Here is a 131343-nt window from a genome sequence, read left to right on the forward strand (position 1 = left end):
AGCACTAAATATAAACTACAAAGCTGAAAAATTGATTTAAAGCAAGAACCAAAACACAAACGTGAAGAACTTATTTCAAAACAGTAGCTGACTGGTGATGGTCATGATAACTCTATCCAGACTCTGTACAGTATGCTGACTGGCTTGTTCTTATGTAAATCCCAGAAATAGTTATTTTCTGATGCCCTAACACAGGCTTCCTCTGCTTTCAGGACTGTTTTTGCAGCTTTCAAGATGGTTCCTTCTTTGAATTAAACGGACGTCCCTATTGTGAGCTTCACTACCACCACCACCAGGGAACAGTGTGCTTTGGTTGTGGGAAGCCCATTGTGGGGCGCTGTGTCAGTGCCATGGGGCACAAGTTCCACCCGGAGCACTTTGTCTGTGCCTTTTGCCTCACCCAGTTGCACAATGGCATCTTCCAGGAGCAGAATGGCAAGACCTACTGCCACACCTGCTTCAACAAACTCTTTGTCTGACCGGAAGCTGCAGGGAGCATATTTCTTCTCTCAGGCCTTTGCATGAGAAACAGGCAAGGGCAAAAACGATTTTGAGGGACAAAGGCTGCAATCCTGTGCCCACTTACTTGAGAGGGAGTTCCACTGAACATAATAGGACTTACTCCTGGGTAAAGAAGCATAGGATTAAGCTGTAAGAAATGCAGTGATGGAAATATGCTGTTGCAGCAATATCCATCAATGCACCTAACAGCTTCAACACACCCAGATCCTCAACTGCGAGGCAATTGCTCTACTCCACTGTGTTTCAAACAACTTTTGCCAGCTTACAGTAGTTTATCAGAAACAGTAGCCTCTAAGTAATATTGTCTCTTCATCCCGTATCCTTTCCTGCTGGCAATAGCAAGTATTTTATTTACTCATTGAAAAAAATATCCATCTACACAAAACATATTACATTGATATGTGTTGTTTACTATGCAATCCTATGCATGCCTATTCAGAAGTAAGTTGCACTTGGATTTACTCCAAGGTAAATGTGTATATGTTTGTACCCAGGCAAACCAATCCTATTCACTAATTGTGTCAGATAAGGGAGATACACACTAGAGGAGAGCAACAACCATACCCTCCTCCCAAAGCCCACTGCACAGGGACTGTGCCAGCAGCAATGCCCACATGCCACCCAAAGAGGTGTGATGGTGGTGAATATCATATAGTTGTGCATTACACATTTGCGCTTTTGACTGGCAGGAGTACCATGCACAGGCAAACTTGGCTGCCCCCATTTTGCTAACCTGCTGAATCTCACACATGTGTTCAAGCTCTCTTTCGCCAATTCATTAGAATAGCTTCCTATCTTAGAATACTCCCCATGTTTTTCAAGGACACTGTGCTGGATGCCTAGATATTTTCAACATGTTCTTTGTAACTGAACAGGTAGCATGCATTGAAAAATAAACATCACTTTTCTATTGGTTATATGAGTGCTTCTTTGCGTTCCAGGACTGTCTTTGGTACAGTTTAGTTCTTGTGTGTATCACATAGGGATCATGGTTGCTTCAAGTGAGGATTTGAATAAGGGATGGGGGGGAATTTATTTCAATTCATATTTGAAGTTGAAGCTGCCTAATTCACACTTTGTGAATTGCTATGCAAACTTAAACCTAGTCATCCTTCAGAATTCATGCGTCACTAAATATTGCAATGCAGTTCTCCAGCCAAGGAATGTGTATAAAAATGCATATATTACAGAAAACAGCATACAGAAAATGCATTATATTAGGCAAAATTGCTTGCAAAATGTTTATATTAGAAGAAATTCACACTAAAATGGTGATGAATTTTCATAAAGACTTTTCCCCCAAAAAAATTCAGATGATGTGGAAATGTCGAAAACTGAATTTAAGATTGGAAAAATGAGAAACAGAGAGAAACTGAAATTGACAGATTCTTCCATCCCTAATCTGAGTTAGCAAGTACATACAGGGGCCTTATTGATTTATTAGCGAAACAATATCATGGTGGACAGAAGAAAATTAACAAAATTACATTCATACCAGGGTTGCCCCTCTGTAAACTTCCATGCAGGGCTGACTTTAAGGTTTCTAGAGCACAAAAATAACAAGAGAATATGGCTAGTCAGTGCCAACAATGGCAACTCTTCCCAGTAGGTCTTGCCCCAATGAAGCAGTTGCAAGGTCTGAAGGCCCCCACCTTCCCATCACTCTCTAAGGCTCCTCCTCTCCAAGGTCTTTCCCAAGCAGTTGCAAACTGTGTTTGCGCACAGCCAATCTCTGCTCTGCTCTTTTCATTTCTCAGCATGATCTAGGAGACCAGGGGGGAGGAGAGCTGGTTGCAGCAGGAGGGAGAGACTCCCTAGATTCTTCAGCAGCCTGTCTTCACTCTGCCTCTTGGCCAACCTCCTCTCCAGCCTCTGCTTCAGCCTTGGAGACTGAACTGCTCTCTGCCACGGCCTCTTCCTGCTCACCACACCCTGTTACCTCTTCTGCTTCTGACACCTCTTCCTCCCAGTCTTCTTCCTCTTCTCCCACTGACCGCTCACTGTTGTCCCACCACCAGTTCCCTGGCTGTGAGCCTTCTTCCCTTGGGAGTTCCCCGGTTGGTGCCTCCCATCCCTCCTCTGCATCCTGCCAGTGTATGACATTTCCCCACAAAGCAGAGTAATTTCTTATTAAATAGGCCAATGTTATCTAATCTCCCTGCAAAAAACTCCAACTCACACACATTGATCGCTTGAGAAACAAGTTAGCTGGAAACACCCAAGTTGACAAGCTGACAACTTTCTTTTTGTACTTTATTATTTTTAATTTTTCGCCTCCTTCCCCCTCTGTTTTGTATCACATCTCTGCCAGATGAAAAGCTCTGGAGACTCAAAAGCTTGCCATGCTTTTGTGACATTATGGTTGGTCCCAGTATAAGTGTTGTCCAACTGTGGAAAAGAAGTGTCGTTTTTAATGACAAAAAAAATCACTGTAGTTTTTCTCTCTTCAACACCCTTAGGGAGAAAGCTCCACTGTACTAATTAAATACTTAAACAGGAAATTGTCCAACATTTTGTTTGACTAAATAATGGGGAACCAATCCCCCTACTTATTTCAAAAATTCTTGTACATGCTGTAAGTATATTGAATATGTTAGGCAATACTAAGTACTGTAGATAAAACTGCAGAAGATCAGCCAGGCTTTCCAGGTCTACTAGTTTAAAAATAGAGCTCAAAACAATTCTCCATCATCCGCTGACTTGAATTAGGCTGCTGAGATCAGGAAACCTGGGTGGTGGTAGTAGGGGGAACAGGAATAGAATTGGGTGAAAACTCCAGTTCTGGTACCGTACTGAAAATAATCCTCAGGCTAAGCTAGTGCTCAGAGGTGCCACGTTCTATAATTGTGTCCATCTTCCAGGAAACACCATTTTGCTGCTGGCTCTGGTTGGTGGACCTCAGGTTTCTAGTGAAAAACAAGTTGATCCTTCAAACCTAAAGTTTGCCTGCCTCTGCCACAGATGATCAGAGCGGTGAAGCCTGTTCAGAGGTGCATTTAGGGCAGTGCAACTGGTTCCCCCACACAACTGACATAGAGCAGAACGGAAGGTGAGAGGCAGATTTGTGTGGATTCTGGCATTGCTGAAATTTCAAAGGCCCAAATCCAGCCCTGTGAGGCTTCAGGGAATTGACTTTCTCCTCCTGTGGCAGTAGATAAGAAGATCAAAGAAAGCAACGTCTTAACAGTTAGGAACTTTAATAATGACAGTGGGAGAACAAAGAACACATCTCCTAGACATGGTGGGCGCTCCCAATTAAGGATCCAATCTCCTTACGTCTCTATTAATCTGCATCACTCCTACGTCTTGTAATCTGAGCTTGTACCCTGTATATTTTCTGTTCTGAGACTTTCTGAGCTCTTCTTGACCTTGGGCTGAGCAGAGGAATGCTGTCCAGAGACCATGAAGCCATTAACCCTCTCTCTTCCAGTGTTTCTCCTCCTAGTTGTTCCGGTATTTCCCAGCTTCTGCCTTCTGAACTATGTCCCTCTGCAAACCACTCTTCCAAATCTATACTGTCCTCCTGCTTCTGGGAAGATTCAGGAGCGGGAGCAGGGGGAGGGGGTGGCTCCCACCATTCCTCCTCAGTGCAGCCCTCCTCAGCACGGTACCTGACAACCCCTGAGGCTGTTGTAAATTGACACAACTACAAGGTTAAGAAGACCATTTGAGGGCTGACCCTAAGACTGCTATGGGGGCTACCTCAACTAAGTGGATTAAAGGATCTCAAACAGTAGGAAAGCTCTGCTGCTACTCAAGGGAAATAGAAGCATCATAACTGGTGGTTCCTCTTGTGAGATGTAGCAGGCACTATCGGAAACAAGTGCTGGGCTATGAATAAGATACTGCCTGTGGTTTGTGGTGACTCATCTCCCTCAGCTTCCTTTGAAAAATGCAATCAGCAATAAAATATGTACTCTGGGGCTGGTGAAGATCTCTTGCATTGCTTTCCTATCAACCAAATGAGCCCTTCCTTGTTTTGTTAAATGCCGTAAAAAGAAAACAAGCAACTGTATATACAAATTCACCCCAGTGGATAGAACGTGTGGAAGGTGGAAAGATCTCTCACATATGTCTCTGACCTGATATTGCTATTGCAATGGTATGTGCATACCCACCCCGTCCTTTCAGCTGCAGACAGGGAAATTGTGCGATAGATGTCACATAACCACAGCAGTGCTTGCAGCAAGGAAATGCAATATTAAGCAATTTCAGAGAAAGTTCTGTTCCTATCAGCAGGGCCAGTTGTTTATTTATTATTATTATTATTATTATTATTATTATTATTATTATTATTATTATTACTATTTGAGGAGTATGCTCAGCTTGGAGACTATCCTGAAAACATCTCCTCTTTAAATGAATTTTATTTCCTTAGATTTATATCCTCCTCATCATTTGTTTTATTTAATATACCACTTTTTGGCCCCAAAGTCCCCAAATAATAATAATAATAATAATTTATTATTTATACCCCGCCCATCTGGCTGGGCCTCCCCAGCCACTCTGGGCGGCTTCCATAAAAACCAAAAATACAATAAAATATCACATGTTAAAAACTTCCCTGAACAGGGCTGCCTTAAGATGTCTCTTGAATGTCAGGTAGTTATTTATCACTTTGACATCTGCTGGAAGGGCGTTCCACAGGGCGGGCGCCACTACCGAGAAGGCCCTCTGCCTGGTTCCCTGTAGCTTTGCTTCTCGCAATGAGGGAACCGCCAGAAGGCCCTCGGCGCTGGACCTCAGCGTCCGGGCAGAATGATGGGGGTGGAGACGCTCCTTCAGGTATACTGGACCGAGGCCGTTTAGGGCTTTAAAGGTCAGCACCAACACTTTGAATTGTGCTCGGAAACGTACTGGGAGCCAATGCAAGTCTTTCAAGACCGGTGTTATATGGTCTCGGCGGCCGCTCCCAGTCACCAGTCTAGCTGCCGCATTCTGGATTAGTTGTAGTTTCCGAGTCACCTTCAAAGGTAGCCCCACGTAGAGTGCATTGCAGTAGTCCAAGCGGGAGATAACCAGAGCATGTACCACTCTGGCGAGACAGTCCGCAGGCAGATAGGGTCTCAGCCTACGTACCAGATGGAGCTGGTAAACAGCTGCCCTGGACACGGATTTGACCTGTGCCTCCATGGACAGCTGTGAGTCCAAAATGACTCCCAGGCTGCGCACCTGGTCCTTCAGGGGCACAGTTACCCCATTCAGGACCAGGGAATCCTCCACACCTTCCCGCCTCCTGTCCCCCAAAAACAGTACTTCTGTCTTGTCAGGATTCAACCTCAATCTGTTAGCCGCCATCCATCCTCCAACCGCCTCCAGACACTCACACAGGACCTTCACCGCCTTCACTGGTTCTGATTTAAAAGAGAGGTAGAGCTGGGTATCATCCGCATACTGATGAACACCCAGCCCAAACCTCCTGATGATCTCTCCCAGCGGCTGCATGTAAATGTTGAAAAGCATGGGGGAGAGGACAGAACCCTGAGGCACCCCACAAGTGAGAGCCCAGGGGTCTGAACACTCATCCCCCACCACCACTTTCTGAACACGGCCCAGGAGGAAGGAGCGGAACCACTGTATAACAGTGCCCCCAGCTCCCAGCCCCTCAAGACGGTCCAGAAGGATGCTATGGTCGATGGTATCAAACGCCGCTGAGAGATCCAGCAGAACTAGGAAACAGCTCTCACCTTTGTCCCTAGCCCGCCGGAGATCATCAACCAGTGCGACCAAAGCAGTTTCAGTCCCATGATGAGGCCTGAATCCCGACTGGAAGGGATCCAAATGGTCCGCTTCTTCCAGGCGTGCCTGGAGTTGTTCGGCAACCGCTCGCTCAATCACCTTGCCCAGGAATGGAAGATTTGAGACTGGGCGATAGTTGGCCATCGTGGCCGCATCTAAAGATGGTTTTTTAAGAAGCGGTTTAATAACCGCCTCTTTCAGCGGGTCTGGGAAGGCTCCCTCACGGAGGGAAGCATTCACCACCCCACGAAGCCCATTGCCCAGTCCTTCCCGGCTAGCTTTTATAAGCCAGGATGGGCAAGGATCCAGGAGACAGGTGGTTGGTTTCACTCGTCCAAGCAGCCTGTCCACATCCTCGGAGGTAACAGATTGGAATTGATCCCACTCAACTTGACTAGACAGAACTCTAGCACTCTCCCGCCCCGGCCCTGCTCCCACGGTGGAGTCTACTTCTTCCCGAATCTGAGCGATTTTATCTGCAAAAAACTTTGCAAAATCATTGCAGGAGAACATGTGGCCCGTACTGGGCCCCGATGTTGCAGGTGGTTCCGCTAAATTGTGAACCACCTGAAAAAGTCTCCTGCTGCTGTTTTCTGCAGATGCAATAGAGGCGGTGAAGAAATTCTTCTTCGCCGTCGCTATCGCCACTTGGTAGGCTCGACGTTGAGCTCTAACCTGTGTCCGGTCAGATTCGGAATGAGTTCTCCGCCACCGGCGCTCTAGCCGTCTCAACGATTGTTTCATTGCCCTCAGATCCGTGGAAAACCACGGGGCTGTCCGGGCTCCATGCAATCGGAGAGGGCGCTTCGGAGCCAAACAGTCAATAGCCCTGGTTAACTCCACATTCCAGCGGGCCACCAGGGAATCAGCTGAAAGGCCATCAACATGGGATAAAGCATCCCCTACCACTCTCTGGAAACCATTTGGATCCATTAAGTGGCGGGGGCGGACCATCCGAATTGGTCCCACCTCCCTGCAGAGGGGATGGGTCGCAGAGAAGTCCAGTTGCACCAGGAAGTGATCTGACCATGGCACTTCTTTCGTTTCGCTTTTACTTAGTGTCAGATCACCAACATCCATAGAGGTAAACACCAGGTCCAAGGCATGTCCACGGCTATGGGTTGGGCCAGACTTATTCAGGGACAGCCCCATGGAGGCCATGCTTTCCACGAAGTCCCGAGCGGCCCCTTGTAAGGTCGTGTCGGCATGGATGTTAAAATCCCCTAGGACGACCAAGCTAGGTGTCTCCAGGAGAACATCCGCCACGACCTGAAGCAGCTCGGGCAGGGAATCCTTGGTGCAGCGGGGAGGTCGGTACACCAAAAGGAATCCTGTACTGCCCCTATTGCCCAACTTCCAGAACATGCACTCAGAAAACTGGGTCTTCCCAACAGGACGCCTGGTGCAAACTAATGACTTCCTAAAAATCACTGCAACCCCCCCTCCCCGCCCACATGACCTGGGTTGCTGTGCGTAAGAGAAACCTGGTGGACAAGCAGCGGCAAGGACAGGCCCATCTGCTTCATCCAACCAGGTCTCTGTTATACATGCCAGGTCAAATCCTCCATCCATGATCAAGTCATGGATGGCAGTGGTCTTATGAATCATTGACCTGGCATTGCACAGCAGCACCTTCAGGTCATGTGGGTATCCCTTGCTGATTCTAGTATCCATCCGGTCAGGACCAGACCCGGAGGCAGGGATAGTCCTCAGACAACGACTAAACCTGCCTCCTCTGTAATGATAGGGTCTGGTCTTAGCGTAACTCCTCCTCCTACCCGTGATCACTGAGATCGGTTGTCCCAGTGCATCCTGCCCTGTGGAACATGCCCCAGCCATTTTATGGGCTGGGGCCCACTCCCCGGCAGCCCTGAACCCTCCCCCTAAAAACAAAATAACACCTTAAACAAACAACCAAAACCAATAAAACAATACAAACGAAAAATGTAAAAATTACAAAAACATCAAAATAAAATAATAATAATAATTTCCCCAAGCCCAACCAACATCCATCCCACCCCCACCCCGCACATACAAAAAATCCAAAGAATTAAAAAACAAACCAAAAAAACACATTTTAAAAACACTCTGTGCCTCTCCGGCAGTAACAACTGTCCTGGTGAGGCCTGTCAGGCCCCGCCCTGGGCCAGATGGTAAGTGGCAGGAAGGAGCAGGGCCCTCAAGCACTCACTCAGGGAGTCTTCCTGGGCAGCAGGCCGCAAGCCGCACGCAGTCCTTATGAGGCCCCAGGCCCCGCCCCAGGCCAGATGGTAAGTGGCAAGAGCAGGGCCCTCAAGCACTCACTCAGGGAGTCCACCAAAGTGGTGGACAGATTACTACAAAAGACAAATGCAATTATTTTTATGTAGAAAGATACATAAAAATCAAGGAAAATATACAGTATCTCCTGCCTGCCTTCAAACATGGAACCTTTCTAACCTTTGACAAAAGCATTATCAAACCCCATAAATTTTTATGGGATCTCTTGTGTGGATGATCTCCCATTTCTTGTTGGGAGGTACATTCCACGCAGTGGGATGTGGTTCACCAATGCTCCAAGAAACTGGTGCAATGGAATTGGGGTTACTTCAACAGCAGAGTCCTTTGGTGCTGGAAGTCATGGACATAGCCAGGATTTTGTTAGGGGTGGGGGCTTTTTTTAGGGGATCCAGAAAAGTTGTTGAGCTACACCAGACACAGGCAAACTCGGCCCTCCAGATGTTTTGGGGCTACAACTCCCATCATCCCTGACCACTGGTCCTATTAGCTAGGGATGATGGGAGTTGTAGTTCCAAAACATCTGGAGGGCCGAGTTTGCCTATGCCTGAGGTATGCCCATGCTGGAAGTGGAATCAAAATGCAAGTTTCACAGAGCACTTAATATAATGCTGTATTGTTGAGCATTGCTATTTCCCATGGCTTTCCCCTATCTTTCTTTTAATGTTTTTCCATTCAGAAAAACTCACAGTTTGCAAAAGAAGGATAAAAGGTATGCAGATTCTGGTTGGTGGTTGCAGGTTTAGAAATCATAGTTGTTTATTTCCCTCTGACTTTTAAATTCATTTTTCACCTGTGCCTAAAGATAGTGTGGCTTCGTACAAGGTTTACTCCTTTTATTTCCACCTTGAAACTATAGACAGATCCACACCATACATTTAAAGTACATCCAACACACATTTAAATCACTTGACTTCCCCCAAAGAATCATGGGAACTGTAATTTGTTGAGTGTGCTGGAAATTATAGCTCTGTGAGGGGATTTAAATGTGAGTTTGTTGTGCTTTAAATGTATCTTGTGGATCTGACATTATAATACCAATGGAACAGCACAGGAACATATACTGAGGAAATTTCTTACTATTTATAGGCAACCTCTAGTGGTGAGCAGATGGCTGGGAAATGTAGTTCATTGTTATAATTCTTTTATTGTGATACCATGATCTCTATCGCTATTCCCACTCCACTTCCAGATGTTGATTCCTTATATGTATTGTGCTGAATCTATAAGATGCACTTTTTGTGGCATGACTGTGGGGAAAGTGCAAAGATAATGTAGTTTTTAGCTTCCCAAATTTACTATTATCTATATATTGTTGGGGGAATAGAGCACGCTAGAAAATATTCAAGATGGTGTCATTGTCAGCAGGGAAGTTTACAAGCATTAGGTCTACTACCAAAAAACTGGTCATTGAATACTTTGGCTTGGATCAGTCCAAAGTTTGTGACAATTAGATATTGCCTCCATAGTGAATAGGTACTGTTTGGGACAGGAAGACTGTAATGTGTTTATCATGAGTTCATTGACCTTTGGGGTTTGTTTGATACAGTAAATATATTTGTAACAGAGAAATTCTGAAGAAGAGGGTGATGTTCCCTCTAAACAAAAACCAACAGATACTTAACAACTCTACTGGGGATAATTCGCTTCTTCTGGAAAAAAGCTAAGTGATAATCTGGAGGATTAGGTGGTGGCAATGCATGGATGGTTGATGTTGCTTTGATTCTGTTGATATTTCAGTGGTGGGAGAAGGTCTCTGTATATCTTTCCACCCTAGCAAATAAACCAGAATACCCTAAGATCCACTGCTATACTGCAGAAGAAATGGTGACAGAGTTGAGTGGGGTGAAAATAACGCTGGACATATCACTTGCTTGTTAATACTTGCCTTCCTTTTGGGGAACCAATATCTCAGCCAAAGGAGATCGCCAGAAGGAGCACTCACTTTTGACGGTCATCCTGTGAGTCTGAAGAAACTTAGCAAGGTAAGAAGAGCCCCTTGCAGGCATAGCCAGTAATATAGCCAGTTGTTTCCATGTTATTCTTAAACGGGTTACATGCAATCAATCAAATCATGCCTAATCCACTTCTTATCCTTTGCCAAAGGGATGGGAACCAGCGACCCTCCAGATATTGTTAGACTTGAACTTCCCTCAGCGCCAACCAGCAGGCAGTCAAAGTTATCTAAAGAGCCACAGGCTACTCTCCATCCCTGCTTGACAGAATACTCATGAAAAATCATTTATTCAATTGTGCCATGGATAGGGAGGATGCTGGGGATAAGTAACAAAGGCTATCCATTATCTTCATGCCCTGCTTGTGAGCTCTCCAAGGTATCTGGTTGGTTACTGATGGAAACTGAATGTTGGGCCAAATGGGCTTTTTCTGGAACCAGAAAGGCAAGTGTTTTTGCACACAATGGTCCGCTCTCTCACTATGCTGATACTCACTGATTGTTCCTGCGGACTGAAAAGATGGGGTGGGGGTGGGGTTGTAATGCAATTGAGCATGCTTGCTAATGCAGCTTTGCATTAGTGATGCAGATCTCAGTGAAGTACTATGTATTTATTAATTAATAACATTTTATCAGCATGCAGGGTTCTCTCTTCCTCTCCATTTTACTCTCGCAACAATCTTGTGGAAATCCTTTATGTTCTGTGGGTGGAAAGCTGCATCTGGATTTATCTTGTCCCTGCTTAAAGTGCATTAATTTTATTTATTTATGTTTATTCCACGATTCCTCCGAAGAGATAATATACCTCCTCTCTCTCCCAATGTCATCTAGTAACCTTATACCTGACAGTGAGTGAAGATCTGAAGATCTGAAGTGCTTTGAGAGAGGCTTTCAGTTCTCAGTGTCCACACATTTCCTTTGTGCCATTGTTGTGCCAAACAGACTTGGCAAGTTTTTGAAACTTGCTTGCCTGAGGTAAAAGCTGGATAAGTGTATATGTACATGAGCAGCAATTCCTCTTTCGTTCCACCTTCAACTTTATGAAAACAGGGAACCCAATATTTTCACAACTGAAGCATTAAGGTCAGACCAGCAGTGAGAGATACTCTTTAAAAAGCAGCAACATGAGGGGGGACAAGCCCTGCTGGACTGGACCAAAGGGATAATTCATCATCCTGCTTCCCACAGTGGCCAATCACCTATTTACTTAAGGGCAAAGTGTAGGTTGCCCTTTTGCGCTCACCACTTTTCCATTTCCAGTCCCTCTCCCTGGCCTAGCTGCTCTCCCCCAACCCCACCTATATCAATTATGCTGGACTGGCAGCCGAATCTTAATTCAACACCAGCAAAGGAACAGTGTCTGTCACTGCACCTGAGGCCAGCAGGCTATTTTATGTGGCACGGGCAGTGAGGCATGCACAGCTTGTTAAGTATAATTGTTTAAGGGGACGCGGGTGGCGCTGTGGCCTAAACCACTGAGCCTCTTGGGCTTGCCAGTCAGAAGGTTGGCGATTCGAATCCCCACAATGGGGTGAGCTCCTGTTGCTCTGTTCCAGCTTCTGCCAACCTTGCATTTTGAAAGCACACCAGTGAAAGTAAATAAATAGGTACTGCTGCGCCAGAAAGGTAAACGGCGTTTGCATGCACTCTGGTTTCTGTCATGGTGTCCCGTTGCTCCAGAAGCGGTTTAATCATGCTGGCCACATGACCCAGAAAGCTGTCTGTGGAGGACAAACGCTGGCTCCCTTGGCCTGAAAGCGAGATGAGCGCCACACCCCATAGTTGCCTTTGACTGGACTTTACCGTCCAGGGGTCCTTTACCTTTAGCTTTTTACCTTTACCTAATTGTTTAATGTATATTGAAATGGGAAATAAATATATAATGTGCCAGTATGTGACATGACTGAAAATTTCCATTGAAAACAGCTTACCGGATTAATCATTAATGGGACTGTACCTTTGTAGCTCATTCACAAGGTTTTTAGCTCACAGTCACATGAAAGAGATAGTATTACAGGTCTACACATATGCTAATCTGCAAGGCAACCACGGAAGAGAATGGATGTGTTAATCTGTGTGAGCACAAAGCCTGAGCCTAAAAGAGGCTGCAATGGAGAAGACACTGAGTTTTGATTTTAGCTCTGAATACAATATATTTGTAATCTAAATTATTATGCCTCATGCTGGGAAATTATGCTACTAGGTGAATGTAACTTTATTTGTTTTACGTTGTTTGGAGTTAAATTCTGTAAGTAAAGTTTTGAACAGATTAGAAAGTTGCATGCTGTTTTTCAAAAAATATTTTATAATTATTAGTAATATTTCATAATGATTCACTGACATTTGCATGGGAGGTATTGTATAGGATCTAAAACCAATTCAGTCTGTATTCATGGCGACCACAATATTTACGTGGTAAATTAGATGCATGGGAGTGAAAAGTCTGAGGCTGATAATCAAGTTTCCAGGTACCGTATTTGAATCCCATATGCTCCAGTGAGATAACTATGAATTATGTATTGATGTTTAACCCACTGTTTCTTTTGTACAGTAACTGATGCGATGCACTTGGCACTTGCAAACCAGAGCAACCAATCCATTGCCTATGAGTTTATCTTCCGGGCATTCTCCGCCATTCCTGAAATCCAGGCTCTCCTCTTCACGTTCTTCCTTCTGCTCTACCTCACCATCCTCTTTGGCAATGTCTCCATCATCTGGGTGGCCTGCACAGATCATTCCCTACGCGTCCCCATGTATTTCTTCCTGGGCAACCTCTCTTTTCTGGAGATCTGTTACACCACTGTAACAGTGCCTCAACTGCTGTCCAGCATCTTAGATGCCCACAGACCAATCCCATTTGCAAGCTGCGGCATACAGATGTTCTTCTTTGTAGCACTTGGCAGCACAGACTGTTTCCTGCTGGCTGTCATGGCATATGACCGTTACGTTGCCATTTGCCACCCACTTCGCTACAGCCTCATCATGACCTGGGAGGTATGCACATGGCTCGTGGTTGGCTCACTGATCCTTGCACTTGTGTTGTCATTGGAGCTGACAGTGCTGATCTTCACCTTGCCTTTCTGTGGCCACCAACCCGAAATCAACCATTTCCTGTGTGACGTGCCACCTGTGTTGCGCCTGGCATGTGCCGACACCCGTGTGCACCAGACTGTGCTGTACAGTGTTGGTGTCATGGTCCTAACTATTCCCTTCATTCTAATATGCATCTCCTACATCTACATTGTGACTGCCATCTTGCGGATCCACTCAACAACTGGGCGGCAACAGGCCTTCTCCACCTGCTCCTCCCACTTGACAGTGGTGATCATACAGTATGGGTGCTGCAGCCTTGTCTACCTGCGTCCCAAGACAGATTCGTCAGAAGATGACGATCGCCATCTTGCTCTCATATACACTTTTGTCACTCCACTGCTAAACCCCCTCATCTACAGCCTGAGGAACAAGGATGTCAAACAGGCTCTAAAGAAGGCCATGGCGGGAACTAATGACTCTCAGGTCTGATTCCTATTCATATGGGAAATCCAGTTCCAAACATTCCATAGAACCATCTACCATGTCTAAGAAACAGGAGGCAGAATGTGGTTATGCAACGAAGGGAAAACGAGCGAGGTCCAAACTAAAGAATGGCAACTTAAGCTGATGGAATATGCGCAGCTTGTGGACTTAACCTATAGAATAAGAGAACAAGAAGAACATACGTTCAGAGTGTACACTTGAAAACATTGGCAGCATTGAGATAAATTCAACAGTGTAAATAAGTTTTGATGTGTGTATTAATGGAATACTGAATGGTTTAATTTGTATAAAATATACAGGGATTTATGATATGCAAAATGAACAATGGAAAGAGAAGGGATGTTTAAATGAGTATTCTAAATTGCAAAACAGAAAATTTAATTACATATATATATATAATGACTGCTCCCAGCTGTTCTTACACAATAAATAAGATGAGCAAATTCCATGCAAAGGGTCATTTGGAAAGGAATTGAAATTAAAATTGCCAGGATCATAATGCCATTACAGTGGTACCTCTGGTTGCGAATGGGATCCATTCTGGAGGCCTGTGCACAACCTGACAAGAACGCAACCCGCGTCTGGGCACACACGGGTCGCTATTCGCCACTTCTGCACATGCGTGTGATGTCATTTTGTGAGCATGTGCGAGCGGTGAAACCGAAAAGTAACCCTTTCCAGTACTTCCGGGTCGCCACGGGACACAACCTGAAAACACGCAACCAGAAGCAAACGTAACATGAGGTACGACTGTATACAGCATTGAGAATGCTCTTTACAGTTTGGTCACTTCACCTCAAATAATATTGTAGGTTGGAAAATGTTCTGAAACGGGTGACCAAAATGATAATGGAGGTGGAATAACTTCCCTATGAGGAAAGGTCACAGCATTTGCAGCCTTTCATTTCAGAGTGAGACCTTGTCAGCAAAGAACACTCGTGCTCCGAAATCTTCACCGGTTGCCATTTTGCTCCCGGGCCAAGTTCAAGGTGTTACTATTCGTATATAAAGCCCTGAAGAACTTGGGACCAGTTTACCTGCAAGATTGCCTTACCCCATATATGCCCACTCAACCTCTCCAATCTGCAGAACTGGCACTGTTACAGGTGCTGCGTGGTATTTGTTCCACATTGGTAAGAAATCAATCTTTCAGCGTGGCATCACCCACATGCTGAAGTCCCTGCCTATTGACATTAGACTGGCACCATCACTGTACAGTGGTACCTCTGGTTAAGAACGTAATTTGTTCCGGAGATCTGTTCTTAACCTGAAACTGTTCTTAACCTGAGGTACCAGTTTAGCTAATGGGGCCTCCCACTGCTGTTGCACCGCTGCCATGCGATTTCTGTTCTCATCCTGAAGCAAAGTTCTTAACCCAAGGTACTATTTCTGGGTTAGCAGAGTCTGTAACCTGAAGCGTCTGTAACCCGAGGTACCACTGTACTCTTTTCAGCACCTGCTAAAAACATTTTGGTTTAGATAAGCCTACTCAGATATGTAGGAAGTTGATGTATCTTTTAATGTTTTTAGTTTATCACTGATTTAATCTTTTGAATGTTTTAAAGTTTTCCCTTATGTTTTTATCAACAATCTTATTCTTTTATTCTTTTTGAGCTTTGAGATTTTCTATGCTATGTATACATTTTATGAAATAAAAAAAAAGAAGAGAAATAACTGTTCAATTAATTATGGACTACCTTGTCTGAGATCTGTCCACAGTTTGCGACAATTACCTATTACCTCCATTGTGGGAAAGTTGGGACAGAAAGGTTGTAATGAGCTTATCATAAGTTATTGGCCTTCGGGAGTTTATTTGTTTGTTTAAAATACTTCCAACTGTAGGATTCTGAAGTGGAGGCTGATGTTCTCCTAAAACAATGAACAAAAAATATCAGGCAACCCTACTGGGGATAATTCACTTCTTTCAGAGAAAAATAAATAGTACCCTAATTGACTTGAGAATTAGATAATGGCAGGACATGGAAGAGGGTGCTGCTTTGATTCCACTGTAATTTCAGTGAAGGGAGAAGGTTTAAACACCTCTTCCCACCCTAGCACACAAATCAGATTCATGCTAAGTACCATTGCTATTCTGGATTTAAAAATGGACAAAGCTGAGTGGGGCAAGAATAATACTGTCCCTCCAGCACACTAATATTTAATGGGACTGCACTTAACTCATTCCTGTTTGGTACCAAAATCCCAAGAAAGGACGTTGCAAGCAGGTGCACCGCATCCGACTTTTGACTGTGGTTGTGTGAGTCTGAGGAAACCTAACCAGGTAAGAAGAGATTATGTTACAGGTATAGTCAGTAACAGACAGGTTCTTTCCATGTTGGTGTCAAAGTCAGATTCATGGCTGAGCAAGGGTTTGAACCCAGTTTTGAGCCCACCATCCCATCTGGTTCTCACTACAGGAGAGATGGACTATGCAGCCCCCAAAGCTCTGAGGATTGGGAAATAGAAAGCTGCAGTTGAGAGATGAGGAACCTCCCTCTTGTTCAGAACTGTGTTAGTACGTCATGGGGGGGGGGGGGAGACAAAGAAGTTTTTGGCACCTTAAAGGATAATAAATTTATCATAAGTTTCATGAACTCAGGATAACATGGGATGTCTCTGATGAAGTGGTCTGTACTCCATGGAAGCTTAGTCATGATACCTTTGTTACTCTTCAGAGTACCACAAGACTGCTTTTGTCATTTTTTAAAAGCACAATAGCACTTGTCCATTTCACAGTGGAGAAAGGGTCCATTCCACAAACACTGGCTCTCCCTTACATTGGTTCATTCATTTTTCCAAGGCTTTGGAAACAACGTTCTCTTCCTGCAATGTTGTGGAGCTACACATCTGGCTAGTTTATTAAAGGGAAAAGATGAAGATGAGCAGTAGCCTGGCAACTCACCTTCTGAACATTCGCACCAAGTTTATATCCCCAACAGCATTATGGATGAAGACCTGAAGCTAGAGATAGACAGTGGGAGAAGGGCCATAGCTCAGTGGTAGAACATCTGCTTTGCATGCAGAAGGTCTCCGGTTCAAACCCTCACATCTCCAGCATGTGGTGGAGGAAGAAGGGACAATATCAGGCAGAGTCCTATGTTCCTACACTTGGGTTTGTTTGTTTTTTAGTGCTTTGCATGAGGTACACATCTCATGACTGAAATATGAAGGGCAGACCAGCAGAGATGGATAATCTTTCCAAAACAGCAATGTGAGGGAATTTCCTTAAGAACATAAGAAGACCCTTACTGGATGAGACCAAAGGCATCATCCAACATCTTCTTTCCCACAGTGGTCAACCAAACACCTATGGGAAGCCCAGAAGTACCTCCTGCCATTGTGCCCCCAGTGGCTGGCATTGGGAGACCCACTCCTCTGATCCTGAAGACAGCATATCTAGCCACCATCACAAGCAGCAGGCACTGATCACCTTGACCTCCACGAATTTGTCGAATCCTTTTTTAGTTGGTGACCTTACCGTTAGCACACCTAACGGTAGTGATTCCCCTTGTTTGAAAAAAGCTATATGAAGTCCTTCCCCCACCCCAACCCATCCTGAATCTCTTGCTTTTTTGCTTCACTGGATGACCTGGGCAGCCACAATGAAGATGGAGGGAATAAATAAGACTTCTCTCTGGGCTCATTCACACTTCTGTTTGTCCTGTGAATTCTGAGCGTGGGTTGGGGAGGTTTTTATTTCATCCCACTGCTTTCCCTGGGTGGGAAAACCCACAGTTTACTGCTGAATCAAAACGAATGGCAATTGAGTTTTCTGCAGATAGATGTTTGTTCTGATTCAGCAATAAACAGTGGCTTTTCTCAGGGAAAGTGACAGGATGGGGAAAAAACAACAACCTCTCAGACCTGTGCCAAGAATTCACAGGAAAAATGGACATCACAGAATAAAGGTAAGAGTGAATGAGCCTTAAGTCCACTCTCTCCAGACCAATCACAATAATAATAATAATAATAATAATAATAATAATAATAATAATAATAATAAAATTTATTATTTATACCCCGCCCATCTGGCTGGGCCTCCCCAGCCACTCTGGGCGGCTTCCATAAAAACCAAAAAAACCAAAATTGTATCACACTCGTCGTCCCCCCACCAAAATTGTATCACAATTGTATCACACTCGCCCCCCCACCAAACCCCCCCACATTTTTTGCAAATTACTTTTTTTTTAGCCCAGATACCGCAGTAGTAGCAGGGTGCCTATATAAAATGAACAGCTCATGCTCCTGGGGAAATCGTCTGACTATGAGAAAACACCGAGCAAAACTATTCACTTGTGAGACTAAGGGGAGATTGCTGGCTGCCCTGATTTCTCCCTGTGGTTCTCACTTGTGGGCTTGCGTAGTGGGACCAGTGCAATGGGTTGCTGCCAGGACTGGGTAAGGCTGCTCATTCATGAAAAAGGAAGGCTGGCCACTTCAGTAATGCCACCAGGAGATGGGGGTCCTGGTCGATACTGGGTGTGTTGAGATGTCTATTGACCTGAGTTTGGTTGGCAGTGGGTGGGACCTGTGCACAAATTAGTTATCAAGATAGGAAGAAGATGAAAGGAAATGCAACATGAACACAGGTCTTGATGTAACTCTACTACATTATCGACTATATTATTACATTCAGCTTGAGGGTCTCAATTCCTGCTTATAAAACAAAGTAGGGTTTGCAGGTGATTACTACACCGCTAACAACAGCAATTCAGTGTATTATACAAAAATGGAAAAATAAAAATCCTCCTGCCATAACCGACTGGTTAGGGCAAACCTGGCAAACTATCTTAATGATTAAACTTACATAAAAGGGAAATACAACTCCTCCTAGTGGTGCAGCAATAAAACTGTCAGGATATTTGCTAAGCTAAGCAGGGTCCAGTATGGTTTCAAATTGAGAACACTTTAATTTACCGTATACTATGGAAATTTAATTCAGTGTGTGGCCCATGGGTTCTGTGTTGCAGCCCTCTTGGCCTGAGAGGTTGGACAGCCCTGAGGTAAATGATGATATTTTCCCTCTTAATTTATTCACAGTACTATAGAGGGTTTTTTTTTTTGCTATTTTGTCTCTCTCCCCAATCACATGTCATGTTCTTTCTTTCTTCCTTTCTATGCCATTTGCTTTCTTTTTCTTCTTCACAAGGAAGAATGCTTAATGCATAATGGTTTTGGCTACAAATTGTAAAAAATATAATATGAATAAAATTATTTAACATAAAATAAGGCAGGGATAAGGAACCTGTGGCTTTCCATGGGTTGTTGTACCCCAGTTTCCATCAACCCCAGCCAGCATGGCCAACAATCAGGGATGATGGGAGTTGTAGTCCAGGAATATCTGGAGAACTACAAGTTCTGTATTCCTGAAATAAGTGGTGATTATAATGACTTAAGCATTAAGTATGCTGTGAGGGGGAAACACAGATTAATCACATGACGTTTAAAATAATACTAATAATTACAAAGCATCTATTTCATATTCATGCAGTGGCACTTCTATATTGTTGTTGTTGTTACTTTTATTATTACCTGCCTTTTCCCTAGAACTCAAGGTGTACATATAAAGTATAATAGTTAAAAAGAAATTCAACTATAATCCTATAAAAACAGTATAAGAACAAATTGTTAAAACACAGATAGTAAAAACAACAACAGCACCACACTATTAAAAGCCCTTTCCTTAAAAACAATCATTTCCCCCAAAACGTGTTGGAATTGAATATTCTTCACCTGCAGATGGAAGGAGAACAAGGAGGGAGCCCGTTTAACTTCTCTAGGAAGGGAGTTCCAAAGTCTGGGAGCTGCCAGCAAAAAAGGTCTTCTCTCTTCTCCTCACCAAGCATGTCTGTGAGAATGACGGGACTGGAAGAAGGCCTCTTCCAAAGATCTTAGAGCCCGGGCAGGTTCATATGGGAGGATATTGTCCTTCAGACACCCTACATTTGTGATGATTGCCACATTTACAATACAGTGTAACATAGATGTATGGAGAAAGAAGTGAAACATCTGAGGTTGATAATCATGCCAAGAATTTGAGTACCACACATTCCAGTGAAATAACTGAGAACAGCATATTGATGTTTAACCCACTGTTTCTTTTGTACAGTGACTGATGAGATGTCCTTGGCACTTGCAAAACAGAGAAACCAATCCATTGCCTATGAGTTTATCTTCCGGGCATTCTCCACCGTTCCTGAGATCCAGGGTCTTCTCTTCACGTTCTTCCTTCTGCTCTACCTCATCATCCTCTTCGGCAATGTCTCCATCATCTGGGTGACCTGCACAGATCATTCCCTACGCGTCCCCATGTATTTCTTCCTGGGCAACCTCTCTTTTCTGGAGATCTGTTACACCACTGTAACAGTGCCTCAACTGCTGTCCAGCATCTTAGATGCCCACAGACCAATTCCAGTTGCAAGCTGTGGCATACAGATGTTCTTCTTTCTGGCACTAGGGGGCATGGACTGTTTCATGCTGGCCGTCATGGCATATGACCGTTACGTTGCCATTTGCCACCCACTTCGCTACAGCCTCATCATGACCTGGCAGGTATGCACATGGCTCGTGGTTGGCTCACTAATGCTTGGTATTGTGGTTTCATTGGAGCTGACAGTGCTGATCTTCACCTTGCCTTTCTGTGGCCACCAGCCCGAAATCAACCATTTCCTGTGTGACGTGCCACCTGTGTTGCGCCTGGCATGTGCCGACACACGTGTGCACCAGACTGTGCTGTACAGTGTTGCTGTCACAGTCCTGACTATTCCCTTTATTATAATATGCATCTCCTACATCTACATTGTGACTGCCATCTTGCGGATCCGCTCAACAACTGGGCGGCAACAGGCCTTCTCCACCTGCTCCTCCCACTTGACAGTGGTGATCATACAGTATGGGTGCTGCAGCCTTGTCTACCTGCGTCCCAAGACAGATTCGTCAGAGGATGACGACCGCCATCTTGCTCTCATATACACTTTTGTCACTCCACTGCTAAACCCCCTCATCTACAGCCTGAGGAACAAGGATGTCAAGCAGGCTCTAAAGAAGGTGATTAGGACCAGAGCTGGAACTAGGGTGGGGTAAGCAGGGTCCTTGCCATGGGTGCCTGATTCAAGAGAGGAGCCACACTGAGAACAAATGTTTTTAGAACTGGGACTTTACCAGAGGCCAGTGGGATTGCTATTATTGACATGTGGGCATGTTTGTAGACCTAATGTTATCCCTGATCCTCAGGTCATAGCTTTGACCAGCACACACAATATTTGGCGGTGTACAGCAAGATTTACAGGATAAATATAATGCAATTAATCACAAAATTGAATAATGATAAAAATGGCTGGTTCGTCTTAAAAGTTTAAACCACAGAACAGGCCTGTTGACAGCATTCCCACGGAGATTCAGCAGGTGTCTCTCCTACCTGCACTTTACAGAAATGAAGACTTTTTTGTTTAGGCAAGCTTTCCTAGATGGAAGTCTCTGCCACAGGTGACCATTTTGCATAGTGTTTGAAATTATTTTCTGTTACTCTTGTGTTGTTTCATCACTGTGTTTTAGTTGGTCCGTTCTATTTTTACATAGCCTTGAGGGAAAGTGATCAATAAATAGAAACAACAGGCACCACAATAATAATAAAAACAACTGCTCAATTAGTTCTTGACTACCTTGGATGGAAACTTCTTTTCTACTGCTCTGGAAGGTAGAACTTGAACCAATGCATTCAAGTTACAAGAAAGGAGATTCTGACTACCAGGAAGAACTTTCTGATGTATGAGCTGCTCAATAGTGGAACGGTCTCCCTCAGGAGGTTGTGGACTCCAGGGGTGTAGTTGGGGCCCGTGGCACTCCCATGACAGGCTCCCTCAGTTGCCAAGCCATGCCCAGGCTGCGCATTCAGGGCTAGGGCAGCAGCAGGGGTGCCTCTTTCTCCTCATGGCCGGCAAAGGGATGTCCACACACCCGCCACCCTTGGGCAGTTGACAGAGAGGGATGCGGTGGGTGCCACCACCACCACCCACCAAGGAGAGGCAAGAGGCTCTCGCGGCCTCCTCCTTTGCAAATGGGGTGCCCCTTCGAGCCCCCTTCTCCCTCCCCTCGTCTCCCTTGTCTCTGGCTCAGGCTGCTGAGGTTTGGTCTGTGGTGAGGACTTGGGGCTGGCATGGCCATCCTCCACTCCCCACCCCATCCCGGTGCATGCATACATGCTCCAGGCGCAGAGGACCCACACCACGCCACGTGGACTCTCCTTCATTGGAGGTTCTAAGGCAGAGATTGAATAGCCATCTGTCACTGATGCTTTAGCTGGGGGTCAGACTAAAGGACTGTCAGGAGCTCGTCCTACTCTCGAGTAGGACCCTGGCAGAGACACATGTCTGACTGGCATGTTCCCTCCCTCCTGGTTGATCGTTCGGGAGCTTCAAAAGCTTTCTTCTGCCCGAACATCACAGCGACCGATGCCAACAGACATTGGCACACTTAGGGATCCGTAGAGTCTTCGCAGTTTGAGTAACAGACCTCAGCAACTCAGCATTTTGGCTAATCTACTTTATTTACATATAAATACACACAGAGCACTGCAACATGGCTCCTTCTCTCTCTAGCATCAGACAGCAAAAGAGAATGAACAAAGGACAATAGTCCCACTTCACGGAACAGTAACACAAACAATCTGTCCCCATCACTTCCCACTCTGTGCAGTCAAAACATACACCGTCATGTGAAAGACAACAATCCCATGACTGCAGTCATGGAGCAGGAATTCTAACATCGGCCCCTGGAGTCCCTTCCAGCTCTACAATTCTACAATTCTATTTAATTTGCATGGTATTTAATTAATGTCATATCAAGAAGACTGATATCTCAAATCTGCAATTTATTCTCTTTGTCATTCCATATTGGTTCACAGGTGAGTAATAATGCTTAGGAGATGTATTATCCTTCCCAATTCAAACAGTAGGCACATCACTTTTTACATGAAATTGCAAGCAACATAAGGCACTCATATAAACGGAAGTCATAACTTAAAACAAAAACCAAAAACAAATCTGATGGCTTAGTTGGTAACCTACACAACCATTTTAGAGCGGTTCCCTACACGGAGAAGGAAACCATTTGGGTATTTCATGGAGGTAGGTTAGCTGGATCCCATGTGTCACAAGGCAAATATATTAAACTTGATCACTTTGGGGATATCATGGAGGATGCAGTAGGAAAACTTCTTCATCCATAGATCTACAAAGATTTACAGGCAGGAGGACATATCTGCGCATTGGAAAATCTCCTAGCCTCTCTCTTGAAAGAAAGCACATCACAAGAAGCTTCTCATTTTAGCAGTGAAAAGAAGGAGCCAGTACACCAGCACTGTCCTTCCCAGTTCTGCGTCCTGTGGTGGTGAGTTGTGAACTTGGCAGTAATTCAGTGTGATCCTGCTGCCAAATGCACACTGCTAAAGATGAATCATAACCTGCACAGGAAAGTGGGAAAAGAGTTCAGGGGGTGGAATTGACTGTTTCACAAGAACCATGGACTGGCTTCTATGGATGTTCACATGCAAACGTTATGGCATGGATTCTGTTTCCCTAAAGCCGTGTCCTTCAGCCTTTGCTCCCCATTTGTTGTTGGATTAAAGCTCTCATCATCCCTGACCACCGTTGGCTAAGCTTCCTGCAGATAGTAAGACTTAGTACCTGGGACTGAAGAAACCCATAGATATAAACTCTTATGCTCTTTGTGCTGAGGGTTCTCAGAATTCTATACTGTTAAAGTGGTGTAAGAGTCTTTTAAATGTCTGGTGTGGATGTGACCTGATGCCATCCATGTGTATTCTTTGAACTGAAGGGCAAGGTATAAATTGAAATCCTTCTGCTACTCATCACCTTTCCATTGCAACACTTCCTACAGAGTAGGAGCTCACATGTGATCCCCAGGCAAGTGAGGGAAAGGAGCCAGAATCTGTGGGTATGAAGAAGAGTTGAGCAGCCCCTTCCCCGCTCCTCCACCCCACAAACAGGGCACTGCTGCCGAATATCTGTTTCCACCCTCAGCTCAATAACAGTAATCTAGAAGCAATAGGATTTTTAAAAGAATTTTTAATGATTTAAACAAGAACACGTATTCCAATAACACACAAGGATAAAGAAATAAAGAAAAACAATACAGTTGAATTAAAATGTAACTCACACACACAAAGTATAAATTTAGGACATTTTATTCACATTCCTTGGAAAAAATAATCTAATTGGTGTTGAGAGAGTAGTATTTTTAAACTATATATATATAATGGTATTGTCATCTAAGTCTTGTGATATTCTCACTCAAAGCTGAAATGTTATTAAGAATTCCAAATAGCAGCATATTTCAAAGGAGGCATGTGAACATAGTTGAAAAGGGATCTTGTTTTGTTTGTCCTCCTAGTATATCTTAAATTTTTTTGAGTTAGTTTTTCAGCTTTCACTATGAACCAGATTTGACTATGCTACAACTCCTTATTGAATCCTTCTACATATCTCTTTTTTTCTTGCAATAACCATATTGTCAGCTTATAAGTACAAAATCAATTCTTCATCCAAACCATCGTCACTTGGCCCATCCCATACCACCAGTAATGCTAATGAAGGGATTGGTATCAAATCTTGTTTTGTTATAAAATTGATTTCTAGGAACACCATTTGCCTCTGGGCAAGACTGCCACCATAAGAGAAAATGCTTTCCTTTGTGTGTGTGTGTGGGGGGGGGGGGGGTTCTTCAATGCTAACATTTCAGGGACAGATTGGGGTTAATGTGTGATAAAATTACCAGTGACTAAATATTACTTTATTCTTGAATCTTCGCTGAGATTGATTTCATATGCACCTTGTTCCATGGTATTTCCCATTAAATTGGCTCAATAGCATAACACAAATCCTATTCCCAACATTTTTGTAATCCTGTTACGTATCTAACTTTGTCAATATTCTTTGGGTAAATTTGGGTGATCTGTCAAAAAATGAAACACATTTTTTAGAAATAATTTATATTTAATTTATTTCCTCTTACTCAAATTCTGGATTATAAATATTTAGCAATGAACTGCAGTTTATCTCTAAACTTTGAGGGCTAGAAACTGAAGCATAAAACTGGGGCTCCCATTAAGCTCTGATAATCAAAGGACTTGTAATCAAAACACAAAGCTGACCATTACAGTTTATTAATGAAATCATTTTTGCCTGGTATGAGCACCTGAGTCCTGGCCTTGATGTTCTCATTAGTCAGTGGACTTGATGTTCTTCCAGGTAGTATGTTTCCTTTCCTGTTGGAGCCTATTTTTCAATATCAGATACATCCAGGCTCTCTAATTAGCACTGATGCTATCTTGTTTTTCATCCTCATTACTCTGTAGAACGGGAGCTAGTCGGTTGGATGCTCCAGGGGAACTGCACTGCAGTGCTGGACTTCATGCTGTTGGCTTTCCCCACCCAGCCAGAGTGTCAGATCTTACTTTTCCTGGGCATCAGTGTGATCTATGCTGCCATAATCACAGGTAACGTCCTCATTATGGTAGCTATCTGGGGCAACCCTCACCTACACACTCCCATGTACTTCTTCCTGGGGAATCTCTCTGTGGTTGAGCTTTGCTACACAGCAGCTGTAGTCCCACAGATGCTGCTGACCAGCTTGCAGGAGAGGAAGTCCATCACTTTTAGAAGTTGCTGTGCTCAGATGTTCTTCTTCATTGGACTGGGCAGTGCCGACTGCTTCTTACTGGCCATCATGGCATATGACCGCTATGTAGCCATTTGCAAACCCTTGTACTATACCCTCATCATGACGCAGCAGCTGTGCATTCAGCTAGTGGCTGCCTCCCTGCTGATTGGTTTCTTGATTTCATTCATTCTGGTGTGGCTGGTCTTCCACCTCCCCTTCTGTGGCGAGCATGGAATTGAACACTTCTTCTGCGATGTGCCACCTGTATCAAAGCTCACCAGTAACAAGACCAAGCTCGATGAGGCTGGGGTGTTCCTCAGTGGGATAACGGCCATCGCTGTACCCTTCATATTGATCTGCGCCTCTTACCTTTTCATCGCTGTTACAGTGCTGCGGATCCATTCTGCAGACAGTCGCCGAAAAACCATCTCCACTTGCTCCTCCCACTTAGCTGTGGTGGCCCTGCAGTACGGTTGCTGCAGCTTCATGTACCTGCGCCCAAGCTCCAGCTTTTCTCCAAAGCAGGACCAGATGCTATCAATGGTGTACACTCTGGGTACACCGCTACTTAACCCCATCATATACAGCCTGAGGAACAGAGAGATGAAAGTAGCCCTGAGGAAAGTCATCAGACACCGAATCTTCCAAAGGGAATCTGAATGCCACTAAACTTCATGCATTGCGGGCTGGTGGTCACAAGTTTGCTTGACCTCTTTTTATGGAGAAATCACTTCTAGGCCCCAGAGGAGGACCAACATGTGTTATCTCAGCCAGCCTAAGCAGCTTCTGGGTAACTTAGAGCAATATTTTGATGGGTGCTTCCAGACAGAGGCTTAATGATGCAAATGGACCATTCAGATATTGGCAATTGTCTGTTGTTGTTGTTTTAACTTATCAGATTTCCCCCCAAAAAAGAGTAAATCTGAATTAAAGGGCACTTTGGTGCTGATAATGTCATGTGATCTCTACAAAATACTTTACATGCATGAGCTGTACCCAACCCACAGTTAACACCCATCTGTGTGCTCTCAAGGTAGAACTATACTAAGATGAATTTTGCATGCTGGACTAAAAAGGTCTTCAGTCAGCTCTAGCAGAACTCAACTTGAATTCAATTAGAAACAAAGAGGCTTTTCTTCTGTGAACACAATTTCTGGGAACAGGGTTATCCGTGTGGGTTGCCCCAAGGCAGTAACTGAAAGAGTGTTGAAACCCCACGACACTGCTGTATCCCAATAATAATAATAATAATAATAATAAAAATTTGTACCCCACCCATCTGGCTGGGTTTCCCCAGCCACTCTGGACAGCTTTCAACGGAACATTAAAAACAGAATAAAACTTCAACATTAAAAACTTCCCTAAACAGGGCTGCCTTCAGCTGTCTTCTAAAAGTCAGATAGACAGGAGGGCGTTCCACAGGGCGGGCGCCACCACCGGGAAGGCCCTCTGCCTGGTTCTAAGAAACCAGGTCGGAAGGGGCGACTCATCTTCATACAGTATCCCCCTCCTAGCCAGAGGGCAAAGCACTCCTGTGTGTGAAAAGAACAATAGACTGCAGCTGAAACAAAGAGCTTGGTTGGGGGCTCTGTAAGTGTATAAAGATCTGAGGCCATTGGCTGTCTTTCTTGGAGATCTGCGAGGTTCAGTTCTCTGTCAGAGTGTTTAATCTGTCTGGCTCCACCTGTGCTCAACATGTATATTTGTAACTAAACACAAATATTACAAAATGTCAAATAAGCTTTCAGCGGCCTCTTTCCCAAGTAAACCAAACCCAGATAAAATCTGAACCTTTAGTACTACTCATTGTTCAGGGAAATGAAGTGAACATAACGATCTATCAGTCAGTAGGGCAAAAATACTCTTAATCTCAGAGTCGTGGATTTGACCCCCATGTTGGGTGAAAGATTCCTACATTTCATGGGGTTTAGCTAGATTATTCTTGTGGTCCCTTCCAACTCTATGGTTCTATGAAAGACACAAAGTTCCCCATTCTGCATTTTCCTCATAAGGCAAGCACATCATTTTTGTTGGTTCAAGAGGGGAAAAAGTAGTATTAAAAAATGAGAATTCCTGGATTCTAGGATCCAAGTTTGGGGCATGACTAATTGGCACCTCTGTGTCACTTATAGTGTCTTGTTTGCCCCTTAGGCAAAGCTCTCTCACTAGGCTACTCTCAGCTGAAAATAAAATTGTGTATTTGTGAGTCCTACGGAGCCCATGGGATAGGGTAGGAAAGAAATAGTTATGAATTAGAAGTTATTTAAATTGCTCCCATCAGCAATAGCTTTCTATAGTGAAGATGATCTAGGTCGAAGTGATACGTTTAAGTCAAGAAAACAGTATTAAAGAATTCCCAGGAGCAGCTAAGATTAAAAAACAAACCTATTTGTAGTTCTTTGTTATTATCTTCCTTCACTTCCTACTCACTGCAAAAAGTGCTAATTTAGGTGGAAGGGATGTTGATGTGCAAAAGTGGCCTGGGACCACTGGTGAAAAGAAGGATCACATCACGTGCAGATCACCAACAACATGCCGTTTGCCATCCATATTTACACACATCCAAAAACATCTTGAGAGTTCTGGCAAAATGTGTGATTAGTTCCACTATGGAAGTAATACTGAGCTCTGCTGGTGAAGTCAAGCACAGAAGGCAGAGGACAGACTTGCACGTTGTGGAAATAGCAGGCGACCTCTGCAGCAAGGGTAGAAGCAATAGCCTTTTCCAACTGGCGTCATGACATTTCTTGGGAAGAGATTGGCACTGCAGCTCAACCCGTGCTTAGCAGCACTTCCAACATAACACTTCAGAGATAAGCCTCTGAAGACCCATGTCTTACATTGTGTACAAGTCTTACTTAGGAATGGTTATATCTCCATCTGTCTCATTGCAAAGAAAAAGAAAAAAGGAACTCGTATAACCTGTGGTTGGTTTCTGAATTCACCTCTGCAGTGATACCCATGTAGATATTGTTTTTAAGTGACACTTTCATACATAACACATATTTAAAGTAATATAAGAAGCCTCTATGGGTGTACTTGGAAAAAACAGAACATATTTCGCTCAAAAGAAAGCATTCTCTGACCAGGGACTTGGCCTTTCTTCTCCTAGGAAATAAGCACTGGGAGAAAGACAAGATGCAAGAATTACAGAGGATTGGGCCCAAGGGGCACACGTTGAAGTAAGAATAATAAGATGAGATAATAACAGCTATTCTTTTAAATTACAATAATCTCTATGCAAAGGTCTAACTTGTTGAGAAATAGAGGGCTAGAATGGTGCTATAGGGTGCACCATATAACTTCAAAAGAAGTCCTTGAATATTTTCATCTTGAAATTCAGAGCAGGTAACATTAGCACAAGAGGAGGTGATATGTATAATAAAGTGTTCAGGAAACTTAGGGGTGACAAAAATGTAGGTGTTGGTCTAGCAATGGTGCCTTGATGATAAAAGATGTCTTGAATGCAACTGTCTTACCTGTGCCAGGCTAAAATGGTTTACCTGCTAAGCTACTCATGGACACCAACAGTGAAAGTTTCTCTTCAAACTTCCACCTGTTCTGTTTTCATAAATGCCAGCTGCATGCTTATCTCAATCTCAAGCCTTGCTCAAGACAGAGGTGACTTCACCGCCCAGGAGCATAATCTGGTGCTCTCATGAGCTTCTACTACTATTAGATATTTTGCCCCAGCATATGACATTTCGAAGCTACAAACATGAGTCTGACCAAACTGCGGGAGGCAGTGGAACACAGGAGTGCCTGGCGTGCTCTGGTCCATGGGGTCATGAAGAGTTGGACACGACTAAACGACTAAACAACAACAACAACATGACATTTCGCACACATCCTTTCCTATGTCAGTGTGCTATTTTATTTATTTTATTGTATAGTTAACTTTTGTTTTCGTTTTCCTAAATAAAATTTACTTTCGGCTTTTCCCTTCATTATTACTGAATCTCACGGCAACCTTTCTACCTTCTATGTACACATCTAGGGATGGGGGACAAGTTCAATTCAGTTAACATTTAAAGGTGAACCTATGTCATCTGCTTGCTCCAAAAACCATACAAGAACCAAAACATCCTTCAAAATTCAAATTTCTCTGAATTCTGCAGTGCAGTTCCCCAGCCAAATAATGTGTCCCAAAATGCACAGACTAGGATAAAATGTCCACAAAACAGGCATATTTTGTTGAAAATAACATACAAGAATGCATTATTTTAGGGGGAAATGCTTTGCAAAAATGTGCCTGTTCAGCCAAATTTAATACAAACATGTGCATATTAGAAGAAGGTTGTGCCAAGATGCTGTTGAATTTTCATGAGGACTTTACAAAGACTTATAGGAATAGGGTGGTCAACTGAACTGCATGGTTGCATCCAGTGCCACTTCAATCAAGTTTGAATTGAGAAAACCAGCTGTGAAGGATATATGGTATTCCTCTCACTAATATAATGCGCACCAAGGGAAAGCTGGGCCTGGCATGAATACAGGCACACCACTACTACATGCATTCCACTCACGCGCCACTGCATTTATGTGAGCTGCTGCGAAGTAAATAAATTGGCCTTCCCTCAGGATTGCTGCCCAAGCAAGGGATGGCAGCCTTTGATTGACCAGTGACACAGGCCAGGAGGTGCCTTCTCCCTGCCTCCACCACACGTTTGCGCCCCCATCCTGGCACCAGTTCTGCTGGCTGCCCTTCTTGGCCCTCACCCTCTGGGGCCAGCCACCACCACTATGTGCACTGGCTGCCCTCAGGTAGGCAGGCTCAGGACAGGACAGTCAGCGTCCCCAAGCAATTTCCAGGGTTGGTGTCAGGCTTCAGGGAATTGGCTTCCTCCCCTGTGGCAGTAGATAGGCAGAACAAAGGAAAATGAGTCTTCTTACCAGTTAGAAACTTTAATAATCCCAGCGAGAGAACAAAGAACACATCTCCTAGACATGGTGGTGCTCCCAATCAAGGATCCCATCCCCTTAAAGTAAAGGTAAAGGGACCCCTGACCATTAGGTCCAGTCATGACCGACTCGGGGGTTGTGCGCTCATCTCGCTCTATAGGCTGAGAGAGCTGGCGTTTGTCCGCAGACAGCGTCTGGGTCATGTGGCCAGCATGACTAAGCCGCTTCTGGCGAACCAGAGCAGCACACGGAAACGCCATTTACCTTCCCGCCGCAGCGGTACCTATTTATCTACTTGTACTTTGACGTGTTTTCGAACTGCTAGGTGGGCAGGAGCAGGGACTGAGCAACGGGAGCTCACCCCATCGCGGGGATTCGAACTGCCAACCTTCTGATCGGCAAGTCCTAGGCTCTTTGTTTTAACCCACAGCGCCACCCGCGTCCCATCCCCTTACGTCCCTATTAATCTACGTCATTTCTATGTCTTGCAATCGGAGCTTGTACCCTCTGTGCTTTGTGTGCTTTCTGTTCTGCCACTTTCTGAGCTCTTCTTGACCTTGGGGGAGAGCGGAGGAATGCTTCCCAGAGACAGTGAATCTGTTAAGCCTCTCTCTTCCAGTGTTTCTTCTCCGAGCTGTTCCCCATCCAGTATTTCCCAGCTTCTGCCTTCTGAACTATGTCCCTCTGCAAACCACTGTTCCCTGACAGTCTCTCTCTCTCTTCCCCATGTGCCCCCAAACCAGTCCATTATTACTATCCTAGTGCTAAAGATATACTCCAATGCTAAAGAGATATTTAAATTAATACATTTTATAATTTGATGGTGTGGTAAGAATTTACTTCTACACCACTTTGTTCTTACCTAGGTGAGGGAATGCCTTTAAATAAGACACAGAACCAAGAGAATAGCAACAATCTCAGCATCCTGGAGGAACCTGGTTTACCAGAGCTATTGCAGAAGGACACCCTTGCCAATCAGCCACTCAGCTGCTAGTTAGAAGGACGAGTTAGTTGTTGTTTCCTTTTCAGATCCCGATGGCCGTCTGTGATTATTATAAAACACAACCAGGTATAAATAGCAGCCCTGTACCTGCATTGCTTGGGAATTCTAGGAAGAAAAAAAATTAGTGCAGATCTGCCATCTTGATTTTTTTTTTTAAAAGGCACCCAGTTGTATCCAAGCATAAGCAAAAGCCTGCTCTTTAATCTCATGAACTGTGAAACAAAATTTTGTTAAAATCACTGCAGTTTTTAAAGGTGCGGTCTGCCATCTTGATTCAAAATGGCGCCCAGTTGTATCCAAACCTGCTCCTTGATCTCAGGAACCATCATGCAAAAGTTGTCTTAAGAGTTGATATCTTAAGAGGTATTCAAATACAGAGCAAACAAACAGTTTTCCAAATATATAGTAGATAGAGGAAGTTTGACTCAAAGTTATAATTAGTTTAGGAGGGGGATATATAGACATATAATTAGTTCAATTATAGACTTTTCATTGATTATGCTATGCCCCAAAGAGGTAAGTCTGATGTTTTGGAAGAAGTTGCTTTCATAAAGAAGCACAGAAGAAATACAATATCCTGGAGACATATATGTACTATATGTCATGACTGTGTTCACCGCACACTTTGAACACAGGAAGCAAGGGTAATGTACCAAGAAGGACACACGTAGCGCAACAAAGAAGTTAACTGAATTCACTATCCAGAGACTGGGTAGTTCCTCTCTGTGTGCCTTCTTGTGGAAAGCTCAGCTATTATCTTCAAGGAAGGCCAGTGCACTCAGCTTTTATGAAGCTTCTCAATGGACCGATGATCAACAACTGAGAGGATTTGCTCACCTTGTGTAGCATTTCAAGGGGAGCACAGACCTGACCTCCGTGTGGAACACTTTCTCCCAGTGCTGATCCTCTACACTGCCATCCACTGGAAAATGAATACCATAGGCTTCCTTGCACTCGCTTTTCCTGTTCTGCTGTGGGAAGCTTCTTCAGTAAACAACAAATGGCTTAAAGGCCACCCTCAGATGTCTGCTGCCATGCCAGATTTCTCAGTTCAAGGAGATGTGGTAATTGGGGTAGTCTCCCCTGTCCATGCAAGTGTGCACTCCACAATAACACATCTCAAAAGTCTGCCACAGGCAGCTAGCTGCAAGGGGTAAGTCTCACTTCCAATACATTTCTTAAGATGGAGGAAATTAATGGATAGAAAGAAGAATTAATGGAAGAAAAACCTGTGGCTGTCACAAAAAGTAAAGGAAACACTGTCTGCTTCTACTGCCAGAAAGACTAATGCTGCAATCCAATGCACGCTTGTCTGAGAGCAGTTCCCATTGAATTCAGTGGGTCTTACTTCTGAGTAAACATTAATCAGGTTATGCTGTAAGATTACATTTATGCCTCAGTCTAAGAATGGGATGGGGAACTTCTTGTTGGACTACAACTCCCATCATCCCTGTCCCTGACGATTGGCTATGCTGACGGGGGGTGATGGTATTTGGAGTCTAACAACATATGAAGGGCCAGAGACCACTTTAGTGCTCTAAGGTGACCTTTGTAGGAGCTATCCCATTTTATCTTCAAAGCAGCTCTGTGAAGGTTTAGGCTGAGGGGCTCATCCAGACTGCCTTTTGGGTTGCATTGCCATTTGTGGTAGTGTGGGTTTTTCTGGAGAAAGCACGGGGACGAAACAAAGAAAAACAAGGCTCAGTTATGGAGCTTTAAAGTTCGGACCTGTGCCTAGAAATGCAGCACAAAAAAGATGTCTGGATGAGCCTTGTGACTGGCCCAAGTCACAGATGATCTGGGAGTAAAATGAAGGCCACTTTGTCAAAGTCCAACACTCTGTCCAATGCACTCGACACTCTCCACACACGTCATTATGCTGGCTATCATTAACCTTGGAGCTCAAATCAAGGTTCTAGAAAGTGACTTTTTGTGCTCCCTTTCTTCAGCTTGGACGGGAGTCTCAGAGCAGGAGCATTATAACTGCACACTGCACACATGAGTAAGCTCACCCATGCCTTCTCTCAAACATTTTCTCCTTTGAAAGGGAGAAAGTCACAAGTTTACTAGGATCAAATCCATGCTAGACCTCTAGAAGGAGGTTGCATTGAAGAATAATTCTTGTGCTTAAATGACCATTTCTTCTGTGGGGGGCGGGGTGGATCTTCTGATAAACATCTGCTCAGACAAATACCAACTGTGCTCAAAACTTCCTTTTCAGATTCCGCATTCGGTTTTTCCAGCACACTCTGGCCATTCTCTTTGCCCTTTCAGAAGCAAATAAGGACCCCGTCTTAGTACAGAATATCACCCTGGGCCTCCAGCTTTATGACTCATGCATCTCACCAGCCAAAGCACTGAAAGGTGCCCTTTCTTTTTTATCAGGCCCACAAGAACTGGTGCCTAACTTCAGCTGCAGCTCTCGGCCTTTGCTTCTCGGTATCATTGGCGCAATGACTTCCCCAGAGTCAGAGCCCATAGCACAAGTGCTTTCCCTCTACAGAGTCCCTCAGGTAAGCAGTGTACCTAGGAAGATCAATTATATATCCTGCTAGATGGTCTCAGTTTACAAAAAGTAATCAAATGGGTTTGACAGGGTAATTGTAAGAATTGCTGTAGACATATACACATGCACACACATTTGTGTGCTTTCATTCTTTCTCTACAGCTGGAATGTGTTAATTTAGCAGAACGTTTTGTTTGTGTGATGGATAGAGACCTTGGACTTTCTTATCAAAATCTTCTTCCAACTTAAAAATGAAATCTCCATCTCTCATTCAAAGAACTGGGAAAGTGTCCTTGCTAACTAATTTCATCATACCCTGGGTGCTAAATATAAGGAACATTTCGTCAGTACTGTCTATGGCACAGGTGGAGTCTGCTGAGCTGCTCAGGGTGCTCCAGCTCTTAATTCCAAGCTCTCTGAACATCTCCATGCTCTGGTCAGCACAGAGAGAGAGAGAGAGAAAAGATACTGGCAACTCACATAATTGAACAGAGAATGTAAATAAAGCAACTCAGTGCTGCAGGAATTACCGGATGAATGGAAACAGAAGACAGATTTCAGCTGGCTAGCCTTGGCTTCTGTATTATTGTGCTTCCTGGTAATGTAGGGATGCAGATGACAGATTTTTAAGAAGTTTGTTAGGTGTACCATGCTGCAATCTATATACCTGCCTGCCTGTAATGTCAGTCAACATAATATTGTTACGTGATGCTGTCCTAGTATAGCTGTTGACATGTTTCATCCTAAATGTGTGCAGCGCAGATCTATTAATATTTACTCAAAAGGCTCACAGAATTCAAGGGGAGCTCCTTCCTCAGTAGTTGTGCTTAGGAGTGCAACATAACAGTTTACCGTAATCCTTTGACTTATTTTGCTAGCATCTAACATCCCCAACCTATTTTTCCTCTATCTTCATCAAGTTCTACTCCATCTTTGCAATCACTATACAATATTTATTCTTCCTTTTACATCTCTCCTACTCATCTTCCTTCAATTTTCTTTTTCACCCTCTTCATTCTCCTGGAACTTAATAATCTTGTACAAACCCCATCTTCCCTCAGGCTTTTCCCATACCCATCTATTTTAACATGTTATTAATGTCATTACATTCCCTTTGACTTTACATTACATGCAAACACAGATAACAGAGCACAGGCAGGAGGGGAAAAAGTAGTGGGCAGCAGCGGCGTAGCGTGGGTTGTCAGCACCCGGGGCAAGGCAAGTAATTTCCGCCCCCTAACCCGTGGATTTGCGCCCCCTAACCTGTGGATTTGCGCCCCCTAACCCGTGGATTTGCCCTAACCCTAGATGTTGCGCCCGGTGCGGCCGGCCCCCCCTGCACCCCCCACGCTATGCCACTGGTGGGCAGAAAAATGATTTAAAATATTCTCTCTCTCTCTCTCTCTCTCTCTCTCACACTCACACACACACACACATACACACACACACACTTTCCTGCTCCAAAATAATTTTCCTAAAGAACAAAAAGAAAAGGGAGAAGGCTTGGTGGATTCCATTGCATATCTCTCTGTGTGTAATGTGTAGTTCAGCTCTGATATTTGCACTGCACACTTTTAAAAAACTGCTGGGAAGTTTCCTTTTTCATAAGTGCTACTTTTTCTTCATCATACCTTCTTTTGACTTGGTGCCTTATATTCTGTTTTGCCTTTCTAACTCTGTAGCCTCTACTTTTCTCAGCCATCGTATCTCCTTTGAGCAAGGACAGCGCCCATTTGCTCCATGAGCCATATTTACCTACTGTAGTCACTTAGCAACACAGGAATCTGCCTTATATTGTGTCAGACCATTGGTCCATATAGCTCAGTATTGTCAACAATGACTGGAGTTGCCTGGAATTAAAAGTGGGACCTTCTGCAGGCAAAGCAGCTGCTCTACCGCTGAGCTGCATGGAAACATTATTCATTTTATTATTGAGAATGATGGTGATGTTCAACTACTGTGTATCTCCTTTCCTTGAGCATTCTTTAAAAATGCTGTTATGAAAAGGATGCTTTATTAAAAATCCATGACAGAATGGCAAGTCAGGACAGATAAGTCTGAAGAGAGCAGGCAATAAGGAATAAGGTACAAAATACTGAAAGAGAATCCATGATTCCCTCTTTTATCCCTCAGATCAGCCATGGTTCTCAAGATCCCAAGTTTTCTGACCACTTCCGTTTCCCATCATTCCTTCGCACCGTGCCTTCCAGCAGCCACCAGCCCTCTATGCTCTGCCAGCTTCTGCAGCACTTCAACTGGACATGGGTGGGGGTGGTGAGTTTTGGCAGCGATGCTGCTCAGATGGAGACCGTTTTGAAGAAGGAATTGGGCCAGAAGGGGGGCTGCCTTGCCCTGTCCAAAATAATCCATGACCCCTATTCCCGGCTGGAGATGAGTGCAGCTGCTAGGGACATTGGGAACTCACTAGCAAGTGTTTTCGTGTGCCACTGCTACAACATCCACTTCCAGCTGCTTGCCGGGGCTCTACAAGCACAAAATGTTACCGGTAAGACGTGGATCTTGACAACGAGCCTTGCTGTGATCCCAGAGATGTTCACCAAGGAGGCGTTACAGCTCCTGAATGGGAGCCTGGATCTGAGGATTCATTCGGATAAAATATCAGGTTTCGATCATTTCCTGACCACGCTTAGCCCTGCTGCTTATCCCAACAGCCATTTGGTGAAAGTGCTCTGGCAAAATCTGTTTGACTGTGTTTGGCCAGGTTTAGAAAAAACCGATGGAAAAAACACACCCCGACTCTGCACTGGGGTAGAGCAGGTGGGTGCCAGCCACTTGCTCCTCTTCAATCTAGAGAACTGGGCTGCCACATATCAGGCCTATCTTGCAGCGAGGGCCTTCATCACAGCCTACCACAACATGATCTCCTGCATATGTGACAAAGGGCCCTTCACCCAGGGAAGGTGTGCCACAACGAAGCATTTCCAGCCATGGCAAGTGAGTCAATTGTTCCTCTCCTTGTCTAGACTCAGTTTCTGCTTGTGTAGAGTTAAGCAGAACTGGGTTCTAGGTTGGAAGAACTTTAGAAGTCTTAAATGTCCTAAAAGTTACAAGAAAACATTGCTAGCAAGGAGCAATATTCTTGGCAGAGTCAGGGCCAGAGAGAGGACATGGGGCAAGAACTCAAACCAAGCATGCCTCCCCCACCCACCATGCCCACTTAGTGGAAATGTGCAAACACACGCACACTGGGGTCAGCTATAATACAACCAGAGAGAAAACAAGTCCATCTATCCATTCCACTTGTCTCAGTTAGATATCTTCCTATCCAGTCTGCACCACTTAATACAGCTCAGGACTGGGATCTTCAATATGGATGAGTGCAACATATGCCCAGATCTTAAGGTGGCTTCGGGTTGGGCCATTTGACTTTTCCATGTTGCACCAATAAATCTCATATTGAGGGATCAGGAAGCAGAAGCGAGAAAGAACTCCAAGGCCACTGGTTCTTATTGAGTGACTTGGGTAAACCAAGCAACTTCCAGACATGTAGAAGTTACATGTGCTTCAATCTGTTTTTAGTCCACTGTTGATTTTAATTAGTTTTGAATGTTTTTAAAATACCTGTTTTTGACTGTCTTTTATTAATAATTTTTCCCCTTTTATTGTGTAAACTGCTTTGATGCTCTATTACAATCAAGTAGGGTATAACTGTTGTTAAATAAATAAATGGTAAGCCACACCTGATTGATACTAGAGTTGTGTGAAAATGAAATCCTCCAGCCTGTTTATCAGTTTCTAGAGCTCTCCATATCCCCTGCCCACCACCTGACCTGGGTTGACTTGGGGAACATCCAATCAGGATTCAGCTTCAAATAGTTAGGGTCTTCAGAAACCTATATGGTAGGAAGCAGGGAGAAGGAAGGAGATGCTGTGTCTCCTTCTCCTCCTCTGGACCACACTGCAGAAAACAGGAGACTTTAGCTCTTCTGGGTGCTACTTTGCCAATGTAACCTGCAGGGAAGACCCCTTCAGCCAGCAGGATTGCACTCTTGGTGGGTGCCTCCTGCAATACCATTGTTCCAAAATGGGTGGAAGTTTGAAATGTTTTGGTCCAACGTATTGACTCAGCACCTGAATTCCAAAGGTAAACCAAAACAGGTGCCTGCATCTTGGGAATTATCATGTCAAATTTGGCAACAATATCTCAAGAGGTGTTCAGATGAACAGAAAACAGATGGGCAGAAAGACAAACCACTTTCTAAAATATATAGTAGGATAAAAAGCATGTACCGGTAATGCTTTCCCTGTAGGAAAACACATTTCTGTTGGTTCCCTGATGCCTGTTCCTGTCAAGACTATTTAATGTTTCGTGTTTTACTATGTTTTTATATGTGCTGTGAGCCGCCCAGAGTGGCTGGGGCAGAGTATAAATAATAAAATTATTATTATTCTCATCATCATCATCTGAATTAATCAGGTTATATAAGCAAACACACACACACACAATCAGTTTCATATAGAAACAGCCACTTCTTCCCTTTCTCCTGATATTCTAGGTCCATCATTACCTAAAGGATATCAACTTTACCACTTCATCAGATGAGATTTTTTTCAAGAACGGCGAGATTCCGGCTACATTTGATATTATGAACTTGCAGATTTTGTCCAATGGCTCTTACAGGGCTGTAAAAGTTGGAGTTCTTCGTTCCAGACCTCAGCTGAGGAAAGAGCTTCTGATTCATGACAATGCCATTAGGTGGGCAGGGGGCCTTGCTCAGGTAAGTTCCTTACTTGTATTGAGCCTATCCCTATCTCCCTTCTCTAATGAGGTAACATCAGGCCTAGAAATTATGGGGCAAACAAAAGCATTTCTGCTTACTAGGCAGACTGTTCTCCCTTCTCCACCCTAGTTGTTCTGTTTGAGGGGGTTCTCTTTGTAGGATGGGTTTTAATGTGCAGGAAAGGGTATGTTAATTGCAATTTATCCCTCCAGGCTCCTACACAGGTTGATCAGAGTTTTAAAATCCCACCCTTGCCAACAAAAAATTAAAGCTTAGAACTTAGGCTGCAAAACCTTGTTTGGAGCAAGTCCAGCTTCAAAGCAAAGGCATCCCCCTTCTTACCCCACTTAATAAATAATAAGGCAGCAACTTGGGAAATAAGTTTTAAAATATGATTTACTTACTTTATAATCATGCATTGGTTGACACTTGATAAGGTTTGATTTATTACTATGTTGATTGACTGAGTGATTGAATCTAATGGCAAAGTGGCTGAGAAGGCTGGAGGCAGGCTGCTTTATATTCCCAAAGAGCAGACCCAAGTGAAGCCTACAGGCTGAGTTGGTTCTGCCTCCTGTAAATGGTCTTTCCCTGTAGCCTGCCTACGATAGGCCAATTTGTGGGCATGCTTGAATCCATAGCTCTAGCCAGTGATGAAGGCTTGCTGACCTCCCCTGCCAGCCAGGAACTGACCCATCATTTGATCTCGTCGTGTGAGACAGTGTCAGTCCCGCAATGTCACTGCACCTGGGGAAGGTAAGCAGTCTTCCATTTCCTTTTTCCTCCTAGGTGCCTCGTTCAATCTGTTCAGAAAGCTGCCTGCCTGGATATAGGAAGCTGCCCTTGCAGGGGAAGCCACACTGCTGCTACAGCTGTCTGCAGTGCCCCCATGGTCAGTTTGCCAGTGGGACAGGTAAACACCACTTTAACAGACATTGGGTTTTCAGGGGCTGATGATTACCACTGGGCGGGTAGCCTCCCCAGCCACATCCCCACCCCCAGTATCCAAGACAGTAACAAGATGCATCCATTAGAGGTCACACTCTGGACAGCAGTGGTAGAAAGGACCATTTCTTATATATGGGACAATGTCCTATATCAGGCCCAGGCCCACGAGAAGGCTTCTGATGCAGGGGCAGGAACATGTAGCCTTCTTGATATTCTGGGATGCCAACCTAACAAACCCAGCCAGTATAGCCAATTATCAGGAATTGTGGAAGTTGTAATCCAGCAAAATCTAGAGGATCACATGTTCCCTACCCCTTCTTTCAGACTGGCACAGAAGGCATCATTTTGCTCATGGTACTGTTTTTTATATCAAAGTCCCACAGTGACAAGACCAGCAAAAATGGCACATGGTGCAAGTTTCCTTTTGAGGGGGGCTGCTTTCTCCCCACTGGATTTCCACTAAAGCAATGGGTCTTACTGCTTATAACAGATGTGGGGAACACTCCTGAATTGTTTCCAGCACCAGTTAAGCAGGGAGGCATGCAAGGGGATCGCAGAGATTGTGATTGTGTATGAGTGTGGGAAAGAATAGGGGCACAGGCTGTATATACATGAAAGTGTGTGTGCAGGCTGGGGAGGGGGAAGAGGCACACAAGCCCCACCCACAGCTAGATTCAGTCCTGCCCACACTGGCATGCAACCCTGACCCACTGCCACATGCAGCCAAAAATGTACCTTATAGGAAATGAAGGCTCCCTCACCAAGTCCTTCTGAGTGGCGGAGGCGGCAAATAACTAAATTACCAATGCAATCACTGTAGCCACTGCATGACTCTATGCCTAATATTATTGTGTGTGATTGCCATGCCCTCAAATTGGGGTGGGAGAACATGTGGCCCTCCAGATGTTACTGGGCAACAGCTTCCATTCACCTCAGTATGACCAGTAGCCAGTGGGTTGTAGCCAATCAGCATCAGGAGGGCCACAGACACTGGCGGAGGAAGAGGAGTGCGGGGGGAGTGCACCGCCCCCGGCAATGTGATCCTGGTGAGGTGCCATCGCAACTGCCCCCCCCCCGCCCGTGGTGGGTGCCACATCCCCACAGGCAGCGTGCCACGCCCCCGAGACGCATGCCAGCCCCGCCCCTGCCTGCTCTCCACCCCCTGGTGCCGGAGCATGAAGCGCCACCACTGGCCACAGATTCTCCGTCCCTGCCTTTAAAAGAAAACCTGCCTTATTTAATACACCAGAACAGTGAACACCCCTGTTCTGCATGCTCCTCCCTTCTAGACAGTGCCACCTGTTGGGAGTGCCTTCCAGGACAATGGCCCAATGAGCAGCAAGACAGATGCATCCCAACCATCGTTGACTTCTTGTCCTACACGGAAGCTTTGGGTGTGTTGCTGGCAACCTGCAGTTCCCTGTTCTTCTTGCTCTCGCTGTCAGTCTTGGGTATCTTCTTACAGCATCACAACACCCCAGTTGTCAAGGCCAACAACCGCAAACTCAGCTACCTCCTCTTGACCTCCCTGGCTATCTGCTTCCTCTGCCCTCTGATGTACCTTGGGCACCCATCCCAGCTCACTTGTTCCTTCCGCCAGGCTGCCTTTGGCCTGGTCTTTGCCATTTGCCTCTCTGCAACCCTGGCCAAGACGGTGACTGTGGTGATGGCCTTTGGAGCTTCTAAGCCTGGCAGCTGCCTCCAGAAGTGGGTGGGTTACAAGCTCCCTGGCACTATCACTCTGGGCTGCTCCCTTGTCCAAGCTGCTGTATGTGTCTGCTGGATAACGGTTTGCCCCCCGTTCCCATCACAGAACCCACTAGATGGGGGGCCTCTTGTGACCCTGGAGTGTGACAAAGGCTCAGTTGAGTTTTTCTACACCATGCTGGGGTACCTGGGCTTTCTAGCCACCATCAGCTTAGGGGTGGCCTTCCCAGCCCGCCGGCTGCCAACAGCTTTCAATGAGGCCCAGCACATTGCCATCAGCATGCTGGTCTTCACTTTCGTCTGGGTCTCCTTTGTGCCCTCCTATCTCAGTGCCACAGGGAAGTACACAGTGGCTGTGGAGATCTTCGCCATCCTGGCTTCTGGAGCTGGTTTGCTGGCTTGCCTCTTCTTCCCCAAATGCTACATCATTATCTTGCACCCTGAGAAGAATAACAGGGACCACCTTATGGGCAGACAACTTCCACGCAAAGGAGGCTTTGCTTATGCTCCATGAGCTACAAATGGACAGCATGTATATTTAGGAAAAGCGTTTCTGTCCCACTTTTCTGTTTATCTACACCAGGCCTGGGGAGCCAGAAAGAGCCCCTTGTAAAGAGCACAGCACCTAGAAGCACCGATGGTCAGCTGATCTCTGCTTCAGAAGCCCCTGTTGGCCCAGCCCAGCCATCTTTTTACCTGTCCACACTTGATGTCATGCATGACATCAGCTGTAGAGGCAAGTGAGCGTGTCTTGGCAAACAAATAGTGAGGGAGGACTTAGTGTTTAGGGAAACTTTTAATGTTTGACAAACTATTGTATTTTAATATTTTGTTGGAAGCCGCCCAGAGTGGCTGGAAAAACCCAGCCAGATGGGCAAGGTATAAATAAATTATTATTATTATTATTATTATTATTATTATTATTATTAGTGGGTCACATGGGAGGAAGGGCCTTGGTTCTCAGCCAGGTGGTTTCTCACTGGTGATCTACACCCAAGGCAGCTTACAATCAGGGCAGGATTTAGGTTTGATGAGGCCCTAAGCTACTGAAGGTAATGGAGCCCTTTATATGTCCAGCTGTCCTTTGTCAACAACAAATTGCTGCTGTTTTTTGTGTTGAATGTATGCTATATGGCAATTTATCGACCTAATAGGTATCTAAAGCCATTTGCACGTAACAAAATATGTATTTTATCAAAGTAATTGTTGAACTGAAATACAATTAAGAAGTATATTAATAGTGAAATACAATTAAGAAGGAACATATCAATAGTGAAATAATTATTAAGCTCTTACGTAAAATGATTTTTATTCATAACAAACTGAATAATGCAAACACATTGGCATTTGGCAATAACAAAAGTTCCTTTAAAAATGAGCCAGTGATATTTTAGGGAGCAGGCTAGCAGGCGGGGCCCATTACTTACATCATAGGAGCCTCCACAACACAAAACACTGTTGCTGTATGTAGGTTTTATTCCATTTGTTTTTTCTTATATTTTGCAAATGTACATCCAGGTGTTTTTTTCTTTAATTTTTTGGGGGGACCCAAGAGAATGGGGCCCTAAGCTATAGGTTTAGCTTATACGTAAATCTGGCACTGCTTGCAACATCAACAATTAAACTACAAACAATGAGCATACTAAAAATTAAAGGGGACATTCAATTAAATGAGTCCTGTCAACAAAAGCCCTGCACAAAGACTTCTGCTTATGCAACAGGGCTTTCTCTTCTCTCCTCCCTCTGCACCCCTTGAAATTGGCTGGGAGTGGGTCCAAGATAACCCCAGAACAACACACAGTGGGAGGAGAGAGGGGGCCATTGAATCAGGCAAGCAGAAATGGAAAGAAGGGAAGAGGAGTGCAATGTTGAATTCCACTCTAAGCAGTTAATAGTGGCAGGGACAGCAGCACATAAATGCACAAATATCTTAGGGGGAAAGAATGGAGTTCCCATCTTCTTTGGGCTGTTTCCACTCCTTTTTGAGCAGGGTTCATGTGGAAAGGAGCAGAACTCCTTCCACCAATACCCAATATAATAAAAGTGTTTTCACAGGGACTTGCTTACCTTGCCCCGTGCTGAAAGGAAGGAAATGCTGCCATGTACATAGATATATTCTTGTTAAACTTACATTGTATTAATGTTTAAATGTTCAAACTGAAAACCAGATCTAGTCAGTAAGATGTAGGGATAATAAAGGTGTGTTGTCAGCGGTTTCACAGATACATGCCTTTCTCTGGGAAGGGATTTACTTATTTAGATTTCTAGGACCATTATATCACTCCTCAGAGCAAGCAGCAATGGAGCTCAAGTGACAGAGAAGAATGTGATGTTGTGTTGATAGGAGTTCAGTACAGCTATTTTTGTTTAATCAGTTGCAATATCATTAGCTGTTATTTTGATACAGAGGTATGGATTTTTTAATTTTCTTTTTAATATTAGCTGTTACACATTTTCTTCAGAAAATAAAATGGGAGGGGGGGGGGATAAGTATGCCGTTAAATGTCTCCCTGCCCATAACTCTCATTTGGATCAGTTACCGTGCCAACAGAAATCTTGCACCAACAGCAATTCTGTAAGATAGTTTTCCATCTATAAAAATTCCAACCAAAGGTTAAAAGGTGACAGCTTACCTGTGATCCCTCAGCTAAGCTGGGACTGGAACAAGAAGAGTGGAGCAAAGAGAGCTATTAAGGATGGTTCTCGGGTAGATAGGATTGGCTTATGTTGCAAAATATCCCTCCAACCCTCAACCCCCCAGAAGAAATCAGGTTGTGTTCTTGTCAGGTTGCAAGCTGCTTTGTCTTGGAAATAACCCTGTATAAGGCCCCCTTCACCTCTGCATTCCGTAGGCTATAGATGAGGGGGTTGAGCACAGGGGTGACTATTGCATAAAATACTGACACCACCTTGTTGAGGTTGATCGATGAGGCCACCTTAGTACGTACATACATGAAGAAGAGTGTCCCATAGAAGATGGACACCACTGTCAGGTGGGCAGTACAGGTGGAAAAGGCACGGCGGCGCCCTCCGACGGAATGAATCTTCAGCACTGCGGAGATAATGCGGACATACGATACTACAATGACAACAGAGGAAACCAGGAGCACCATCAGCGAGACCAGGAAGTCAACCGTCTCCTTCAGGGAGACATCAGTGCATGAGAGGACAATGAGTGGAGAAGCATCACAGAAGAAGTGGTCTATAACATTGGGGCCGCAGAAAGTCAACTGGGACATGAAGTAGATGGGCAGTGCTGGGGTGAGGAACCCCACTAGCCACGAGCCAGCAGCCAGAAGCATGCAAGCATCTCGGCCTACCATCTCCTGGTAACGCAGAGGCACACAAATAGCCACATAGCGGTCATAGGCCATGGCTGCCAGCAAGAAGCACTCAGTGCTGCCCAAGAAGGTGAAGAGGTAAAGTTGGGCCAAGCAGGCAGAATAGGAGATAATTCTACCACCAGGAGATCCAAAGCTGGCCAGCATCTTGGGCACAGTGAGGGAGGTGTACCACATGTCCAGGCATGAAAGGTGGAGGAGGAAGAAATACATGGGGGTGTGCAAGCGCCTTTCTGTTGCCACCAGCAGGACCAGGATGGCATTTTCGGTCAGGGTCAGCAAATACATGACCAGGAAGAAGGCAAAAAGAGGCAGGCGCCCCTCGTTGATGCCTGTGAAGCCCACCAAGACAAACTCTTCCACAAGGGTCCAGTTCTCATGTTGAGGCTGCATCTAAGAGGACCGGCACAGCATTGTTAGGCTATTGTGCCCCAGGGATAAAAGCAGAAGGTTAATTCTAAACATTCAGATCTTGTGTAGATTTTATTTTTAAAATAAGGTATATTCTGTCTCTCTTTCACACACACGTCATTTATTTTTTTCTCAGTTTTTCTAAGTCCCCTTTGCACCAAGAAATGACCAAGGCAATGTGGCTAAAGAGCCAACGTGGATCAAGTATGTAGCACATGGAACAACCAACAGCTGCTAACCAGTCAACAGCCACTAGCCGTTATCCCTTTGTTCAACCTGCTGAGAATTGCAAGTGGAGAGGGCATTCAGCGCTGTTGTGCTCAGGCCTTCCTACAGGCTTCCCATAGGCATCTGGCTGACCGTTGTGAGAACCAAATGATGGACTAGATGGTCTTTTAGTCTGATCCAGCATGGCTCTCCATATGCTAAACAGAAGCTCTGCCACTGAGCTAATGTTAAGTCCTTGTGTTAACTCTGGGCCACTTGCAACAACCCTGTAGTAAGGATTACAACTAAGGGAACAATCCAAGTGATCTATGGATGCTTCTCTGAAAGCTTTTCTGCACAACAACGGTGGGGTCTTAGAAAATGGAGGTTCCTATTCTCACAAGGTTAAAGGGAATTATTCCTATAGACTTTAAATCATCCCTAAGAATGGGATGACTTCCAGACTGTCATTATTATGCAGGAGGAATTCAAGACATACTATAAATTTAGGTTTGGATTCAAGTTCTCTGTCATCCTAGCACAACAAAGAGGGTCATGCGCCTTCTAGGGTTCTGTTATGGCAGAAGTCAGTCATCTGATGGTTTATTTGTAGTACCTTTAGTGTAAAGTGAGATCCATTAACAGGATAATCCTATACATGTCTACTCAGGGTTGAAGTCAATGGGGCTCACTCCCAGGAAACCAGTTACAGGATTTAAGACAGAATCTTACTTTGTTTCCTGGGCTCACTTTGTAGCCATTAATGGTGTGCAGCTGGTATGGGGAAGCGGTGGACCCCCAAATGTTGTTGGACTCCAACTCCCATCATACCTGAGCATTGGTCGTGCTGGCTGAGGCTGATGGGGGATTGGAGTCCAATAGTGTTAGGAGGGTCACAGGCTCCCCACTCCTGGCATCAAGGAACTCTCCCCTAGCCAGAGCTCACAGATAACTTTTTCAAGTTACAATAGGAAAAAATGTCTAAATCTAAGGGCTGATTCATATGGAAACAAGTGGGGAACAGATGTGTGCTCCTCATCCCATGGGGCAAAACTGATCTAGATGCAATAATAATAATCAGAGAGCTGTATGGCCAGTGAGAGTGCATTTTGAGTTCAGAAAGTGCATTCCCCCCCTCCAAACACACACATATCCAAATCAGCTCTAAAGAAGGCTGGGTGGATGCTTTCTTTTCCAGCATGGACAACTCAGTCTGGCTCAAGCTAATACCGGTAACCCCAGAACACAGCATGAAAAAAGCATGTCAGGGTTTTGCTCTCAAAGGCAGCAGCTGATCTGGAATCATCTGAGAAGGCAACAAATGCTTATCAAACAAGCTTGATTGAAACACAATAGCTGTGAATGCACCATTGTTGCCTTGAGGTGGCTGAAGAGGGGAGGGGCAGGGTGGTTAGATTAAATGGATTGGTACCTTCCAACCCATAGGCTATATGATATTATCTTTTTTCTGCTTTTGATTGTCCACACCCTGAAAAAATTAACTCCAGCCCTTTGTCAATGTGACTGATGACAGGCATGTGTTTTTCCCTATACCCAAAGCATCAGTAACCCATAGGTTGTGAATATGACCTCATCAAGGTCAAGTACTTAATAAGGTTGACAGGTGTTTCAGGGGTGGGTGTACCTAAAAACTACGTGTTCTTATTAGCAGTAAAGTGTATGTATGAGATTTCAGTGGGATAGATGATATTTATTTTTCTCATGTTTAGCTGACTTTGAAGACTAGGAAGACGTACCCTTGGCTTTTTTCAATTCCTATCTAATGCAGAGTTTCAGGTGACCTTCTCCTAAGCATTTGGATGTTCCCCATACCCATTTTCGGGGGCAGTGTCCAGTGGCCAAGTGGAATAATTCAATGGTCTTCCATTTAGTGCCCACAACACACCCACCAGGTCTTAAAAACAAGAGTCCAGAAGAAGCTGGACCACAGACTTCATTCAGTGTGGCAGTTCTTTAAAAGTAGTTGCCCTAGACTAAGAGTACTCACCATCCATACTTCTAAAGACAAAGTTGTCCAGCTCTGTTTGCCTTTAAATTCTCCTTGTATAGTGAAGAGATACTGCTTGGGATGGTCTCTCCTCCTTAGATCATATCACTTCCTCACAGTCATGCTTGCTGGATTATTCTAAACCCCCAGGAAGATCTGCCCTCTAAAAATTACTCACAATATAGTTGCATGAACCTTCTTCTTACTGCAACACCGGGGAATGGACTCTCTAATGAGTAGCTAGGGAACACCAAGGCACATAAGTGAGGTGTGTGTGTGTGTGTGTGTGTGTGTGTGTGTGTGTGTGTGTTTGCAAAGTTCTGGTAATTTTTTTAAAAAAAATAAACATCTGCAGATGGAGCTCAAGGTACAAAGCAGCAGATGTGTATTGTAGAGAGCATGTCTTTTGTGCCCAGTCATTAGCACTATGCAGTGTTTTTCTTTTTTCTTCCAAATCCTTTATTATTTTATTCATATAATATACATTCCTTACAACAAACAACTCCAAAATAAACAGACAACTCCAAAATAACATATGTAGCAAAACCATAAGTCTCATGTTTTCATTTACACTGATCTCCTCTCCGATACCTTTACTTGATATTTCTTGCTGCTTGCTGCTTTTCTTATAGAATCTTTATAAAATTTAAATCTCTTAAATCCTATACCAATCTTTAACAATTTCAATTAATCCCTTCACCTCCCTCCCCCACAGCTCAGTTCTTCCCTCCACCTGTGTGCGATCTTCTTTACTCACTATTATTTTTGTTATTGTTGCGTTATTCACTTTATTTTCCATCCTTAATATATTATTATCCTATCTCCTTGTGCCTTTAAAACTTTTGCATATTAATTATTAAGCTCCAGCACTGACTTTTTTCATGTATTCCTTAACGCATTCCCACTCTTTATTAATTTTTTGATTAGAGTAGCCTCTAACTACTCTAACAAAATGTTAATTTTGTTAATGTTAATTTTGCCATCTCCGCAAATTCAAGAAATTTGGTTTTATCAGTGTTTTCCATTGCTCTACAGAAAGCTCCAAGCCTTTGACTCAAAAAGATGAGTGCATAGGAACCTGCCATTTACAGTCAGATCATTGGTCCACCCACCCCAGCATTGTCTACTTTGACCAGCAGTAACCCTTGAGGATTTCAGGCAGATCTCTCTCTCAGCCTGCTTTGGAAGAGCTTTGGAAGTGGGATATGCCAGGAATTGAATCTGGGATCCTTGTGCATGCACTGAGCTTTGGTCACTCAAATAAATTGTTCACTGTACGTTTGATAACTAGCAGCTGAATGTGTGAATGACTCAATCAAAAAGCAGCACACTAGGCAGAAGTCTGGGTATCATATCTACGGTGGCTGATTCACCCTTGCATGTCCCCATTTGATGCTAAAGTGAATGAATGTGGATTTGTGAACTGACCCAAAGCATGCTCCCAACTTCTTTTTAGCCTTTGATGGGGCTTCTCGTGGAAGCAAGTGAAGCCATATTCTACAATGGCAGGCAAAAACAAGCCATTCAGAGTCACTAACCAGTTTGATCTGGATGGACAATGCTTTCCAACCACAAGTGTGACAACAAAAATAAAGACCCTGAGCAGGGGCACAACCCAGTTAAAAGGGTCGTGGAGAAAGTTATGGGGTAAAGACTTCACTCTGGCAGCCATTAATTCACCTTATTGCCATCGGTTTAAAGAACATCACATTTCACCTCCATTACAGGAGCTAAGAAGGGAATGGAAATAGACATGGGGTCCCTGTGGTTGACCCAGGACTAAAGTGATCCCTGCATTGGGATTAGAAATAAAAATTCCAGCTTCCCCTTATAAAATATGGTGGCTACAAATGGCCATTTATCCTAGGTATGACATGTGTACCCCACTCTCACCAAGTGGGAAGCCAGTCCCTACAGCATCCAGGCTGGAGATGGGAAGGCCTGGGGGGAAACCGGAAAAATGGGGGGGGACCTGTACCCCCCCAATTTTTCCAGTTTTTTCCCAGGCCTTTCCATCTCTAATCCAGACACAATGTGAGAAAAATACTACCAGCAGTTGCACAATGTTTGCCAGATACTACAGAAAACCAGCTCATGACTGCAGTCATCCATAGCCACCTTGCAAGCTAAGTTCCATGATCAGCAGAAACAAGTGCTGCTTCTGGTGGAATTTACCACTTCAGGTGGCAGAGGATAGTATTGTATGGCTGAATATAAAGAAAATTCCAAAGAGTAGAAAATGGGCATGCCTGCAAGAAGACTATGATAGAACCCTTCTCCCTGATAAGGTGTGTGTATGTATGTGTTTGTGGTGGTGAGGCTATGCATGGGAGAACATTCAAATATGTGGTTTCTACATGCTGAAGTGCAAAGGCAACAGCAGCTGCTTCTCTTGAATGTGTATTTCAAATTTTCAGCTCTAATATTTTTCACTCAGTCATGCTCACCATCACTGCTAGTATTCTGTCCTAATAGTTGGACTGTTCTGCTTGAAGCTTTTATCATGTCCATGTGGAACACCTAGCAAATGTTGGCTAAGGGTTACTGTAATGTAAATATATCAGAAGATGACAGTTGAGTAGAAAAGAAATGTCCTGAACTTATGAAAGATCTCCCTAACCTGGCTTCAGTGCATGAGTTTTTTTATGTCTGTCACTGAAAGAATAATGGACCCCAGCAACAAAAGACCCCTGCAGACAAGTGCTCAGCACAAATTGTGTGTTGATAATATATTGCTTGTAATTATTTTTAGATGACTCTTTTGGGATGTCGCCATGTTTCTTTACAAAGACCTTGAAATGTAGTTTTAATATAAACTAAATGCATTTAACAAATACCTGTCTTGTTACAAAATTCTCAGTGCAAATTCACAGCAATGCACAAACAACTTGAGTATGCCGAGGTTCATGACAATACAATAAGGGCAGTTCTCTGTGTGTTCTTCAGACACGTGTTCTTTACTCGGCTGAGGACCTTTCCCAAGGCTTTTTTCACATCTTTGTTCCTGAGGGTATAGATGATGGGATTCAGCACTGGGGTGATGACAGTATAGAACACAGATACCACTTTTTCCAGTTCAGAAGTCTGACCGGAATGTGGACAGAGGTACATGAAGATGACAGTGCTGTAGAAGATGGTGACCACCGTGAGATGGCTGGCACATGTGGAAAAGGTCTTGTGCCTTCCAGAAGCAGATGGGAGATCCAAGATGGTAGAAACAATCAGGGCATAAGAAGTCAAAGTCAGGAGAAAGGACACAAGCACAATCACTGCAGAGACAAGAAAGACCATTGTGTCAGCCATGAAGGTGTCTCCAGTCGATAAGTTAATTAAGGGGCTCGTGTCACAGAAGAAGTGGTTGATCTGGTTGCTGCCATTGAAGGGGAGCTGGGAGATGAAGGCTATGGGCAAGAAGGGGGTCAGGAAGCCCCCCAGCCAGCAACTGCAGGCTAGGCAAGCACAGACAGAGCTGTTCATGAGCACAGGATACTGCAGTGGCTGGCAGATGGCTAAATACCTGTCATAGGCCATAATAGCCAAGAGGAAAAATTCTGTGGTACCAAGCGAGAAGAAGAAATACATCTGGGTGATGCAAGCCTGCAAGGAGATGGCTTGGGGGCCAGTGAGAAAGTCCCCCAGCAGCCGGGGAACTGTGACTGAGGTGTAGCACATCTCTAGGAATGAGAAATTGCTCAGGAAGAAGTACATGGGGACATGTAGAGCCACATCCATATTTGAGAGGAGAATGATCAAGGCATTGCCAAGGAGAATGAAGAGGTAGACTACCAAGAAACTGAAGAACAACAGGATCTGGAACTCCTGGAATCCAGAGAAGCCCAGTAGGATGAATTCAGGGGCTGAGGTGTTGTTCAGCATAGTCTTGGTGTTGCATGTACAGCCAGCATCAAAAACAGGAGGAGGGGGAGAGAAACAGACAAAGATGTGTTGGTGATAAAGACATACCAAATGGAAAATCCCAACATTTGCTGTTCTAATGACCAGATCAAGGACATCTGAGTCCACTTTCATTATCTTTGGTTTGAACAAAGCCATAATTCTGTCTCATGATGATACAAGTAAGTTTCAAGTTTCATTCATAGACATTTGCATATAATGAAGTCAACCCGATTTGGCTTTTTGGTCATTTAAGATGTGTAACGGACATTGTATATTTTTTCCAAAATCACAATTCACCATATTATTGACGTTTTTCCAAGGATGGATTAAGCCTGGTTGTAGTGACTCACAAAGTGGACAAGTGTTGAATCATTCACAAAATCTATTCAACAGCATTTTGAAACCACCAGGATATAGTTATGTGAATCACCTTCTGAGATTGGTTCAACAATTCAAAATCTTACTTTGGTGGAACCCAAGTTCCTAATAGGCACGACTCAATCAAGCCTCTATCTCCAACCTCTTAGTTGGAGTATTAGCATGGTAGCAGTGGAAGTTGCCTTATATTGAGTCAGACCATCTTTCCATCAAGCTCAGTTTTGTCTACACTGACTGGAAGTGGTTCTTCAGAGTTTCAGGAAGGATTATCTTGCAGCCCTACTTGGAGATACTGGGGAAAGAAACTCCTATTGCTCCTTGTTGAACAGAAATTATTCCTTCCCCAGTCTTGACATTTGATTTCAAGTTGAAAGACTTCACAGAGAGAACTTAACCTCCTGCCCCTCGTGTCTTGAAGAATCAAAGCATAAACAAAATATAAAAAGGTACCAAATTCTTTTCCGTGTATATAACATAAACTACATTGATAAAAGTATGAGACAAAACAAAACAATATTAATCAGAAAACTAAAAAGAAGATGGGACACCAGTTAAAAATCCATTGCAACTGCTCAATTATTTATTCATTTGTTTGTTTTTCCAATTTTATTTTTTCAGCTGTCCTTGGAAGGAGAAAGAAAATCCAACACCTGAGGAGAGTTTATGCTTTTGCTCCTAGGGACCCTTAATTATATTTTTCTTTAGCCTAAGAAAGACAGAAAAATATGAGGCTAAATAAATTTAAATATGGCATTAGTCAACAGAATTGTGTAAAAGACCCTGGGTGGAGTGTAAGAAAAATCTGGGACAGCACATACTTTTAAAACAATATATACTCTATAAAGAAAACCAGGAGGGATAACTCTGATAAGCAACAAATAGCGTAGTTGCCTTTTGTTCATGCCACACTATGGGCAACATTTAATGGGAATTAGTTCTTGTACAATCCATAAAAACTACAAATTAAGTTAATTAAGATTCACTTAATATTCAGATAGTTAAAAGTTGGAGTCGTCACTCATTTTCTTGGAGACTTTATTTGAGAGAGGACCATAGCTTGGTGACAGAGCACATGCTGTGCATGTAGAAGTCTAGGGCTCAATTCCTGACATCTGGGAACAACTCCTGCCTGAAACCCACTGCCAGTCAGCAAAAACAATATTGAGCTACATGAACTTATAATTTGATTCATTATAAAGGCAACTTCCTGTTTTGCTCAGCAAAGCACACTGCCACAACCCAAAGCAGAATCAAGCCCATTAAATAATATTTGTAGATGCGCTTAACTCTGTAAGATTGTGAACAGAAAAACAAATATTCCAGTGTCACACTCAGTGGGGATCTAAACACAATATGTAATTTTGTTAAAGGAATGCAAATAAGAAGGGGGATCAAATCATCTTAAAGATGGAACCCTCTACATTAATTTGGAAGTCAACCCAACTCCATCTTCTGTATTAATCCATGCTTGATTCAATGGCTAACCTTTCCAGAACAAATACAAGCAGATTCTTCTACTTTATACAGTGCACGCTTACACCATATTTTGTTCTGATCTTCTGAGTCAAAGAAAGAACATAAGCAGGGTGCCTGGAATGCCAAACTAAAGCAAAATTCAAATGATACAAACAAAAGCTGATAATAGCATTCTGCTGCTGAAGCACATTACACATGTGTTCCTAATACACATGCTTATTCCTATAGCATTTGTTTTCAGAAATTGTCTTTGGTTTTGTCAATTACCAGGAGTGGTATTGGGAGCTAACCAATTTCTGCAGGTAGATACAGGCTTGGGTAGCCATGGGAAAGGACAGAAAAATGTTAACTTCCCTGCCTTTCAGGCAACCGTTTTTGGGTGTCATGGAAGCAGCGTAAATTATTAGGCTTTTAATTTTTTGTCATTGTATTTTCACTCCCAGGAAAACCAGTCTTGGGTGCTATGTACACTTGACTTTACATGGGGGAAGTGTATGCATGTTTCTGCCTCCCACAGCAAAATGCCTTGAACAGGCTCTGATAAGAATGCAAGAAAACTAAGCTTGTGTGATGATCTCATAGCAAACTGGGATCAGAGAGGAGAGAATACCTACCTTAAATCACAGGGCCAATCTTGCAGTCACTGAGATGTAGCCTCTGTAGATATAAAGCACAAAACCCCTTCCTCTACTTACCAGCGGAGCTGACTTCAGGTCAAGGAATCAGTCAAAATGGTTTTTCTCCCGTTTTACTGCAGACAGTGTTTGCATGCAGAGAAGTATTCTGCTTACAGCCTCCATGAACCCGATCCTTAAGTAGAATCAGGATCTAGCTTGACACAAACTGGCCCACTCAGCTTTTCTTTTCTAACTGCTCAGAGCAGCAGTCACACGCTACAAATTACAACCACCAAGACCTGACTATGCATAGCTATGCCTTTGGCCATCTCAGCAGGCGAACTGAACAGGGGAGCTACTGGCTTTATATAAGCTCAGCTGGGGGCCAAGAGATTCACACTTTGCTCCTTATGGGTGAAAGATTCACAGCCCAATTATCCCTTGATGAGCTACTTGGAAAACAGATCAGGCGTTCAAGTATACAAAATTCTGGCGTAGAGAGACGTCACTTTATAAGGGCACCTGAGGCCTTTGAATCCTCTTGAGAGAGTGACATTTCTATAGAGACTGATCCAGATGATTGGCTGCTGCACCTACACAACTCTGGTATTCAACAGACAAACTGCAGCCCAGTGGGATCCCACTGTGGAAAGTGGTTCTCCTGCGGCAGCAGATGTCTGGCATGCAGGGAAGCCAGAAATTGGTGATCTTAAAATGCCTCACTAGGCCCACTGTCAATGCATTCATATGTATAATAAATGCAGGCTACATCAGCAAGATGAGCAATAGCTAGTTTAACTTCTTGGTTCCTGTTACAGTTTTTAGCATACCTTTGCCTTTTGGCCACTAGGTGGCAACCACATAAATATTACAAGACGATCTGCACACCTTCTCAGTCCTCCATAATCAGCCTGGGGTGACCCTAATGAAGAGGCTGGTCTTGCCTATCTTAAGGAAGACAAACCATCTGGGGCGAGGCCTTCTGTTATAGGCCTTGTGTGCAAGCTCCCCTGAAGGCTACAAACATGCAGGGAAATTCCTGTGGGGAGAATTAAATAGGTCTTAGAATTGTAGAAATGTAGAGTTGGAAAGAACCACGAAGGTCCTCTTATTCCACCCCCGTGCAATGCAGGGAGCTTTTGCCCAAGTTGGGCTCAAACTTAAGACCCTGAGATTAAGAGAGTCGTGCTCTACGGACTAAGCTATATGAATCCTTGTGCCCACATGTGTGGGTGAGCAACAAAAGAAACCAGCTGGGTACCTGGATTCAAAATGTGGGGCATTGTGCACTCTCTTACAGAGAGCGCGCCCAGGTAGCAGAGTTAAGCTGTAGTATAATGTTAGGAATATAGGTTGTTGCACCATTTTTATTCTGTTCAGCTGCACACAGCAGCTGGCCACGTTCTACTCCTCCTGCAATCAGCAGACTACACACTGCTGAGTAAGTTTAAAATACCTTACTTACAGATTCAAGGTCTTAATCATGCATTGTACCAAGCAGCAGCAAGGCTAATACAGGCATATAACACTCTTGGGTAGAAAGTACAGAATAGTGTTCCAGGCATGTGCTGTAAGTTTGGGAGCAAGCTTACACATGTCCATATTGTTGCATGATGGAGAGACGTCACTTCCTCCCTCTCCAGAAAAGAGGGGGTGTGACCTAGCTGAGTCTATTTAGCAATATAACTCTGTGGTCCTTTACCCCTTCATGCACTAACTAGCCCTATGCTTGCTAGTTGTATTTTTCTGCAATTTCCTACTCTTCCTGGGTGCTGAGTACCATGGCTGCCCTTCAACAGGATAGACAGTTGGTCCAGTCTCTTTCCACCCCATAACCCACCCACCCCACTCTATGCAGGAGGGCCCTTAGTGAAGTTATCTCCTTCCTATGCTCCTTTCCTCTTTCTACACAGTGATAAACTCCAGGACCTTGTTTACTGAAGAAACAAAAACTTAACAAGTCCCCCGAGTAATAATCTGGGTTCTGAGTAATAATCATCCAAGTAATCATCTGGAGAAATGCCCCCACCCCATTTTCAATTTTGAGATGTGGAAAGGGGGTAAATTGTCCTGTTTTCTCTCTTTCAGTGAATTGAAAGAAATTAAGACACAACCTCTGTAGTTTTATGCATGAGATTTTCTGATATAACAATACCACCACACTGTGGCCCGATGATGGAGATACGAAAGTCGTGGAAATGGAACAACAGAGTGAAGGAGGAATATGGCTCACTGACTTACACAGGGGAGCATACATTTCCAAAAAGAAAATGTTCCTATGTGAAAGGATATTGATATGAGAAAGTGGATGGCTCAAAGTTGGTTCTTCTTCTTTCTTTCTTTTTAAGGGGAAAAAGGGAAGGCAGGGATCTAGTTCTGCAATAAATATTCATCTTTTCACAGACTTATGAAAACAGTAACCATAAAGACCATAAAGCACTTTCTGAACTGCTTTGTGTATTTAAATAAGAGGGTAGATATTATTCCTTACAGGCACTATCCAATATAGAGGTTTTTATACTTTTAGTATTTGCTTTTTATATTGTTACACACATTAATCATCCATCCATGCATGCAGCAGTAATACAGGGGGGAAAACCATGTAACAAAAAACAATATGCATAGGAGTATTGTGCCAGAGGGTATATAATAAAAAGGGCCACAAGTTCATGATAAAACACAGGACGCAGGACAACTGTCAGATATTAAAATAATAGGTGCCTTGGTGATAAGTCCAGCCAAAATGTTCTGTAGGAATCCAGAGGTTTAACGAAACCTCCCCGACTAATCACATAATGCAAAAAAGGAGCCAAATTGTTGCAAAATTGTCACTCTTTGCTTCTCCTCTAAGAGCACAGTGGCTTTGTGTTAATTTTCCAGCTAGTGCCATGAACTACTGATGAAGAGAGGTATAAAAAAAATTTAAAATAAAAGAACCACATCTCCCCCCACCAGCACCTTACAATCAACTTGGTGAACAATTCCCAGTCCTGTGGCAGCTAGTAGAAAATGAATTATATCTTTGCATGACAGCCCAGATGTAGACTTTGAGCCCTGGGTCCAGGAAAAAAACACCTATCTGGTTTAAGAGCAGTGATGTCTTAAAAGATTCTTTGCCAGAAAACTTGTATCCTGGAACATGGCCACCACATATGAAACTCTTGTGCCCAAATGGTCACATTCACACCAACACAATAGATTCAAAGTGGTGTTTTATACTTGTTTTATTTGCTTTTTGGTAAGTCAATTTGAGTTTCAATTTTGTAAAAAAACAACTAATTGGGGCCAGCCCACCCATTAGGCAAGGTGAAGTGACCACCTGAGGCAACAGGATCCACCTGGGCAGCAGATCCCAATATTGATATTTCTTCCCCACTTGTTCCTGATCTTCCCTCACTCCTCCTTCCCTGGCAGGGAGGGGGGGGGGCACCATTTTGGGGCCTGCCTCAGGTGCCAAAATATTTTGGGCCAGCCCTGCAACTAATAAATATAATAAATAATAGGTGCTTCGTGTCACATCAATATGTACATACATGTATCACTGCAGCAGTGGTTTTTCTTTTCCAGGGCACTGCTTCGCACACAAATGTAATCATAATTAATACACTTTTGATGGTACTATTCCTGTAGAATCTGCAGTGAATGTTCTCTATGCTCCTGGGGCATTCCATCTGGATTTTCACATATTTGGTGGATCCCCTCCAGATACCTAAAAGGTTAGGACCTTTTAGATCTGCGGTGGAACTATTACTTCATTGAGAAAGAGGACATCCACCCAAGTATCATATTTAGAGCAGATTACTGAATCCTAGGAGGTAATTTTTAATGAAGCATTTATCCAAATTTGATCCAACTTATATTCTTCAATCTGACATTTGAAATCACCCTCCCAGGATATCTAAGACCTTAGGAGGAGCCCATTGCCTGGCTTGTAAATACAGTGGTACCTCAGGTTACAGACGCTTCAGGTTACAGACTCCGCTAACCCAGAAATAGTACCCTGGGTTAAGAACTTTGCTTCAGGATGAGAACAGAAATCACGCAGCGGTGGCAGCAGGAGGCCCCATTAGCTAAAGTGGTCTTCAGGTTAAGAACTGTTTCAGGTTAAGAACGGACCTCCAGAACAAATTAAGTTCTTAACCCGAGGTACCACTGTATTGGATATCAAGCCTTTAGAATTCAGATATTTGAGCAGTTAAGGATCCGAAAGTTTAGAGAACATAAACAATCCCCCTGACAAGCTAAAGATTTAGCAAATGTTGTAAACTGAATTAACGGAATACATTTATGTGCTATGTTTCCAATTATTTAGGAGGTATATTGTGAGGTGGGCAAACAAACCAGCCCTCTCATGTTAAAAGTTCTCATCTCCACTACAGAAACGGCAAGCTAGCTTGGTTTCTTAATTGCCTTTTCGTGCCATCATAGGTTTGTTGCTTTTGATCTCAAACCTCTGCCTCCCCCACCCCCCTCTGGTTGCAAGAGATGGCAAATGTTGGCAAAACTCCTGTTTTCATCTTTTGAAGAACTAAACAAAACTCCAGTTCATTGTTTTCATTCGCACGAGGCTTCTCTTTCTCAGTGTTTTTCATGTTCATATTATCCACCAAAGTTGCAGCATCTGTTGGGGGCGGGGGAGAATGGTGGCAAGGGAGGAAACTCTGGTTTTCAGAAGCTTGGACCTTCCATTGCATTTCATGGCAAGTGGGCAGTCAGGGGGCTTTCTCTAGTGATCCTGCAATACTGCTGCCCCTTCAGTTTCTATTATTAGGGGCAGCAAGAATGTCAACAGCCAGTCAATGGAAATCTTTTCCACCTCCCTCTGTTGTTTGGCTTGGTAGAGTCTGAGGTATAGCTCTCTCTGAGCATCTCACATATTTAAAAAAGTTAAGTAGGGGAGGATCTAAATTAGATCATTTTTATGCTATTTGAGCTAAATTTCTGACATACATGAATACAACTAGAGACAGAACAGAGACCATTAATGGTCCAATTAAGTTTGTGGAGAAGATATATTTTAGAATACTGAGATAAAGTGATTTCTTGATGTTGTTGCTTGTGATGATAAAAGATGCATGAATTAATATAAGGTATTATTTTCCATTTTTTCCCTTCCCTGTAATCCATCCTAGTATTTCTCCTTCCTCCGCCCTTTGAATCAGTATGTTTGATGTTACAGTACTTTTATTTTGTCTTTAATTTAAAAATTAATAGTTTATTTTTTAAAAAAACAAACAAATCTCCTAACTCTTGGCTCAGAGGGAAGAAGAACAAGGCACTTTCAAAACAAGAAATTGTCCTACTGACAAGTTTACTGGGTAGGTTTAAAAGTTTAGTTTGTTGCAATGTAGATGGAGGTGGACGATTGCCACCATGCTGTGGATGGTCTGTGTAAATCTTCACTGGGAAGACATTTCAGGGTCTCTGGTTAACTTTATAGCTACAATTCACCTGAAGAAGCCTGTCTGACTCTTGCCAAGTGAATCCAGTCTGATTTGGTGAATATTCAGGGATATTCGTCTGCAGCACATATGAAGACAACAAATGACAGACTCAACAATATTTGGAGAAGGCAATTCCATTTTAACAAATACACACTTTAAAACTTTATTTATATAAAAATCATTTCACTTTAAAAGCATTACAGAGTGAGCACAGGACTCAAGGAACAGCAGGATGTTCCCCTCCCCCAGGGGTGCAAAGGAAAAGCTAAACAAAAGAAGTCAGTGAATTATTAGTCCCTCTTACAGCATTGAATTGGTCAGTGGGGAAGGGGCTTTTTTTGGTTTATCTGGAAATAAAAAAGGAAATAGTGTTTTACATTAGAAAAAGTCAAGTGACTCTTCCCTCAGAAGGCTGATTTGCATGTTTGATCCCTCCCACTCCCCCCAAAAAGGAAAGAAAAACTGGGATAGGAGCATATCAGAGGCACCGAAAAATCTTCCACTTTAGGCCTTCCCCCACCCCCTCTTGTGCAATGTGGATTGTTAGTGTGGAGAGAATCCCAGGAGTTGAGGGCAACAGAGTTCCTTCCAGTTACTAGGCAGAGGCAGAGCTTGGGAGGCTGGGAGGGAGGAGGGAGGGAAAGACTGCAGTCATCTTCCGCAGAAAAAAAGAAAGGTGGGAGTCACCAATATGGTGCCCAGAGCTAGTCACTATTGTCCCCTTTACTGCTGCTTTGCAGATTAGGACAAAGACTGTAAGCAGACCCTCTAAGTTCCTCTTGCTCCCCCAAACAGGTGAGCTATTAAGGTGCACAGCATAACCCTCGCCTAACCATGCTTTCACACCTCTCCCCAACCCATGAGCCCTTTAGGTGGTTGACAGATTCATTCCTGGTCTCTCTCACTCAACTAGGATGCACCACGGCAATTACGATTAGGATTCTGGTTCTAGTTCAAGGAGGGGGAGAGAGGGGGGGGGGAGAGAGAGAGAGAGAGAGAGAGAGAGAGAGAGAGAGGAAGCAGGAGCGCAACTCTGTGCCAAAATATCCATCTCCCCAGCCCAAGCCCTTTTGCCTTTCTCACACAAAACTACCAAGGGCACAAAGCTTTTTCACAGTGGCGAAGAAAGGCACGTGTACATAGTGACAGATTTAAGAGTTTTCATTCCCCTGCCTGCATGGGAGGATTTGGGCAATATTTACAGACAAGTCTTCCCTCCCTCACAAACTTTCCACATCACCCAGCTTCCCAACTTCAACAGCCTTCTGCACTTTTTGCAGCCCAACCCAGGCACCCACTGCTTAAGCCAAAACTACCCACCGGCAACCCCAAAACCAGACACAGCCAATGTGGTTCCTCTGCTCTCGACAGCCAACATCACTGCTTCCAGGTAGGGAGACTTCTGTCCCTTTCACCAACTTTCACCTAACGTACTCTGGTCCGATTCCACCTTTCCCTCGACCCCCCTGCACCCCAAATTGCTCTTCTCCCACAAATAAATAGCTTCCTAGGCGCTGATTTAATCCCTCTCAGATTAAAACTACCAAGAAGCAAGAAAACGGGAGGAAACAGATGCAAACCCACACATTCTTCCTCAGCCTATGAGGATACAGAGGGCTGTCATCTCAAAGAGATATTCTTTAAGGCCATCTTGCATCCAGATGGCCCAGATGGCAGTCACCCACAAGCTGTCCCTCCTTTGTCATCCCCTCCCCCTTCCCTCCCTCCCAAACCACCACCACTACCACCAGGAATGTTCCAGTACTTCCAGCATCCTTTGTTGCAAGAAAAAAAAAAAGAATCACACACAAAAATATATTCTATAGGCTAAGAGAAGGAGGAGACTGGTCCTCTGAGTTCTTCTCCATGGAGAGAGAAGACACTGCATTTAAGAAAACAAAAAAAAACCTAGTTCCAGTATGGTAGGTTTTCAGCTGAGATCCATCTGCACCACGGGGCTTCCATCATCTGCTGCAGATGAGAAGCTCGTAATTTTATAGTGTTCTGCCTTAGTCGCTTGAGTGAGATCCATCGAGAGTATTTGGTCTTCAGGAATTGCTGCACTTTTGAAAAATACAGACAAAAAGTAGTGTTCAGGGAATTGGATGGGCGCAGCCGTCTACAGGGAGGTGTGAGGCCCTGTGGGCTCAGGCGGGGCCAGTCATTTGGCGCTGGGTGGCTGGACTTGTGTGCCCAAGAGATTTTTTAAAAAAGAGAGAGAGTCAGTCCATTTCACCACAAAGTGTTATACAAAGTATGTTATAAACCCAAAACAGAGAAGGCAGATGGTGGCAGCTCTAGATCTTCTGCTGTGGAGAGAGACAAGAAAGCCAAGGTTAACATAGCCACAAGTCCAATGGCAACAAGGAGAAGATTTATACAGAGCAAGCAGGCATGGAATCAAGCAATCCAAACTCCAAGTGTCCTCAGTGAGGCGGGTCTCTGAAAAGTGGATTGTTAAGCAACGTCCCAGATTTTGCCCTTGCGAACGCTTGATTTATTGATTTGAGGAACAGGCCAGATTTTCCTCTCCCCTGCTTTTGGATACAGAAGCAGAAGAGCACCAAAGCCACGGGACATACCATAGGAGGATAAAGCAACGCGTCACTCTCCGCAAAGGATTCCTGCCCTTCCTCCTGCTGTAGACACACACATTGTTAGTAAGGACGGGTTGTTATGTAGGAAGGGGAGAAAAGGGAGCAAGAAGTCTAACTGAGAAGTCACTGGGGAAAATGAAAGAGGCTGAGTTGAAGGTGTGAATAGTCAACAAAGACATGGGTTAGGTGTTTAGTTAACAAAACTACAGCCCCCCAAAACACACTGGTATGGGGTGGGGTGGGGTGGGGTGGGGTGGGGAGAGAAATGGTTTGTACCAACACTATTCCCAATGCATTATTCAGTTCTAAAAATCCTTGGCTTTCTAAGCTTTGAGGGTTTTGTTTGTTTTTAAACCTATCGAGGGATATATAAACTACAAAAATAAGCTTGGACAGCAAGCTTCTCTTGTTCTCTCCCCATCTTTTTTGCTACCCGTGCCCAGAAACACCTATGCCCCAGAGGTCTCCCTCAATGGGCATATCCCAGTCTTTACCATCAGTGGGGCTCCCTTCATAGATTCCATTTCTTCTCCAGATCGTTCCAATGTCCTATTATGGTCCCGCTCGTTCAGTGTAGAGTAATTGTCTGAAATGAAGAGGAAGGCTTGATATGAGGAAACGTCGCATGGGCCCAAGGTAAGCAAGGACTCTTCCCTTCCTCTGAGTCCGGAGTCAACTTACATCTCCCCAGCCAGCCAGGGAACAAGCATCATCTTCTCCTTCCTTGCTGATTTACAGATGAGAAGACATGTGCACACAGAGCACTAACCATTATTCCCTCCGCATTCTTCTCTCCACTCGGTATTCTCCCTACTAGCTAGCTCAATGGAACTGGGGGGGAAAGAGGACTCACCACAATGCTGCCTAGCCCTGGGAGGGACACCCTAGAGTGTAATAAGCCCGCTAATTTAAGGGAGAGAGACATATGCCAGCCTTAGTTTCTGGAAAAGCTGTGTCAACCTGAAGATAACGAGAATGTATTAGCTGTAAGCATCTAGAGGGGAAAGATGAATCCTGTTTCATTTTGGAAAGGCTAGAAGGGATCTATCATTGGCTGAATGCCTACATAAAAGCAAGGCTAGCCTCCTAATGCAGCTACCTACTGCATTTTATTAGAAGGATGCAAGCGCACTGAAGCCAGAGAAGCTATACTCAACTTTCCTTACCAGTAACAGCGCTGGTTATGCTTTACTCCTAGCAAAGGTAGACTTCCAGCAACTAAGTGGCAGGAGGATTAGCTACCTCTGTGGGGTTGATGGACAGCACTGGCAAGGACCTAGCACAGCATCTGCACAGCTGGACTGGCTATGTATTGGTGTGTTCACATGTACAGGACTGAGTTAGATGGCAAAGCACCTGTGGCCCACTAGGTTTTGGAGACAGGTTTAGAACACTGCACAGCTATACACAGAAGGGTGCTGGAGTTTATCCAGCAGTAATCAATGAATGAATGAATCAGTCAGTCAGTCAGTCAGTCAGTCAGTCAATCTCTCTCTCTCTCTCTCTCTCTCTCTCTCTCTCTCACACACACACACACACACACACACACACACACACACACACACCATACCTGGTCCCATGTTGCCCATTTGGATCTCCTCTCGAGAAGATTTCTTGTCTGCACAGAATATAAAAATCAGAGCAGTTAGCAACAAAGTCCTTGCTCCTTGTTTTGACTAATGTGGGACTTGTCTTATCTATAGCGGCATTAAGAGTAAGCCATTCAATTAAGGTCACAGCAGAAGTTTCCCACCAGCAGAAAGCCTGCTGGCAATTTTGGTCATTCCCTTTCACTAGGCTAGAAATACTGATTAGGAGCAAATAATAATATTCTTAAAATCCTTCTACAGATTGAAACTTTCGACAGTTTTGACTGATGACGTTTTGTGTTGCTGCAACACTGAGCCACCCTTTCAAAACAAATGCATTCACTCTTTTTTTTATCTTGCTCTTTGACTAATGGGCTCTTGCTGCAGCTCAGCGATAATGAAGAGTGTCTTAAACAAAATAAATATCATCTTACCTCCTTTTTGGTTCTTATCAATGAGGGGCAAGGTGCTGTCATCAAAGGAATTGCCACCCTGGCTTCGAGTACTGTTACTCCGGTTCACCTGAAAAGAAGGAACCAGCCGGTATATTTATGCTGCCATTCGTGCTGATGTTCCTAGCTACCTAAGTATTTCCTCAGCACTTCAAAGCATAGGCTGCCAGCCATGTGGGCTCTAGGTGCACCCCAGCACGACACAAACACGCCCATTAAAGAGGACAGGGCTGCAGAAACAAGCTTTCGCAGCTGTTGAATGCAGCCTGCCCTGAGAACCTAGACCTTCAACTGAAAGGCTGGATTCACCCTTTGCTCTTTTGACACAGTGTGGTGTAGAGGTGAGAACGCTGGAATCCATTTGGAACCGATTTGTACATAATTTTGGCAGTTCTGACCTCATCAAGAGCTTTGCTCTTACACTGGACCACCCTTGTGCATCAAGCGCCTGAACCCAGTCCAATGAATTATGTGCAAAATTATAAAAAAGAAACAACATTGCACTATGTCAAGTGTTCGATTGGGGGAAGCATTTCTGCTTGCCAGTCGAAATGACACCCCCTCTCCTCCCCCACATGCTGTTCTGGGGGCTCCCCTGACCTCTCCAGTGTCAATTAGGAGGACGTGTGGGGACCCTCCGTTGCAAAAGACTTTCTGCTGATGGGGGGCTCATTTGTTGAAACCCACCGTCACACATATGAAAGTCAAAACACATGTTGTGCTATATTTCTGCGGCATAATTTTATATGTTAATATAACTGTATTTGTATAGTTATATGCAATGCTGTATTTTTTCTCTTTAGGTGCTGGTTACTTTAGGAATCCTAGAGTGTACGTCTGTACCCATATTAAGACTGTGCATAACATGCTAGAAGTGTTGGGGTTTTTTGTGGAACTGAAGTGGAGAGGAGAGAACTCTCTTCTTGGTGAGTGAGGTGGGGATTAGAAAAAAATCCATGTGGATAAGCTCAACATTGGGGTTTTCAGAAAATTCCACCCCTGGCTTAACTCCCAAATACCTGGAAGTCAGACTTCTTCCATCCTTCCTTCTCCAGTGGCTTCCGCAATTCCTTATACCCCCAGATTGTCTGCAGTACAAGAGCAGCTGCTCTGATTTCTCTCTCTGAGCGGTTCCTAGGAGGAGAGAACAGAAGATTATTACAAAAGAACAAACAGCCCAGCCCATAAGCTTCCTAAAAGAAGGATGGGGGGTTTGTAGAAATCTGTGCAAGCGCCCTCTACTTAACCCCCTTGGGAGCTGTACCCACCCGGATTTATTGATCAGCACCAGTTTCTCAATGCCTTGCGTCTCCCGCAGTTTCTTGGCTGCTTCCAAGTTATCCAGAATGACCTCATTTATGGTATTTAACACAGAGACCACAGTATCTTCAGAGAGGTTCTTAGCCGGCGTTTGCTGTCCCCCTGGCAAATTCTTCACTAAACTGGGGATGGCATGCTTGCCTAGGAAAAGGAGAAGATCAGAGTTGGTTAGGGGGAAAGGAACAATATAAACAGAAGTGATCAGAAGACAGAAGCAGAATTGCCCAACAGACTCTTTTAGACCTCGAAGGCTCTCCTACCATGAAACTGATATAAGGCACAGGCTGAATATAGCGGAGAGGGAGGATTCTGTTCTCAGCTGATCAAGGGAATGCAACTGTCAGAACTTCATTCATTCACCCAGCAGAGCAAGTTGCCAGCCAAGCCTTATTTAGCTAGATGACAGGAAAAGCCATAACAAAATGCTAGTGCTCTTGTTGGGACTACAACTCCCATCAACCCTTACTTTGGAGCCATGTTGTTTGGGGTAGACGGAAACTGAAGTTTATATAAATAGATATATACTGGAGAAGCCTAAAAACCCTCCACACACTTGAACCTTGCATCACTTTATGCCAGTTTCCCTAAATCTGGTGCCCTCTAGAGGCTGTTGGATGGACTCCAACTCCCAGCACCCCTATACTTGGGCCATGCTGACTGGGGCTGATGGAGGGCAAAGGCTTTTCTCGCCAGGCTCCACCTTCCAATATTCTACTATGATGCTTGATCAATAATGATCACAAACCCACAAGCAATTATCCTGCCACCTATGGGCACAGGGACCCTGACCACCAGTGTGTTCCCTGGCACTGAGCATCTTTCAAGAAGCAGTATGAGTTGTGTTTGGTTTGGCCAATTCTTGGCATAACTCAGCTAGCATGTGTTTCGGAAAGGAACCCCCCCCCCCCCGAAGTGTTACCCACACCCAACTGCTGAAACAGGACAAGAAATCCACCCAAGTCCCTTCCCTTCCTGCTCTCACCTATCAGCTCTTTGTTACGGGAATCCACTGCCAGGTTGCGCAGGGCTCCAGACGCAGCTTTCACCACACGCTCACTGTCGTAAGTCAGCAGGTCCGCAATGGCAGAGAGGCCTTTCTCCTGGCGCAACGCAGAGCGGATGTACCGACCGTACTGCAAAGAGAGAAAACACAAGACACTTGGCTTTAGTGAAAGAGCTACATGAGAAGCTATTAGATCTACCCAAGAAGTGGGCTCCATACCCAGGAATAATTTTTTTTCCCCTGAACAAAATGCCCCTGGCCTTATCTCTGCGTTCCCACAACATTAGTACAGTGAGAGCTCAGTTTCCTTAGGAATTCCCATAGCAAAAGTCCACAGTCAATCCAATGCGGAGACCAGCTGTTTGTTTTTATAGTTAACACCCAGCTTGCCAAATCCCTTCTTAACCACAATGTTGACTTCACTATTCCACTCCGGAAATTCCCCATCAGGCTGAGACTACAGCCTAGACATGAAAAGCTATCGAAGGGATCCGTGAATGGACGGTCCTTGCAGCCATGAAAGGAGCACAGAGAACATTGCCAGGGACTTCCATGGCTGCTGCCTTCTAAACTGGACCTGCTTGTCCAGTTCAACATGCGCTGGGATGCTAGGAGGGACCGGATGGGACTCCTACTCACTTATGCACAATGAGGCCTCTCTGCTTTGCCCGCAGCCTTAACTACAAACCTTTGCCCAAGATAGGTCTTTTTTAATTAAAGAAGAAGGCAGATCCCACTTTGCAGTCCCTGCCTCTCTCGGGTGGCCCACTCACCGTCCAACGCCCAGCACACAAATTCTGGATGGCTCCTGCTGAAGCTTCTAAGATAGCTTGAGTTTTGCTCTCCTTCAACAGGGAAATATATATGCGGACAATTTCTGGCTGGAAGAGGAGCTCATAACCTAGCAAAACGGGAGAGAAGGAAGTTTCACGTCAAGCCTGCCAAGCTCTCTTTTAGGTAGCACCCCCCACCAGGAACAAAGGAAGCTGCCTTATCATGCACTTGGGTTGATTTAGTTCAGCGCTCTGAACACTGATCATGACTGCAGGACCTTCTGCATGAGGAGATGGTTAGCACTGAGCTATAACTCTTCCCCAAAGAGCTCCTCACAATATGGGTGGTGGCTGGGGGTGGGGATAGCAGTGCCCCCTTGGTAAAAAAAACAACCCCTTTCCATGGCAGACCTGCCTGGTGCCAACACTGCCTAGCACTGAAATGATGGCAAATATGTATTCTTTTCCCCTAGACACTCTGATGGATCAATGCTATTCAGTCACCTTTCAGGTAAGGCAACTGCAGCCACAGAGCAAGGATGGCTATTTTCCCAGCACACCTGCGTGCCACACCTTTGCTGAGAAGTTCAAGAATCTCCCACCTTCACCCAAACCCTGTGCACATCTCATGTCCTTTGCCTGCATTAAAGGCTGATCATGTGGGAGCTCACACAACAAGATACCACACAGGAGAAGTAGTTAAAACAAATTTACACTGCCCCCCATCCAAAAGTGAGAAAGGGGTACCTTTAAGAAGCTGCCTTAAACCAGATCAGACTTTTGTCCATCTAGCTCTGTGTTGTCTATTCTGACTAGCTGTGGCTACTCAGTGTCTCAAGCAGAGAGGCTTCCCTACTATGGGAAATCAGACAAGCCATTGCCCTTGCCCAGAAAAAGGGTAAGAAACATTACCTTTTGCAGGGGTTTGTCTTTTGGGGAAGTCTACGATATCGGTAGAAGGATCCTCTGCCGGTTTTTTACCTTATAGGGAGGGAAACCCAAACAAACAATATTAGGAAAAGGAACTGAAGAGAGGGAGAATTTCCAAAAGCTCTTCATCACCAACACACTGACCCCCGTACTGTTGGCAATAACTGGCAGTGGATCTCCAATCACAGAGTCTTTGTGCAGTACTGCCACCAGAGATCCTTCAACTGAAGGGTGGGGAACCTGCAGTCCTCCCTAGGTTGCTGGCCTCCAGTTCTCATGATCCCTGAGCACTGGGCATGCTGGCTGGGACTGACGGGAGCTGGAGTCCAGCAGCAACCAGAGGGTCATTGGCCTGATCCAGCAGGCTCTACTCCTGCTCTTCCCACCCCCATCCCACCCTAGCTTTAACTGGAGATTCCAGGAATGAATTAACGGATGCAATCTATTCTAAACAATCTACTAACATTTGACTGAACTAAGTACATTGCATATGCGAGGAATGCTTCCTGTGGGGTGGGAGTATATGTATTTTTAGAAACTGAAAGAAGAATTTTTAAAAATCAGGATTTCTACTACTGAACTATGGTCCCACTCTACTCAATTCAAAATTGCCAAGCAATTTTGGCACAGACTAGCAGCCCTGCACAGCTGTCAAGCAAAACAGGCCTGACTTCTTGCTGTTCCGCACTAACCACGCCACACCGGCACTGAGATTGGGGCCGGTGCTCTCCTGCCTCAGGCAGCTGTTGCACCACACGCCCTGCTCTGGCACTTTCACCACCCGCACCCAGGAAACATGCAGCATGCAAGTCAATGCAATGTCTTTGGTTAGGATCCAAGAGGGAGGTTTCCTTGGGAGGCAATGCAAACTGAGCATAATAATGCACAGCTGGCGTTCTCCCAATCTGCACCATCTACTCTGTTTAAGAGCCGTGTTTTTTTCAAGTTAGCTATTGCAGGGTGGGGGAGGAGTGGATGTCGCAAAGACCAGGAGTGGCACAAGTCAAGTAAGCAGGAAAGGGAAACAAGCACAGCAGGAAACAGAGAATTAAGGAAAGGGCTCCTCTCGCTGCAGAAGTCAGGCACAACAAGGAGGTTACTTAGCTGCTTTTTCCATGGGCATTATTATCTCTCCCCACCCTCTGACATCTCATGATTTCATGTCTCAAAGAGAAAAGGTCAGTTCACACAGAGAGATTACACTCAGCTGAGAATTACAGCCAAGCAGCAGCTTTCTGACAGGCACCCATGTACAGCACATGCATCTCCAAACATGCTTTGCCACATTCACATTTTGCGCTTGCACCTGAAAAGGTGTGGCGCAGGGGAGACCAGCCTGTGAATCTCTAGAAGTTGCTGGACCCCTGGTCCCCACCATTCTTGACTACTGGGCTATGCCGGTTGGGCCTGACAGGACCCAGTAAACCAGAAATAGCTGGATGCCTATAAGATTCTCCCTCACAGGCAGCTTTGATGCTAGTCCTCTCTGCACCCGGTGCTCCTTGCCTTGAAGGGAGTTCTTAGGTGCGACCCCAGCAGAATGCAAGACTATGAACTCAGCACTGTCCACCAAGCAAGGGCAACGTACTGTTCAAGTACAGAACAGTACTGTGTGCTTGTGCTACTGGTCAGGTGTGGCCACAGCGATGAGGAGGGCAGAGGAAAGCTTTGGAAGAAGCTTGCGAAGTCACATGTTTTATAGAAACAAGCATGTCCCACCCCCGCCCGCCCCCTGGGGAAAAAGCTCAACTCACCTCTCGAGAACCACTCGTCTTTGGGCGGAGGAGGAGGAGAGGGGAGAAGGGAGGCAAGAGAGCAGAGATGCCAGCAGGATTCACAGGCCATTTGGAAGGAAAGCAAAAGAGAAGGGGAAACAGGCCACAAATTAGTCGAAAACCCCCATCCATCACCTTGATTGACACACCAAAAAGACCAGTCATCAGGCCTTGAGAGACAAAAGAGCAGGAGAGCCAGGAAAAGTTACTGCAGCTATAGAACGCTTCAGTGGGAAAGCAGCAGCTTGTCCTTACGAGGCCAAGGACCACTTAAGCAGCACTCAGAAACATCTCTCCCTGCCGTCCTCCAGCCCGACCCCGTCCATGCAAGGCTGGGCAGGGAACAAGGCAATCCTACCTTTGCCCTTTTTGGCACCAAAGCAGCTGGCTGCATGGGGACCGGTGTTGTTGGCCGCATTGAGGGGCACTTCCTGGTAACGCTCAGCGTGGGGGATCTCACGGTGCACCTGGTAGGACAGGTTCCTCAGGAGGCAAACGCAGTTCTCCACAAGCTGGCAAAAGACAGACAGTTCCTCAAGATGGGCATCCAAGTCACAGAAATGCAAGAGCTTGGGAGTTGCGTGCACAAGAATAAGCAAGTACAAGACCTTGGGACAAGAATTTGGGGGTGGGGGCATCTGACAGCAGCAACACATTCAGGCTGTGAGGAGCCAATATGCCCATTCCTCACTGATGGGCACTGACAGCAAGCCCTATCAAGATTAGATGCACCAAGGTGTTGCCCATTGGGAACTGCCTAGTGCAACTGAGGGGGGCCACCATCTGTGAGCCCAAAATTGTCCATTTGCAGGTGTTGTTTGAATCCAAGCTGTGCCTGCAAACAGGCTCCGAAGGGGCTTCCTGTAATCGCCAGCCAGCTGCTTACAACAATCCACTGGAGCTTTGTCAAAGTCGGCTTGCTGGGTGATGGTGCAGGATTATTGATCTGGCCCACCAGCTGATCCAGCTCCCCACCCTGATGTAAAAGGCATCAGCTGGGGGGAGGTGGGGAGAGACAAGCTGCCTTAGTGCATCTGTGAAACAACCCAGAGACCCAAGTGGAATACCACTTTGTGAAGTGGAAGTTCCTTGCAAAAGGGCAGGCGGGGAAAACATTATGCCCAAGGTTACAAGGATGGCTCTGGGGTGGGGAAGAGAAAATGGATACATCTATGTGCTTTATTGGGAATCTCCTCTTTACAAAATGGGATCAATTTTCCTGGTATGGGTGAAAATTAAAAGACTCTCCGACTCAAGCCCTGTGAAGCCTCTGATAACCACCTAGATGCCGCTCTCAGAAAAGGGAGAAATCAGAAGACAGGCAAACACAGCACATTGCATTTGATGCAGAATAATCTCTCCCTGCCCCCAAGAAGGGCAAGTGGCAACTAGAATAGGGCTACCTCCTCCCACACTCCCTTTACCTTGCTGTCTAAATCTTTCTGGCCAATCTCTGCTTGGACAATGTAGATGAGGGCATCCACTAGCCCATCACACTCCCGCAACTTTCGGCGGGCTTCACTCCTCTCCGAGCTGACATTTCTACAAAGAGAGAAAAAGAAACATTAGAAAGATGGCGACACTATCAGGTAGTGACTGTTAAAGCCTGTCTGCTTTCCTGTGCTTAAATTCAGGACACATTTTCACTCTCAAGTCTGTGCTGGGTTTGTGGGTGGACATTTCAAGCCCCTGGCTTGAAATCTGGGAACCTTCAGACATCATGGCTGAAGCCTTTTCCAGCCTTTTCCTCACACAACCTGCTACACCGTCCTAGTCAGGCTAATTGTAAACCTCATGGGCTATCTATTTCAGCTCCAACACTGCCTGTCACCCAATTTTCTGCTGCTGCAAAACACACACACACACACACACACACACACACACACACACACACACCAGCCAGGAAGACCAGCAACTTCATCTTGTTCCTTCTGTGTGGCCCATCTCTTAGCCCAGCCAGAATTAGGGGACAGACACCAGAGTACATTGCTCCGATGACCTGCAGTCAGGAATTCAACATTAAGGCAAAGCAGGAGTTCTATGGTCTTCTCAAGTTATAGCATCTCCAGTTTATTAGAAGGCACCAATCTCAGCTCCAAGAGTCCAGTCTAAATGGTTCATCTCACTTCTACCAAAGCCTCCTCCCAATAAGCTGGCAAACATTAGGCTTGCCTTACGTCTGCTAAGAACAGGGCCTTTTGTGTGGTAGCATCCAACTTTTGGAATGTGCTCGCCGTGAACATCAGCCAGGCACCTACAGCAGGGTCACTCAGGTGTCTGCTTAAAGTTCATATGCAGATCAACGGCCTCAAGCACACGGAGCACGCAGGTGTGCCTGGAGGTGCAGGGAAGCCCCAGCTTACCTAAGGCAGCCAATGGTGTTGGTGAGCACCGACTCCCACTCTATGTGGCGGGGTTTCGAGTCCTCGCTGGGCTCCCTCTCCCATCCAGAGTGTGGGATGATGACCTCATCCGTGAGGGCATGTAAGGCATTGTCCACAATGGCCATTTTTATCGAGTCGTGAGAGGACAGGTTCCACAGTGTTCCTGCAACAAGAGAAAGCGTTTGCCTGGTCAAGGAGTGCCTGGAAGAGCTCCGATGCCTCCACCTCCACCTTCCCTCCCAAGGCCCAGAAATTACCTGTGATGACCTCAGTGAGGTCCATGTCCCGCGCCTTCCTTAGCAGCCGAACCAGAGCAGGGACACCGTCACAGTTCTTGATGGCGATCTTGTTGTCCTGGTCCCGGCCGTAGGAGATGTTCTTCAGGGCCCCGCATGCCCCGTAGTGCACCTCCTTCTTGGGGTGGTCCAGCAGCTCCACCAGCACCGGAATGCCCTTCATCTTGCGCACCTCCGTCTTCACCTTGTCGTTGCGGTAGCACAGGTGCTGCAGGTAGGCCGCGGCGTTGGACTTCACCGCATCCAGGCGGAAGCCTAGCATGGCGATCACCTCGGGGAGCTCAGGCTGGCGCCAGTTGGGCGGGGGCGGGCCCCCTTTCTGCAGGCTATCCATGCTGGCTAGGCTGCCCCTCTCGTGCTGGGCCAGGGGGGCCCAGTAGTACTGGTCTCTAGCCAAATCATCCACCAACATGTCCTCGTAACTCCTGCAAAGGAGGGAGGAAGAGAAGCAAGTTACTTTCAGGATGCGTCCGTCATCCAAAGCAGCTGCACTACCACAGACAGGAACCAGGCTGGTCTGCCTGTCTACAGAAGAGATCTGCGGGACAAGGATTAAGAAGGGGTTCCACCATCACCAACCACCTGTTTAAATTTCTTGGTAAGATAAGGTAACACAGCGACCCAGTCGTGGCATGTCATCCCCACTGCTGCCATGCTAAAAGCTGAAAGTGTGGCTCACAAAGCTGTGCCCAAACAGCCAATCCTCTAGCAAAGCCTTTCTCAACCAGTGGGTCCCCAGATGTTGTTGAACTACAACTCCCATCACCCTAGCAAGGCCAGAGTTCAGGGATGATGGGAGTTGTAGTCCAACAACATCTGGGGACCCACAGGTTGAGAACCGCTGCCAGGAACAGGTGGTAGCAGAACTTCCTAGTATCACCAAGTAAGAAGGCCCCCTTTCCCTGCCTCACCTTGACTTTCCTTTCTTGCTCAAGTTTTCAGATACGTAGGTGACCACAAGCTCTCGGGGTCAAGCACCCAAGTGCTGAGATTGTCTTGAAATTAGAAGCAGACAATAACAATGACAGCAGCTTACACCAGCGGCTTAAGCTGGGCCCAGGAAGAAATGGTTGTTGTTCTTAAAGAGGGGTGAGCAAGTTCCCAGGTAGTTTTGTCACTGGGGATTTTTCCAGCACCTTTCGCCTCCTTTAAGATATAGACACTTCTTGTATGTTACTGCAGCCTGGCCACCAGAGGGCAACTTGGCACCATCTGTGTCAAACCGCAGGCATTGCATTTTGTAGGTCATCCAACCTGCTCCTGCCCCAAACACACCCAAGATTCAGAAGAAGACTTCCAGTGCTTTATTCAGCCAGGCCTTCCGCTTTGCAATACTTCCAGTGTGCAGTAATTAAGCCAGGCAGACACTCCCGTTAGATTAGATAGTGAGATTTCAAGGACACCAAATTCTGACATGGCACAACTGAGCTACCACACACCCAAGCTGAACACACTCAAGATCTGCTTAGGAGCAAATGACTGCAAATGCCTCTGGAGGTCTCACATTTCATGCAGGGTGCTGGCTTGACCCCCCAAGATCCCTTCTAAATATAAAAGCAAGACCTGCACTGCAAACTTGGCTCAGCCATGAGATTCCCAACCTGTCCCAGTCACCCTCTTAAGAGACACCCTGTACCCTGGAAAGTGTGACTGAAGCAATAGAAGGTGGGAGGGAGGAGAGAGAGAAAAAAGTGGCCAGGTGAAGGTGGGGAAGGGATGAGAGAGTGGTAGAAAAGGTCTCAGGACTGCTTTTAACATCCTCAAGGAAAGCAGAAGTCCCTTTCATCATGGTGCTACAAGGACAAAATGGTTACAGGGGTCTGTAGCATCCGGATACCTTTTTTCACAAACTATTCACATGGCATGAATGGATGCAAGGTCTGCAACATGCAGGAAAACAGATGCTTCCACTGCCTTAAAGGAACAGAATCCTTGGCTCCTCATGGAAATGTAGTCCCTCTAACACTTGGTTTTCCTGTTAATGGATGTATTCGGGGCCTATATAACTCAGTATACAAGCACAGGAGACAGGACAAGATTCGATACCAAGAGCACTTCAGCTGTTGCAATAATAATTTAAAAAGCTTTCAGGTCCTCACAGCCATGGAAGAAGCTTAAACAGTGTCCAAGAAAGGTTTTTAGGTAAAGATGGAGATGGCCAAGGATCCCCCAACCCTGAGATCAGCCTCACAGATTTAATGTTCCGGATGGCTCCGCATTCCTTTAAAACATTCTTACTGCTGGAAACAGAACTGCACAAGGAGGACCCAGGAAGTCTCACCAGGAACCGATCTCCCACTTTGGGAGCAGAGTTGTGTGTGGCTGGTTAAGCTGTGCTCCATCTCTCCATTCTGTAAAGCATGCAAAGCTTCCCCACGCCCCATTTAAAATGCAGCAACCTGGATGCAGCATTTAAAATGCAGCAAGTCCGTGGGTGCTTATCTATATCCATATGCAATGCATAGTTCTAAAAGCAAGTCAGCCCACACTGTTGATACCCAAACCAAACGTGCACAAAGAAAGCAATGCCAAGATTACCCAACTTTACCCCTAAAAAAAATAATATCTATCCTGGACACCCACACACCAAGATGATGATGAAGAATATTATTATTATTCATCTGAGACCAAACCCAAGACTTGTTTTTCTTTTGCCAAACTACCCCACTGCTTTGCAACCCGAAAGGAGACAATAAGATGTGCATCTTCGCAGACTCCTTCAGAAATGGGGTCCAGCAGAAACCCCCAGCCCACCCTGCTTTCAGGGTGTAAACGCACACAGTGCATCTCCAACACCTGTCATTTGTGCCCACGCAGATGCACTGCCAAGGACGTACACCTAAGGCCTCCTCCACCCACTGTCTGGAGTGGTTTTGCACACATGAATGTTGGGCCTAATGGGAAGAGCTCTTTCCTTTGCAGCTTCCTCGCTGAATCAACTTAGGGGGAGCCCCGCTTAGTAGCAAAGCGCAGACTTCACACTAGTGGTCTGGTCCAGGACTGGGGAGCCTCTCAAGGGACAAGGAATTATATCTGCATAGTGGAGCTGTCATGCTTTACACGGATACGGTCTCTCGAGATCAGGCTCTGGCGCCTGTGGTTAAGGGGGAAAAAGGAAGTGGGTAGCAGCAGCAACATTGGGAGAGATGTTTGTGCAAGACCAATTAGAGCTGGTGATGGACAACACCAGAGTAGCTGGGAAACCAGCCCAAGTCAGAGGAAGGCACTTCTTCATAACCTCAGCATACTGCCTGATCCCCATATCCAAGCCCTGGCCAGGAGTGGGATCCTGACAGAGTGGTCCCAAAGCTGGAATGGAGGAAGCAAGTGGTCCCATGGGGTGAAAGAGGCAACCGAGGAGTGTGTGGCCCCAAGGAATGTCACCTTCAATCATGGGGAGGGCAGAAAGCATAGCCTTCATTTTCATCTTCAAATATTCAAGCAGACATTCCGGGGGGTGGGGGGGGGTGGAACTGCTTGTATGATCAAATTTCCATGTTTTTTAAGACACAGGTGGGAAACCTGCAAAACGCATGCAGCACCTCCCACCCAAAAAAGTGGAGAGAGAAAGAGACAATAGGAAGAGAGGGAGAGGGGGAGAGAGAGAGAGAGAGAGAGAGAGAGAGAGAGAGCGCGCAAGCATTCTCTCCGCTGCTAGTATTCAGCTCCTAACTACTTTCCCACCGAATAAATGTGTTCCTCTGCTCTGAAAATGTTGCTCTGCCCAGCTAATAAGAAGCCAATTCCCTAGTCATGGTTTGCTCTGATTCAAAGTTAAATGGCTGAATGAGAGTGGACAGGTTTCAAGATTCACCTGCTCTTTAAGCAGAGATGGCAATAATCCAGAAAGCAACTAGGTTTTAGTCAGCGAACACTGCAGCTTCGGAAAGGCAGAACCCCTACTTTATTGGTTTTAAACAGACTGGTTGCTGAAAAATTTATTTTCCTCCACTTTGTTTTAAAGTGATTTGTGATTTAACACTGTTGCTTTGGTTTTATTTTGTTTTTCCTATTATGTGTGCTTTTAAAAAATCCTGTAAGCTGCCTCAGAGAACCCTGATTATTGGGTGGCCTATAAATTGCAAACACAAATTAGGGGGGACGACCTATCCCTTATCAGGCAACATGATTTCAGATTCCATATCCATATCTGTAGCAAACATATTCTTGTCAAGCTGGCTTGTGGTTAAATGTTCTTGCTGCATCTCATGTCACATTTTTAAAAAACACCAAGAACATAGTTGAAGTCACATTTGCAGGGCATGATGCATATATTGTGGAGGATTTGAAGAGGAAGGGAACTTATGTTCAAGCAAGACAAATTTGAGTTAGCCCACTAATTTAGCTGTAATGAGAGCTGAAAGGGTGACTTCTGACTCCTTAATGCAGGCATAGGCAAACTTGGCCCTCCAGGTGTTTTCGGACTACAACTCCCATCATCCTTGACCACTGGTCCTGTTAGCTAGGGATGATGGGAGTTGTAGTCCCAAAACATCTGGAGGGCCACCGAGTTTGCCTATTCCTGCCTTAATGCCTCACTTCCAATTTTTCAGCATTTTAACAGCCTGTATTCAATGAGGAAGCTGCTGTTTTTTATTTTTGTTTAAAAGTGCATTAAGCTTTTGCTTTCATAGATTCTCACAAGCGATTCCTCAGGAGCTGCATGATGCCCAGCCCAGTTCCAAAGCACTGCTTCAGACGGGTGGTTTTCAGCGTATATTTTGTAGGAAACCCATCAAGGAAATTTGCTATGGCAAGCAATGAAGCTTCCATCTAAGGCGGGGCCTCCCATTACCTCCCTTTCTTGTATGGCCATTGTTGCATGGGGTTCATTCAACAGTGAACATTCAGAACAATAGCACAGCCTGAAAGGTCTGGCCAGTGGCCTACATAAACAGAGAAGGCACCCTAATATCCACTGAAACACAAAAGGACAGGCAAATACCAGCTCCTTATCAGACAAGTCAGTGTGGAAATAAGTCCCTGAAGGAAGGAAGTTTGAAGACCACTGTGATCCAGACTGCAAGTGTCCAAGCTGCCTTCTGGAGGCAAAGCGCCGTTGACTTGGCAGTTGCTTTCCAGCTTGAAAACGTGTTCATACAAGACAGTCGCATAGCTCTGGGTTATTTTTGAAACCACAAATACTGTTCCCTACATGCCCTAATCTCTTAGATCACAGAGCATACAAGAGACACTCGTCCAAGCTTTAACCCCTCCCTTCTCACTGCAAGGGATTCAAACTGGGGCTCTTCAAAAGGAAACACTTGGGCCTGGCAGCTGTTCTGGGAAACTTCATCACAACCGTCATATCGTCTCAAAGCAGCAAACCAGCCCGTACCGACTTTCCATGTGAAAATACGAGAGCACGGGGCGGGGGGGGGGGGGGGAATCAATCCTCTACAGTGGCTTACTGTCAGACCACATCACCTCCTGGTGTTTTTCGTGCATGCCTCAGAAGTTTAGCAGAATGCTCGCAAGTGGGTCTCCTGACCTTCATGGCAGATTACTGAGCTAGAGGACACTGAACATACTAAAAGGCTGTTGAGGCCTTTCTTCACAAGGGCAAGCTGCCAAGTCACAATGGTTAAAAAAAAAAAAAAGTAGTAAAGTTCAGTTCCTTACTCAGAAAAAGTAAAGATGTTATCTGGCTAGTTACCATCATAGGAAAGAGAATGGACAACAGACATGCACACATAGCTCAACTCAGGAGGTGGCAGGACAAGGAGAGAGCTCAGTTGGTAACGAATGAGACACTTAATCTCAGGGTTGTGGGTTTGAGTTCCATGTTGGGCAAAAGATTCCTACATTGCATGGGGTTGGACTAGATGACCCTCATGGCCCCTTTCAACCTCTACAATTCCATGGATTCCACAGAGCCAGTGTAGCAGAGTGTTTAGAGTACTGGAATAGAACCTGGGAGACCAGGGTTCAAATCCCCAGTGTTGAAGCTCAATGGGTGACCTTTTCTCAGGCACTCTCTCAGACTGACCTACCTCACACGGTTGTCGTGAGGATAAAGATGTGAAAGGGGAAAGAACCATGTATATATACCACCTTGAGCTTCTCAGAGGAAAGGTGGGAAATATAATAAATATAAATAATAAATAGTTTATTCAACATTTATTTGCTTGCACAAAGCACAGCAATTTCAGAACTGGCAGTCAAACTCCACGCTTGGAAATTCTACTGCAGCAGCTTTTATGCATCAATGTTAACTGTGCAGGTCACAGGTCAGAACAATACAGAACAGGAAGGAGCCGCTTTTCTATAATCATGTGAGCAAGTCGCTTAATTGTTCACTCCTCTGGCTAAACTTAAGATGCCACATGCATTAGCAGCAAAAAAAGCCTGAGGTTATGGGCATTTTAAGCAGTCCTGAGTTTTCAGGCATTATTTTTGTTATTGTTAAATTTGTATCCCGCCTTTCCACCAAATCATGCTCAAAACAGCATCAAAACATCCCTTTATTGTTCCGGACAAACTCATGAAACAGAAACATTTCCACGGAAAAACAAAACACTGCACCATCACCACCTGTCCAGCAAGAGCAGTCCAAACTGGGATGGGGTAGGACTGCAGCTGCTCCGAAGTAATTTGAGAATCCTCAGGAGATCCTGAACACAGATCTCCTATGCATTCTTGGAGATCTTGTTTATCTGTTGAGAAGCCAAAACTGGATGAAGTTGTCCATTGACCCAAGCAGAAGGTTTTGCAGAATTTCAGCCTCCCCATACCTACTCTACCCTGATGAGTCCTGGGAAATAAACCCATTGTTAACATTCGTGAAGTCAGTCAGGCAAGAGAAGCCATCACTCTGCTCCATCAAAAACCTGCAGAGTTTAGAAGCTGTGCAGGTCAAGCAGAAGACACCATTTCTCCCCTTCTAGGCCTCAGTTCTGCAGCCAAAAGCTACCACAACCGATTAATGACAAAGTCACCTACTTCAGGGGTTAGCCAAGGTGGTCAAAATTCTTCCTCTCTGACAGCAATGTCAACCAGCAAAGGAGTATTAGACAATATAGTCATTTTACATACCTTTAAATTCATGTACTTTAATCTGCAGAATATACAGTGGAAGAGGGTGAACAGAACTGAAATCGTGCAGAGGATGAATACTCTGGGTCAAGACTGAGCGAAGGACAGGCAGAGACAGAAACTGACACGAAGCAGCAGAAGACAGGTAGGAGACCACAGAAGAGGAATGGAAACTGTGCTGTGGAGTTTGCCACTATTCAGCTCCATTTTACCAAAAGCCTGAACTTTTAACAACCCTCTTTCTATCTGAATAGCTAAGATAAATTATCAACCCTGTGTCTCCACAACAAATCAGGGTATTTAAGTCTGGGTGGTTGGGATGTGGGTTTTTTTCAATGGAAGCTGATATTCGCAAGATCATACTACACCAAAGGTACAGGGCAAGGGCATAGGCCTTTACTGTGGGATCAGTGCTTCTCACACATAGAAGTTTCTCGCAGCATCCACACAATGCCGGTGTCATCAGCCTACTATAATCTGAATTCCCACCCCATTTACCCTTTCTGGGGGAAATCAAATTTTTTTTAAGGTTGCCATTGACCTATTTGTAGCCTTAAGCCCCCATCTGAAAACACCCAGTTGACTGTAAACCTATGCCACCATTAGGCAAACAAGAAAAGAGAAGGTTAAGTCTGGGGTCCCCCATGCAGCACTTGCAGACATTGGAACACACAACTCTTGGTGCCCAGCTGGCAACTGCAACCACTACCTATTTTGTTGTTGTTGCTGTTCCTATTTTTTTACACTTTGGCAGCAGCTGCACTGGCTGGAAAGAGAACTGCCGGCCCCCAGCTGCCCCACCTCTCCCTTTCCATTTCCCAGAACGCCTTTGGGTCCCATGTAAGCCCAGAGGCATTCTTCACTGGAAAGGAAGAAAAATGATGCAGCAGCCTTCTTTTGAAACTCCTCAGGGGGAAAAAGGCACTGCCTGCTAAATCTCTGAGATTGGAGAGTGGGCGGCAGATTCCTTTTTATTAGGTTGATACAAGAGAAAGCAAGCATGAATGTGTCAACTTTTTAAAAACCTGTTTGAGGGTATTTTGCCTGCTCTTTGGGTGTGTGTCTTGGGGGGGTGTATGTGCATGTGTCTATTTTATTTGTTTTGGGGGGGCATGTTGCCCATTTTACATGTTTTAGTTTTTTTTCTTTGTGGGGGGTAAGTTTTGGCTGTTTTTTCTGTGTGAAATGATGATGATGATGATATTTATTTATACCCCGCCCATCTGGCTGGGTTTCCCCAGCCGCTCTGGGCAGCTCCCAACAGAATATTAAAACAGAATAAAACATCAAACATTAAAAACTTCCCTAAACAGGGCTGCCTTCAGATGTCTTCTAAAAGTCAGATAGTTGTTTATTTCTTGGACATCTGATTTTTTTACACTTTGGCAGTGTTCCACAGTGCCACAACTGGTGTTCCACAGGGTGGGTGCCACAACTGAAAAGGCCCTTTGCCTAGTTCCCTGTAACCTCACTTCTCGCAGTGAGGGAACCGCCAGAAGGCCCACGGAGCTGGACCTCAGTGTCCGGGGTGAACAATGGGAGTGGAGACGCTCCTTCAGGTATACTGAGTATTTTGTGGTGACCATGACAGTTTTAGATTTCCAAATATGGCCCCAGGCCACGCACAAAAAACCTGGTGAGCCCTAGGTTTATCTATTTATTTAGTAAGATTTATACACCATGCAAGTATTTGAATCTTGATACAGAGCCCTGAAGCCCCTGGATCTACACCTGTGAACCAATCACTGCTACCTGTATGCGCAACAGAAAAATGCTGTTCATACAGTCAGGGTCTTCTTGGCAATGGAAAGCATGAACCCACAGCTGTGCAACAGCAAGGCTCATTTTCATGCTGCAGTGACAACAGGATTTGTTGTCACAACAGTAAGATATGAAGAGTACCTCATAGTACCGGCATCAGAGATGCCATCTTATTATAGTTAGGCCTTATCTAGCACCTTAATGACACTCCTCATACACACACTCAAGAATTCTTCACAAGGGTCATGCAGAGTATCATCCCCACATTGAAGGTGGAGGATACTGCAGAGGAGGACTCATGGAGTGACTTGCTTATGATCGCTTAGCACACGGCAAGAGGTGACATGTGAATGGGGACTTTTCACCCAGAAAATAGCCATCACGCTGAGCTCTCAATATGCTCCCTCTTGAGGCCCAAAAGAGCACAAGCCCCACAAGCTCCTTACAATTATCACCAGACATTCAGCGGCACATTTTTGGAAGGTTTACTGGAAAGAACATTTTCAGCCTTTTCCTTTTAACTGAAGGGACAAAAGCAGATGAGCAGAGTCCTCTAGAAAAATTCTGCTCATCCCTGAATCCCAAGGCCAAGTCTGTACAACTCTAAAGCTCGCTTTAGAGACTGCATTGTCACTCGGAACGACAGCAGTGTCTCAAAGAGCTATGTTAAAAGCACGTCTTCACCATGTTTCTCAAGAACAAGCGCATGTCCACCCCTCCAGCGTCGCTTTAACAGATTCTATATCATGGCAGAATCATCACCACCATCTGCCCTAGAATGCCAAGCAGAATGCTCCTACCTGAGTCTCTGGCGGGGGTCGGAGGGAGTCCCAGTCCGCCTGGCAGTACCATAGTCTGGCATGGTGCCGTAATCGAGGTCGTCGTATCCCATGCTGCGCTGGTCATCCTCCAACCCATAAGGCTCTGGGTGGAAGCGGTTCAAGTCCATGTTGCTTCCCCCTACCCGCACCTGCGGCTGAGGCCCATAGACATCCTGCCGACTGGGGGCCCGGTAGCCGTCCATGGAGGGGCGGTAGCGCTCGTCGATGCGCGTCACGCGGGACAGGCTGCCGTAGTTGTGCTCGCTGCCGTGGTAGCTGTCCTCGTACGGGCGGCCGTAGCCATCTGGATAGTGGTAGTTTCGCGGGAGGGTAGCTGTGCCCGGCTGGCTCATGTAGGCCCCAGGGCCGCCGTTGGTGTTTTTCCTGAAGTTCCTATCCATGGTCTGGATGTAGTTGTTGGGGACTGGAGAGCCATCCACAGGCAGCCCATCGGGGCCAACAGGAACTTGCTGCACTGTGCGCGTGGTCATGGTCTTCACAACCTTCTTCACCTACACAACAGTAACGGAAGCTGTTAGGCATCTGCCAGCGCCTTTGACCCCAAAGTAGTCAGTCCCGAGCTGGAATCACTGATTTCTTTGTGGTATTTCCCATTACTTCCACATGGCCTTGCTCTTTTTACCCTCCATGGCTCTTGTTCTGGGCCGTCTTTCTAGACGGCGAGGTAGCTAACGTGGCACCCTCCAGATGCTGGACTACAACTCCCATCATCCTTTGCCATTAGCCATGATGCAAGTGGGAAGCTCAACACCATATGGTGGTACTCCTTTCATAGACCTTTGCAGGTGCTTGCAAAACTTGTGCACTGCAGGCGAGTTAAGTCCAACCCTAAATGTTTTATTGCTGAGAGCAATGGCAGAGCTGCGGTTCTCAGAATCCCGCTTCTGGGACACTTTGGTTAAGCGCAATGCAATACTGCCCATTGGTTAAGCCTGGCTAAGCTATTAGGAGCTAGTGGCAGAATCACATGCTCCCTCCTTCCTGTCCAGCTTACATCCTGCTCCTCTGTTAAAATGGTTACCTTTGTGAGTTCTGTCTGCTGTCTACACCACCACCAATAAACATGAATGGCAGTTAGGCCAGGCAGGTTGAATTCACGCTCCCAGAAGTGAGGGAGGGGAGCGGGTGCAATCCTGCAGACCTCCCTCTAGTGGTGAATTAAGTTGCCTTCACTGTGCCTGCATAGACTTTTGGGGATAACAAACGAAGCAGCGAAAACTACTTTAGATCACTGCATAGAGGCAGCTGCCACTAATGGAAATTTAAAACACCGCTTGTTTGGGTGTTCTAAGCCCCAGCGGTTCTTTGCTGTCAAGTGTCTGGTACACACAAGCCTAATCTCTTCCCAACCCAGCTCCTAAATAAGGGGCACATCTCACAACATCAGAACCTGCAATTCTTCTCAAGCCTCTCACCGTGGTCTCTGTACGGCGAGTTTTCCCATCATCAGAGGTCTCCACCGAAATAACTGACATGGCGCCCTCGGGGTCCTCCTCCATAGTGTAGGTCTCTTCCACAATCTGTCCTGGGTCTTGCATCCTGGGAATGGTGCTGTATATGAGGTGACTGTGGTCCTAAGGAGACGAAGATACAGATCAGCAGCAGCCCAATTCTGCCCAGACAATTCTGCACACTTCCCATAAGCCGGGTACAACCTGCCAAGTTCCCTTTAATACCCAGTCTCTCTCTCTCAGGAAGCGCATACACAAAAAGGGGTTTTTCTCTCTTTAGACATTGCTATTTAAGGCTTTTGAACCCAAGTTCCAGTTCAAACTACAGTAAATTCATGCAACAAAATAGGACGTCAACCACCGAGTGGCTTTCCATTCAACGCAAGAGTAGGAGAGAAAGTGACTCACGACTTCCTCTCCATGTGCATAATAGTTTCTCAACATTTTATGGAAGAAAAACGTAGGCCCATCCCACCCACCACAGGCTACAGATTGGAGAACCTCAAAGAATCCAGCCCGAATTTTCACATCAGGTTAGATCCCCTTGAAAAAAGCAACAACACCTTCAGCAAATTAGTGCCACCTGCCAGAAAGAAGTTTTCAGTTCCGTTCTTTACCTGTGGTCCGTTGAGTTTCAGTTCAGAGAATTTCTGTCTCTCCAGGTCAGCATTGCCCAAGAAACGGCCGTTCTGTAAAAGAAAATAGTGGTGCATTTGTATCCAGCATCAGGGAAAATAGGGGGCAGAGGAGTGGAAGTCACCTGTGGCAAGTTCAGCCATGGTGAATTTATGGCTCACCGTGAAGTGAAAAAGCTAGAAGGCTGGCCTGGCGCAATTAGCAAGTAACACAATACATATAGGTTGCACAGTGTTAGGTAGCTCCTTAAGAGGTTTACACTTCCTCACAGGTGGAGAGAGAAACGGACAAGTTCTCCTGTCCATCTATGACACCCTATGCAGGGAGAGAATGCAGCATCCCAGAGAGAACTCAAAAAGACTGCATGCTGCCACAACCCAAAAGGCACCAAGAGCTCTTAACTAAGGGAGCTAACTAAAGCACATGGAAGATCACCTTGAGAAAACAGTTCAGAGACTGGGAAAAGCAGCCCATGGCCACAACAGCTCAGAAGTCTCAAGTCCCATCTCCATCCTACAAAAAGAACGAGGGTGACCCATCTCAGCAGACCTCTCCCCTCCAGAGTGAAAAGGAATTAAATGCAGACTCTTCCAAGTAGAGCACTCAAGTTCAACACCACCTTGCAGACCCCTGCAGTTCTGGTGTGCATCCCAAACAGTTTCCATCCCTGTTGGGGCAGAACTTCTGGACTAAACAGGACTCAAAATAGCACCCGCAAGCTTAGTAAGTATCCTTTGCCGCTGTCTACTTCCTCAACCCTACCCCGGAGGTTGAGAAGTACAAAACGCAAATAGCTAGCAGTAATCGAACAGAAAGGGAAAGGCAAGATGAGCTTGGCTTAAAAGCCTCAAAAAAAGTCATCTGGGGTTTTTTTCTCCACATCTACCCGAGACATTTCCTTCATGCTACTTCATCCTGGCATGTCTGAATTTGAGGGCATTTTGCTATCAAAGGATGAGGGTTGCCATTATGAGCAAGGAGAGGTTCGTTTTACTGTCTGGCTTTCAGCAGCCAGTAATTCTTTGGGTTCTTGTTCCTTTCGTCCACCTCATCTGTTAAGAGATCTCTTTTTGCCAGATACATGACCAGCAGCCAGGGCAAGGAAGTTTTGATTGTTCTACAGCAGCTTAAATGAAGAACTCTGGCTTATTATTTTTTACACTAAGATCACCATATCCAGGATGTTCTCTAGAAAGCAATACAGCAGCTAACTCCACTCCTCTGCTGGGCATCCCGTTACACAGATACGAACTCTGAACCATCAGTAATCAATACAAGCACACACTTGGCCACTTCAAGCCTAACTCTAAGCCAAACCATGGTTAACCATGAGGGAATGAGTTTGGGGGTACTCTGGGCAAAAATCACAGCTGGTTTGCTCCTGTCCTGCTGCTGTTACCCAAAGTTAAGCCATGGTTTGGTCTAGCATTACATCCAAACCACAAATTGTAGCCAAGGTTTGTTTATGACTTACCACGCATGGCTCATCTGGAGTGAGGCAAACCATGAGCCTGGTCTTGAAGGTCACAATAAGCCAAACCATGGCTTAGTTCTTAGTACTGTGGCGGCGGCAGCAGGACTAGAAGAGATGTGAAGTGGCCGCACCTTTTGCTCCGAGTACCTGCAGGCTCACTCATCCACACTTCAATGTGTTTGGGCTTAGTGTTATAGGTGAGCCAGACTTCTAAATATGGTATGATATACTACTGGTCTTCAGGAGTTAAAATGGGAATAGGAAGGAGAGAATCAGAGTTGAAAGGGACCCCAGGGCTTAACTAGTCCAACCCTCTACAATGGAGGAATTACAGCCAAAGAATCCCTGACAGATGGCCAGCCAACCTCTGCTTAGAAGCCTCCAATGAAGGAGAGTCCACCACTTTCCAAGAGGTGGACTCCTATAAAGGAGGGTCTGTCTCCCAAGGAGAAGCACTTCAGTTTCTACTTCAACATGGATGGTGGTCTTTATTTCATATGACACTAGGCTCCGTGAAAGCAAAATCTAGCCACTCACTCAACCTCTCCATGACACCACTTCCTAAACAGAGCTGTTGTCTGGGGTTAGCCACTGAACAGGCACTGGCCTGTAGACACAGCTATGCAAAGTGCAGAATGTCATAGCCCTTGGGCCAAGTTGCCCCGCAAACCATCCCCGACAGAAGCCACACTACCAAGGCGACACTCCAGCAGGCACCACTTGAGTCCAGAAGCCGACAAGCATCCCGCTTGCCCACCTCACCTGAGGTGATTTTACCTGGTGCCGGCGGGTGAGGGTGCCGTTGGCCATGGTCTGGCTGGCATCCTGCGGGGAGACGCGGACGCGCTCCAGCTGTGCAGAGACATGGCGCCGCTCCTCCTCCAGTGCCCGCGTCAGCTTCTCAAACTGCGCCTCCTGCTCTTTGACGGAGGCAAGTATACTGGCAGTCGACTCCACTTCCGAGTCATCCATGGTTGTGAAGGCCCCGCACGGGGGGAGGGCGGGTGCAAGGCAGGGAGATGCCACGGGGTTGGAGGGAACGGACGTCACACAGAAAAGGGGGCTGGAGGGGAGAAGGGAGCCCCTCACTTCACACACAAGAGTTGGGGAGAAAGTAAGAAGAGAAAGATTTAGGTCACAGAAGAGAGAATTTGTTGCGTTGTTTAAAAAAAATCAAACTTGGGAAAAGGCCAGAGTTTTGCTTCATTTTCCCCTCCCACAAATCAACAGAGCAGGGGAAGGAGACGACAAATTTTCTCCCTCCTAGCCTCCCCAAGGCAAACAAGTGCAAAAGGAAATTTGATTCACAAGGGTGCTCCTTCAGGAGAGAAGTGGCCATGGCAAATTATGTTTCATGGCTTCTTTTCTGCAGGCTCTTCTCAAAAGTGCAGGCCAGATTCTGGGAAGGACAGGCCCAGGTTTCTGGCACCCATAGAAGTTTGAGGGACAGTTTTAATGGGAATACTCAGGATTTTAACCCGTGTCCCTATTGGGGGTGGCTATGATTTCCCCTCTAGGCTGACTATGGCCTTTTCTATACTTCCCCTGCAGTTTAGCTTACTTGCTCCCAACAAATCCCTCATGTTATGTGGACGGTGTACCCTTCTAACATGAAGCACTTGGTTGAATCTGAGCAGGAAACAACAAGCAGGAGAAATGAAATTAGTTTGTGGGTTATTTGGAAGCTATCTGGTATATGTTGCCTTTGCAAGCTTAGCTCTGTGTGCTTTTTAATGCATAGGAGAGGGAACCCTGGCCAGGGAACAGGAATTTGGTCTATGTATCCAGCACTAACGTTTTTCCTGTAATGCAAGACTGGTCCAAATAGCCCTGGCTTTTAAACACAGAGCAACCATTTGTTAATCCTCAGGAGTGACACTCTCAGTAGTGCCACATGCTCCCAAGATCTGTCTCATATCTACTAAGACCAGGACTTGTTCAGTGTGGCGGCACAAACCCCTTGGAATGCGCCTCCGATGAACATCAGTCAAGGCACCTACGGTATTGGCATTTAGGGGCCTGCTTAAAAGCTCATCTGCTCATCCAGGCTTTCCCCTGGGAAATGATCCAATTATGTATTTGAGGTATTAAGCTGATCTTCTGGTTTGTGATGCATTTTGTATTGGTTTTTGGAATATAGCTTTACTGCTCATCTTATGCTGCCCACTGCCATGGCTTTTTTCCTTAATGTTGGCAGAATAGATTTTTTAGTAAATAAATCTTAGCGATCCCTCAATACTGCCCTATTAATCCTGAAGAGGTCGTCGCAAGAGCCGCCTCATATTTAACATGTGGCCTTTTGATATGGCTGCAATTTCCAAATTCCACTGCATCAGCACTTCCAGATCTGACTGGCCTGTCTAGAGCCCAGGTCCTTGTCTCCTAAACAGGAAACTGCCTGTCAGTTATGTTCTTGTGTATTCCTGTCAGGGTGCAATAGCCTTTAATTCCTCAATGTCATGTCACAGCTGGGAACAAGAAGTTAAGTTCCATCTTCCCCAACCAGGTGCCCTCCAGATGTTTTTGGACTACAATTCCCATCAACCACAATGGTTGGCCATGCTAGTTGGGGCTAATGGCAGTTGTAGTCCAAAACATCTGGAAGGCACCAAGCTGGGGGAGGCCAAGTTTGGTTGCTTTGTGACCTACCAACACAGTGATTATATATTGGGCAGAAAGATACCAAGAGCCAGGACCAGAAAGGTGGGCAGAGAAGGATGCAACTCACTCTCATTTTTCCAAAGCTCCAGGGTTAATGGCTTCTTCAAACACATCATGGGAAACAGCAACATTCCATATAATGCATCCATGTGTGCATAGAATATGTCTGGCCATATGTGGTTGTCAAATGCTCATCAACAATACACATCTAGAAGGTTGCTACCACCATGGAGACAGCAGAGCTCTGTCTTATCTGGTTAAATCTGCCCAAGGTATTTTGAGGACACAGCCTGCATCTCCTTGGCTGCAACATTACATATGTGAATGGCATTTAAGCAGTAAAGAGTTGGGAAGCAGTACAGCTTCTTAAAACCCTCAAACTTATTTTACAGCGAAATCTATCTCCAAAGTGCAAGATATTCCTTCAAGCCATTTCCCTCCAAGAGCTGTTTCCTTTACCACCTTTTATCAGCTGAAAACCGCAGATGTGGAGCTACAGCCTTTAATGTGGTTGTCAGCAATCGTTTCATGGCTAACAAGATGGGAAAGGGGAGCAAGGTGTTCTGCAAATCATATGCCATTGTGCTAGAGAACAGGGCACTGGCATAGGCCCAACAGGAATGACTTGAGACAGAATCTACTTAATAAATCCATAAAGCTGTGTTTGGCTTTTAAAGCAACCCGTGCACAAAAGTGTGGTTGGAATTGGGGAGGCAGGAGGGAGTTAATGCCCACATTTGTACTCTACTTGGGGGCTTCTGATCTCCTTACCATGGGAGGAAATTCCAAAATTTTGAAATGGTCAGTTCGAGAGAAAAATAGAGCCCGCCACCCATAATGGAAGAAAACAAAAATTACATTTAAGATTGATTTTTCACACCATACACACCTGTGAAGGAAGGCCGGTCTGAACTGATTGGCTAAGGCACAGCTTGGTCTAAGTGCAGAAAATCATGGAAGAAGCAGCCCAGCCACCAACAGCAAGGAAGCAGGAGGGGAAAGGCTGCAGAGACAGCAGAAAGGGGATTCAATATATGTGTGATTTTAAAAAATAAAGGAACAAAGCACAAGAGGCATGTAAAGAAGGATCTATAATCAAACCAGTATTTATTCATTTTTTTTAAAAAAACACACACTGTACCTATCTTCCACACCCCTCTTGGACTACAACTGCCTGGCTGGAGTTGGAAAAGACTACAATGAACCATTCCACCGTTTCTCCCAAAGTGGAATTACAAGTGGTTTACAAAAGCACTTCTTAAAATGGAATGGTCACATTAACTGGTATAGCACTGCTACAATGGAAAAGAAAGCTCAGGTTTGCCCAACTGGATTACAGGGTATAAATGTGGTTTAGGAGATTTCTGGCTCACAAGATAACCTTCCAAAAGACAGCTAACAAGGCACACAGAAATTGGGAAAACACAAATAGAACTATTCTGCACACGTTGCCAACTCAGTGGGCCAACTAGTATTAAGATCTTGGTACTCTATGACTGACGGAAGGTAGATACAGAGCAAACAGCTTCCTCCAGCACTTAACATCCCACCTCAGGAAAGCCTTGTCCAAGCACGTCAGAACTGTGTATTTTTTTTAAAAAAAGAAAAAAATCCCAGGGGGTGGAGAAATCAAGGTAGGGACGGCGTGCTTGGACTAGTCTGGCCTCCAAGACAGATCTTGCTTCAACCCACTTTCCCACGGTTCTGGTGACACACAACACCAGGCCCTAGACATGATTTACATACAAGGCCATGGGCACTGACAATCTGAGACAGGGGGGATCTCTTTGGAGAGATTCATAATAGTGCAAAGAAAAGCAGCACAATCCCATGACCATTATCTGGAACACACAAACTGTATTTTGCAGTCATCCAACAGCTCCACTCACATCTTTGCCCAAGTCTTTCTTGCCCACTAAACAGTCCTATGCACAAGCCCCAATGTGAAATTAAAATCCAAAAAAGCACTGTTGCTCCATTAACTGGATGCTACAATTAAGCAGGCAGGCAAGAGATGCACCTCATTAGTCATTTACTGGTAGCATCCAGAAAAAGTAGCCTTTCTAGAAGACCATCAGTTACGGAAATGTGGTTAGCGAGAACACGAGGAACAAGTTCGTGTAATCACCATTAGATTAATTCAGCCTTAAATGTTTTGTGCTGAATGGCTACAGTTCCTGAATATGCAGATGTTATGCTTTCAGAAGAAATTTAGATGCGAACTTGTGTCACAACACTCTGGGCTACAACAAGAGGACACACCACTTCTCACTCAGTCATATTTTTAGTCACATGTTAGGAATTGCTTATTTGACAACTGAACTTTTTTCACTTCGGTTCAGACATCTTGGCACCAGTTGGACTTTGACCCAGAGGAGATTGTTAGTTTGCTTTAAACAGTTTAGTGCTTTGCCATCCCATGGCCTCCACCCTATAATCTTTCTCTGCAGTTCCGCAGCGAGGATGCACCCAAGGCCTGGAAGAGTCCAAGAAACGCTCCCGTTTTTTCTTTCTAGGGCTGCTGTCGAAAATCTTCTGGCAATGGCTATAGTAAAATATGCATGGATGTATGATATGTAAAATGAACCATAGAAAGAGAAGAAGGGAAGTCACTGGGTATTTTGAAGTTTGTAAAATGTTTATTTGAAATAGTGAAATTGAAAATTTAGTAACAAATATTATTAAAAAAAAGAAAAAGAAAACCTTCTGGGCAGTCCCAAGCCCACTTCAAGTACATCATCAGCATCCCACTGTATAACCAACATCCCCAAGCAGTGGTCCCAGTAGATGCCATCCGATGGAGGAGCCTGTCTTGCCCCTTTCCCCACAAAGGTTGCTTGGATTCAAATCTATCCTCTACAGTGGTACCAAGGTTCTTGAACTTAATCTGTTCCGGGACTCCGTTTGACTCCCAAAACCATTCGAAAACCAAGGCACAGCTTCTGATTGGCTGCAGGAGCTTCCTGCACTCAAGCGGAAGCTGCGTCGGACGTTTGGCTTCCGAGAAACATTCGCAAACCGGAACACTTACTTCCGGGTTTGCGGCATTCGGGAGCCAATTTGTTCGACAACTAAGCCGTTCGGGAACCAAGGTACCACTGTACTATACAGTGGTACCTCTGGTTACATACTTCATTCGTTCCGGAGGTCCGTTCTTAACCTGAAACTGTTCTTAACCTGAAGCACCACTTTAGCTAATGGGGCCTCCCGCTGCCGCCGCGCGATTTCTGTTCTCACCCTGAAGCAAAGTTCTTAACCCAAGGTACTATTTCTGGGTTAGCGGAGTCTGTAACCTGAAGCGTATGTAACCCGAGGTACCACTGTACACTATTTCATCACAAGAGCGAGATGCCTAGACATCCCCAGGGTCTCCTCAATGTACTTTAAAATAGAAACACCTCAAGCCTGAAACATACAGACCTGGTTCACCAGTTCATGCCTTAGTATGAATATGTGAGCCAAGAGAGGTCCTGGAGAGACCACAGCTGCTGCACTCCTTCCCCTGTCCTCCAACTGACATGCTACCCAGAGCCAAGCTATGGCTTGGTACTGCATCACATCTGAACCCAGGCTTGTGGTTTGTCTCACTCCAGACAAATGAGTTTATAAATTGGGTCTGGTTATGGTTTAGTGTTCCATGTGAACTGAGCCACTGAGCAGAAGCCCCTTCTGAGAGCTAGGCTATTATCTACGAGAGAGATAATTTTAGTATACCAAGCAAGTACTGCTGCCTCTTAAATAAAGGAAGGAAGGGGGGGAAAGGGAAAGGGAAAGCATGTCTTATTGACAGCCTTTCACAACCTGGTGCACTTCAGATGGTTTGGTCTGCAGCTCTCCATCAGGCTCTCCATGCTCCATTTTATAAGCCAAACTGCATTACCCAATATTCATGCTAGGGATTTGGCCCATGGAAGTACAGTGAGCACTGTGTTAAGTAATAACACCTAGTTTCCCTGTGTCTAGACAGCAACCGTGTGTGACATCAACAAGCAAACACATTCTGCCTAGGGTCTGGCATACTCTGCGCTAGGAAGAAAGAAGTCTGCTAGCATATTTTGCTTGTTTTGCGATCTGGGTTGGTGAATGGAGAGCACTGCTCCACCAGCCAGATGTGGGCCATGGTTCTCTCCTTAGTACTCAAATAAATGTACCTTACAGAACCTGACAAACACTCTGATAAAAGGTTGGAAACTCAGGATTCCTTTAAGAAAGGGAACCTCGGATCCTTCCCCCTTTTTATCTGGCTCTTGACAAGTTATACATGACGTTTCCCCTGCCTGTTTAATGCAAAATACATTTATACTGCATTACCAAGTACTCAGGGCAGTATTAGAAAATGTGATATATAAGCTAGGTGCCAAATGGCTCCTTAAACCAAGATTTCAGTCGCCAAAATGCTTGCCAACTCAGAGTTCATGCTGCTGATTCCTATGCCTCGGAAAGAGCAGTGTGGTGTCATTCTCCAGGACCACACCCATGTGCCATGATCCTCAAGCCTCACTTCTGGCTGGGATGAGCATATGTTCCCCCAAAAGCCAGGTTGGTTGTGGCTCTGCCTCCACAGCTGTTCAGCCAGTGTGTGCTTTCCTATGTAACAAAGACTTTTGAACACAGTGAAGAAGAAGATATTCCTCCTTGCTTGCTGCTGTGTTTCCTCTCAACTGATAGAAAAGCATCAAATTCATCTTGCACTGCAAAAGGTCAACATGAAATTTATGTCAGAACTGACCAGCTGGCTCAAAGATCCATCTATTCCAGAGGTCCATTTATTACCCCAGGCAGACGGACATGCCCGTAAGTAGGATCTGAAAGAGATGGCCTTTTTGTTCAACACAGCATCTGTAGCCACTAATACACAAAACTATTAGCCACAGAACAAGTTGCCACTAATACACGGAACACAGTGCTAGCAACCATCACATGTAATTGTGATTACAGTGGTACCTCGGGTTACAGACGCTTCAGGTTGCAGACTCCGCTGACCCAGAAATAGTGCTTCAGGTTCAGAACTTTGCTTCAGGATGAGAACAGAAATCTTGCTATGGCAGCGCAGCAGCAGCAGCAGGTCCCATTAGCTAAAGTGGTGATTCAGGTTAAGAACAGTTTCAGGTTAAGTACGGACCTCCAGAACAAACTAAGTACTTAACCCGAGGTACCACTGTACAACCATTACTGCACAGACATAGAACTCCTCCACAAACTTCCCTGAATCTCTCTCTCTCTCATACACACACCCACACCCTGAATATCTCTCCCACCCAGAAGAATTGCAAAAGTTGTTTGCGAGGCTGTCATGGCCCAGTACAAACACACCTGGACAACTCACATTCTAACTCGCACTTAGATGCTACACTGGACTTCTGGGACCAAAAAAAGCAGCCTGAAAGGCAAGTTACCATTAGAGATCTTGAAATTATCAGAGATGGGACTGGTCAGAGAGACAATAAATGAAGCACCCCAAATCCGACATTGCAGTTTAAAATGACAAAACAAGTGTTTCCACCAACAGACACGCTCTCCTCACATAATGCTCTGCCAGATATTCAGCTGACTGGATCTTGTATAATGCTGCTTGAAAGGGCAAGTGTTCCCTGTAACAAATGGACTTCTGATCAGACACTCCATACATAAGGGAAACTGCAAGTTCTCAGGGTTTGGTTCACCACAGCCCCAAGGGCTGGAAGCCTGGTATATATACTTCTGGATTTGCCTTTTTTGCTTTGATGCTTTCATACACAACAACTCAAGGCCATGTTCCGAATTCAGCAAAGTGCATTCATGCTAGCATATTCACAAGTCTGATCCCACAACACCAGAGGATCATGTGAAGTTTCTAGTACCTTCAAGAGTTAAAAGCCATGCAACCCCCAAGCTGGACTACTTACTTTCTAGATCTCTAAATACAGTTTAAGTTGTAGTTGGAAACTATGAACAGCTGCAGACATTGAATTAAAGGCAAATGCAAACATGAATACTTATTGCTGCCTCTCCTACCCATAAATGCACTTTTCCCCCCTGCCCTGCTACAATAGAGCCCTAGCAAAACACATACGGCATGTGTACACAGGTAGGATTTCAGTGAACTCATGCATCCTGCAGAGGCCAATGCCCAAAGTTAAACATTTCTGTGGGCTCCATTTGCAAGGAGGCACAAGATACCGCCCTCACTTCCTCCACACAGGCTAATGAACAAAATGCATGCAAGCCAAGATGAAATCTGAGCAATCTCAGAAGCCTTCCTACTACATCCTTCCCAAATGGGATCGGCTCTAGACATTTCCTGGGCTAGTTCACTCTCTTATTATGGGCCTCATGTAAGTAAATGTAAATTGCTGCTTAAGAAGCCCCAATCTGATTTCTAGAGCTTAACTGTGGCTATCTGGCACAACAAGAAGCACAACCGATATTAGATATTTTGTGACAATTTAGAACAACTCACCATTCCTAATAGGTGCTCCAGGAGCTCTTTTGGCTTCCTACCTGCTTGTGGGAGAACTGGAAAAGCTAGTTGTTGCAGTTCCTAAGTCCATGTAAGGACTGCAGCTACCTTGGAGAAGAAACTTGCCTTGGGAGATGAGCCAGTTCCAGAGGAGGAGTTGCCCCCATGCAAGTACTTTTCAAACCACCCACATATAAACAATAACACAGGAAAAGCAACTTGATACATGCCCCCTGTCCCCTAAAAGTAGTAAGGCACACTATCAACAGGCAGGTTTATATTTTCCCTAGGTCCTTCCCTCCACTTTCCAAATCTAGTGCCCGAGTGCCAGAATATACATCAAGTCACCTCTTTAAAACAAATGCACTTAAGTATGGTCAGTTTTATTTTTATTTTTTATTGGGGGGGGGGCAGCAGGAGGGAGGCTTGATCCAGAACATACTCCAATCTAGATTGGGACTCAATGAAAATCATTGCACCTATGGTGGCCTTTTCACTGCTGAAACTGCTGGCTTAAAAAGTGGCCAGGTTAAGCGCACTTATCTGAACAGGTATTTTGTGCTCCAGTGTGCTGTGTAATTGGGATAACTAACATAGCATGCAAGGCAGTTACTTGGCCTAGAACCCATTAGAAAGCGGGAGACAGTTGCCTACCACCACCTAAAAGGCATACAAAACCTAGCAGTTTGAAAGCACGTCATTGCAAGTAGATAAACAGGCAGCGGGAAGGTAAACGGCATTTCCATGTGCTCTGACATCCGTCACGGGGTTCTGTTGCCCCAGAAGCGGTTTAGTCATGCTGGCCACATGACCTGGAAAGTTGTCTGTGGACAAACACTGGCTCCCTTGGCCCAAAAGCGAGATGAGCACCATACCCCATAGTCACCTTTGACTGGACTTAACCGTCCAGGGGTCCTTTACCTTTTACCTAACACTCATGGATGCTGATACAGCTATGAACACACAGTAGTAGAGTTCCCAAGTGCCTCACAACCCAGAAAGCAAACTATCAACCAGCATTTTCTTACTCCTTCAGGTATGCAAGGCCTTAGGGAGGTGTCTCCACCCCAATCATTCAGCGTGAACACTGAGCTCCAGCTCTGAGGGCCTTCTCAGTTGCACCCAACCAGCGGAAGACCCTCCTGTCAGACGACTTTTAGAAGACATCTGGAGGTAGCCGGGGATAGGGAAGTATTTAATGTTTGATTATTTTACTGTGGCTTTACAATTTGTTGGAAGCCGCCCAGAGTGGCTGGGGCAACCCAGCCACATGGGCAGCATATAAATGTTGCCGCTGCAAGTCAGCTGAGACAGGGCCATAGCTCAGTGGAAGAGCATCTGCTTTACTTGCAGAAGGTCCCAGGTTCAAGTTAGGGCTGGCAGAGATCCCTGCCTGAAATCCCAGGCAGTTGCTCCCAGCCAGTGTAGACAATACTGAGCTAGAAGAACTATTGGCCTGACTCAGTACAAAACAGCTTCCTACGTCCCTAATTATATTTGCCATTCCAGGCCTGTTTATCCAAGCAGGATAACTCTCATCATCCCTGACTACTGGCCGGGGCTGATGCAGGCACAACATCTGGATGGCCATAGATTCAGCTCAAATAAAGCTCCAAAGGCGTAACCCTAATCATTTCAAAAACTTAGGCCTAACACTGCCCTCTTAATGAAAGGATTTATCTTAACTGGAGGAGGGAAAAGAGAGGAAGCAGTGGGAGGTTAGCACATGCAACAGACATTTAAAGAGGCACCACAAGTTGGTCCCAAAATATTTGTAACCAAAAGGAACAGCACTGGCACAAAATAATTAAGCCAGATGCATATATATGATAAGCTGGTTCCGCTTTCAACTGCTAAAAGGTTGCTAAAATATAGAATTTCTTGCAGCCTTCTACTTCAGAACACATTCCTCAGATTATTATCTTTCAACAAGCATACCAAAGACTTTATCCCAGTTAGTATCTGTCCTGGATTGGAATTGTTTTGCTGTATGCGGCAGTTTTAAACTGTTTTTATAATTATAATTATAACTGTTGTTGTTTAAACTGTGTTTATATGCAATTGTTTTATCTGTTATGTTATACACATATATATACATACACATACACACACACACCCCATCACATATAGAAAGATACAGAGAGAATGGGAGAATATGAATTGCTTCAAGAGAGCAATTCATAATTGTAATAAAATAATCTTCCCAGATGGTCACGTGTTTGACAATTGTCAGCAATCCCTGCACACCTTCTCCTGCCCCTCCTATAACTTGATACTGTACTTAAAACTTTACACTCGTCCAAGACAACAGGAGTCCCCTATCTTCAAAACAACTGCAGAACACCCCCCATATACGGGCATTAAATAACTGTTTTACAGGCATTAAGTAACTATTTTGCAATATTCAGCTTTTGTGGGCTAACAGCTCTCTACATCAACCTGGGGCGTTCCATATGTTTCTGGAATACAACTTCCATTATCCTCAACCAGCACAACTCTCAATGTCTCCCCAGTTCCAAAGACAGAAACTAACAGGAAGAGCTTGCTCACACCCTGCAACAAGGTGAAGAAGCTTTACTTTCTAGTAATTCCCCAAGTAGAAGTATTTGATTTTTCAAAATAACCATTTCTGAAGCCACCACTGAAAATAAATTGTGAGGAAAGAGAATGAAGTCAGGAAGAGATCCCAAAAGATCCTGAATTAAAAAAAGGGGGGGTAGAAGTATGGCTAGCAGCTCACTGTCACCAGTTATGGGTAGGAATCCAATACCACACTCTGATCATGCATAAATGGACACATTTAGGAAGCACATCATTCAGTAGCACTTCGGGACTTTCCTCCCAAGTTCTTGTGCAGACAAGACAGAACACAGGAAGTGGTTTTATATCAAGTCAAGCCATTGGTCAATCTAGCTCAGTATTGTCTCCATCAGTGGTGAGGAACCTATGGCCCTCTGGATGTTGTTGGGACTACAACTTCCATCATCCCTGATCTTGGCCATGCTGCCTGGGGCTGATGGGAACGAGGAGTTCAAACAACATCTTGAAAGCTACTGGCTTACATTGACTGAAACCAACTTCTCCAGGCCAGGGTTTCAGGAAGGGACTTTGCTCAACTCTATCTGGAGATGCCAACAACTGAACCTGGAACTTCTGCATGTAAGGAATGTGCTCAGCTATTGAACTACAGTGCTTCCGCTGCAACATAGCAACACACACACACACACACACACACACACACACACACACACAAAAGTGGAAGAGGGAAGAAGTTGCAAGAAGACTAAACAAACTCTTTCCTGGTAAACATTGTTGAAAAACACACCTCCATAGTTCTTCTTTCTCCACTTTCAATCATGTTCTTCATAAGACTTCTTTATGCTTTTACTTTTAAAAAAGGCGTACACCTGAAGATGGGAAGTATGAACGCTAGCCACCTTAGTCATTGCCAAACTCGGATGCGTTGCCCCACATGTCCCAAATGCCCCTTACTCTTCCAATAGCCTTCCTCTTTTTATTCACTGAGCCCCTTTGCTTTGACACATGGACCCTTCTCAAGACCCACTTCTTTGTTAAAGCTTTTCCTAGCTTGAAGGTCAACTTCTAGTTAGCATCTTAGCTCCTTCCTGCACTGCTGAGCTCCCTCTAACCCATGTGGTCAATTCTCCATGCATCCATGACCTTTCACCTCACAGCACCTTGTCACTACACACTGCCAGAGGCACAGGGCAGAGGTGTCAGCCAGTACGTTAGCTCTGCCTATCAGTATTTTTAATATCACTACTACCACCACCACGCCAGGTCCCAGGGAGGGGTTACGACAATCTAAAGTTAAAACGGATAAAATGAATTACAGTCACAGGACTAGATGCTGCCAGATGCTGGACGTCCTCAGCCCCCTCTCACATTTCTGCCAGAGTTAGAAACATGACTCTATCCAAAGTCACAAGGATAGAAAATTGCTCTAGCAGGACAACAGAGATTCTGCACGTGATCAGGAGTAGGCACGCCATGGACTTGTTGGCATGTGCCTATACCTTGGATACAGGTGGGGCTGGGCGAATCTTTTAAGCACGAATTTAATCAGCAGCCATAGTTATAACCCTTAAGAGAGAGAAGGATGGGCATCAATGTGGGGTGGGAATCAGGAAGCTTGGTAAACTCTAACTTGTGCAGGTGTGGGTTGAGGACACCCAATGGTCATGGGGTCAGGATGCCCCCTTCCCTAAATTAGCAGAAGGAAAAGGTGCTGGTTGTGCATAGCTTCCATACACTTGAATTTATATGCCCCAGACACCTTTTCCTTGGTGGGTGAGAGTTTTACAGCAGCGTACCTTTGGATCCTGATAGCATTTAAGTTAACAGCAGCATCTGTTCCACTTGGCAAGTAGTCCAGTGGCCAGGAAGGAAGCGCAACACTCACACCCTTTGCTTGTAATACAGCATTCAAAAAGAGGGGCCAGGGGAAAACTGTAACAAGACTGGGGTTTTAGTGACCGCCTTGACATTTTTTTTTGCAAACTGGAGGATTTCAAAACAGAGGGAAAAAGCTCCAGGTCTGTGTTTCGTTCACCTGTTTCTCATTCTGGGATTTGCTCTCCCTGCTCCTACGCCGAGAATGTTTTGCTTTTACTGGAAAGGCATCTGCCTTTGCCAAGCGTAGAGCAAAAGCCCCATGCGATAGCTTTGTTCATTACTCAGCATGGACTTTGAACAGTTGCCACTCCCTACGCAAGCAAGTTCCTTGTTCATGAAGAATGCAAAGGACACCATACACCCTTACAGGCAGGCATAGTCCCTTTCCAAAGGCGGCCTGAGTTTCCTCCACCCCCCTCCCCTCCGCCAGCTAGACTTCTGCAACAAAGCTTGGGCTGGCTACACTTGGGCTGGCTACACTTAGGGCGCGTCCCTCACCAATTAGAACTGGCCTAGGGCAGAAAGGCAGAGCTTCACCCCCAACATGTGTCACACACACAAGACTGGTTTAACTAGTTGATTTGATCTCACTTCAAGAGACTCACCTGGCTCCCTATCCCTACACACAGCCGCCCCCTGCAACCCCTCCAGGGATGTAGATTACATGCCTAACTAATCAGGGTTCTAGTGTCCCAGGCTTATACTCACCATTGCCTCACCTGGCCATATAAGGGGAAAGCCGAGCAGCTCCAGGAGAGGCAGATAGGAAAGCAGTGATAAGGGTGTGGAAAGGAAGGGCTGACTTTGGAGGCCCCCAAGAGAATGAGCGGAAGACATGAGATCAAGAGGGAGGGGAAGGGAGTAAATCCATCTACTCAAGGCTCCGACATGCCTCAAGGACAGTTCGAAACACAATTCCATAATGAGGATAAATACATTTTATGCATGGGAAAGCAGCAGTTAAACAAAGGGGGGAGACTAGCTTTAGGATTTATCTGAGTGTGGGGCATAAATAGAGATCAAATGAGAGATCAAAACTCTAAGACCTATAGAATCATAGAGTTGGGACCACAGGAGTCATCTAGTCCAACCAACCCCCTGCAGTGCAGGTATATTTTGCCCAATGTGGGGCTCAAACCGACAACCCCCTTGTGGTTTCAATGCGGATCCATGTCTGTAACAGGAGCTGGCCTCTCTCCCTTTTCTGGAAGTTCAAGTTAACTTGGGGGAAATGTACAAAACCAGCTACAACACAGTTTTTGGGATGGGCAGGAGGAGAAGAAGAGTCCAACTCCATGAAGCAACAGTGAAGTACACACCAAGAAACATGAGCCCCGGCCTGCTCAGACCAAGGTTACACCCCACATCTGACAGGAAGGGAGCAGCAGTTCTGAGGTGGAGGGAGGAGGGGAGGGAGTGTGGAGCATACACACAACAGGAAAGGAAATGGTGCCGAGTCGGCAGCAGAACAGAGGGAAGGGATTGTTCCAGTGGTATGCCAGCAATCTGACTGCAGGGCAGCTGTCCTTCTGGGCAGTCAAAGGAGGGTTTTGTGCGTCCCTGTTTGAGGGTTGCCTCACTGGTAAACACCATGAATCTATGAACTAGAAAGATGTAGGAAAAGTGAGGTGTCCACTCCCCATTTCTGAACAGCTTGTATCCACAGTCCCAGATAGCCAAGAATAGCGGTACCACCCACATTCCATCTGTGTTCAACAGGTAAGTTACAGAGGACCACTGTCAACATGCACCAGTGTGGAATGACTAGTCATGGGCTAGCTGCTAGCAGGATAACTGGCTAAGAGGCTGCAATGAGGAGACATGGAGACTACAGACAGGTCACAATTAAGACAGCACAATAACTCTTGAGGCCACTAACACCGCTCATTTTGGAGCCAGCCAAGCAACACCTGCCCATCTAATTAGTCAAGCCAGGACATTAGTGGTATGGGTGGATCCACAAGGACTGATCCTGGGGGTAAAGGGAAAAGTGCGCACAAACATAGCATAGAGACCACCCATTTCTGGTGACAAAGCAGCATAACAACAGAAGCACGCAATGGGAGCATGCTGGACCAGCCCTATGGCCCATCTAGTCCAGCATCTTGTTCTAACAGTGGCCAGCCAGATGCCCACATGCTAGCTGGACCTGAGCACACCACCACTCTGGCCACCTGTGATCCCTTGCCACAGGTATTCAGAGGCATAGTCCTTCTGACAATGGGGGCAGAACATAGCCATTGTGGCTGGTAGTCACTGCTAGTCTTATCCTCCATGGATTTGCCTCATCCATCCTCTTTTAAAGCCATCCACGCCAATGGCCACCACCGCCTCCTGTGGGAGCAGGTTCCATAGTTTAACCATGTGCTGCATGAGGAAGTGTTTGCTTTGTTTCTGTCCTGAATCTTCCAACATTCAGCTTCACTGGATGTCCACAAGTTCTAGTATTATGCAGGGAGGTCTAGGCACCAAACTCATATGCCAGGTGTATGCCTCTTTCTCAGCAGGTTGGCATTGTTCCCAGACTACTCACTGACAAAACCCTTAGTTGTTTTCCTGGCTCCCTTCACCTGCTCCATCCTTTCATTGCACTAGTGCTACAAACAACTTCATAGTGTGTGTGTGTGTGTGTGTGTGTGCGCGCGCGCGCACACACACACACACACACACACACTGCATCTCCTTTGGGGTGGGAGGGGAGGCAACATGCCAGAAGACTGACCACTAGGAGTCTGCGCTGCAGGCTTGCTCACTCCCCCCCTAGAATGGCTATAACTCTGGGCTACTTTGCAGGGTGAGTATAACCCACATTCTTTTAGCAGCATATCCATACCCCCCCCCCAGTGTGGGTACAATAATGATAAACGTTACCTGTACTTGGAGAATATTTTTTTTTAAATGTTTTGCAACATTAATCATTTTAGGTTTATGAAATATGGCCAAGATCAGCTCCTGCCTTTGCTGCTACTTTTCGTACAGACACATTTCTGACCTATCAAAGTTATACTAGTCTGCATTTCCAAATTATTTTCTGTCCGCCAATCACTTTTCCACAAAGGAAGATGAAAAGAGCTTTGAAATGAACCAGGAAGTTCCTTCTCCAGATAATGGGTGAATCATTCTAGACTTCTTTCGGCCTTGCTTTCCTAAATGTCAGTCACTGCTATGACATCATTCATTAGCAAAACACCACTTCAAAGGCAGGACCAGGCAAGTTTCTTGCAAAAGGAATGGACAGTATAATGCTCTCATCTTTTGTCCAATATTCTGGATTATGCAGGGGCTAAGGTATAAATAATAAAAATCAGGAAAGTTGGAAAATTGGGGTTATGGTTCATCATGGAGAGGAGGGAATGTACTCCCTCAAAGACACCTAGGATCAGTGGATTAATTACGGTTCACAAAGTATACAGCCCCACAGCTGCTAAAACTATAGAAGATGCTTGCGCAAGTACAACTATTCATTGGGCCTTTAGGTACTTGTTAACTTGAAAAACCTAAACCAAGCACCACACTAGTCATCAATGTAACTGTGGCTGATTGGGAGTGGCATTTCTATACCTGAAGGTAGTACAGGATTGACTGCATATATCTGAGCTAGGAGTGCTTCACTCCTGCCTTAAGTCAGATTACTACTAGTATTTATCAGCAGCACTGGTAGGATACATATCTGTGACAGATGCATGCATCTACCAGAAGAACCAAGCGTTGTACACACTGGCTGTGTCCAATGTGCACTGGGAGCTCCCATAATTTAATTTATGTATACACAGCCACAGAAGAAACACACCAACCAAGATATCTCATCTCATACAAGTTCTATTTTCCTCCCCCTAAGAGGGAGGGGACAGATCTATGGATGAGGCAGTCAGTCAGGAAGAATTCAACGCTCCCAGCCTCCAAGCACAGGAGCTTTGCAAGTTGGGAGTTGAAAAATCTTTCGCAACACAAAAGGCCACTTTTCCCCCTCTGTGGGAATTTGCAGCTGAGCTCTGGGGACAAAGGGATTTCACAGGCACATACACAGACATCTCCCTTCTCTACGCCCCCCCCAACCACCACCTCCCCTCCAGCTTCCCCATTTCCTGTCACAGTAGCACCAGACCTCAGGCTCAGAAACAAACAAACACAGAGTACTGGATTCTGGGAAACGGGCCAGAGCATTCCAGGGCAGCCTGGCCACCAATCAGCAGCAAGAGCTCCCACTTTACCCAGCAGTGCTCCTTATCATGGTAGAGGAAAAACAAGCCTTCCTGGCTCCCTCCTCCTTCCCCACCCCTCCAAAGCCAAGGCAGGATTTGATGAAGAGGCGGCTGCTTGGCTCGAAGGGGCTGAAGCTTCAAGGATGTAGGGGAGAATGTGGAAGGGGAGAGGGAGGAGGAGGAGAAGAACTGGTAATTACCAAGTTGGCCATTTTGCTACAAGAGCGCCGCAACCAGACATACGGCAACTCCTGGCTCAGCATTACCTATAAAAGCACAAAGCAACGTGGTGATAACATTCCACGTCGACAAACCAGTCAAGATTCCCTGTACAATCACTTCGAGGCTCGCATGCGTGATCCTCGGTGGGATCAAAACAGTCCCTTTGTTATAAAGGTACCTCAAAAACTCATTTGCAGGTGTTCCGTTCCAGCACTACTCTGCTTCAAAAAACATTCAGGGAGAAAAGCCAGCTAGTTTTCAATTACAGCCTTACGGCAAATAGAATCTTGGCGTTCTTCGAGATAAGGCCCTGCCTATCAGCTGCACAGGAGCAAAGTCCTCTGCAGGCAGCAACATTCGCCAGGAGGAATCATTGCCTGCCCTGGATACTGTCTGCAGGAAGCAGCCCCTGGGGAGCGGTCGATGGCCAACGCCCAGCTGACTGCATTTTGCATGCTCTTTTCATGCCGAGGAGGGAAAGGTAGCTAGCACACCTACCTAGGCTTTCTGCATTAACTTTGGAGATAAAAGCTTCTTTTCTTCCTCCTTATTTCACCTCAGCCAGAGGCTAGTTTGGCCTAAGGCACAGAGCATCACAACACTATATGGAGAGTTTCTGCCAAAGCAGCCAGTACCAACTTTGCAGGAAACTCTGCATGTTTGAGATGGGAGCAGCTGCCGACTGTGCTCCTAGCACCCCCAGCAAAAGGCTGCCTGCCCTGGTGTCCCAGTTCCAGGATCAAACAGCTACAAAAGCAGCGTTCGAAACCCCAAAAACTGCTATCCTCCCTGCACCTAGCACTACAGCAGATATAATTCTTAGGCCAAAAGCCTATGTACACAAGGGAGCTTAAAACAAACATATACTTATGCAGGCTGGCTGCCATGCCTCAAACTCTGCATCGCAAGCATGCTTTTACCCATGGGGCACAAGCACGAGCTCTCTCAGCAAACCTGACATTCAGCCCTTAAAGGACCGGCTAGCTGGTGCTTGAACAGAGCGACAACCAAGTGAATGTGTTTGGTCTCAGGTGCCCAAATGTTTGCGGCTGCCTCAGAGAAATTCAAGATACATGGCATAGGTCCATTTTCATAGCCCAGGAATGCAGCCCCACAATTTCCAGCAACAGCCAAGATGATTTTTTTTGTGGGGAGGACCAGTGGCTCCTAGCAACTGCAGCTACGACTGCCTCCAGTGTCCGGGGCAGGATGCCTCTGAATACCATTTGCTGGGAATCACAAATGGGGAAGAATGCTGTTATGCTCAGGCCCTAATTGCAGGTTTCCCCTCAGGCCTCCATCTGACTGCCCACTGTGAGAACAGGATGTAGGGCTGGATGGGCCTTTGGTCTGACCCAGCAGGGCACTTGTGGAGTTGTGGAGGCTTGGTCTCAACCAAGACAGTGCATGAAGGAAATGCCTCCTTCAGTGCCCCGCAAATGGTTGCACTAGGAACTGTGTCATCAGCTGGCTAAGCTACATCTCAGGAAGGAAAGGAGACAATGAATGATGACTGCAAAAATAAATCAAGCTAGTAACTGATCTGAAGATGTAAGCTACATTAAGGGACAGTTTAACTTTTGAGAAAACCCTTTCTGAAGGAGCCTGCATCTTTTCCATTCTGGAATTCCTCAGAGCTAATAATTTCTTCAGTCGTAATAGTTACACGGAAAGCCTTGAGAACTGCAACAATCTTGTCTGGAAATGTTGGGGGGGCTATGCGGGCTTCCAATAGTTCTGAGTTAGTCCTTTACCGTGCTGTTTGGGAAAAAGCTTTTAACAAATCTACACACAAAACCCTCACATCCTTTCAATGCTCTGTGCTCTGTCACCTGTTTCTCCCCAAATGTCAGTGGTTTGAAAGTCTCCATCTTGTATGATTGGGACTCTAAAGGAAAAAAGTAGAAAAAATAGATCATCATCAACCCAATTCTGATGGCAGAATGTGAGTTTCCTCGTCTCAGAACCTGGCGCCCCCTAAAAATACACATGGTTAACGTGTGCATGCTACAATGAGATACAGAATCCATCTTTTTGAAAATTGCAGCTTTCAATTAAAGAAAAAGCACAGAAGCAAGCTTCTGACCCTTATAGTTGTGGAGGTAAGTATGAAAGCATGGGGGGGGGGTGCTTTGTGAAAGCTTGCAAAACAAGACTGTTGCTGACTAGGATTTCCAGTGATTGGAGGCAGGGTTTTCCGGGTCCCTTGTAGACTTTGCACTAGCCATTGTATTCACCTTTTCCTCACCGGACTTGGATTGTTAAAACGAGCTCCATGCCTAGGCAGAATAGACAGCTCTAACAGTGATGCTTGAGTCATCTTCTCCTTTCTTTATTTCACAAGCCCCACCTTGTAATGTCCCTATTCTCATAGACTGGATCACTGTGTGAGAGCAACATAAGAAGCTGCTCTTTACCAGGTCTGACTATTTGCCCATCAAGCCTAATACTGGTACACTATTGCTGACAGGAGCTCTTCAGCATCTTGGGCAGAGATGCCTTCCATCACCTGCTACCTGATCTTTTAACTAAACTGGAGGTGTGTGTGCCAGGGGTTGAACCTGGGGTTTTCTGCATGCAAAGCATGTGCTCTACCACTGAGCTATGGCCCCTCCCCACTTACAGGGGCAGGGCATACCCCTATCATGAAGGTGCTGCATTATGTCCTAGGGGTGATCAAAGACACACAACATTCAATCTAACTCAGGCCCCAACTAATCCACAGAGCAAAACTCAAAAAAGCCCCTGTGTCATAGCCCACGTGGTCCAGGCCATTTCCTCTTTCTCCAACCTGTATGCAAGATCAAAGCAGTGTACAACAACCTGCAAACAACCTGGTAAGTTTGGCTAGCAAACAGGAAGAGTGTGGGCACAGATCTGGAATAACAAGTGCTGCAGGTCTATTCTTTTGGTACATGCCACACGGCTGCACAAGAGCAGGATCAAATGTTGCATGACGCCAAACTGCTGTGGGTGTGGGCTCTGGGCAATTTCATATTCAGGCACCCAAAACTGTTAGCTAGAGTAGATATGATCTGCAGCACTGCCCCTGTTACTGCCATCAACCCACTCTCTTGTTGTTGTTGTTGCTGTTGTTGACAAAAGTCTTGCAGACACGGCGCTCTCTCTCCCAAAGGAAAAAAAAGAGGCTGGCCTTTGCAGTAACACCTACACACAACTACTAGTAGAAGCATCCATTTCTCAGGACAGAAATCCTTTCTTTACTCTGTGGGGGGCACAGGACAAAGAGACGCATTACCTTCCACCTAGCAGGCACTGAACAGTTTTAGGGAATAAAAATGTAATCTCACTATACAGCATGGCCACTCTTCACAAGCTTTAAGTATTTGATTTAATTCTGTTCTCAGGCTTTGATGGGAGGCCTCCTGTGGGGTGGGGGCAGGGGGGACAATTTCACTTTTCCAGGTCAGAAAAACCCGGCTATTTATTAAATCTGAAGGATCAAGCTAGAGGACATGTCACCGATGCAAGACACACATTTCACAGGAATCCCCCTGCCTAGCAGATTAAGTCACTCAGTCCTCAGTTCACTACAGAAATAGGTGTTCATTACAGCACTGGTGATGTTTTGGAGACATATCCGTTGCAGCATTTTGCGTGGGAGACAGGAATATGCATCCCTTGAATCCCTCATATATACACACAACACCCTGTGTTTTCCACTCAGCTACATCTGCATCCCACTGCAAATTTCACATACTAGTCTTGGCCCAACCCAGATGCACAAAGCCCAGCAAAATAGAAAACTAGCTACAGTTGAAATTAGGTGGCTTAAAACTAAAGAGACATAGAACTACTGATTTAGTTGGTGGGGAAGTGGGAGGAAACATCAACGTCATGCAAAATGCTTTCAAAGCAAGCCCTTTTGTTGTTCAGGCAGAAAGGAAGGAAGCAAACAAGGATTTCCTGGTCAGACAGGAAATGACATTGTGTTTAGAAACTTGCAGGAAAGAGAAGGCAAGTTTGCCTAGGGAACACTAAATTTGCCTTGCCTGAAAGGAGCAAGGGTGCAGGACGATAATTCTGAGGGAGCACGGCACTGACACCCAGACTTACTCCCCAAATGATTCCTAATCTATGCTTTTCTTTTACAGCTGTGGAGCAGTTGCCTCCTTTAACAACTCCAGACTCACTCATACTCTCTGTTCCTCCTGCCAACCAGGGACACAAAGCTGAACATTTACCTCCTAATGTTCCCTCTTTAAACATATTCATTTTACCTCCTCCCCACACCTCACTAGCTAAACACCAGAATGCTGTCACTCACACCTAGACCACAGGCACACCTATTAAGTTACTCTTTGACTTGAGCACATCAAACCTCAATCCTACAACCTGGCAAGTGACAGACACTATATATGGCGATAAGCCTTCCTTAGATTGGGACACCAATGCACTAAAGGTTCCTAACAGTGAGAACATTTTCGGAACTCCCCTCCTATAGATGACTCAGATGTATAATACCTAGAAGCTGCTTATGACATTATGAGAAATCAGCTGTGTTATTTTCACAGCTACTACAGATAACAGTTGTGAGTTAGCCAGGCACCCTCTCATACCCAGACACATTACTCAATGCGGAAGAAATCTGATGTGACATTTCCTGTGTGCCAATGACTGATAGGCCCACTCAAGGAGGGCATCAGCAAGTAAAGGGCAATGACAACTAGCACAGTGGGTCCCACAATTTTTTTCCCACAGATCACCCAAAAATTGTTAAAGGTCCTGGCAGACCACTTCTATCTATCTATCTATCTATCTATCTATCTATCTATCTATCTATCTAATGCCTGTTGCAGGAATTGTAAAGCTCGCGGTGCTGTACAATTTTCAAAACTGTATTTTTATCTCTTACATTTTATTTTATTGCATTACAAGTTCCATTCCATAGAATTCAAATGGTTAAGTGCTCTTCACAGAACCATGCTGCTGGCTAGTTGAATGAAGCTTGCGGGCCACTTTGGGAACCCCTGGACAAGCAGACATAGGAGGGGGGAAATCAAAGGAGGTGGGTAGAAAACAGATGGATTATCAAAGCAAATCATTTCAACTCTTCTGGACGGGAGTGGCTCAAACAAGACATTCAGGCCAACTAGAAGCAAGTAGCACAGGCTTCTCCGTCACCTAGACAAAACCAGCTTGCTTGATTCATAAGCAAGGCAGTGGCAGCAGTGCATGCAACAACATGTTCAGAAAAAATGTATGTACTACTCTAGAGGGCAGGGAAAGGGGCGTGCCGATTAACATGCAGACAGGACTGTGCTGAATTGCCCTTCCATTAAAGGAGGCTGGTTTCAACCATGGGAGGAGTAGGGGGTTGCTGATTTGAAAATATTTCCAAGGCCTGCAACTCACTAATGTTGCAATACGGCTGGTCTCTGGGTATATTAAGCAAGAGTCGTCCCCCCCCCAAGCAGGAATTTGGAAGGGTGGGAGGGGAGGAGAAGAAGGGTGGGGAAGCAAGAGACCCTATTTAGTTTAGCTTGCTGGTCGCTGTAAAAATCCTGTATGTAAAAAAAGACAACCCCCCCCCCCCGCCCTCCCAAAGGTAATGGTATCAACTTTTGCCCTCTTCATGGTAAATGACAGTAATCTCTATAAAGAAGATGGGCACAATCATGTTTTCTGCCACTTTGGTTCTTGGGCTGTTTCACCCATTATAGGCCAGCAAACCCAGCTTTGCCACCTGACAGGGAGCTGCTGCCAACCCTGGTGCTCCACTCAGCCTTTCTGTACTTTCCAGATGTGTGTACAGCACACGTTATATTTTTATGCATGAATCGGCTCTTAATCCATATGTCGTGGGGTCAGAACCAAACCTTAAAAGTCTATGACAACATTGGAATCCAACCAGTCACAACGGGTTAGCCATCGGCCAATCAAACACAGCATCAGAAAGCGTAGCATGGCATATTTCACAGCAGGAGTGGCCCACCAGTTGCAAAACCACAACTCTCATCATCCCCAACCATTGGCTATGCTGACTGGGGTTGATGGGAATCCAACAACATCTGAAGGGCCACAGGCTCTACCCCTGCCCCCGTGTTCTATAGGTTGTTAGGACCTTTGTTTTTACTTGTGGAGAATGCAGCAGCAGCAGAACTGTCTGGCAAGCCACACTCTGTGTTTGGAGATTGTGGGTGCTGGCAGTAGCTGTAAGTTGAAGAACTGCAGAAGGGTGTGTCACGAGGACTTGCTTCTACTTAGCCACAAGAACAGCCAAGGCTGCACTTAAGAGAAAGGCCAGGAGATTGGCTTCTAATGGCAATATACACCATCAGCAGAATCATCCCGGTGTTACAAAGTCAGTTTGAGCAAGTCTCTTTCCATAACATCACATGCACCTTCCCTACATTTGCCCTGAAACTAGGTTTCAGGAAAATCAAGAGGGAGAACTAATGGTCTCGCTGTCAGTAGTGGTTTGTTCCTCCCAGCATCACCATTCCACTTGTCTTGTCTCCCCAGACCTGTCTCAGAGTTCCAGCTATAAGAAGTGAAGCCAGAAGGCAGCACTTACAAGTCCATACTGGGAATACAATATCCACAAGACTCCCACTGTCCTCTGTTCCCCACCCTGAATATCCAAAGTCCAAGTCAACTACGTGGATGAGCTAAAGTCTCACTTGAGAATGACAGATGAGAGGTTTTGCAATGGAACTAACATGTGCCAGCCTGTCAGAATATGTTGCAGAGCAGGATAAATAGGTAAAAATAAAATTTCAAAAATCCTCAAGTGTGCTTTTACAAAAGAGATAAGTATGCAATTCTTAACTACAGGTTTGGCTGATAAAAGGTATTTCTTATGCATTTTATGGCCATCCCCATTTCTCACATAGCCAAAGAGCTAACGGGGATGTGGAGACAGCAGAAGTGTATCTCAAGGAACATGCAAGTTACAATTTTGACCAGATGGAGAAGTGGGACATAAGACACCCAAGGAACAAATAAATGGAAGGATAACAAGGCATGAATGCAAACAGGCTCTCTTCCGTAATTCACCCGATGCTTTCTGAATGTCCTGCCCACTTTCTTCTTCTTAGTTCTTGTGGTTGCATACAGCCCACAAAATAGGAAACACTACTAGAGGGTAAAGCCACCATGGTTTGTACTTCCCTAAGTCAGATAGCTGTGGCTCGTGCTTTGATGACTCAGGTAATGGCAACCACCAGATCTATTCTGCAAGCTCCCCTCCTGTCACTAAACCCAGAATAGCTCTAAAAGCAACTCAGAAGCCCCTTGATTAGCCAACACCCCAGCAAGTCCTACTTCATCATGGAGGAATGTGCAAGCATCACTGGTATTGTCACCATCCCTTAATGACCTCCTTGACATTATAGGATTTCAGCTCCAGATCTCCAGTTTTAGTATACAGATATCCGGATAAGACTAACAGCAGTCGGTGGGTGTATTTATAAGAAGCAAAGGCTTTCCAAATTCTTTTGAATCTGAAGACCATTCATTAACTACCATCTTTCATCAGGCAGAACACTTATGAATAAAACCACCACTTAACCTTCCCTTCTACCTAAAGTAGAACCTAGCAGAGGATGATCTCCCAACCAAACATTCTTACAAGCTATTAAGACAAACTCAGTTTTGAGCTATGTGGAAGCAACTGCTTCAATTGCAAAATCCTATGGCAAGAACAAAGACAGCCAAGTTCACACAGTTCATGTTACAGAATCATGAACCATTCACTCCATTCTCCCTGTTTGCCGGTTCAACCCACCCTCCTACTACTACCCACTGCTCCTGCTGGCAACAATATCACAGTAACTCATTAAACCTATCTGGCCTTCCAACTACTGATATCAGCAGCTGCACAGATAACACTGTTCAATTCATGTGGGGGGGGGGAGCCATTTTAACCTGCAGACTTTCAATACACTCTCCTTTTCCATTTACAGACAGTTTGCAAGTCATTTTATCAAAGGGACACTTGCTTTCCACATGTATAAATAATTAGCTTGGCAAATTTCAGATTCAAGGACAAGTATAAAAATAAGTAGAAGTCCACCCAGGCCCTTTGCCAGCATTTCAGAAACAACAAACATCATTGTGGATGAGATCTTTCTACCATGCAACTAGCCGCACACCCAAAACTCAGCAGCTGCAAGATTTCCAAGCTTGCCACTTCCACACTTAAGCCCACTTCAAGATTTAAGCAAATGAAAAACTGCAGAAGCCATCCCAGCCAGGTCTGCCACTTCTCAAAAATGAAAGTTAGGAGCACTATATGCAGATATAAAAATGGAATATCCCCATCTAGAGCCAATATGAGGAGAGGAACCAAGTGTGGTATGGCAAGTTCCGCTGCTATTGCCTGTTCCTGTTCAACCCTGTCCCCCACTTTACCACTGAGCTGTCAAGACACATTTGTTCTGCCTTGCATCACTGTCCTCTCTCAAATTTTCAACCTTGCTAGCTAAGCACAGAAGCCTGTCCCCAGTCCATTCCAGATTACTATGGGCTTGATGAGAGTAACACAAGGTGTGCAAAACCAGTAGTGCAGCTAAAATCCAAGATGCACAAGGCTGATGCTCCTTTTATCAGGGATGGGGAGCCAGTGACCCTTCAAATGTTGATGGGACTCAAGATTCCCACCAGACCCAGCCAGACCAGCAAATGCTCAGGGATGATGGAAATTGTACTCCAGCAATAACTGGAAGGTCACAGCTTCCCCACAATCTCCAGATTGTGGCCCTTTATGGCAGCACCATGTTTATCATGCTGCATCCCACCCTTTCTCAAAGGAGCTCTAGATGGCACATATGGGGTTATTCAATTTTATTATAATCACAACAGCCCTGCAAGGTATCTCAAGCAGAGATTAAGCAAGCAGTTCTTGACTACAGATATAGCTAACAGATGACACTTCTTATGGATTTTATAACCAGGGGACCTTTTGGCTAAGTAACACAGAACTACCTTATTCACATGCAACACTGTCCACTACAATATAGTCCTAAAAAGTTCCTTAGCTCAGGAGGTTAAGGTTTATTATGACCTTCTCTTAAGGTGGGAGCTGCAGCTGCCTTTCTACCATCGACTTACTGCTGGCCTTTGAGAAGTCATGCTTCTCTTTAAAATGGAGGTGAGGGAAATTCCCCTCAGCATGTGCTCAGCCTAGCACACTGCCCCACCCCAGAGTGCAAGCAAGCAGTCTGCAACTCAGGTACCAGAGTGCTGAACTTTGCTTCCTCAAAAGGCGGCCATGAGCTTTACAGAGTACTCATATGTGTTTACGCGCTACTTTTCTGAAAGGGTTTCATGTTCCCACCGAGTCATCCACTAGGCTGGCCAGAAACATTTTTGGACTCAGTCCATACAGGTGCAGAAAAGGAGTCAATGAGTTTTCACTGGTTCAATCTATTTACTCCACTCAGATGGAGCTTAGGTGACACCCCACCACCCGCCAATTTGTCCCTCCCCACCACCCCAAAAGCATGAGGGCTAAGCTATATAGGATCCATCTCCACTGCCACAAGAAACCTTCGCTAGTCTGTTCACGAGCTTCTCTCTCCCAAAGCCTGGACTATAAAAAAGATCAGTGGCTGCTCACCGCTGCTCACCTCTCCAGGAAATGTATATTCAGCCCAAGTGGTACTACCACAAAGCAAAAGGGGAAGAGAGATAGTGGCAAGAGCCCCATAACTACCAGTCCTTTGATATTAAGGCATTTCTCTGTAGATCTCAAAGGAGGCAGGGAGAGTGCCTGCACTCTGCCAATCCCATACTTCCTTTGTACTGGAGGACAGGACAATCTCTTCTACTGCACGCATTTGTTCCCACTGGCAGAAAGCCAGGATTTCTAACATTTTAATGATTGTGTTATAGGAAGACTTCTGAACTCACAAGCTGCCCTGTCTTGTTTTGTTAGACCCAAACACAGAAAGCCCCTCCCTGCTCCTTTTTGAAGTGTCTTTGTGTTCGGGCCTCACAGAGAGTGAGCTTTCTTAAGGGCTTGGTGGCCAAGGCAGGTTACTACTGTACTGCAATTCCACTGGATTCTCTACCTCAGAGGACCTGGAGAAGCAACAGCAGAAGAAACAAAATGGCACAGAACGGACAGTACAGGAACTCAACCAACTCTCTCCGACAGCTGCATTGTGAATTGCTCCTCCTTTTGCTATTCTATCCACTCAGCACAATACGGGTATGGTGGTCTGTGAAAATTGCTTTTGGATGTCAGCATCTTTGTGTGGGATCCACATCCTCCACAAGATCCAGAATCCAGAGCATGCTTTCCCCAGGAGTCCCCCTTTGAACTCCTGTCTTGAATAGTAAGAAATCCAAAATATAATCACAAGTTCTATGGGGGGGGGCAGGCATTCACACATTCCCGATCAGCGCACTTTTCTAGAGTTAACAGAGGCACATCTCTGCCCAAAAGCAGCCTAAAATTCAACAATGGGAAAGGACAGTAGGAAAAACAAGAGAGGGGATGGATGAAAGAATCAGAGATGGGATAAATGTGGGAGCAAATGCAGTTAAGTTTCTTACAAAGATTTCAGGGTACAGCTAACCAAGATCCTGAATGCCCCTGGTACGTCTGACTGGTGGGAGACCCATCCTAATGAAATTTAAGGCTAAGCATCAGCTGGTTTCATGAGCATTCCTGCTTCTAAAGAGACGCCCCCAAATATTTAACGATTTAGGGAATAAGTAGTAAAAAAAAAAAAGTTCGCAAGTCGCCGGAAGGCTAGCCGACGAAAAGGCTTCAGCGTTTTTGAAAAATCTCAACCCTTTAAAACAAAGGCAAGGTTGCTTAGACCAGTAGATAAAAATCGAGTTACCTCTCAATGCCCGATGGCAAAAGGCCCACTCCCCACTCCCTGAAAGGCGGAGGCTAGCAGCCCCTACTTTAAAAAAAGAAAAAACGAAGGAGGAATTTTGCGTCCTTCTACCCGAAGAGTCGAGTTCCGAGCGGCTCACTTGGGAGTCCGTTTCGAAGCAGCCTTTGGAGAACCAGAGAAAGAGGCCCCCACCCAAACGCACCTGGGGAGAAGCAAAATGGGATCCACCCAGCCCGGTGCCTTTCGGAGCGCGTTTGACACGGGAGCCGCGAGGGAGAGCGACGCGCGCGGCCCAACTCCTCTCTCTCCTCTCTTCCGAAGCGGCACCTTGGGAAACCGGGGGAGGGAAACCTCCTTCCCCAGGAACTCCCCTCACATTCCTCTCCTTCAGTCGCCACAAGAAAGGGAGGGGGAGGAGAAAGGGGGGAGCCAGCAGCCCTCCAATGCACACCACCTTCCACACAACACAAAAGTTTTTCTTCAAGGGAGGGAGGGGAGAGGTGCTTTTATTGTAATGCACCGCCTTACCTTTGTCTTTTTTGCCCCCCGCACTCTCCCCTTCGGGAATCGCGCAGCCCCTCTCTCGAATGCTAACTAAGCAAGTTTTACTTCTTCCCTTCTTACAGGTTTTTGTTTTAAAAAAAGAGGCGTGTGGCGGGGGGGGGGGGGCTGGAGAGAAGAGGCAGGCTTTTCTTTCCTCGCGTCCGTGAGAGTCGCCGCCGACCCAAGTGCTCCTCAGTTTCCTCCTCTGATCATTCAGCTTGACAACTTCGTGTAGAGACTGCACGGGACCAGACGCCTTTTTGTCCCGCTGCAAATGCAAGGCAGAGGGCGGGCGGGAGGGGGAAATAATAAAAAAAAAGCGTGCCGTTTCCTAACAAAAGCACTAAAGACTCCAAGAATAAAATCTCAAAGGGAGCTTTTTATATATATATAAAAACACCAGCAGCAGCGCGCGCACACACAAAAGGCGACGAAAAAAAACCGAGGAGCGCTGCAGCGATCTCCTGCTCCTCCTCCTCCTCCTTTTCCTGCGGGACCTTTTCTCTCGCTTTTTCTTTCGCCCTCCCCCCCTCGCTCAGCTCCAACACCTAAAATGGAAGTTGCACCCAGCCGACGGCAAAGGAGGCTGGGTGGTGACAAACTGTGCGCTCCAGCCCAGCCCCTTTTTCCCTAAGTGATGTCAGCTTCTGCACGGCTCCAATGGGAGGCAGGCATCAATCAGGGAGCCGAGGCTATCCAATAGGAAACTCCATTGTAGAATTTCTTTTTTTGAAAAAAAGAGAGAGAGGAGAGGAGATACAGACAAAAAAAAGGGGGAACCGCATAAGAAGGGAAAACAAGGAAATATTGCTTAAAATAATAAACAAAGCCAGGTTTCCATTGAAAGAGACAGGCACGCTCTCCATCCCTTTACATTGCGAGGATGCGCTCACATTGCAATTCAACATGCAAAACTTCCGCCGGTGGCAATGGAGGAAGATTCCCGGGACCGAAGTCGATTTTTAATTATTTGCGTTTCCTGTCTTCGGCGAGCTTTCGCAGCGCCTTTACACTTCGGTCCTAGGCGTGCTTACTCGGAAGTAATTCCGATGAATTCACCAGGATTTGATCGCTAGGAAGCATCGCCACTGAATTGTAGCCCCCTCTCGTGAGCCTATACGCTTACAGAGGCGGCGATCCCCCTGGAGTTCGACGGGACTTGTTTCCTTGTACTGTAAAGTGCGCCTAGGACTGCAGCCTTATTTGTTCTTGTGGGCGCTTTCCTTTGCACTTTGCATGCGAGCGCTCCGTCTCCGGAAGGGAGGAGACGGGCACTACCTATAACAAAAGGAATGCAGTTTCCAATCCTACCTTGGTTATATTAGGACTCCTTTGAAACACACATGGCCAGATAATCAAGTCTTACTTGGGAGCATTGTTAATTGACACCAACTGACAGAAATTTACTCTCGTTCCCCCCCCCTCCCTTTTTCTGTGGTAAATCAGCTTCTTTGTCTCTTTTATTGGCCTGTGTTTGGAATTTACACAATACAATGCGTGCTTTGATTTCTTTTTTATTGTGTCTCCAATACAGTACTTGCCGTCCTAAACATGCGTGCAGCTTGGTTCTGTGCCGGCTAACTCAAAAATCAATCCCACTAAATTTAATCATAAGGCAAGATAGAAATGCTTGGAGTAATTCACAGAATTGCACCCCTGTTAGGAAAGATTCTGCTGAAATTAATGGGATTACTGCTGCTGAGTAAGGATGGACTGGAACATTTTGCAAGGTGCAATAGCAAAAGAAACAGACATGTCATTATAAATGTTGTCATAGTCTCTTCAACATCACTGAAAATCATATGCTGGTCATAAGTATGTAAACTGCCTTGAAACTCTCAGTCATTTCTCCTTTTTACAAATGAGATGACATCTGATGAGATCCAAAGGCTCTTTTACAGTATTGATGGTTTGCTGCTGGTCCACCTCATCTGCCATTTTTCAAAGCCGCATTATAAATGTAATAATTACAGTCAAGACTGGAAATTAGGCTGCACACTGGGACTTCTGAATAAATATATTTAGCATTACACTGTTATATGTCAATTATACACATCAGGTCTAAGAAAAAAAATTGGTTGAGGGCTTCATTCCTTCTCCAGGCCATATTCTGGCAGTGGGCATAGCCCAGGATGAAGTTCTCAATTATCCAATCCAGAAGAAAGGCTACCCTGTTTCAGTCTCTACTATGGCAAACTTAGATTAGAATACTTATTTTATGCAGGTCAACTCAGAAGTTAGCAATACTGGGTTTGATAAGGTTACTCTCAAATAATATGAAAATATATTTATAATAGATCAATACAGCTACTATTCCAGAAAACAAGTGAGATTAATTCCTTTCTGATTTTAAGTTGCCATACAGAAATAGAATCAAACATCTATGTATGAAGCTACCAATTTTTTACACAGCAGAGGAAAAAATGTATTTTATCCAAGCCATACAACCAGGATTCTATACATTGTTTTCATATGTAGTTAACAAAAATGCACACCAAAAATATTCACAAAAATAATTGCTTATTTGTAAATGCTTAATAAGAGGCAATATGGGATAAATTCCTGTTTTTCAGTGGTTTAAGGATAAGTTTAGGATTTGTAATCAGAGATCCATCTATCACACTCAGTGCAAGCTCAGTGTCAGTCCCTAAATCAGTGATGGGGAACATGCAGCCCGATATTGGGACTACAACTGCCATCATCCCTGTCCATTAGCTGGTACTGATGGGAACTGGAGTGCAACAACATTTGCAATGCCACAGATTCCACACCCTTGCCCTGCACCAGAGAGGAGTAAAAATGTGACGAGTGCCATATTAGATTGAAACAATCTCTGGGCAGACAGTGAGTGTGTCTTTCACAAAAAGAAAAGTGCACAGCACTTGTATGTTTGACATTCAGTGCTTTAAAAAAAATCAGGGAAATTCTGCACATGCTCGGAGTCAATTGATCTAAGGTGTCAGTATGTTTGAAAAGAAAGGATGGCAGTCTTAATTATCTACATTCGAACATGCTTTTAGACACTTTATTGAGACTTTAAAAATCTATATGGTTAGGAGTGATTAAAAAGGGGGGGGTTGTTCTGTCATTTTAATATCAATTTAAGGTACACAGAAGATTACTGTGCGCTCATATGGCTAGAGTCTACATAGGTTAATGGGACTGCAAGAGAAAGTGATCATTATTATGGAGTAATTAATATAGAAAAAAGAAAGTGGATGATAACATGGAAAATAATTGTACTTTCCCACATAGTACCCAGTTAGTGCTCAGACTGCTCTTTATGATCTGATCATCCGACCAAAGTTTCCTACAGATACGTACTGCAATAATAACTCAAAACCCTCACTGATTGTAGTTTTGGCCAATATATAAAATTTGCAGAGATTTAACAAAATCAGCAGGAGCTTTCATTTGGGTTAGATCTAGATAAGCCATTTAAAGATGGAGAATCAAGTCGATACCACCTGTTAGCTGTTAAACTAATTCTACTTTGTCAACGCTATGCAGTAAGTACAGGTTTATCAATGCCGGGGTTTCTCAAACAGTGGACTGCCTCCTGGCTATGAAAACAGTATCAGAAAGCCGGAAAACTTCCTCGAACTTCACAGTGAGCAATTGGTATAGCTGTGTTTGGTGCCTTGCTCTCTCTGAGAAACAAACACACAGCATCAGGCACACATACTCACACAGTGGGACCCACCATGGGCCTTAGGCCACTTTCAGGAGGGCCTCAATGTCACAGCTTGTTTAGTGCCCCCTCACTGGCCTGCCCCAGCCCCATAGCCTATCGGATGGACCAGCAGCTCCTTGCACGCTGAGTCAAGGTGGTCTGAGTTCTGAGGGGGAGGAGGAAGGAAGGTCTCTCTTCTCTGAGGGGAAAGGGCCAGAGGAGGTGTAGAAGGAAATTAGAAAGTGATAGGGAAAGTTAAACAAACCATCTGGGGATAGAAGCAAAGGGAGATAGCAGAGGAAAGCTGTTACAGGAAGAAAAAAAGTGAATGAGAAAGGACATGGGGAAGGGCTGAAAGAAATTGACAGTTTGGGATGGCTGCGGATTAAGGTATAAATTGAGTACAGTGGTACCTCGGGTTAAGAACTTAATTCATTCTGGAGGTCTGTTCTTAACCTGAAACTGTTCTTAACCTGAGGTACCACTTTAGCTAATGGGTCCTCCCGCTGCCGCCGCGTGATTTCTGTTCTCATTCTGAAGCAAAGTTCTTAACCCGAGGTACTATTTCTGAGTTAGTGGAGTCTGTAACCTGAAGCGTCTGTAACCCGAGGTACCACTGTATGGGAGATGAAATCACAGAAGATTTGTAAAAACACTTTGAGAGGCATGTTTGGGGTGGGGTAGGAAACTTTTCCTATCCCACTTAGAGCCTTGGACACAGCAAATTCTCCCTAAAATAGAGAGTAACATCCCAAAGAAAAATCCATACCCACTGCTTTGTGGGACATCTTTGGGAGAAGAAAAGGCTAAGGAGGAAACCATACTCAAATCCGGAGTGGAGTTCCTAAGATGTTTGGATGGTGTCTTGTACACTTCCTTCCGGCAATCCCTGCAGCCAAGTTGGTGCCGACTGTATTGCTCTACTTTCCTTCCCCAAGAAGCCAGAAGCATTCCTGCTACCTATAATAGGACAGGAAATTCCAAATAAAGTAAAAAAAAACAAACCCTCTTCCTTTACACAACAGCAGCAGCAAGACTCTAAAATTTGGAAGGAGAGGAAAATCCCTACCAAAAACCAGTGATAATAGAATAAAGTATGTAGATTTAGCCATGATGACGGCCAAAATAAGAAATACAAAGAGAAAAACAGTATTAGGTGAGTAGGAACAACTAGAGGCGTATTTAAAAAGAAGCGGTATAAATATAAATTTACAAGTAGGGTTAAACATATGAACACCAGTAAACATCACAAAAAGTGAAAGATAAGAGGAGGGAAGAATTGGAAAGCTTTAGGAGTTGCAACAAAACAACACACACACACAAATGTATTGCTCTCCTTTCCTTTGGACCACATCAGCAAGTCCAAGAGGGGGCTCTTGTTGTCTGGGCAGCTCAGGACCCACATACAAGTCATCGTATCTTTTATACTTAACTTGAGGAAAGCTAAGCGATGGAACTCCTTGCCACAGGGAGGCTGTTATAGCAAAGAATTTAGCAATTTCCAAAGATATCAATAGAAAATGCTGTTACTAATTGCCAGCTGAATAGGACAACCTCTGCCTCCATCTTACCACCATTTTTTGATTGGCTTTGCTCCCAGACCACAGTTTTGTATCTCCCGCCTGGTAACCAATGTCCCCACTGTGGAAGAATGTGTGGATCCAGAACTGGCCTCCACAGTCACTTACAGACTCATTGTTAAAACCATGTTTATGGAAGACAATCTTACTCTGCTACAAGTGATCGCCAAAGAAGAAAAGAAAGAAGAAGAAGGGCCTCAGTAATCTCAAGTGATCTCAAGTGGGCCCTCAGGGTAGAAAGTCTGAGAACCCCTGATGTAATATTTCAATTAACTTGGCAGGGCAAGTGAAACATCTCCTCAGGGACAATTGCTTGACCAGATTCCTCAGTGATTGACAATTTGCATATAGCCGCAACATACTTTGCATAGCAAATATAAATAAGCATGTGGCAATTATCCTTCTTTATTCAAAGGTCAGCACATCTTTCATCCTAAAAGAATGTTAAGTATGTGCACTCCAGGATAATTCACTTACTAATCGAAACATGTCCAAAGGCACAGGTTACACCGCACAAGTTACCCTAAGATAACCGCAACACACATTTACCTGGTATTACAATTTTTTTATTTTTTCAACATAAACCATTTGTCAAAACAAAAAAAATTCCTTCCAGTAGCACCTTAAAGACCAACTAAGTTAGTTCTTGGTATGAGCTTTCGTGTGCATGCACACTTCTTCAGATACTAGTTCTTGGTATGAGCTTTCGTGTACATGCACACTTCTTCAGATACTTCTTCAGTATCTGAAGGTATCTGAAGAAGTGTGCATGCACACGAAAGCTCATACCAAGAACTAACTTAGTTGGTCTTTAAGGTGCTACTGGAAGGAATTTTTTTTGTTTTGACTATGGCAAACCAACACGGCTACCTATCTGTAACATAAACCATTTGTGTTAATCTGGTTAGCATTTCCTATGCAGGTCATAGTTTCTTCTTATTATAGGAGACTGAAAGGGTTCTGTGGAGGAGCTGATCGCAACAATAGTCATGATGCATTGCAATCATTCCCCACAAGGATTGCCTGAAACGCCACATTATGCAAGTATTAAATGTCTGCGAAGAGTCTCTGCGCGCGCGCGCGCGCACACACACACACACACACACACACACACACACACAGAGCAGATCTAGCCCCTGTAAGCACCCTCCATCAGGTAAGAGTAAGTAAACAGGGAAATTTGCAAACCTAACCTAGCAGCTGTTGCCTGGTAGGTACCTAGCAATATTTTCCCTTCTTCTTTCATGTTCCTTCTTTTGAGTCATCAACAAAGAGGTTTCTTCAAAGTTCCTATCACAGCTGCTTGCACACAACAAGCAAGCATTTTTTAAAAATCAATTTTATATTTAGCGTATTCATATATTACTTTCATTGCAATCTTACAGACCACTTAAAGCAAGTAATTTCAGAACAGCTGGGGAAATATATGTGCAAAATTAAAAATGCCGCCTGCTTTATTCTCTTCAATATAAGAGTGATATTAACAGTAATCTGTATTTCCCTTGTTACTCAGTGTAATAGTAGTAATTGATAAATAGCCAAAAAAAGAAGAAAAAAGGCCAGTGGATTTGGTGCTGATTGTGCAGAAATGTAATATCCCAGGACAAGAACGTGAGAAACATATTCAAAGCTTTGGTTAGAATTTCTCAGCTAGTCATATTATATGAGGCAGAAACCACAACAGCATACGAATAGAAAATACAACGAGTACAAAATGAGCAACTTTTGTTCTTTCTTTAATAAAACTATTCACATGACATAAACACACCCATAAATCACAGCCATAAAACATAAATGTTCAAGGCATATATATTACAGTATATCAAACTTCACTTGGTGACACTTACATTCATATAGTCTTGGCAACATTACACTTTATATTTTAACTGTGCTTTATGGGCATTTGTCAGGGCATTGCAAAAATAGGCACCAATTTATTTTCCCCATTGTCCTTGACTTCAAATCAGTCAGCTTTCTAGCACAGAAAGTGTAAGCATTATAGGCAACATTAGTGATACTCAGAGTAGACCCGTTGAAATCAATGGCCTTGACATCTGCTCTAGGTATGGATGTATACACATTATGGTTAATTTTGGTTCCAGGGTGCTCCCACTGCCTGAAGCAGAATATGCAATATATTAGCCACAATCCATATCCATCCTGTAGTTCATTGGGAAATACTGCTGTTCGGTGTGTTTTGCCTCAAACCAACTTCCATCCGATTTGAAAACGCAAGACATGGTTAACCTGAGTTGCGTATGGTTCAGATAGCCATCGAGCATGTGCAGATGGCAGTTTCCTTGAGTAGGAGTTTGCTGCAGGTAGAAGCTGCAAGCATGGGGGGGGGGGGGGAGGAACCAGGCGATGAGCAGCAAGTGAAAGCCCATTCCCCACTCTCTGATGTGTACACCAAGTGCAAATGTGATTTGAAAAGCAGCAGGGGGAAATAGGGTGCACATAGCCTATGACAAAGGCAGATAACATGATATATCTACACACACACACACACACACACACACAGTAACTCAGAAAAGTTGTTGAGTTTTTTTGGCAAGGTTTTTGCAGAGAGAGAGAAACTTTTGAGCAATTTTTAAGGAAAACCACCAAAAATGACACTGCTGCCATGGGCTGACATACATCCAGATTTCCCCAGACATTTCAGCAATTTCCACCCAGAAACTGTTTCCGATGGCCGATTCCCATCTATGTCCAGGAAATTCCAGACGTATGGCAACCCTAGACCTTTTACCTGCATTTGGGCAATAGAATTCAGCAGCGCTTTTTTCGGGGGGGGGGGCACAGGGGTATGCATATCCCTAAACATTTTGTGAATCTTTGTACTTTTGTCCATTTACTGTATTTATTTTTCCCAATTTGAACTATCAAGTGACTTTCTGGAGTCAAAATGACAGTACCCCTAAACTTTTTTTTAAGGAAAAAAGCACTGGGATTCAGACAGATAGTACAATAACAGACAGTACTGTGTGTCCTGAGCAGAAAATGAGCCTGTCCTTTTTCCTGGGCTGAGGTAATTAAAAATTATTCCTCACAAATTAGTACAGCGGTGGGCATTCACTCTTATCACATCAGAAGGAAGCAACGACACTGCTTTCTGTGGCAGCCAAAACGAAAATACTGCTAGGCAACCCCAGCTGAAAAAGCAGGATATTTGGGGCAGCTTCTTGTACAGTGGTACCTCGGGTTACATACGCTTCAGGTTACATATCCTTCAGGTTACAGACTCCGCTAACCCAGAAATAGTGCTTCAGGTTAAGAACTTTGCTTCAGGATGAGAACAGAAATCGTGCTCCGGCGGCGCGGCGGCAACAGGAGTCCCCATTAGCAAAAGTGGTCTTCAGGTTAAGAACAGTTTCAGGTTAAGAACAGACCTCTGGAACGAATTAAGTACTTAACCCGAGGTACTACTGTACCTCTTCTTCCTGGGGCCCTTTACTCCATTTTGAAACTTAGTTGGTTAAGATTCCACTTGGAAGGCATAAATCAGGTGTAGTAATGTCCCTTCAATGTGAAGGTTTAAGACATTGTTTCTCTGAGCAACTGTCTGGGTTGCTTAGGCAGCGAGGCTGGTTGTGAATAGAGGGGAAATCCAGTTCCCTGGGCACCCCTCCAATCTCTCCACAATGGCAATGGTGGACACCAAAGGATGATGTAAGCCACTTTGTTCTCTTAGTTATCTATGTTGTGCTCAGCTGTGCTGGAAATGATGTTTGAGTGTTAATTAGGGTTTATACACGTCAGTTTTTCCGTGCTGGACTTACTAGTGCTGCAAGTACTCCGTATCACTACTGTGCCTTCTGTAGTTGCTTGGTCATGAGCAGAAGCAACACTGAATGTGCTCAGAGGCATATTTTATAGTTAGGTGATCTCTGATTTTTGTATGGTTTTTGTTTGTAGTTTTACTTATGATGACTGTAATCTGCTTTGCTTTTTTATGAGTAGCAATATATAAATATTTTGTTATAAATGAATACATCAGTTTGTAATATTCTTATTTCAACACACACTGGATATTGCGCCAATGTCATAGTCATGAATTTCTCAAACCATCTTAATGAAGCTTTGTCTTGTTTTACATTTCCTAGTACTGTGACATATCTGAAGCACAATGACTATGTATATGGGGAAACAGACAGAAGCATCTTCTTCTTTGAAGTATCACTCCAGCAGCTCAGAAAAACAGGAAACTTCATCAAGTTTGCAAACTTTCTTACTGTGAAATTTCAATTTTGTAATACTTGTTTAGTTTCTGAGAGCAGGGGGAGTGAAGTGGCATGCTACATCTATTGTTACCATATGTTTCTTATTGTTATTTACAGGAAATACACCTAGCTTGTTATAATTCTTTGCTGTGTAGAATAAACTTTGTCCCAACAGATTGTGATGCTTGCATTCTCCAAAACCGGATTAGGAGTATATAATATTGGTAATACAGAGTGGGTTCAATAGTTAGTAGCCCATATTTCACAGATACCTATCTGTGTACATATATAGAATAATAGAACGGGGTGAAAGGGACCCCAAGGCTCATATATTTTACACTGCTTGCTGGGGCCTTGACAAATAATCAGAATTCTCCAAGGCAGTGCATTCAGTGATCACGTGAAACTGTGGCTGCAACATCTAGCTACATTTTGGACATAATCAAATCATAACAACTACCGTATTTTTTGCTCTATAAGACTCACTTTTTCCCTCCTAAAAAGTAAGGGGAAATGTGTGTGCGTCTTATGGAGTGAATGCAGGCTATCCCAGAAGCCAGAACAGCAAGAGGGATTGCTGCTTTCGCTGCGCAGCGATCCCTCTTGTTGTTCTGGGTTCTGAGATTCAGATAATTTTTTTCCTTGTTTTTCTCCTCCAAAAACTAGGTGCGTCTTATGGCCTGGTGCGTCTTATAGAGCGAAAAATACGGTATCTAACTAAGTTATACTCAGAATACACTCATTGAAATGAAAGGGCCTAACTTGTTCATGCCCATTATTATTAGCAGATCTACTTTGAGTAGAACTAACATTGGCTACAACTTAATGTATTACAATCACCAGGCTATAGTTAAACTTGGGGTGGCTACAGATGACCTTTTATCAAGTAGTCAAATGGGAATACCATCACCTGTCCATGCACTGAGACAATGGCAGCTGATCTGGAGTGTGTGGCACTGGGAGTTTGCTAAAATTCCTTTCACCACATCGCTGCCAGATGCCAAAAATTGGCTCCCTGCATGACTGAATACTACACACACTGCATAGAAGCCACTACCATATGGTAAACAGCTTTATCCCATAATATATCCAGACGGACTAGTTAGCTAGTTGTTTTGCTCTTCGTTTTGCTCTGGGACACATGCTACAGTTTTGTGGTTACTTTCATAGAATTTAAGTTGCCCAGCTTGGCTTTCCATCATGTACCGTACCCACTTTGAGACCTGTATAACCATTGCGAATCAAAAATCAATCGTGGTAGCACAGTTCACCTTTCTACCTTTATGAGAAAACAGTCAAACTATGTAGCAACCACTAATGGCCATAAAGAATTTAGACGACAATGTTCTGCAATCCTTGCCTCAGGGGGTAACGAGCAAGGAAGTGCGCCACCTTTTGGATCATCTGTGCCACTTCAGCGCATAGTTTTCCTCATTTGAGTGTTGACTTTGTCCATACTTAACCTTTGGAATCAGAGACACTCTTAGGTACATACAGAATGTACACGTCAGTGCAGATATATAAGGTCAGATGAGCAACCAAATTTGTTGCAAGCGCTTACTATGGGCACAGTAGAAGTGTGTGATATGAAGAATCGACACTCTCCTGGTGAGAAAAGAGTGCTCATAAATTTGATGTGACTGCTCTTGTTATGATCACACAAGGTAGCTTAAACTACTAATTAAGTAGGAAAAATCGCATGATCTGCTCTTGTATCTTTGCTAACCAGAAATCAACAGGTGAAGCTGTTCGCAGGGCCTGAGGTGGCCCTGGTTTACAAAGCCCCGTACAGCTTTGGACTAGGATATCTGAAAAGGATATATACCCCTTATATAGCCAGCCAATCCCTAAATTCTACAGGAGAGCACCTCCTGCTGCTATATCACTGAGAAGTCCATTATTGGAACGCCTTCCTATGATATATCAAACAGGTGCCATCTTTACTGTCTTCTGTCTTTTCAATGGCTGTTGTATCGCTTCATCAATCAATCTTTATTGCAGTCAAAGACCAGACAGCAAAATTAACAACAAAGCAATATATATTACATCAGCACCAAGGGGCGGACACAGTACATTGAAATTTCCTCTACACTTATTTGCATTAAAAGTAGCACTCCTCAATGGCTGTTGAAGACCTTCCTTTCCCAGCAAGCCGTTTAAGTGGAATTTTTTTTAACCCAGTCTGCATCTGAATTTAAATGTGTTTTTTGGGAATTTTTGGAGCAAGAAGGAGACAAACTGAAATTGCAGAGTTTTGAGAAATTAAAAGATAAAGTGCGAGACTGGCTTCATTATTATCAAATAAGAGAGGTATATAATTTGGACAAAAAAATTGGCTTCCAGGTGGAAAAATCAAAGTTGGAAACAGAACTGTTAGAACCCAAAACTAAGATACTTTCAAGAATGTATAACTTGCTGTTAAAATGGAACACCCAGGATGAAACGGTTAAATCTGCTATGATTAAATGGGCACAAGATGTTGGACATAATATTATGTTTGCTGACTGGGAACAGTTGTGGACCACAGGTATGAAATTTACGGCATGTAATGCCCTAAGAGAGAATATTATGAAAATGATATACAGGTGGTACATGACACCAGTCAAGCTTGCAAAAATCTATCATTTGCCCGATAATAAATGTTGGAAGTGTAAGGAAACTGAAGGTACATTCTTTCACCTTTGGTGGACGTGCCCAAAGATCAAGGCTTTCTGGGAGATGATCTATAATGAAATGAAAAAGGTATTTAAATATACCTTCCTGAAGAAACCAGAGGCCTTCCTCTTGGGCATAGTCGGCCAATTGGTGTCAAAGAAGGATAGAACTTTTTTTATGTATGCAACAACAGCAGCAAGAATACTGATCGCAAAGTATTGGAAGACACAAGAAATACCCACACTGGAAGAGTGGCAGACAAAGGTGTTTGACTACATGGAATTGGCAGAAATGACTGGCAGAATCCGAGACCTGGGAGAAGAGTCGGTGGAAGAAGATTGGAAGAAATTTAAAGACTATTTGCAGAAATACTGTAAAATTAATGAATGTTAAAATGATGTTGGATTGAAAACAAGTGGTATTGGTAACAAGATTAATAAGAATATGTAAATACGGAATGATAATGGATGAAAACATATTGTTATAATAGGTTAAGATCTAAAGTTAAGATTAATGAAAGAGGGTAAGGATTTGCTGAATCGATTATATAAATGGGAATACAAAAAGGGGAGGTGTGAGGAAGTCAAGAAAATAAGCAAACGAGTTTATAGATATTGAAAACTGGATTTGTTTTTAAACCTTTTTTCTTAGCTATTTTGTTTTTTGTATGTATTTTCTATGCATTTTTTAAAATAATATCTGTATTTTTCTCTTTCTCTTTTTTCTATTTTTGATCCTTTTTTTTTTTAATTCTTGTAACATCTCTGCTATAAAAAAGACACTGGACCACCCTTCAAATCATCTGATGAAATCCCGACAATAGGTGATTGACAGTTGGGTGGTGGAGGAAGATAGCAAGTAGGATTGAACTCTCCATGCATCACTTGATGAGCAGACAGTTCAGTGTCATTTGCTGCAGTTTTGGGGTGAATGAGTTCCCTGCAGGGGATTCCCTCATGAACGCAAACTGAGCAGAATTGAACCTTTCACTCACCAGCTGATGGGCAGACTGCTCAGTCCTGTTTTCCGCAGGCTTTAAGTTCGTGAACCAGACTTTGGGTACTGCCACCTCTTTATGTTTATTTATTTTTTTTCAAAATCACATCTGAAGTCTTCTATCTTCTAGCTTCTTCCTGTTCCATTTGGACTAAAATGTTTCCTATTTCTTTTGAGGTCTGAGCTTTGTTAACACTGCAATCAGATTGGGTATTGCTGGCCATTTCTGAGTATAACCACCTCTAGTATATTCCCACGGGGAAGCCACAAAAGGGATGTGATAGTGTGAGTTGCTTGGCTCTCATGCCGTTGACTCATGGAGCTGCTGTTATGAATACAGTAACACATGTCCAGATTGCAGGCCACCTCTTCTTTCTTTCAAAACTTTCCAAATATATGGTTAAATCAGGATGTGATATTGAGCACATACACCCTTGCATAATACCCTAATGCATGAAAAGATGTGTGAGTCACTTCTACTTTCTCTATCACCCTTCCTTGTAATTTGCAAGCTGGCCTTTATGATGGCTGACCTTTTGAAAACAGGGAAGGGGAACTCATAGCCCTCCAAGATAGTTTTGGATTGCAACTCCTATCAGCCCCTGCCAGCATAGCTATTGGGCCGGGATGATGGGAGCTGTAGCTTAGAAACATTTAAAGGGCCACAGGTTTCCTAGCCCGGTATGATAATCTAAGTCAGGCTTCCTCAGCCTCGGCCCTCCAGATGTTTTTGGCCTACAACTCCCATGATCCCTAGCTAGCAGGACTAGTGGTCAGGGATGATGGGAATTGTAGTCTTAAAACATCTGGAGGGCCGAGGTTCAGGAAGCCTGATCTAAGTGTAGCCTATACTCTGGCCACTCTGATTTCACTGCCATTCTTGTAATGTGAGGCAGCAGAAAGTAAATATCACTGAATGATGTAAACATGCATGTATTAACATATTAATACGTATGTACTAACATATTTTACCCTGTACCTGCTATTCCAAAATATCTTCAAGATGGCTAAGAACAATATCAATAAAAAAGTAATATTAAAAAATATTATACAATAAATATATCCAGCATCTCAAAACATAACTGAGTATGTGACATAAACCTAAACAGTGACATAAGCATAACTAGGGAATGAAACCATATTGGTTATTCTGGAATACCACACACAGAAGAGTCTGGATTTTTATTCATTTTATTTCACGTTTTCAGGTCATAATATAAAGCAGGAGAGAGGGACATTATATATTAGATGAGATGAGAAGTAAAGCAAAATTAATTAAGCATAAATCAGTGAGAATCAATTTCATTAAAACTTGTCAGTTGACTCAATGAATAAAATAATGACTAAGTACAGCCCATAACTTTACACAGCTAAGCTTAAAATTCCATTATACCAATTACAATTTTTATAAGTAACTATTAATCATAACGAATACATTAAAATTAAAATCTTTGAAATAATCAACCTTCTCCAGCAGAGCTATTTACCTTACAAATTTGCCTTATAAAATCTTGCTTGTACATTGGTTAGTGCCATTTCTGAAGGTAACGACTTTTCACGATATCTTGATATCCTCATTAAAAAGCAATATATTGACACATCAACCATTTTTATAAACAGACCAACAGCAGAACAGTTACAAATGATTAATCTTCGCCCAATGTGGTATAAATTAAATGAAATCACAAAAAGTGAAAAAATAATCTGTTCTATTTTAGTGTTTATTCAAGAGGTGGCCCCCTTGCTTCAGATTATTTGATCAATTAGTGTGGCACAATATTTGATAAAAGTGAAAATGAACGGGAAGAAAAAACTTCAGGACCTAGGCTGGCATCAGTACCTGGCATCCTTGGGTAGCAGTCATATCACTACTGATGTTTACACTGTTCCAACTCCCTTAATTGGGGTGGGGGTGGGGATGCTCCAAGCAGCCCCAAGTGGCTGGACCTAGCCACCCTGTTCATTTCCCATAATGCACCTGATCTAGCATCATTCTGGGGCACTGTGGTAAACTAGGGAGTAGCTGGACACATCCATCAGGTGCTGCTTGGTGCACTGTCACAGCAGCCAGCTATGTCCACAATGGAAAAGGGGACCAACAGTGGACATATTGTCCAGAGGCACCTCAAAGCTGGATCTGGCCGTTTAGGACAATATCACAAATTATGTATGAGGAGTACATGCAGTGTTTCCTATAAGATGTGATGCAAGTACACATTTGAAGCTAGCTTTTCAGATACACACACATGGGCACAGCCAGGATTTTTGTTGGGGGGGGCAGGACTTTTGTTGGGGGGCAAAACCGAAGTGATTGGTCAGTTAGTTAAGTATTTCTATTGTTTTACTTGACTGGGGGGCAGCTGCCCCCCTGGCTATGCCCATGTACACACACTGAAACAAAGAGGTATGCTCAGTTCACCAATGTACTGTATTCACTAATCTGCAATATGGGAAACAGCCCTGAACTACCCAGTTATTACTGCCTAAGTTGCATTCCTATTCTCTGCAGAGAGGCATCTAAACCCATGTATTCCAGTGGGCTCCTTATACTTGCATCTGCAAAGCAATGGACCGAGAGTCTGTTGGGCGTTCTCTACAACTCCTTTCTTCCTGGACTCGAGTCCTGCATGCATACCTAGAGATTAGCTCAGTGCAACAATTGTTTAGCTGGCAGTCATAAACTCTCATTAAACTGGATGATATCCTGGGTAGTACAGGCTAGGAGGAAATGAATACCTAATGATTTTTATACTCAGTGGAAAGCATTTGCCATTAGCTTAAAGGAAGAAAAGTATGAGGAAATCATGTCACCTTTGTATCACATCTCTCATTCATGGATAAACTAAAGGAAAGCCCCTTCCCCCAAAGACAGAGTATATTAAATGTAAGGAATTCAAATCCCTAAGAACACATCCCTGAGTGTGTGAGACTCCTAAGATTCTTCATAAGCTTCCATTGTGTTTTCGCCATGCAACCTTATGCATGTCTACTCATAAGTAAATCCCACTGTGCTCAACAGGGCTTGCTTACTAGCAAGTGTGTTTATGATGGCAGCCTGAATGCAGCAATACATTAAGGAGAGTGCCCTTGTAAATCTGATGGACATTCCTTTCTTCTCCCTCCAGGGTTGGACAGGTGGGGCGGTAGTCCTGCCTGACAAGCACATGGCTGTCTCTTCACGATGCAACTTCTGACCTACTCTTTTGAATGAAGGCAGGTGGAGTCAAACAACTGGCAACTCCGGGGCCTCATCCAGCCTCTTTGGCTCATCGGTTATCAGTGCAACTCCCCCAACCCTTGGCTAGA

General features: G+C 44.8%; 8 protein-coding genes across 15 annotated transcripts in view; 5 read left to right on the forward strand and 3 right to left on the reverse strand.

Moving 5' to 3' along the window:
- The window catches only part of LPXN (leupaxin), a 14532-nt gene extending 13093 nt beyond the window's left edge, over positions 1 to 1439 (forward strand). The window contains exon 9 of the mRNA XM_077932907.1: positions 213 to 1439. Coding sequence (XP_077789033.1) covers positions 213 to 479 — 267 coding nt within the window. The 3' untranslated portion in view covers positions 480 to 1439. The remainder of the gene's footprint in view (positions 1 to 212) is intronic.
- An 11608-nt stretch (positions 1440 to 13047) lies between these two features.
- On the forward strand, positions 13048 to 14497 carry LOC114584169 (olfactory receptor 10Q1-like). The gene has a single exon (XM_077928291.1). The coding sequence runs from the start codon at positions 13055 to 13057 to the stop codon at positions 14012 to 14014; it is 960 nt and encodes a 319-aa protein (XP_077784417.1). The 5' UTR covers positions 13048 to 13054; the 3' UTR covers positions 14015 to 14497.
- Positions 14498 to 20149: 5652 nt separating this feature from the next.
- Positions 20150 to 21112, forward strand: LOC144328005 (olfactory receptor 10Q1-like). Its single transcript, XM_077930433.1, has one exon. The coding sequence runs from the start codon at positions 20150 to 20152 to the stop codon at positions 21110 to 21112; it is 963 nt and encodes a 320-aa protein (XP_077786559.1).
- A 4311-nt stretch (positions 21113 to 25423) lies between these two features.
- Positions 25424 to 26377, forward strand: LOC114584175 (olfactory receptor 10W1-like). Its single transcript, XM_028705769.2, has one exon. It carries the CDS (start codon positions 25424 to 25426, stop codon positions 26375 to 26377), a length of 954 nt encoding a protein of 317 aa, XP_028561602.2.
- Positions 26378 to 34066: 7689 nt separating this feature from the next.
- Positions 34067 to 42030, forward strand: LOC114584182 (extracellular calcium-sensing receptor-like). The gene is made up of 5 exons (XM_028705783.2): positions 34067 to 34126; positions 36253 to 37074; positions 38637 to 38858; positions 39651 to 39774; positions 41099 to 42030. Exons 1-5 carry the CDS (start codon positions 34067 to 34069, stop codon positions 42028 to 42030), a joined length of 2160 nt encoding a protein of 719 aa, XP_028561616.2.
- Positions 42031 to 44299: 2269 nt separating this feature from the next.
- Positions 44300 to 45250, reverse strand: OR6Q1 (olfactory receptor family 6 subfamily Q member 1). The gene has a single exon (XM_028705797.2). It carries the CDS (start codon positions 45248 to 45250, stop codon positions 44300 to 44302), a length of 951 nt encoding a protein of 316 aa, XP_028561630.1.
- A 2689-nt stretch (positions 45251 to 47939) lies between these two features.
- Positions 47940 to 55653, reverse strand: LOC114585170 (olfactory receptor 11L1-like). Its single transcript, XM_028707545.2, has one exon. The coding sequence runs from the start codon at positions 51534 to 51536 to the stop codon at positions 50388 to 50390; it is 1149 nt and encodes a 382-aa protein (XP_028563378.2). The 5' UTR covers positions 51537 to 55653; the 3' UTR covers positions 47940 to 50387.
- Positions 55654 to 59427: 3774 nt separating this feature from the next.
- On the reverse strand, positions 59428 to 115496 carry CTNND1 (catenin delta 1). 8 transcript variants are annotated; one of them, XM_028738194.2, is made up of 21 exons: positions 114899 to 115496; positions 89164 to 89277; positions 86391 to 86701; positions 84121 to 84192; positions 83468 to 83626; positions 82011 to 82543; positions 72376 to 72839; positions 72098 to 72281; positions 71159 to 71276; positions 70093 to 70246; positions 69714 to 69731; positions 67942 to 68010; positions 67030 to 67157; positions 66236 to 66386; positions 65202 to 65394; positions 64953 to 65067; positions 63916 to 64003; positions 63463 to 63510; positions 62387 to 62478; positions 61878 to 61934; positions 59428 to 61601 (listed from the first exon to the last, which is right to left on the reverse strand). In XM_028738194.2, the coding sequence occupies exons 3-21, from the start codon at positions 86583 to 86585 to the stop codon at positions 61593 to 61595; spliced, it is 2847 nt and encodes a 948-aa protein (XP_028594027.2). In that variant the 5' UTR covers positions 86586 to 86701; positions 89164 to 89277; positions 114899 to 115496; the 3' UTR covers positions 59428 to 61592. The 8 variants fall into 8 exon arrangements, with proteins under 8 accessions (XP_028594027.2, XP_028594013.2, XP_028594021.2 ...); XM_028738180.2 differs by having other exon boundaries at positions 59428 to 61604; XM_028738188.2 differs by lacking the exon at positions 114899 to 115496 and adding an exon at positions 114573 to 114726 and having other exon boundaries at positions 59428 to 61604.
- Positions 115497 to 131343: the final 15847 nt, after the last annotated feature.

The sequence above is a fragment of the Podarcis muralis genome, chromosome 1, assembly GCF_964188315.1.
Source record: "Podarcis muralis chromosome 1, rPodMur119.hap1.1, whole genome shotgun sequence".
Classification (NCBI taxonomy): Eukaryota; Metazoa; Chordata; class Lepidosauria; order Squamata; family Lacertidae; genus Podarcis; species Podarcis muralis.

What these genes read in the sequence shown, in the direction of transcription:
- LOC114584169 (XM_077928291.1), top strand. Translation starts at nt 13,055, where the DNA reads ATGCACTTGGCACTTGCAAACCAGAGCAACCAATCCATTGCCTATGAG.
- LOC144328005 (XM_077930433.1), top strand. Translation starts at nt 20,150, where the DNA reads ATGTCCTTGGCACTTGCAAAACAGAGAAACCAATCCATTGCCTATGAG.
- LOC114584175 (XM_028705769.2), top strand. Translation starts at nt 25,424, where the DNA reads ATGCTCCAGGGGAACTGCACTGCAGTGCTGGACTTCATGCTGTTGGCT.
- LOC114584182 (XM_028705783.2), top strand. Translation starts at nt 34,067, where the DNA reads ATGACTTCCCCAGAGTCAGAGCCCATAGCACAAGTGCTTTCCCTCTAC. An exon ending in AGCATTTCCAGCCATGGCAA is followed by an intron (nt 37,075 to 38,636) that starts GTGAGTCAATTG and finishes CTGATATTCTAG; the next exon opens with GTCCATCATTACCTAAAGGA. An exon ending in TCAGTTTGCCAGTGGGACAG is followed by an intron (nt 39,775 to 41,098) that starts GTAAACACCACT and finishes CCTCCCTTCTAG; the next exon opens with ACAGTGCCACCTGTTGGGAG.
- OR6Q1 (XM_028705797.2), bottom strand. Translation starts at nt 45,250, where the DNA reads ATGCAGCCTCAACATGAGAACTGGACCCTTGTGGAAGAGTTTGTCTTG.
- LOC114585170 (XM_028707545.2), bottom strand. Translation starts at nt 51,536, where the DNA reads ATGGCTTTGTTCAAACCAAAGATAATGAAAGTGGACTCAGATGTCCTT.
- CTNND1 (XM_028738180.2), bottom strand. Translation starts at nt 86,585, where the DNA reads ATGGATGACTCGGAAGTGGAGTCGACTGCCAGTATACTTGCCTCCGTC. An exon ending in GGAAGAAGTCTGACTTCCAG is followed by an intron (nt 64,004 to 64,952) that starts GTATTTGGGAGT and finishes CCTTCTTTTCAG; the next exon opens with GTGAACCGGAGTAACAGTAC. An exon ending in TGATAAGAACCAAAAAGGAG is followed by an intron (nt 63,511 to 63,915) that starts GTAAGATGATAT and finishes TATTCTGTGCAG; the next exon opens with ACAAGAAATCTTCTCGAGAG.